The 101,967-nt window shown below is 36.0% G+C and overlaps 1 protein-coding gene and 1 pseudogene across 1 annotated transcript; both read right to left on the reverse strand.

Moving 5' to 3' along the window:
- Positions 1-6,932: 6,932 nt before the first annotated feature.
- Positions 6,933-11,977, reverse strand: LOC127813350 (protein KINESIN LIGHT CHAIN-RELATED 1). The gene is made up of 3 exons (XM_052354287.1): positions 10,938-11,977; positions 8,668-9,576; positions 6,933-7,400 (listed from the first exon to the last, which is right to left on the reverse strand). Exons 1-3 carry the CDS (start codon positions 11,612-11,614, stop codon positions 7,166-7,168), a joined length of 1,821 nt encoding a protein of 606 aa, XP_052210247.1. The 5' UTR covers positions 11,615-11,977; the 3' UTR covers positions 6,933-7,165.
- A 1,193-nt stretch (positions 11,978-13,170) lies between these two features.
- Positions 13,171-71,547, reverse strand: LOC127813496 (beta-amylase 1, chloroplastic-like; annotated as a pseudogene).
- Positions 71,548-101,967: the final 30,420 nt, after the last annotated feature.

Raw genomic sequence — 101,967 nt, forward strand, 5'->3', positions numbered from 1 at the left:
CTCCTCACTATCAGCTCTTGGAGGATCTGACTGAGAATTCTCGATCAATAGAAGGAATGAGAGAGAAATAGGGAGAAACTAGAGAGGTTTAGAGAGAGAAGAAGATAGAAGAGAGAGAGAGAGAGAGAGAGAGAGAGAGAGAGAGAGAGAGAGAGAGAGAGAGAAATAAAAAATTCTAGAGAATATTCACTCATAACCTTGAGGAGTGATCAGCTTGTATATATATAGCTGATCCTAACCTCCCCCATGTGTGGATAATTGCTTACATGTGATGGAAATGTACAAACTGCCAAATGCAAAAATAAACTAGGTACAACCCCCTACTGCATACTTTATAATATACTACTTTCTTCCTCTAATATACTTTAATTATAGTATTTCCCTCCTATCTTGTTAGTACATGACAATAACCCCAACTTCAAAATTTTCTTATCCTTAAGAAATGTTGAGGAGGCTTGCCACTTGTAGGAACTGCTTGAGAATATCTGGAAGATATTCCCAACTATTATTTTCTGGATGGAGGTTAGATCACTGGATGAGAACTTGAGTGATAGGAGCCCCTTGCCTGTAAATGACCTTCTGATTTGGGAAGTCCCTCAATGAAATTCATTGAGATACTTTCCCAGAGGCTTCCCTGAAACATCCAGAGGCTATAATAGCCCTGGGGTAGCCATTGTTTCTAACTTGCACCTTCTACAAGTATCACAACTCAACATAAATTCCAATGGAAAAGCTATTTGACCCCGTGATAGGTGTTCACAATGCCCAAATGTCCTATGGGAGAATCATGTAATGCTTCTAATATATTTCCTTTCAGACTCTCATCATTCCTTATCACCAACTTACCTTGGTCCTTAATTAGGCCATTAGTAAAGTATAACCTGGTTTTGCTATAGGATCCACCACTAGCTACTGAAAAAGTTCTCTAGTGTTCCCATCAGCTTCATAACTAGAGATCACTTCTTGATACCAATCTGGAACCACTATTGTAATTGCAACATAACTTCCCTCCTCATAGCACTTGGATAATGCATCAGCATCCAAGTTTTCCTTCCTTTTTCTATATTGGATTACATAATCCAATCCCATCAACTTTGTCATTCCTTTTTGCTGCAATTGTGTATGCAAATTTTTCTATCGAAAAAATTTCAGACTCTCATGATCTCTTTTGATCACAAATTTACCCTCTTTAAGTAATGTCTCCATTTGTCTAGAACCATTAGCACTGTAAAAAGTTCCTTCTCACAGATGCTCAATCCAAGATGCCGAAGGGCTAGTACTTAGTTAAGAAAAGCCAATGCCCTGTCTTCTTGTACCAATACAGCCTTAATCCCATTAGTACTAGCATTTGTTTCAAGAATGAAATGCTTACTGAGGTCGGTAGCCCTAGGATTGGCACTTTACTCATAACTTACTTGAGCTTAGAGAAGGCCTCATCTGCCTTAAGGTCCCAATTGAATCCATCATTCTTCAATAATTTGGTTAGGGGTTGGCTGATTATTCCATTATCTTTAACAAACCAGCAGTAGTACCACGTCAATTCCAAGAAGCCCCTAAGGCCCTTAACATTGTGAGGCCCAAGCTAAGCAACCATTATTGCCACCTTGCTAAGGTTAGTAGTTACCCCTGCATTGGATATAATATGGCCCAAATACTCCACTTGTCTTTGTGCAAAGGCACATTTTGACTCCTTAACACACAATTTATTAAGTTTAAGGACCTCAAAGGTGGTCTTCAAGTGGTCTAGGTGTTTGGCAAATGAAAGGCTGTAAATTAGTATATCATCAAAAAAGACTAGGATGAATTTGCGTAAATAGGGCTAAAAAATATGATTAATCAACGCTTGGAAAGTAGATGGGGGCATTGGTGAGACTAAAGGGCATTACTATGAATTCATAGTGCCTTTGGTGGGTTTTGAAGGCTGTTTTGGGAATGTCTTAAAGCCTCATCCGAATTTAATGATAGCCTGATCTAAGGTCTAGCTTGGTAAAAACAGAAGCATGTTTAAGCTCATCAAGCAAGTCTTCCACAATAGGTATGGAAAACTCGTCTTTCATGGTTATGGTATTTAGTTAATGATAGTCAATACAAAATCTCCATAAACCATCTTTCTCTTGACAAGTAACACGGGTGATGCAAACGGGCTATGGTTTGGTTGGATGATAGATTTTTGCAACATGTCTTTAATGAGCTTTTCAATTTTAGTTTTCTGTCTAGGTGGGTAACGGTAGGATCTTACATTAGCAGGCTCTATATTGGGGCTCTATATTGGGTTTAAGATTGATAGTGTGATCATAGGGTCTTTCTAGTGGCAAGGAATTAGGTTCAACAAAATGGTCCCTAAACTCAATTAAAAGCATGTTAAGTGAGTCATTTTCATGCAACTTCCACTGGTCTTGTGAGTTGCTACTCACAATCATTGCTAATTCCCCTTTTTGTTCTAGATTTTCCCTTGTTGGCTCCATGGCATGAATGGAGAATAGCTATGCCACTAGGGAGAACTTGCTCTAGAACATCCTCTGTAGTCTCTTTCCCAATATCATCTTACACACTCTTGATACACAAAAAAGTTAGGGTCTTTCTTCTTCCATCTTTCTAAAAGTCACATCCATCTTATTGAAATCGAAGCTAATAGGGCTTACCCCTTTCATCTAGCCCACCCTAAGCACAACATCACAACCCCCCAACTTCAGTAACCTCAAGTTAGCCATGAAATCTTCTCCATTCATCTCCCAACAGAACCTTATGCAAGTTGACTGACTTAGGAGCTTACTACCATTTGTTACTTGTTGAGAAATTTGAGTTTTGATTTATGAAGAAAAATAATTTTAAAAAATCTATTTTCAGAAAAGTTGATTTATGGATGATTTCCAAAACATTTTCCCTTTAAATTATTTTGAAGAACTTCATGCTCATATACCTATATATCCTTCAAAAGAGTCAAAAATGGCTTTGTATCAATTGAGCATGATGTTGGAAATATTTTTGAAAATCAACTAAGTATAAAAAGCCCTTTACAAAAATAATTGAGTATTGCTCAGCATTGTTTTTATGATTAATCGAGTATTGAAGTTATTTAATCGATTACCATAAGTACCTACTCGAGTATGTGTTGTACAGAAACTATATCTTTTAAAGCTACAATCGAGTATAGAACTTTCTATAATCGAGTATTAATCCTTTAGCACTCGAGTATGCTTTGAGATTAATTGAGTATCTCTATAGCATTGAAATCTGAGCATATATTGAATCAAGTAAAGCCTATATTTCAATCGACTAATGTACTTGAATTAATTGAGTATCTATTCCTATTAGTTGAGTGCTTTACACATCTCTTATTTTTTCTTTTGAAAAATCAATCGAGTAATATTTTGTGTATGTTGCAAGTTATTGATTATGTGCTCTTAGCAAAATTCTATTAGTCGAGTAACTTATGCATGTTTTCTGTTTCTTAAAATTTAATCAAGTAAAACTCATTGTCAATCGACTATACGTGTTTCCAAGAGTCGAATATCTTTTTGAATTAGTCAAGTAAGGTTTGGACTATCTCTGGCTAAGTTTCTGTGCTTTAAAATCAATTGAGTATTGATTATTTATACTCAAGTATATATTCTTATTAGTTGAGTAAATTTGACTTGGTAGTCGAGTGCTTAATGCATAGTCTCCGAGTCTTATGAGTCAGTCGAGTAATGCAAGCTCTATAATTAATCGATTACCTGAATTATCCAATCGATTGGAGTATTATATTAGTTGAGTATCTCTTTAACCCAATCGAGTAACTGTCATCTATTTTTAAAAATTATAGCCATTAGGTGCATTCAATGCTTGATAGTTTTAGCTTTTCAGATCATTTAATGCACTTTAGACAACATGAGCTTTCTTATATGTTTTAATAAATGTTGTTTAATGTTGTTAGAGACAAAAAGTGACATTTGTGAGACAAATGAAACATTCAATTTAAACTCTTCCATGTCGACTAACATTTAATGCAAGAAATCTATAAATAGGAGTGGAAGCAACTTGAAGAAGGTTACCAAACTACCTGAGCTACTTACCCGTTCATTCAACTTCTAAAAGAGCTTCAAGAATTCTTCCTATACTTTAATCCATTTCTCACGGGCTTTGTTCTTTAATATCTATTAGTGAGAAACCCTCTGAGAGTGTGCTTTATTCAAAATATTGTAACTCTCTCAATCAAAAGCAGAGCATTTGTGATTACTATTTTTTTTTTCTTTATCATTTTCTTGAGTTATCTTTTCACAATCTATTGTGAACTTGTAAAGGTTACGCTTGAGTCTTTAAAAGGTAGTGGTTGTGGGTTAGTCTATTTGGAAAACCAAATTGTAAAGATTATACCTTATCCCGTGAAAATATTGTGGTTGTGGCTAAGCCCATTATAAAAATCCAAGTGTAAATGTTAGTAGTTGAGCCTGGAAAAGCTATAAGATAATATAATACATTAGTGGGTGTGTTTGCAAAATCCTAGGTCGTGGATCAAGGTAGTGGATTAAGTAGTTGAAGCTGAACCACTATACATATTGTGTTCTACTTTCTTTATTTCATGTACAACATTCCTACTTTGATATCTTTTATCTAAGCTTATTTTTCAAAAAGGGTAAAAAGCTCAATTCTCCCCCCTCTTAAGCTAACTAGTGTATCACTATTGTTATTGAAAGGGGGTGAGAGTTGGTAACCTGACACCCTAGCTTCCTTGCCATGGCTTCATCCAAGAAGTTATGGGTACTCCCACTGTCAATGAGTACCATTAAGAGGAAATTATGTGTTCTTCCTTCTAGCTTGATGATCTTGCTATTGGCCAACCCTTTTAGTGCATGTAAGGAGATCTCACCTTTATCCTCTCTTTTAGCATCTAAGATTTCTCCCCCTTCCTCATCTTCATCTTTTTCCCCTTCCAACAATAGTAGTTGTTAGTTGCACCTATGTCCTAGAAAGTACTTATCTCCACATCTATAACATAACCCAACTTCACGTCTCTATTCTACCAACTTCCCTCATGTTGTAGGAACAAGGGCTACAAATGGTAATGCAAGGACACCCTTGTTACCATGCCCCATATCATTTCCCAATACTTTATTCCCCATCTGCCAAACACTTGAGCTCACTCATTTCATTTGAACCTTTTGCTTTTTCATCAAGGCCTCTATGGTTAGCTCTTGTAACCTAGCTGTTTTGACTACTTGTTTGACTGTTCGAGGCTGTATCATTTTCACCATTGGTTTCACCTCATCTCCTAGGCTACTAATAAAACTTGATACAAAATAATCTTCAGTTAAATGAGGATTGTGTACCATTATCAATGACCTTGCTCTTCGAACTTGAGCTGGTAGGTCTACACTGTCCCTTCTTGTTTGAGTTTATTAAACTCTTCAATCACATCCATCATACTCATATCTCCAAATATTTCACATAGATCATCTACGAATACACTCCGAGGACTATCTTCTTTCACCCTAATCCATCATTGGAACCAAGCATCTCCCATGTCATTAATGTAGCAGAAGCTAAAGTAATCTTTTGCTGTTCAGGCATTTGGTATAGGGTGAACATTCTTTCACATCTTACCCACCATCTAGGATTCTCCCCATCAAAGAATAGGATCTTTAGTTTTGGTGCAAGTAAACTTGGCTGATTTCGATTAGCTTGAATTCCTGGTCTCCTTTCTAATGTATTCTCCCCCATAATCTCCAGCTCTAATTCAAACTCTGATGACCCTACTGGTCGGTGTTCCACTCCCACTCCAGGAAGGATTGGCTCTTACCTCTCCCTAGGAGGAAATTTAACTAAAAGTCTTACGAGCTGTTGAGTTGAAAACATCCTCATGAAATGAAGTATCTGCTCCATCATTTGATATCGCATTTGTTCCTGCAATAGAGTGCCTTGTTCCCTGCTCTCCTTTCACCACCTTCCCATTGCTTTGTTAATTGGGGTCTCTACCCCTATTTTGATAAAGGATTCCAAAGTCCCTATTTGCGTCTGCATATCCGCCATCGCTGTTGTGACTTGATGCAACTTGGACTCCATTTGTTTCATCATTGTTTTATCGGCCATGGCGATGAATTTCAAGGATTTGGACGTTGCCTAAGAGCACCGCTTTGATACCAAATTGTTAGCTTCCAAAGAATCTAAATGAGAATTCTCGATCAATAGAAGGATTGAGAGAAAAATAGGGAGAAACCAGAGAGGTTTAGGGAGAGAGAGAGAAATAAGAAATTCTAGATAATATTCATTCATAATCGTGAGGAGTGATTAGTTCGTATACACATAGTTGATCCTAACCTCCCCCATGTGTAGATAACCGCTTACATGTGCTGGAAATGTACACACTACCAAATGAAACAACAAAGTACAACTCCCTACTGCAAACTTTTTAATATACTACCTTCTTCCTTTAGTATACTTTAATTACAGTATTTCCTTCCTATCTCACTATTACATGACATTCACTCTCTGAATAAATGCTTCACTTCCCCCGATCTTCATCAACTTTCTAATTTATGTTAACAAAGCTAATGCAGAAATCATCAAGGACATGATGGATATTCAATCCAAAATTTGAACCAAATTTGTAGCGAAGGGATGAAAACCCCATTTTGTCCATGCAAATGTTAATTCTACTCGAGTTTTTACCCCTTCAACCAACAATTTTGGACGGAATTTTTGGATATTGTTAACTCAATTAACAAGAATCAAAACTTGCTATTCTTTCTTGTGAATGAACAAACATCTAATACGTGTTTGAAAGAGTTGAGAGGAGACCAACTTGATATCTTGATATAATTTTAGAAACACAAAACAATATTGTCCATGTATCTAATAAATCAACCTGATATCAATATGTCAAGCATAGTCAATAGTCAATGCAACTAATAGATCACCTCATTCACTCAAAATAAATAGCTTCCATCTCAATGGAGACAAGGGAAAAGACAATTTCCTTTTGGAATACTGAACGAACAAATTCAAGGTCACAAACGAGAATCAGAACAAACAGATTACACAAACATGATGAAAAGCAATGAAGACATTTAAAGCCCAGAGTAACAAGCCTCACCAGAGATCACAAATTAACCCTATACACCATCTTTTATATGTTACAAGAATGTGCATCCCAAAGAATATAGAAAGACATGCATGACAGTTTATGTCAAGTTCTAAATCCGAAGGCAGACCACTTCTTTGATGCCTCTTTCTTTGTCCTCCTAGAGCCGGGATCAATGAGATTTTCCAATGATTTCGTCTTTTTGTTCCTGGACCTGCCCGCTTCCTTCAGAAGATCAGCCAGCCTTCTCTTCTCATCGTCAAAATCAGGATTTGCTGTTCCTAGCTTCTCTTCTCTCAATTTCAGAACATACTCCAAAATCTCAATTGCATCTTCTACCCTGTAACACATAAGAAAGGGGCTAGCCGTTAGAGGATTAGTTAGTATAGGTGCTTCCTGAATCCCGGTGGAATCAAGTTTTGTTCTTATCATATACAAAGCAATTTGTATAAGAGCTACAATGTAAGGTCCGCAAAAGCATGAACAAAAGGTCAATCTTTCCAAATTCCCTGCTATACAAAATATACAAAATTTGGCAAATTTCTGAAATAGTAAGTACTGCCCTACACATTACTAGAATTACATAAATGCTACTACAATCATGGTTTTCAAGCCACAGCAACATAAATCGCCTGGGCCAACCACAACTCCAAAGCCTGAAAAAGTGGAGTGACACAAGGACAAATTAAGTAATTAATATTCAGGAGGAAAGAACAATATAGTTTAACACCATTTTTTTTTTTTTGATAAACAAAATTTAGGTGCATGCTATGGTATCAGAAATTTACAAATCAATTTCTGTCATCCTACTTAGAGCAGGGTTATATGACTACAATTTGGGAATATACTTCTAGGTCACCATGCTTACAACAGCAAGGAACGCATGAGTTAACAATTAAAATGTCTTCCTTCATCCTTTTGGACAAAAATGTTACAAATGCATCACATAGGGTAGCCACTTTAAATCTATTTTCACTATTATTATGGATTGCATACAGCTTTTGTGTGTTCCTGACCACCAACTTTTTCTATAAAGTTTGTACAAGACATCTGAAGAAAGAACCTTCATATGGGTAAAATTTGGCTATTTGTATAGCAACAACAGTGGTTCTAACTGCATCTGTCAGCTTCTCACTTTCTTGGTCATCACTGCCAATGGATATTACAAAGATGAGCAAACCCCCAATAGCAATAAATGAAAAGAAAGTATTGCAGTCGAAATCAACTTAACCGAGCATTTTCCAAACTACTCAAATTGGTAGATGATTCCTCAATCGCCATTTAACTTTGTCAAGGACCATAACTGCAGTTAACCCACAACACTAACATGTTTTTCTTTACATACTTTTGGCTTCTCTCTTCCCTTACTATTATTACCTTCAATATGCAATATATTTATGAAAAAAAAAGAGGAGGGAAGAGCATAGCTGACAACTGGCTTAAAAGTTCTTCAGATCCCTTGCAAAAATGGATCATATAACTAAAAGCATACTAATAATAACAGTAAAAATTAAATAATATGTTAAGGTGGAAAACAGAACCAACATTGAATTAACAAAAGATCATTCAGAACTCCATTTTAGAAGTAGCATCAAATAAGATATTACCTTCCCATTGCATCATAAGTTGCTGCAAGATTGCTATACACTCCAAGTGTGTCTTGATGGCATGGTCCACACTCTTGTTCCAGTATTTCTCGTGCCTCTTCAAACAACTCTGCAGCCTCATCTATCTTGAACAACTGGACACAGGCCAATCCCATCTGGTTCAATAGAACCCCAAAAATTGCTGACTTCTTTTCACCACTAGCCCTGAGTTTTGATACAGCACTCTCAAATGAGCTCCATGCTTCTTCATATCTCCCGAGCACGTAAAACATAACGCCCATCCGTGCTTCTATTCCTGCAATTGTACTTTGCTGCCCTGGTTTATCCTCCAATAATTTCATTGCCTTCTGCAAGAGCTTCAAAGCTTCCTCAGGTTCATTAAAAGATTCATAAATAGCTGAAATTTCTGCCATCCCACTTGCAATCTCTTCTGCAGTGGTCCCAGGCACTGGTTTTGCATATATTCTCAGAGCATTTTCACAATAGGACCTGGACTCTCGTAGCTTCCCCGTTTTGTAATATAGGTCAGCAAGCCGTACAAAAACAGAGGCAACTGAAGGGTGGTTGTCTCCCTTTGAAGATTTGAATACAGTGAGGGCCTTCTGGTAGGAGAAGACAGCCTCGTCAAAGCGAGATAGGGACATGTAAATGTTACCAATGCTGACATCAATTGCAGCAACTTCATTTTCTTGTCCATGGGCAATCATTGCCATGCTGGCAAGTACAAGGTGTTCAAGAGCAGATTCATAATCTCCTTTAGCCTCACATACGAGGGCCATCAACCTGCGATCTGCTGCCTCTTCAAGAGAAGCCGGCGGACTGTGTACAGAATGGATTTCAAGAGTTTTTTTGCTCAAATTTTCTGCTTCATCAAATTGCATTGCTTGAACATGGGCCTCGGCTAAGTACCTATCATTTTTTATGCAGTTATGGAATCAAGTTTGTAACATGTTGCACAAGTATGAAAAGAAAGCTAAATGCTTCACTACCCTACAATCACAAAATTATGAAACATAACCATTAAGCTCATTGGATTGAAAGGATCATGGTTGCAACATAAGTCTGAAGTGTCCAACACCAAAAACTTAAAAGACAATTGAACATAAATAGTCGTATGGATCCACAAATTCCCGGTGCCCAATCTAGATAAATAAGGAGAACAATATGAAATTTGCGTACTACCAAAACACCATCATTACACAAACTTGAATCAAAGAACAACAGACTCATCGTAATTAAAAGGAGAATCAGACAAAGAATAGAAGCATGAAACTCTAGATCAACTCAAGAAAGGCTCAACAGAAGTACTCACAGTTGGCTAGCTACCAAAGTATGCAATGCAAAGGCAACTTAAATAAAAACTATATGTTAGAACACAATTTCATGCCCTTATCTAGTGTTAAAATACTCTTCAGTGACACAAAGATCCTTTGTTGCTTATTGTACTAAGAAAGCGCACCAACTTTTATGATAGGATAAGTCATGCAAAGTTTTCCAACCGCCTAAATTTGATCATTCAAACCCACAAACTTGAATTATAACAGTTAGAGACTTTTGGTTTGATACTTTCATGAAGTTAATACTTTGTAAGGGCAAGAGCCCCATAACATCACTTAGTTTCTTACAGCTTTTGATGAAGATGGAGCTATAGAAACACTGTTCAAAGCAGTGGAATTTCAACTTTGAAATACCATGGAGCACATATTTAAGCCATTCACTGTCCACAAGCAACTAGGAACAACTGAATACGGAAACCAATCATTATCTGTTGAATTTTACAAACGCAAAAAAGTAAACAAGAAATTGTTATTTACTAGATAAGATGAAACCATAAATTTATTCTTGCTTGCTTCAACTGAAAATATGATTGGTGCATAAAAAAGGGGAAGTAAAAGATAATTCATGTATTCTAAAGGCATAAATTTTTTGGATAGGTTAGAAATTGGATGAAAAAGAAAATATGCATTTCAAGAAAAATCAATTTTTGGTTTTATTATCTTCCAGTGAGGGTTTGATCATCTATACATAATATATACTTATGAACAATAAGATCATCCTTTCTCTTGTTATTGGCATATTGTCAAACATATAATTTTCGATTCAGTTCATTTCCAGCAGTATTTTCAACTGAATCCTGTCATTCTAGCACTACTTTGTATTAGTGATTTCTTCCAAATTTTCCGCTGAATATTGAACAGAGGGATCAACACAAAGTAGTACATTAAAAGAAACCAAATCCAGAAAATGGTCTAAAAAGACGAGATTATCACCTGCAAGTCTCCGCAACTCTTGGATCCGTGTCACCCAAAGCCTCCATTTGTATTTTCAAGCCTTGCTTGTAACACTCGATGGACCGATCCAGCTGGCCAAGCATGGAATGAGTGTCGCCAAGCTGCATATGCCCTGAAAAAGCCGCGAGAGCCTGATCTGAACCCCTAGAGACATCAGGAACCCTAATCGCCCTGTCGAGCACCGGAATCGCCTCCTCAAACCTCCCCAAACTACAATAGATCGCCGCGACGACGTGTAAGCTCATAGCCAGGTCCAAGCTCGGCTCCCCCTCGACGGCGCACAGCTCGAACGACTTCGACGCCCGGAGCGCGTAGTCCAGCGCCTTGGCCGGGCCATCGCCGGTCGCGATGGTGTCGCGCGCGAGCTTCAACAAGAAGGGGCCTAGATCGGGGTTGTCGAGAGACGCAGACTCGTCGACCACAAGCTTCTCCGGCGATTTCTTCTTGCCGGGGATCCGATCCGGGGAAGGCTTGGCCCGGGACGTCGACGGCGCTGGCGAGGGCGGCCGCCGCTGCGCCGGCGACGTGGTTTTGGGGTTTAGGAGTTCGGATCTAGCGGAATTGGGGCGGATCTGTTGGTGGTGGTTGTCGTCGGGAATGGTGATCCCGAGGGGTGGAGCTTCAGGAGGCGTTTTGATTGAAACGAGACCCGGCATTGGCGGCAAGAAGTTGAGAAATGGGAGAAGGATAAGAGATTTGATTAATCGATGGGGCAGGAGCAGTATCTATGATCTATCTACATAAGAAGAAGAAATTCGAGAGAGAGAGAGAGAGAGAGAGAGAGAGAGAGAGAGAGATGGAGAGATGAAAAGACGCCATCAGGAGGAGGAGAAGGATTAAAATGGGGGATTAGAACCTGCCACCATCTGCAATTGTCGATGATGATGATGATGATGGCAATCAGGTTGTTTGTAGCTGTTGCTGTTACTGTTGCGGTTAGCAACCAGCAAACGACAATTTCACAGAGAGAGAGAGAGAGAGAGAGAGAGAGAGAGAGATAGACTCCTTAGGCTGTGTTTGGATATTGTAAAAAGAGAAATGAAAGGTAGGCCAAATTCTAAGATACCAAGGTACACTTGTTTTTTTATGGAATTAATGTACTTTGTCCAACAAAACTATTGAAGAGTGTCAAAAAGATCAAAATAACCTCGACTAAATTATAAATTTATAAAATTTATCATTGCTTTGCCTGCTGCTTTCTCCTCTCTCCCCTTCTTATAGTCACATACAACCACCAACTAGCATTGCCTTCACCTTGCCACCTCATCATCGTTAGTTCGCTGTCCATCGCCTTACCTAGCCTTAACGGCGAGGTGAGACGATGACAATGAGGTAATGACGACGAGCTGGCAAGGCAAAGGAAGAGGCGATCAGTGGTTGTATTGGTAGCCATAGAAATAGGAGAGTGGAGAGAGTAACGGGCAAAGTAGTGGTAGATTTTGAAAATTTACAAATTGGATAAGAGTATTTTGGTCTTTTTGACACATTTTGGTAACTCCCTCAATTGATCTGTTGGGCAAAATAACACTACTCTTTTGTACCTCATCCTTTTAAAATTTATTATATTTGATTTTCGATAAATTTATCTCATATTCTTTAAATTTTAGTTATTTTATTTGATTATTTTCTAAATTTTTTAAATAAATTTCTAAACAGTTCAAAATTAAATAACACATCCATGTCTCTAAATTTGGACCCTTTGAGGGGTGTCGGGAGTAACATAAAATAATTTAGAAATTGATCTCACAAATCTTAAAATTTAAGGTAGGGGTGTTCAAAAAATCGATGCACCGCAAAAATCGGTCAAACTAAATCAAACCAAACCAGACAGAATCAGTTAGACTTTTTTTTTTTTTTTTTTTTTTTTTTCGGCCCAAAACGATTTGAAGATTGTACAAACCGCGCGGTTTGCGATTTGTATAGTTGGCAGTTCAATTTTAAACCAAACTGCCCAATAAAATATATAAAAAATATTATTATAAAAATCACCCCAATAACCCTTATTATTATAAAAATCACCCTATATTTCTATAATAATATATAACAAATTTATAATAATATATAGCTATTATAATTGCCAACAGATTATAATAGTTTATAATAATATATAATTATTTTATCCAATATTTTTATAATAGGTTATAAATTTTAACAAGTTATAATAATATATTATATGTTGACGATAATTATTTTCAAACCACAATAAACTGCATTAAATCAGACCGCAAATGCGGTGCACTTTGACAGCACCCAAATCAAACTGTAGTTTGGTTTGGTCAAAAAATCATACCAATAATTTGGTACATTGAAAATAGTTTAGACCGGTCAAACCACATCGTGCACATCCCTAATTTAAGGTGTGTTATATTAAAGAGTCAAAACGTTGATATACTATCAATTCACTTGTTTATGAGTACATATATATATTTTTAAATATATATATATTCTTTTAAGTAGCACTCCACATATTCTTTTAAATAATTATTTTAATTTGATCTTGTAATTGGATTAAAAACAAAAAGAACCATAATAGTGACTAAACCAAACACCTTGGAAACGAGAACATGTAATAACATCTCATCTTTTTTTATCTAATTGATCTCATAATTTATGGATAAATTTAATATACACTCACTAAACTTTAAAAATACAATTATTTATTTATTGAATTTTAAATTGTTACTATTTGCTTACTAACCTTTGCTCAAACTCAACCATCCATCATCCACTACATCTTATAAACGAAAAATGCTCACGTGACTACTGAAATTTAGAAAAGTTTAACAAATACTTATTGAATTTTAAAAATATAACTAGTTACTCAGTGAATTTTATATTGTTATTACTTGCTCATCAAACTTTGTTTAACATTAACCATCCATCATTCGTTACATCACTGTCTAATCTTGCAAACAAAAAATACCAACGTGGCTAACAAAATCTGAAATAGCCTAATTAAATTCTTATTTTCGATTAACTCAGCAACACCCTGTTTCTCTCTCTCTCTCCCTCTTCCTTTGCTCCAGTAGCAACGATTAGTGAGTGAGAAACGAGGCACCAGGCAGCGAAGCGTGACAGCAATGAGAGGGTCGGTGGCATTTTCTATTTACAAGATATAACGAATGATGGATGGTTGACCTTGAGTAAAATTAAGTGAGTAAATAATAATAATTTAAAATTTAGTGAATAAGTAATTATATTTTTAAAATTTAGCAAGTGTATATAAAATTTATCCCACATTAGCATTCTTAATTTTGAGAAGTAGACTACAATATCAAACATAAGAGAGTCCACAAGGCATTGAATGGGTAATGATGGTGTCTAGCGTCTATAACACATTTATACTTGCCATTTTGCTTGCTTATACTTATGGGCCGAAGTGCCAATACTATAATGACGCATCAAACCATTACAGGCTGTAGAGTCTATACTTTATAAAGAGGGTGTGAGCTTCTACTTTTCGGTCTCAACAATTAACATGATCTTCTTTACATATTTTAGTTTTAAATTTTAAATTTATTTTTAATTTTATATTTTAAATGTTTATTTTAAAAATTTTAAAAACATCTTCTTTTTTTTTGTCATTCTAAAAAACTATTTTTTAAAATAAAAAATTAAAAAATATGTTTATTTTAAAATTTAAAAAAAATTTATTTTATAATATTTTATTTAATAAATTTAATTATCAAATAATAAAATTAACTAAATTCTACTATTAAAATAAAATAATAAATTTGATTAATAAATTACTAACATACATGTTAACAATAATTTATATTAAATTATACACTTAATAATATATTATATGTTATTTTATATTTTTAATTATAATATAGATATACTATATTTTTTAAATTTTAATAAATATATAATTTTATTTTCAAAATTTAATAATAATTTTTTTTTTTTTCTCTAGCTGCATCTTCTCCATCTCCAGCGACCAAGAGATGAAGACTATCTGTGCTTGACATTTAAAATCTAAAATCGAGTAATAAGCAAGAACCAATGCTCCACCAACATCAGCATCAGCAGCAGATCTACCACAAACGCCCGTATGATCAAATCCTTCAAAACCTAACAGCTCCGCCCGAAAACTGTTTGCAACTGACATTTGACTCACAAACCGGGTGAGGTTCACCCAGTTCCTATCGTCGAACAAGTTTTTGCTCATTCGCACCACAAGTTGAACGAAAAGGGTGGCGCTTCTATACCATCACGAGAGCACAACTTCGACATCTTAACCACCTGCTGAAATGCTTCACCATCCAAGCTAGCTGCAGAATTTTCACCTTCTATGGGGATATCGCATATCCTAGCAGCCACTAGAATTTGTTGGAGGAAACCTTCTGGACTACTGGCAGGGTTTGTCTTCTGCTCGTGTCTATCTTGCATGTCAGCACAAGGTGAATCCGTACCTTCCAAATATGAGAGCGATTGGTCGGTATCCATCTTGGAATGAAGTATTGTAACAGCCAGCAGTTAACTCAGATGGATGAGAGATTCTGTGCCAGAGTGGCAGTGATTAGCAGCCACTTTAGCCGAGTTAATTATTAACTCCTGATGAGGAAATATTTTACTAAGGGAAAAAATACTATACTATCCTTAAAGATCCCCAATATGGTGCCGCCACGTGCTTGCTTCAAGAAAGTGCCACGTGTCACCTATATCTTCATCATTCATCTCATATTTGATTTTGAACGAGGTTGACTCAATCAACCGAGATTCTCTCCAACGTCCGGTTCAGAAGTTATCTTATCTCTTCAAAGTGTGCTTTACCTCATCTTTAAATAGAGGTCGACTTCTACAGGTACAGATCATCTGACTCCTAGTTCAATTTCTATTTTGGGCATATTTCCTCTACTGACTTGAGCGTCGAAGTTCTCCCGGGGGATTACAGCCCCGCCCCTGCAGGTACTTGGTTCGAGGCAGATCTCGGTGATCGGTCCAGTATCATCATTTGGCGCCCACCGTGGGGCCGGTTACTTTATCTACCCTTATTCGTCGAGTACCTCGGCCGAGCTCAAGTTTCCTCCCGTTATGGCGACAAGAAGAAATCCATCACGAGCTGCTGGGACCCAGCCCGTCCCAGATCAGAGTCAAAACCACCCACCTGAGAGCGGCCCCGTAGAGGGTCACCCCCCGAATCCCTCGCCACCTCAGGATCGTGTCGCCCAGCTAGAGGGACAGGTCCAACATCTGACGGAATTGCTCAACACCTTTTTGGCCCAACAGCAGCCCCCGGAGATGAGACCGGTGGAGCACTCCAATCATGATAGTCGACATCAGGGGGATCGCCACTCTAGTCATAGAGAATTCCGAGGAGGCGAATCCCCCCGCGCTGGGAAGGAGTCCCATCGGGACGAGAGACGGAGTGGACCCTCTAGGCGTAGCGAGCACGGGAAGCTAGGCTCGGAGGAGGAGGAGTCCTCTAGTCCCGATTATGCCCGGGCTGGAGGGGCTCAGCGAGAAAGACGTTTGCGGCATTTGGAGAGGGAGGTTGCAGAGTTGAGACGGAGGGAAGAAGAGCCACACGACATTGTTTCTAATCAGCCATTAAGTCGGGAGATCATGGCAATTACCCCATCCGAGCGCCTTCGAATCCCAGCTATTAAGCCATATGGAGGCACAACTGACCCCGCTGATCACTTAAATCTCTTCGCCTCTCATATGATGGTCCAGGCGGCACCTGATGCTATGTGGTGTAGAGTCTTCCCAGCCACTTTGAAAGGACATGCACGGTCCTGGTATTCAAGTCTGGCACATCGGTCGATCGCTAACTTCGGATAGCTTCGGAATAGGTTCTTAGCTCACTTTGCTCCCCTTCGGAGGCACCGGAGGTCTACCATGACCCTCATGAATCTCAAGCAGAACCAAGGGGAGTCGTTAACAGATTTTGTGGCCATGTTTAATATGGAGGCATTGAGCATTGAGAATCTTGATCAGAGTATCGCTATGGTGGCCTTTCAGAATGCCTTGAGGGTTGGCCCTTTTACCCAGTCACTGGCTAAGAGGCCTCCCCAAACATTCACAGAGATCCTGACCCGAGCCACCAAGTACATTAATGCCGAGGAGGTGATGCGGGTCAAGAAAAGTGAATACTCAGATAAGAAAGAGAAGAGAAGTCAGAACCGAGAGCAAAAGCCTGAAGATAAATCGGGCCGATGGGGGGAGAGGTCGGGCCCTCGATGGAGTCCAGTCAGGTTCACCCTGCTTAATACTCCTCGGGCTGTGATCCTAGCCACAATCGAGAATAAGGATTACTTGAAAAAATCGAGACCCATGAAAGCCCCGGCTAACAAGCGGAGTAAAGACAAGTATTGTCGATTCCATCGAGATCATAGACATGACACGAAGGAGTGCCATCAACTTAAAGAAGAGATCCAGGAGCTCATCAATCGAGGTTTCCTGAGGAGGTTTGTAGCTAAGGATACAAAACCACAAAGGGGTGAACGAAGGGGATCGAGGAGCCCCCCTCGTAGGCGCGGTAGATCTCAGGAACGACGCAGAACCAGAACCCTGCCCCGGAGAGAGAATCGCCATGGGGATGGGAGTCCTCCGCAACAGTTGATTTTTCATACTCTAGTGGCTGGGGTGGTGCCAGGCAAGGAGTCGGGGGAGAGTTCTGATCTGCATCGACGTCTGGGAGTCAAAAGGGCTCGACCAGGGGATGTTATCTCCTTTACCGATGACGACTTGCCTGGATATCCGGTTTCTAATGATCCATTAGTCATCACAGCAAAATTGGGAAAATGGGAGCTTCGGCGGATTCTCGTGGACCCGGGGAGCTCTTCTGAAGTTTTGTATCGATAAGCCTTTTTAGGCATGGGATACGAAATGGAATAGTTGAAGCCCGCTCGTGTCCCCTTGATTGGATTCGACGGGGAAGTGGTATATGCGGATGGTGTCTTCCAGCTCTTGTTGGCTCTTGGAAAGGGTTCTCGGTTTGCCCAGGTCATGTTAGACATTTTGGTAGCGGATGTCCCCTCGGCCTACAATATGATCCTCGGAAGATCGGGGCTAAATGCTCTGCGGGCTGTGCCGAGTACTTATCACATGGTGCTTAAGTTCCCCACTGCGGCGGGGGTTGGAGAAGTCAGAGGAGACCTAAGGTCTGCTCGGGAATGTTACATGGCATCCATTAGCACAGCTAAGGGTGTTGTGCAGGAGCAGTTAGAGCCGCAAGAGGATTCAAGACGGAGACGGAGCCCTACTGTGGGGGAGGTCGGGATTTCCCCTCCCGCCACTGTCAGTTTTTTACTAGAAGGTCCAGAAGACCCAAAGACTGCTGAGCCAGTGGATGAGCTTGTAGAGGTACCGTTGGACCCGGACAGAGTCGATAGATGCGTGAGGGTGAGTGCCCAATTGAAAGACCCTATTCGGACCCGGATTGTATCCCTTCTTCGCCAATATGCAGATATTTTCGCATGGTCAGTCCACGACATTCCAAGCATAGACCCGGTAGTAATGACGCACAGTTTGGGAGCAAAGCGGGGGTACCGACCTGTTATACAGAAGAAGAGAAATTTCGCCCCATATAGGGCAAGGGCTATAGAGGCCGAGGTGGAAAAACTAATGGCGGCACGATATATTCGGGAGGTCGATTATCCCGAATGGCTCGCCAATGTGGTTTTGGTTCCTAAGGGGGAAGGTAAGTGGAGGCTATGTATTGATTTCACTGACCTCAACAAGGCTTGTCCAAAAGATAGCTACCCACTTCCCCGGATCGATGCCCTAATTGATGGCACGGCCGGATGCCACCTCATGAGTTTCCTAGATGCCTTTCGGGGATACCATCAGATCCCGTTGCATAAAGAAGATCAGGAGAAGACAACATTCGTCACTGATCGGGGCACTTATTGCTATACTGTTATGCCTTTTGGCTTAAAAAATGCAGGGGCTACATACCAACGGCTCGTGAATAGGCTCTTTCAGGACCAATTGGGTCGCAACATGGAAGCCTACGTGGATGATATGCTAGTGAAGAGCCTGCTAGCAGAGGAGCATCCGACAGATTTAGAAGAGTGCTTCAAAACCTTGCGCAGGTTCCAATTAAAACTTAATCCTTCTAAATGCGCTTTTGGTGTCTTTGCAAGAAAGTTCCTTGGGTATATCGTGCATCATCGTGGGATAGAGGTGAATCCCGAGAAGATTAAAGCGATACTAGACATGCCGACCCTGAGAAGCATTAAGGAGGTCCAGCAACTCACCGGAATGATAGCGGCTCTAGGGAGATTTCTCTCCCGATCGGCAGAAAAGGGCCTCCCTTTTTTCAAAGCCCTATCCAGGACCAAAGATTTTGTCTGGGACGTTGGGTGCCAGGAGGCTTTCAACGAGCTCAAGGAATGTCTAGCCTCATCGCCAGTCCTTACTAAGCCAAAGATGGGTGAGCCGTTATACCTCTACTTGGCCGTGGCAGAAGAGGCAGTGAGCTCGGTACTGGTGCGTGAAGAGAATAAGAGGCAGAGGCCAGTATACTACACGAGCAAACGATTGTCTGTGGCAGAGGCTCGGTATTCCCCCATGGAGAAATTAGCGTTTGCCCTGGTCGTCTTAGCGAGAAAGTTACGACCCTATTTCCAGGCGTATTCTATCATCGTGCTTACTGACCAGCCTCTAAGGCAGATTTTGGGGAAGCCAGAGCTCTCAGGGAGAATGTTGAAGTGGTCAATGGAGTTAACAACATTCGATATAGAGTATCGACCTCGGTCAGCTATTAAGGCCCAGGCCTTAGTTGATTTCATCGTCGAAGGATTTGGGCTTGACGGACCTTTAGAAGACAGCCTAGGACCATGGATGTTGGCAGTGGATGGCAGCTCAAACTCTGGGGGCGGAGGAGCCGGGCTAATGATAAAGAGCCCTGAGGGTCAGTCCTGGTTATACGCTTTGCATTTTGAGTTTCGGGTGTCTAACAATGAGGCAGAGTACGAGGCCCTCATAGCTGGGTTGAGGCTCGCAGCACAGCTTGGGGCGAAGCATCTCAACATACAATCTGATTCTAACCTTGTTGTTCAGCAGGTGAAGGGAGAATACGAGGCTAGGGAGGACCACATGTCCAAATATTTGGTTTTCGTTCAGGAACTAATGAGTCGTTTTCAATCTATAAAGATTGAGCATGTGCCTCGATCCCAGAATATGGAAGCAGACACTTTGTCCCGGATCGCATCGGCCTCTTGTCTAACCAATTCTAGACAGATTCTTATCGAGACATTACCTCAAAGAAGCATTGATGAGATGGTGGAACAGCTATGTCTCGATCTAGAGCCAAGTTGGATGGACAATTTTGTTAGTTATTTGAAGGATGGAAAGCTACCAGAGAGTGACTTAGAGGCCCGGGAGCTAAAAAGGAGGGCCCAGAAATTTATACTAATCAACGAAGAGTTGTACAAGAGATCCTTCACTCAACCACTCTTGAAGTGCGTAAAGCCACGTGAGGCTGACTATGTTTTAAGAGAGATCCATGAGGGAATATGTGGGAGTCACATAGGAGCTCGAACTCTTTATCAGAAAGCCCTTCGACAAGGGTACTACTAGCCGACTATGGTGTCTGATGCAGAGTAGTTGGTCAAGAAATGTGAAAGATGCCAACGGGTCTCCAACCTAATTCATGTTCCTAGCGCCATGCTCACCCACCTGGTTTAGCCGTGCCCCTTCGCCTAATGGGGGATTGATATTCTGGGTCCGTTCCCGCCTGCCGCAAGTCAAGTAAAATTCTTGATCGCGACGATAGATTACTTCTCCAAATGGATAGAGGCCGAGCCCCTGACCTCCATTACTGCGCGAAAAGTGAAGCAATTTTTATGGAAGAACTTGATTTGTCGGTTCGGGATCCCGCGGGTGATTGTTTCAGATAATGGGACCCAATTCACAGATCGGACGATCAAGGAATGGTGTCAAGAATTGGGGATCAAGCAGCACTTCACCTCAGTAGCTCATCCACAGGCTAACGGACAGATTAAGCTTGATAATAGGACTATGCTCCATGGATTAAAAGCCAGGGTGGACAAGGCAGATGGAAGTTGGGTGGACGAGTTACCGAGCATCCTTTGGTCTTACCGGACCACGAGGAGGGGGTCCACCGGAGAGACCCCATTCAACTTATGTTACGGCTCAGAGGCCCTTATTCTGGTAGAGATCGGGATCCCAACTTTTAGGGTGGAGCATTTCGATCTAGAATCCAATGAACGAGCCTTAAGGAATAATCTAGATACAGTGGAGGAGTTTCGGGACGAAGCAAGGGTCCGCCAAGCGGTTTATAATCAGCGAATTGAGAGGTACTATAATCGAAGGGTGAAAGCTCGGAGTTTTCTACCTGGCGATCTAGTCCTTCGACGAGTTAGTGTGAGCAACTCCCGAGACTCCAACAAGTTGTCGCCGACTTGGGAAGGCCCCTATCGGGTTACCGAGACCCTCAGCCCTGGGGCATACCGGCTTGGAACTATGGACGGCACTCCAATAAAGAATGCGTGGAATATTCAGAACTTGAGGAAATTTTATCAATAATGGGTTACCCCCAAGGATCTTGAAGCTATGTATGTTTCTCAATAAAACCTCATTATTGTTCTTTTTATATGTGCAGACTGTCCTACGAAATATAAAAAATAATAAGAAGAGGGGGCAAGAGGCAAAAAGGAAGGAAAGGTTCTCCCTTCCCCGAACTCAGTGGCCTCCAAATGGAATTTTTTGAGTCCTTTCATCCCCACTGGAGTTAGCAAGAACAAAGGGTTAAATATGGCCTCAGGGGACCACCCCTAATAAAAAGGAAGAGTCACGGGTCAAATATGGCCTCAAGGGACCACCCCTAATAAAAAGGAAGAGTCACGGGTCAAATATGGCCTCAGGGGACCACCCTTAGTAAAAAGGAATAGTCACGGGTCAAATATGGCCTCGGAGGACCACCCCTAATAAAAAGGAAGAGTCAAGGGTAAGATATGGCCCCAAGGGGACCACCCCTAAAATAAAAGCAAAATGGAGGGGCGAGAAATCAGGTAACAGAGATCACTTGGCTCAAACTATTACAAAAAAGGCACAACTACGAAGCATTTTTATGCAATGAAAGATCAGAAGTCCAATATAACCCAAACTTGGGGAAAGAAGATACATGCAACTAACAACTAGGTTTCTTCTTCTTCGGACTCCTCAGATTCGTTTGCTGGGGCTTGGGAGGATGATGCTCGGCTGAGCTCGGCGATCACATCTTCCATGGACCTGACGGGAGCAAAACTGAGGTCAGGATAGGCTCTTTGCATCTCCTCCGTGCAGCGAGTGAAACCTCTCTTCCATACCCCTTGCAGCTCATGTCTAATAAATCCTCTCACCTCAGGGAGTTGGGTGGGGTTTGCATACTTCTCTTCAAGCTCCCGGTTGCGCTCCCGAGTCCGTCCTAACTCTTCCTCCAAGGCATGGTGGCTAATCTCGAGCCCCTGAAGGCGTCCCTCAAGCTCCTCGTTTCGCTGATGTTGAGCCCTCAGATCCTCGTTCCGCTGCTCGATGGTTCTATGGCAGTCGGCAAGGGCATTATCCATCTCCAACATCCTTTGTGAATTTCTCGCCATTCGCCTTTGGAGCTCGTTATGAGCGATAATACTCTGTTCAAATAGCACAAAGTTAAAATATAGGGGACGAGAGTTCTCTATATTAAAAGTCCGAAGGGCTAACCTGAACCAAGCCCTGGCCGTAGCAAGACTCCAAGGTCTCCAAAGTCAGGTCGGCGGCCCCCTCCATGTCTGCCCGAGTGGGAAGGCCTTGAATAAGCTGAGTCGCCACCCAAGCCTCGCTGCTGTGGTCTGTTTCTTGGACATTCCAGTTGGGTCGGTGAAGAGCCCTAGCGGGAATAGGCGCCTCTTCTTCAAGCATGTCAGAGAGGGGCTCGGTGCCCTGAGAGCCTCCTGTCTCGGTGTGGGGCAGAGAAGAGCGGGACCCGGACGCTTTTGATTTCTTGTGCCGAGGTGGGAGCCTGGAGTCTCGAGTATGCCTCTTGGCATTCTTCCGGGCCCATTTGGCCTCTTCAGCAGCTTGTTTTTCGGTCCCCCACAGCTCCGCATCATCGATCATCTTGGCTGCAAAGCAAAATAAGATTATATGTCAGAATAAGGAAGCAAGCAGAAATTAGAAACAAGAAGCGGAGCGAGAGAACGGAAAAAATCAACCTAAGGGAGTGTCGGCTGCTGGGCAGGGGTATCGACATAGACCCCCGAGAAACAGGGTTTGTTCGTTAATCAACCTGGCGGTACTGACGTGCTCCAAACCCATCAAAATCTCGGCGTCCCTCCTCTCTAAAGGGGTTATTTCACGAGGGAAATTCTTACGGGAAGGCCGACGCCAGGCGGTGGGCACACCTATAGTAGCGGAGCCAGATCCCATAAAAAAATATCGATTTTTCCAACCTTTTAAGGAGGACGGGGTGTCTACGAGAAACTTACAGTCAGGGTATGCCATGAAAGAATAGCGAAACTCGGACTTATCAAAACATACGAGGCGAAATAATTTTAAAAAGAGTTTAGCTTTGGGGACAATACCTCTCCCCAGACAACATATAACGAAAGATACTAAGTTCCTCCACCCGTTGGGCACTAGTTAAGAGGGAGATAACCCTACGAGTCGAAAGATCTCGGCAAGGGTGTTTTCGAAAGGGAACCGACACCCTGCTTCAAGAGAGGTTTCATAGATGGTTAAAGCCCCCGGAGGGGATTGATGGGCTCTAAGGTTGGAGGGTGTAGAATACCAATAGCCCGTAATAGGGAGATGATATTTTCGGGCGAGTCCGGAGACCTCATCCTCGGACAAGGAAGAATAGGCAGGGGTTAGGTCATCAGGGAGACCGTTATGGTGGAGCTCTAACTCTGTGTCGGTATCATTATCAAAAGATAGGGCATGAGGACGAGGCCGAGAGGTCCCAGCGTCTCCCATTTGCCTACCAGACTGGGAAGAGGAGCTAGAGGAGCTGGAAGAGTCTGAGCTATTCCCATCTGAGTTGCTAGAGGAGGCCATGGAGATCGACTTACCAAAGCAACGTGACATGGGAAGAGAGATAAGAAAAAGCCACAAAAAATAAGAGAAGGGAGGCAAAGGAATACCGGCTGATGAGAAGAATTCCAAGGATGGAAGAAAAACGCACGAGAGAACCCTTAAGAGGGAGCTGGTCCGTCCCTTGATGAACTTAAAGGCACCAATTAGAATCTCTTGAACCCTGTGAGAATCCTGCACAAAAAAAAAAAAGGGGAAAAGAGGTCTCAAAGTCGAGACCAAGGGCCTAAAAAAAAAAAAAAAAAAAAAAGGGGACAGGGAGTCCCTCGCACGGCCGAGGCGCGAGGACTCGGCCGGCGCGGCCTCGGCCAGCGCGCGCGGGCAAGCCCTCGCGCGGCCGAGGCGCGAGGGCTCGGCCAGTGCTGTCTCGGCCCGCGCGCGCGGGCAAGCCGCGCAACCGGGGCGCGCGCGGCCTCAGCCCGAGCGGCCGGCCTGTTCCAAACGTGGCTGAGACCTCTGGTCTCGGCCACGCAAAAAAGAAGTTTTTAAAAAAAAAAAAAAAAAAACTGAAATGAAAAAGCAGATAAAAAAATGAAAGATGAAAGATGAAAGATCTTTTACCTTCTCACTACACCTCCAAGTATGTTTCCACTCCAATAGTATTTGTGAGGAGGGGACCATCCCCACCCCCCTTTTTATAGAATTCTTGGAGGGCCATGGGGAGTGGTGATGGGATTTTTAGTTGGGAAGCGAGCCAACAATAGCCAATAATAGAGCTCTTTATTCATTTATTTTTTTTTGTAAAACCTCTTTTTTCAGGAAAGCTGAGAGGACTACTCCTTCAGCTGCCCGAGCTCCTCTCCCTCGCAGCTCAAGGAGTGGGGGGGCAAGTGGTGAGGGAATATTTTACTAAGGGCAAAAATACTATACTACCCTTGAAGATCCCCAATATGGTGCCGCCACGTGCCTGCCTCAAGAAAGTGCCACGTGTCACCTATATCTTCATCATTCATCTCATATTTGATTTTGAACGAGGTTGACTCAATCAACCGAGATTCTCTCCAACGTCCGGTTCAGAAGTTGTCTTATCTCTTCAAAGTGTGCTTTACCTCATCTTTAAATAGAGGTCGACTTCTACAGGTACAGATCATCTGACTCCTTGTTCAATTTCCATTTTGGGCATATTTTCTCTACTAACTTGAGTGTCGGAGTTCTCTCGGGGGATTACAGCCCCGCCCCTGCAGGTACTTGGTTCGAGGCAGACCTCGGTGATCGGTCCAGTATCATCAACTCCAATACCCCAAAAAATGGTGTCTGCCTCTGAAGTCTGAACATATCCTCTCCCCATGCAGAAGCAGCATTCTAGAGTACCATTCAAGGAAAAACTCACCATACGGTGTATTCCATGAACCATTGCTGCTGAAAAATTCAGTATTTTCTGGATCATGCAGTAACTTGTTAGCATCAATAGGACCCCGAATTTCCCATTCTTGCATCCCGACCTCTCGAGCACAAGAATTCAAAGAAGCGCGCATGTACTGAAAGGTAGAAGAAAGTAACACAACGAAGTTAGTATTATGAGAGAAAGAATAGTCAAACATGTACAAGAACAAAATTGGAGCCAGAAAGGCACAATGCAGAGCCATGTAACCTCTTGTTGCACTTGGAAGGAATTAACTAACTTCTACCAACCTTATCATATATAGCATTGAAATTCGCCAAGTTCACGAGATTGCCGAGTCACTGATAACTTCTGGGAAGGGCATGAAGGATATCTAAGTTAACCATCAGGACCCATTCCGACTTGAAGTCCCTGCTAGTAACAACAAAGACCATGAAATCTTGATCTCAACACAAAGCAATCACATGACATCTGTCTAAAAAGAATAACGCCATTCATCTTACTGTTATGATAGCGCCAAGAAAAGGTCTGAACGTGTCTCTAAAGTTCCTCAAAAAATCTGAATATGCTTGAATTGGTGATCGTCCATGCAGAACAGGAGGAGTATCTGTTGTGGGTGAAGCATCAAAACGTTGTCGTCTTGTTGGAGGGTAATTTAGGCAACCTTAGCAGTCCACGTGGATGGCTGATGGACGGCCACTTTGCAACCATCAAGGCCTCGTCTCTCTGATATCCGGCGCCTCTTGATTGTCCTTGCTCTGCCCGACGCCCTTTGCTTGTCCTCTCTGCCTTTCTGTTAATCGTGTTCTACAATTAACCGATGGCCATCGATGCTGTCTTTATCAATCTCAATCCCAGCCATTCAACTCTCATATAAATGGAATAGTGCCTCGGGATGATAATCACGACGAGAAATATCGCAGAAAGAAAAAGGAAAAAGAGAGATTGATCGAGCTGTGGGGTTCTTTGAGTAAGCTCTGTTTTGATTTGTATAGACTTATTTTCTTGTAATCTCTGGTTCTTAGATTTGCTTCTAATCTGTATTTGTTGATTGTGAGGCTATTTTGTTAGAAGAACTACTGATGTACAGTCTATTTGTTCGGATCCTTGTAACCTTACTCGATATAGTGTAGTGAGCTCTTTCTTACTGAGCTCAACGTGGACGTAGCCATTTGGGTGAACCACGGTAAAATTTCTGGTGTCCTCTTCCTTTATTTCTTGTCTGTTTTTGTATTACTTAGCATTCTGTTGCTTAAGTGTGTTATTGATTCTACCGAAAGCATTAGAGTTTTGAATCAGTCATTTATGTTTTGTTCTTGTTGAGTCTTCCGCTCGGTCCAACAGTATCACATCCTAAGGAAATGTATTCTGCACTTCTACTTTCGAACCTATCCGAAAATGATAAATCTGGATCTTTATCCATTTCTTTTAGCACATTGAGGAAGAGGAATCCTGCAACACAGAATAGAATGATTTCAGACCCAGTACCACATCAACATAAATGTTTCAAGAGGAAAGGTTAAATTCTTAAATAGAGCAAAACTGAAGACAAAAAATAAAATAAAAAATAAACCTTTAGACGCACTAATGCCAAATGTAACTTTAAAATAATCTTGAACCTCAATTCATTTTCAAAAGTATCATGGTACAACTCGATTCTAGCAAAGCTAGTGCTACAAAAAAACTAAATCAACTGACCGTTGATAATTAATGTATAACAAACCAAAATGTCTTGCTAATTAATGAGCATGCATGTTTTCTGTGAATGAGGCACATGGCCCCTTGTTTACCTCTGGGAAGTCACACTTTATTGGGTTCTACTACATCTGGTTTTTAATATTTTAAATCTATTGATTCCTCATACATGTGGAGAATGAAGAAAAACGAAGGACATATAACTCGTGAGATCTAGTGAAGGTAAATTCTAAATATCTCTAGCCCAAGGAAAAATATAAATCATAAGACCAAATGAACTAGGGAGCCCATAGAATTGGGCAATGTTTTAAAAATCGGACTAGATCGGCCGATCGGACCGGTTTAACTGAGAACTAGTGACTTACTCAGTCTGATTTAACTTAAAAGGTCAAATGTCTTTTAACTCGGTCAAAATCAGTCAAAATTCGATTGGATTGGTGAACCGGAAACTGGATTGATCCCGATTTTTTTCACCCCTCGCTCATTTTTAAATTTTTAATTATTAATTAATTCTATAATAACATATATAACAATTATATATGAAATATTAGTTGAATATTAGTTAATAATAATAATTTTCATAATAATATATAAAATATTAGTATTTTAAATATATATTATTTAATTATAATATATATATATATGATATCATTTGATCGGACTATTTCGATCTAATCGGCCAAACTAAATAACCTGTAATTCAATTAATAAGCCGATTCACACTCCGATTTAATTTTTAAAACATTAGAATTGGGTAACGCTCACACTCAGCATGAATATGATCTGCTTGTCCAATCTAGCTAGCCAGTCCACTGACAAGCCTAAACTCTTCAACCCACGCACAACCCTGATATTTATCAGCAAGCTCAAAAGTCAAAACCAACCAGACTAACCAACAATTGAACCCATACCTTATAATTTACCAGAAAAAAGAAGAAGTTAAAACTAGAGCAGCTAAGGCTATACACTGAAAAATCAAGTATTTGGACCTTTTAACGTATTCAAAATGATTTGAGCATATTATTGTTGCTTTGCTCTTTAATATTGTTTTGACGATAAAAAATAATATTATTTTGGTGATAAAAAATATTTTTTTAATATCATCTCTAAATGATTCTTTATTTGGTGCATCTAAATCACTTTATTAAGAACCATAATCAATTTTATTCAATGTCAAAAACTCGTTCTCAATATTCTTGATGGCATTTAAAAAATAAGTTTTTATTTTCAAAATAATTGTTTATTTTTTATGTATCAAATTTGGTATAGAAACACTTGAAAAACAAAATCATAGTTTAAAAATGAAGGCCAATCAGTTGACTGATCCTTTCTACCCGTCAATCAGCTTTACAAGGCCAGTCGTCCGGTCTAATGCATGATCTTAACCTACTTTGGTCGATCGCTATTGCTTCAAAATTGATTGATCGTTTTCATCTCGATTGACGATTTTTTTTCTTCATGTCAACCGCCCTCTTTTGAACTTGCTCTAATTGGTCGATCGTTTCTATGAGCCTATCGACCGTTTTCATTACAAATCACTTTAATGGCTATTTTTTGCAGGTTTCAACGACTATAATTGACTAGTTTTATTCAAAGTATTGGAGAAGCATATAAATACAACCCATAAATGCACTAGAGAAGGTTAATGAATAAAAATAAAGTGTTAAGAGCTTACCATTATATCATTTATTCTCATTAGTGCTTAAGCTTTCATTTTCTCTCTCAAAAGACTACATATATCAATTGTATTATCTTGGTTTAGCCTTTGTATTTTTTGTTTGAGAGATATTATAACTAAGAATGTCAACTATCAAATCTTCTTGATTGCATTACTTCTTGTAATTAACTAGTGTTCACTCGTGCGATGCATGGAGGTATAATCACAATAAATTTAAAAATTAAAATTTAATTAATATTAAAAAATTTATATATTAGTCTTGAAAATGCAATATTTTAAATCTTAATTAATATTGGAAAACTCATGCATTGGTCTTGTATTAAATTAAAGATAGTGATTGATTAATTATTAAAATAAAATTATTTATTATATTATATATTTATTTATAAATTATAAATATAAATATAAATTAAAAATTTTAAATGTGAGGAAACTTGGATTTTTCCGTGCTAATTAAAAATTCATTTGAAATTTTTAATTTTTGATTTTGAAATTTAATTTTTGCAATGATAATAGAATTTTGAAAATATGAATTTTGACTTATTTTTATTTCACTATGTATTAATTTTCTTGCATAGTCTTGCAAATATGATTTGTTAAATCTTAACTAATATTGAAAAATCCATATATTAATATTTATTATTTAATAATTGAGGAATTAATAAAAAAAATATTATAAATATTTTTGATTAATAATATTTATAAACAAAATATTTATTTTTAATTCATTGAGAAATTATATATCTATATATGAATTAATTAATAATTTAAATTGTCTATTCAAATTTCTTATTAATAATATTTATTTAATTGATAAAGAAAAGTTCCAAAATACTTTATAGGAGACCTCCAATTGCTTTGGAATAATAAGTACTAAATGTAAATTATTTTTATTTTATACAAATGAACAATTTTCTATGACTTAATTAATAGTTTAAATTGTTTATTCATATTTTTCAGAAATAATATTTATTTTTGATTGATTGAGGGATTAATTGAGGAATTAATAAAAAATAATATTATAAATATTTTTAATTAATAATATTGATAAAAAATAATACTTATTTTTAATTAATTGAGGAATTAATTGATGAGAAGATTAATTGAGTATAAAATTAAGTTATAAATAAATATTATAAATAGTATTCGAAACTCATGCTTAATTTTTTAATTTAATTACTATCTTTAATTTATTGAAAAACACAAGCATTTAATTACTGCTACTTTTAGTAATTAATGCAAGTTTTGGAGGGAAAAATTATTTTGCAAACTATCCTACTTATATATATATATATATAAAGATTATACTTTAATATAATATATTATATATTATTATATTATATAAAGATAAGATTTTATTTAATTGACAAATTTTTGTGACTTAATTAATACTTTAAGTGTCTATTCATATTCCTCATAAATAGTATTTATTTTTAATTGATTGATGGATTAATTAAATATTTAATATTCACATAATAATATATTGGAAAACTCATGATTAGCATTAAAAAACTCATGTATTTAAAATTCATTATTAATTTTACAGTAATTAGTACTTATTATTTCAAAGCAATTGAAAATTTTAAAGTATTAATGCAAGTTTTGGGAAAATTTATTTTTTTTAGACTATCATACTTTTATATATATAAATATTCCTAGCTTGTGTGCTAGAGGGCTTACAGAGTTTGGTAGGAGGTTTGTATTCCTAGCATTAGCGATTTATACTAGAAGGTCTACTTGGGTAAATAAGAGGTTTTAGTAGATTTTAAAATTTTTAATGGGAAGCTAAGATAGTGGAGTAAGTTGAAGTTGAATCGAATTGCTATAAATCTCTTGTGACTTTAGTATATGTTGTTGTTTATTTTACTTGTGTTTTATTGTTTTCATATTTATCTTTGAAAACTTTCACAAAATCCTTTAAATTCTTAAACACTCAATTCATCCCCCATTTTGAGTGTGTGGTGACATTGATTTCGTCGACCCAACAATTGGTATCAGAGCCTAGTCCCCTTGTTTTCGTTTTCAACTTTAATCACCTAGGGAAGAGAAGGGGAACACCAACATTTGGTGTGTCAATGCAAGGGTTTAACTAGTTTTCAAAATCATTTTTCGAAAACACAAATAAGGTAGAAACAAACACCAAAATCACATTGTAATTAAGACTCGTTTCCAATGACTATATGCAAAACAAATGAAACCATTTCATAGGGCGTTAGGAACGTATACCTTAGTGAAGAGTTTCGTTACTGATGAAGCGACTGGAATCCTCTTAGGTAGCAACTGTTGCGCCTCCAATCTCCTCTCGAACAGAACTTCAGTTAGACTAAACTGACATCTGAATGTACGAGGGGCCTAGTTAGTGCATGCTTCTATTGGGGCTGAGTTTTGCAAGCTAGCTTCTGTGCTAGTCAAGCTATTTGCAAAAGATAGAGATAACATTGGGTTCAAACGGTTAGTCTCTCAAAACTCAACAATCTCACTATTGAAAGAGTATTTTTACTCTAACAATGGAGTGACCAATGGGGCAAATGGAAGTAAACAATTGAAAAGGGGCAAGGGCTTTGGAAAGAGAAGAAGAAAATTAGCAAGGCCAAAAGAGGGTATTGCAACAATTGCAAAAAATGGCTTCTCTTCTCGTTCTCTTTTCCTTTTTACCTTTTATATGGAAGCCCATAAACCCTAGGTGTCTAAATCAGACTAATCAACTGAGAGAGAGAGAGAGAGAGAGAAAAGACCAAGGGTCAACAAGAAGGACACACGTCGTCGCCTCTCTTGTCCTTCCATGCCATATGCCCCCAAAATCATTACAAATATGACAAATCAATAGAGCGATTCGCTATCCTCTGCAACAGAAACGATTGACAGTTTCTAAGGGACTATCGACTAATTGGCACAATCAACACGAATAGTCGATAGCATCTAAGGAACTGTCAACCGTTTATATCTAACTTTCCAGAAATTGCATTTAGGCACGTCATTAACTCTTAATGACCCTTTCACTATCTCATGATGAAACCATGACTCCCATTAACTCTTAATGACATGCTTGTCAACTCCTGACAGTTGCTTCTTATTAATTGGATCATTGAATCCAATCTGTTAACTCTTAATAGTGACATCATTAATTCTTAATGATGATTTTAGCTTTAATCGCTTAGTCAACCACCATACCTAGATATGCACGTGACCTTTTAGGTTAACTACTAAGTAGAAATCAAGACGCATTAACTCTTTAACGTTGACCAAACATTTTAGTCCACAACGAGGATATCTCATTCTTCTCGATATACCTCAAAAAATCCTGAGTGATAACTAGCATTATGTTAGGGAAATCCTACCAGCAATGAAGTCTTACTTTAGAATATAACCTATTTGGGCTTTCGATTCCAGTGTACTATAATCCCCTAATCGACTAACATCCTGATCGAGTGAGAGTCATGAACTAATCAAACTCACTAACTCGATAGTTATGCTAAAATCAATGTGGTGACATTGAGATGACATATTGAAACTCTTTCCGACATTGGAACACTTTCCAATCGAGTGTACCCTGATCAGGGGTTTCTTCAATCAAAACCACCACTGATTGCATAGGATGTTCACCTTACGCTAGGGGTCAATGGATCATATTAGCAATCACCTACCTCCATACCCTATTACACAGGGACCATATAGTGCATCTCCCACCCAATAACTAGATGGTTCTTAGCAACGATAAATCACTGACACCGACATGCAAGACAATTGTGTTGCCTTCAGTCTAAGGATTAATAACATAATCGAAGGCTGTGATAGATTATAGATCCTTTCAGCCATGTGATTTATCATGTGCATCATTTTCAGTAGATGTTCCACTAACACCTACACACATGTATACTATATCCATCTCGTGGATTATGACATGCGATTCATCATCCTTTATCACTAGCATCTCATACTAATCAAAGATAGTATCCCATGTGCCAGTCCGTACTCGACTAATCATTGTCCCTTTCTAAGAGAAGTCTAACAACTAGGAATTAACCTTAAGATATCCTTAATACGAAGGTTCTTTGTCACATTTTCTTAACATTTAAGAATAAGACCTTCAACGAGAAATCTAGGGATTCATTCATATACTATGATTGGAGAGCTATGAATGAAGATGACCTTAAAATATGATAACATATTTTATTATATTTGCAAGAATTACATCATTAGTTCCATTATTACAATTGTTAGATGCCATCTAAATCTAGCATTATGGCACTAACACTAACAGAGGGATCCCAAAGATGACACAAACCATTGGAGGTCATAGCACCGTAAGGCCACCCTACTTTGATGGATCAAATTACGCATATAGGAAGAAGAGGATCTCTAGCTTTGTGATGTAAGATCTCAACGTTTATCAGACCATTATGTATGGAGTCACTCTACCCCAAATGGAGAAGATAAGAGATTGGACAAGAGAAGAAAAATGGATTATGGAGATAAATGCCAAAGCCATGAACATCTTTTTTTGTGCACTTGGGCTGAAGGAATTCAATAGAGTATCCACATGCAAAATGGCTAAGGAGATTTGGGATAAATTGGAGATTGCTCATGAAGGTACAAGTCAAGTTAGGGAAACAAAGGTAAATTTACTAATTCATGAATATGAACTTTTTTTCTATGAAATCTTGGGAGCTTATTAAGCAGTAAAGCACGAAAATGGCTCTGAGATGCCGTTTTGGCATTTTCAATCCGTTTCCAAAATAGGAAACGTTTCTCGTTTCAAAATTGTTTACACCTATTTTTTTTGAAAAATGTTCATTTCCCCATTTTAGTTTCGTATCGGAAGCGATTCTCATTTTCGTTTCCTTGCAACCTATCTATTAAGGATATGTTTACTAGGTTTAATGATATTTGTCAGGGTCTCAAACCTAACAAGGGAATTCTCCTTGATGAGAAGAATTAGGGTTTGATTCTAAGAGAGAAAGAGAGAACGAGAAGAGAGAATTGAGTGAGAGAAAGATTAGAGGGAATTGAGGGAGAGATGTTCTATAATTTCATTAACAAATTATATCAGCTTTGCTAACAACTTCCTGTTATGCTACCCCTTACTTGCTACTACTTACTCCATACATCTAGCTACCATAAGGGTCCTGACAATACCCCTTGGTTTATAACTTTCTTGTCCTCAAGAAAGCGAAAGGAACTTGACAATTGGCAAAAATTGCTGCAACAAGTCAATGAGGTATTCCCAAGTGTTATTGTTAGAATGGAGGTACGTCCATTGCACTAAGACCTGGGTAATAGGAGCGCCATTCTAATAGATCACTCGCTTATCTAGGATCAAGGTTGGTTCGGATTGTGGAAAAGATTCACCACCCTAATCCAATAATGTAGAAGAAACTTGCTAGTCCCCAATACACAAGTCTTAGTGTAGTGGACGCACCTCCATTCTGATAATAACACTTGGGAATACCTCATTGACAATAGACTTCTTAAGAAGTGAGACATGAAAAACCGGATGAATAAGGCAATTAGGTGGAGGCTGCAACTAATATGCAACGAATCCGAACTTGGCCACAATCTGGAAGGGCCCAAAAAATTTAGGGCTCAACTTAGAAATGGGAGACTTAGTGAAGGTCCCCTGTAGAGCATGCCTTAACTTCAACTAAACTGAGTCATCCACAGAAAACTCCAGCTCATTACACTGACAATCTGCAAATTACTTCATTCGATACTGTGTTGTAGCCAACTCTCGTCGTAAGATTTGCAACACCTTCTGCTGCTGCTGTAGGAACTCGTCCATTGCATCGACAGATAAGGTGTTAGGCAAGTAAAAGGGCGTGTAACCATATAAGGCTTAAAACGGGGACAACTCGAGGGAGGTGTAGTAATAGGAATTATACCACCATTGTGCCAATGAAAACCATCTATGCCATTTGTGGGGATGGGTTAAACAGAGGCAACACACGTAATTCTCAAGACACTAATTAACCTACTCTGTTTAGCCATTCGTTTTTGGATGGTAGGCGGTAGACATATGTAAGTGAACCCCCAAAGACTTAAACAACTCTTTCCACGTGAGACTAGAGAAAATCTTATCCCGATTTGAGATAATAGTCCTTGACACCCTATACAAACTGATGATATGATCCAAAAAGATCTAGGCCACTTCTTGAGCCTTAAAAGGATGTGAGAGGCCAATAAAATGGGCAAATTTGGTAAAACGGTCCATAGCCACCAACACATAATTCTTATCTATCGACTTGGTAGCCCTTCTACAAAATCCATAGACAAACAGCTCCAAGCTTATTCTAGACTCTCTAAAGGCTACAATAACCCGGGGTATAATTGTAACGACCATAAATTTTCACCTCACTCTTTATTTACAATAGCGGAAGTAGACTGACAAAAATTATACATTTCAGGGGCTCTTACATACATCCCATAGAATCAGCTAAACAAATCTAACAAAACACCCCATCTGAGCCTCTGTCCACACTCATCTCTAAGGATCTTTTAGGTTGGGAGAGCCCTTGTACACATGGCTATCTGTAAGAATCTGATACCACTAAACTTGACCTTGAACTTTCCCTTCCTTAACCTGGAATGATGTTAAAAATAACATGAGCCACAAGGCTCAGCAAGCTTATCTGAAATAAATGAGGCATCATAGGAACATACGTATTCATAATTATACACATGGCCATTTGAGCCGAATTCATATTGTATATCGTGCACCAACATGCATGTTTAAGTTCACACTACTTCTTTACATCATGCACATGCTCAATAAAATACAATTAGCCTTTCAGCTCAATATGCTCAACAATATCATATGCAATGCCATAACCCTTAATACTCATTAACCATACGTCACCCTCTTTGCATGGCAGCACGTGCACATCCTACCCAGACGTCACCGGCACAGCAATAACAGTGCCCTTGTTTAGAAGCCGAGGGGATGAATGAACTTCACTTGATAAACATATATAAAATATCATGCATGATCATATGCAACTCACTCCACCATGTATATGCAAGGGTCTTTACACAATTGTTATGGGAATATTTTCTTGAGTAGTTCAAGGGCAAAAGTCCACATGTTCCACATTATGCAATTCACGTCATTGAACCCATATTGGTATGTTCCCAACCCATTTATGGCATAAGGATTAGCCCCAATATTTGCAAATAGACATATTAATATCTCATATGATTCCGGGGTTAAGATATGAGCCCCTATACGGCGTAAGTATTTGAACCGCTTTAAGAATTGCTATCTGGAGCTCATGGGTCTACAGTAACAAGCATATCGCTGTAGGACCACAGTGGCGTTCTGAACTTCAAATCAAAGCTCGATTTCGGCCTATCTCCGTCAAAATCAATGAAAAATGAGAGTTTTCACTATGCACGACTTTGATAACCTAAAAACCCTATATAAAGACTTCTTCTTGAGGGTTTTAGGAGTTTTTTTGGATGGAAGAGAAGCAGACGAAAGATTGAAGACACTTGGTTTGTATTTTTCTTTTCTTTTTCAATTCTTTGCTATGGATTCCAAGTCTTTTCTTTTTCTTTTGATTGCAAGAATGCATTGCTAAGTGTTTCTAGCTAGGGTGAATGATAAAACCTCGACTTCTAATGGTTTGATTTAAAGTTATTTGGTTTTCTATTTTCTCATCCATTCGGGTTGATTGTTTGTTATGTTCATAATGTTGTTTTGATGCTTGATCATCATTGGAACATATTTGTGATTTGTATTGCTTTTGAGAGATTCAATACGGATTAGACATGGTAGCAAACAACGTAGGGTCCTATAATAGGTAGAGATACCATTATGCCCTATGAAATCATTTTGTGATGATCTCCGTGATTGAATGCATGTTTATATGTTCGAAGGTTAATTAGAGATAGTTAATCTCATATATATACATAGAACTGAATCACCATCGAGAGAGGCTTTTGGTTGTAATTGGATTATCGATTTTCAACCTAAGATAAGGAATAGCAAGACCCGAGTAATGAATAATTTAATCATAGAAGGCCGACGGTGGATTCACAAACCCTAGTGCCTTAACTTTGAGAGTTTTTGAATCAAAGAAATTGTTTTGTTTGCATCTTTTATTAGTAACTTAGTTTTCATTACAGTTGAAGTATTTGTTAATGTGTATGTTAGGTTAAGGTTAAATCAATTAGAGTAAACATCAAAAGTTAGTTCTCGTGGGTACGACACTCTATTCATCACTGTGTTACTTGTCACGATCCGTCCATTTGCGAGATAGAATAGGCAGGACAACGCACACATAATTACACACACACACACACACACACACACATATATACTTTTACTCATATATAATTTATTATATAATAAAAAATTACATATAAATTCATAAATTATATTCTTAATTTTAGTCTAACCTTTCTACTTTGCAATTACACCCTCAAATATAAATTTTATTTAGATTAAACTATCAAAAATCTAAAATTAATAATTTAAGATTATTCGATAAGGTCGATTTCATCCCCGAGCCCTCACGGGACCTTTATTTCATTCCAAAACCACCTCAGAGCTATTTCTTACATAAAACTAGAGTCCTATCAGGGTTCCGTTAACTTCTCGGAAGTCCCCTACGATAATTCGATCCTAAAACATAGCTGTATCGAAAACAGTCTCAATTTCGATTTATTTTAATACCATAAATCCTGACTCGGGACGCTCGTCAATACCATATTATTTTCCTTAAACATCTAGGCTCTAGGACACTTCCTACAGTCGATTCGGTACTGATAATTGTAGAAAATTGATAGCCCTAATTTAATAATTTCATAAATATTCCAAAATAAGATAATTAATTACCTATTTCTCCAAACCAAAATAACTTATTATTTTCTTCTAAATTCTCAAACATTCATTAGTTACCTCAAACACTAGAATTAATAATTGCTATTTATCTCCAAAATTCTGGGTGTTACAATTCTCCCCCCCTTAATTGAATTTCGTCTTTGAAATTCGTACTCGATGTATTTCCTCAAGATACATTCGCGACTCCTACGATATTACTCAACATCACCTTCAATACATCCCATATCATCATTTTTTTAGTATCTCACTAGGCATCTTATACCATTAAATTTGACCTCGAACTTTCCATTCCTTAACCTAGAATGATGTTAAAAATAACAAGAGCCACAAGGCTCAACAAGCTTATATGAAATAAATAAGGCATCATAAGAACATACGTATTCATAATTATACACATGGCCATTCGAGCCGAGTTCATATTGTATATCGTGCATCGACATGCACGTTCAAGTTCACACTACTTCTTTACATCATGCACATGCTCAATAAAATATAATTACCCTTTCAGCTCAATATGCTCAACAATATCATATACAATGTCATAACCCTTAATACTCATTAACCATACGTCACTCTCTTTGCATGGGAGCACATGCATATCCTGCCCAGACGTCACCGGCACAGCGATAGTAGTGCCCTAGCTCAGAGGCCGAGATGACGAATAAACTTCACTTGATAAACATATATAAAATATCATGCATGATCATATGCAACTCACTCCACCATGTATATGCAAGGGTTTTTACACAGTTGTTATGGGAATATTTTCTTGAGTAGTTCAAGGGTAAAAGCCCATATGTTCCACGTTATGCAATTCACATCATTGAACCCATATTGGTATATTCCCAACCCATTTATGGCATAAGGCATTAGCCCCAATATTTGCAGATCGACATATTGATATCTCATATGATTCCGAGGTTAAGATATGAGCCCCTAAACGACGTAAGTATTTGTACCACTTTGCTTTCGGGATTACGGATAATGCCCGTCTTTAGTCACAATTATTGACTAGTCCAACATCTTTGATAATATTAAATATTAGACAGAGGCTGATCAGTTGACTGCCACTATCACATCGAGTCTCCCCGACTCCCTAAGAATCTATCCCACAACGGTTTGGCATCATTCCCAAAAAAGTAGGGGTGATACAAAGGCCCGTGGCAGTTAAAAATAAATATCTCCAGGGGTCACATATTTAGTTTAGACCTATCGTCTACAGATTCAACAACAGCTCACATATTATACAATGATTACCACACGTATTTGCATAATTAATACATGGAACCGAATCATGGTAAGGAAGAGAATAAATTATGGAAAATAATAGAGACTTGCATAGGGATTATAGAACATAAAAAAAAGGTAAGGAGCTTGCCTTCAAATGACCAATTTTTGACTTCTTTGCCTTCCCGCTACCAAGTAAAACTTTTAATAGAAATTAATAACATTGGCTTCAAAATAACTAAATCTAACCATGTAAAATCTATACTTTAAACCTACAATACTTCTAATAATTTTATCTATTAATTTAGCTAACTAATTAATTAACTAATCACTAAATAAATTATTAATACTAATTTTTCAATAAAATTTACCTTAGTGCAAATATTCTTTTTCGTGAAGATCCACTTTTGCCAAAATCCTTTTTGCTTCCTTTTGATCCCAATTTCACAGCCGCATACCTCTATTTATAGGCAAATTTGCCTTGGCCATCAAACCTTAGCTCATAGTTTTCCCAATTTATCACGGATTTAAACCCCTGATTTCCTTCCTAATCATGATAATCATGTGCATCCCACTATTTTATGTCATTTGCTCTCTAAGAACACATTTAAATATTCTTCCACTTTTCTATTTATGTGCTTGCACTATGATTAAATGTGAACCCACTGATTTCACACCCACAACTTCACTTCACGCCCGCAACTTATATACACGCACATATATATATTTATACTTATAATTTATTATATAATTAGAATTATGAAAATTATATATATAAATTCATAAATTATATTCTTAATCTCACTTCAACTTTTCTACTTTGCAATTACACCCCCAAATATAAATTTTATTTGGATTAAGCTATCAAAAACCTAAAATTAATAATCTAGGGTTACTAGATAAGGTCGATTTCACTCCCGAGCTCTCACAAGACCTTTGTTTCATCCCGAAACCACCTCAGGATTGATCGTCATGAAAAATCGGAGCCCCCTCAAGGTTCCGCTGACTTCCCAGGAGTCCCCCATGATGATTCATTTTTTTGGCTTAAATTGAAGTTGTACCGAAAATTGTCTTGATTTTAATTTCTTTTAATACCATAAATTCTCAATCGAGATGCTCGTTACTATCATATCATTTTCCTTAAACATCTAGGCTCCATGGTACTCATTGCTGCCGATTTGGTACCGAAAACTGTAAGAAAATTATATAACCCCGACTTAATAATTTCATAATATTCCAAAGTAAGGTAATTAATTACCTATTTCTCCAAAGCAAAATAACTTATTATTTTCTTCCAAATTCTCAAACATTAATTAAATACCTCAAATACTAGAATTAATAATTACTATTTGTCTCCAAAATTCCGGGATGTTACAACAACACTAATTCATGCTTACATCTTTGACACACATCACAAGACAACACATAGTCCTGCACTGTCCACTTAAGACCAGACCAATAGAATAATTGTTTGACCTTATATATGGTAGGTGCTTCGAATTCCCAAGTGCCCCCTTATCAGTGAACCATGTAAAGTTTGCAAAATTCTGGACCTAAGCTATTGACACTTCCCAATCACAATTCGCCCATGAAATCTCATCAATCCACCCAAAATGGAGTACCTCGACTTACTAGATGGGTCAAGCAATAATTGCTCTTGCAAATCCTTGGTCCATTTAGCTAATGACTAACTCTCCATTTGTGCATTCCACTAAAAATTATCTTTTTTTAATAGCTCTATTAGTGGCTTACTTATGAGCCCATAATTACGCACAAAACTAAGATAATAACCCATCAACCCCAAAAACCCTCGCATCGCCTTAACCATAGTAGGTGTAGACCAGGTCTGCATGGCTGCCACTTTGGTAGGATTCGTACTTACTCATTTGGCAAAAATAATGTGACCCAAATATTCCACCTACTGTTGGGCAAAGGCATATTTTGACTTCTTTACATAAAGTTGGTTAAACCTAAGGATCTCAAATGCAATTCGAAGATGGTTGAGGTGTTAGATGAATGTTGAGCTATAAATTAATATATCATCGAAAAAAAAAAATAGAATAAACTTGTGAAGATAAGGCTAAAAAATTTGATTAATTAAAAATTGGAAAGTGGTAAGGGCATTTGTTAACCCCAAAGGCATAACATTGAACTCATAATGCCCAAGATGAGTCTGGAATGTAGTTTTGTGGATGTCTTCAAGTTTCATGCGGATTTGGTGATAACCAGCCCTCAAGTCCAGTTTGGAAAAAACTATTGCATGATTGAGTTCATCTAGGAGGTCTTCTATTATTGGTATAGGGAATTTATCTTTGACGATGATTGAATTCAATTAGCGGTAATCAATACAAAAATGCCACAAACCATCCTTTTTAAAAAGAAGGACGAGAGAAGCAAATAGGTTGTGGCTAGGTTGAATAATAGACTGTTGTAAAATGTTTTTAACAAAATTTTCGATTTCAGTCTTTTGTTTGGGTGGATATCTATAAGAACAAACATTAATGGGTTCAGAATTAGGTTTGAGAGGTATAGCATGGTCAAATGCACATGCAGGAGATAAGGATGAGGGTTTTACAAAGAGATTCTTAAATTCTTCCAACAAATTAAAGAGTCAAATTCGTGTACTTGCTATAGTGGTTGCCTCGAACTACTTACTATCACTGATAACTGACCCTTTTGCACTGATACTTCCTCCTCCTCTGTGGCCTGTAATGAAAACAAGTGTTCAACCTACTGGATCCTTGTTTTCAACAGCTTTCCCAACCTCTTCCCTATAATGAGTTTGAATGTCCCATTGTCCAAACTCCCACTCATAGTTACTACCCTTCCATCCTTCATATTAGTCACCTCCAGCTTGTTAAAATCAAAGTTGATAGGACTAATCGTTTGTATCCAATCGACTCCTAATACCACATCGCATCCTGCCAACTTTAAGAGTCTCAAGTCTGCCAAGAATGATTCACCCTGCATTTCCCAACGAAAATTTATGCAAGCCAATTTGCTCACCATTTTTTCCGTATTCACCATTGTGACTATTAATGGTTGTACATTAGTGGTTGTGCATCCTAATCTATTTGTTGTCTTCTTACCTAGGAAGTTATGGGTGCTTCTGCTATCAATCAAAATCACCAACCTATGGTTCCTCCCCCTACCTTCTACTTTCATTGTTTTACTATTCACCGAACCCTACAACGCATGTAGGGAAATCTCCCCATCTCATTCCTCAATCTCCAACACTTCTTCCTCTTCTGCACTTCCTTAGCTGTTAGTATTTATTCTTCTCCTTGTAGCATCAACAATTGTTTCCAGCATTAATGACCTAGCACATAACTTTCCCCACATTTAAAACATAAACCAGCTTGCCTTCGCTGGTTTATTATCCCTGATCTGCCTCCTGACGTCTAATTACCCCCAGCCACCAGTATCATGTTCTTCCCCACGAGACCTACCTACTATGTCTCCTTAAATGCCCCTCGATTAAAATTATTTGGGTTACTTCAAAGGGAAATTTTTTGCTTTCTCATGAAGGCCTCTACTAATAGTTCTTGCAGTTGAGCTCCTTCTACAGCCTCGTTGACCATTTTCGATCGCTACATCTTCACTGTCGGCCATAATTCATCACTTGACCCACTTATGAAACTAGAAACAAAGCAGGATTCGCTTGATCCTGGATTTAGCATGTGCATCATCGACTTGAGCTCTTTAAACCTTTCTTGGTATTGTTGTACTTATCCAACTTGCTTCAACTTGTTAAATTCCTCCACGACATCGGTAAGATTCCAATCCCCGAATCTTGTACAGAAATCCTCCACAAATCGTGACTAGTTGTTGTCCTCTTATGAATCATACCAATATTGGAACCATGATTCGGTAACGTCATTCAAGTACGTACCAATGTTATCTTCTGCTCCTCCGATGTGTGATAGAGGGTGAATAACTTTTTGCACCATCGAACCCACTAATGAAGGTTCTACCCTTCAAACCTAGGTGTGTCCAATTTGGGCATAGGAAAATGGGTCGAATAAGAGCTTGGTGGGCCCATTGGTCGTCGTCCCATTTGGCCATTGCTGATTTCTTCTGCACCCAATATCTCCACCTCCAAGCTCGTGGTCTTGACAACTCTGTTCAATGTGCCTATTCCATTCTGTCGCACCCAATCATTCCTGATTTCTTGCTCCGTAAATGTTTCCGCACCTAATTTCACCATTTCTGCGAATCTTGTACCCATTTCTGATTCGAACAGCACTGGTTTTAAGTGCTCCCTAGGAGGAAATTGAGCGTATAATTTCACCAAATTTTGGCCCATGAACATGAGCATAAAGCTCTGGAGTTTATCCTTCATATCTTGGAATTAGTCGAACATTTAGTCTTACACCACCTTAATCTGACTGGAAACCTGATCCTGCATGTACGTCATTGCTCACTCCAACTTTCGGTCCATGGCTTGTTTGATTCATCATTTTGTCGCCTCATCGGTGGTTGCTGCCTTTCCTTGGACTTCCACCATTGTCGAGCTAACTTATTGAATTTGAAGCTCCATCTAGTTCAACCACGTGTCTTCTGCCATTACCTAAACAGAAATGTCTTTGGTCCAAGTCTCGTGCTCTAATACTAACTGTCAGGGTCTTAAACCTGACAAGGGAATTCTCCTTGATGAGGAGAATTAGGGTTTGATTCTAAGGGAGAAAGAGAGAACGAGAGAAAGAGAGAGAGAATTGAGTGAGTGAGTGAGAGATTAGAAGGAATTGAGGAAGGGATATTCTGGAATTTCATCAACAAATTCATCAATAATTCTCATTAAGAGGGAAAACCCCTGATATAGGTCCATCCTCATTACAACTACCATTTATTGCCTAACACCCTTAGCTCCTACTGTTATTTCTATTACAACCTTATAATCATTCTAATTGTATCAACTTTGTTAACAACTTCTTGTTATGCTACCCTTTACTTGCTACAACTTACTCCATACATCTAGCTACCGTAAGGGTCCTGACAATATTATCACAAGTTTAAAGGCTCTAGAAAAAACTTACTCAAATGGAGAGAGAGTTAGAAAAATTCTCAGGAGTCTACCAAAGGAATGGGATCCTAAAGTGACAGCCATTCAAAAGGCTAAAGAGTTAGATATTTTATCTTTTCAAAGTTTCACATTCTTCTATTGAGTAATGATGATGATGATTTAGTAATGCTTACTAGAAAGTTCAAAAGATTCATTAGAGGGAAAAAGTTAAATAAAGATTTGGAAGAAAGAAGAAACCAAAGGAAGAGGATGTGTAAGTTTGAGGGGGAGAAATACATAAGTGAGGTAAAATGCTTTGGATGTCAAAAGTTTGGACATATCAAATCCGAATGTCCATCATTCAAGAAAAGTAAGAAGAAATTCAAGAAGAAGGCCCTTGCAACTTGGAGTGATGAAGATCAGTCCACATCAAGCAATGAATCAAGTGATGGCAACCTATGCTTGATGGCACAACATGAAGATCATGAGGTAACATCTCAATCTTCTAATATTTTAAATGACGATTTCTCTTTTAAAGAATTACAAAATGTTTTTGATGAATTAGCACAAGATTTTAAGAAATTAAGCTTTAAAAACAATTTGTTGAAAAAGAAAATTTTGTCTTTAGAAAATGAAACAAATTCTTTGAAAAATGAGAAGAATATTTTGAAAGCTTAAAATGATGAATTTCTAAAATTATCTCTTGAAAAAGTCAACAAAGAAAAAGAAGAATTGCAAAATGCCCCTGAGAGTAAAAAAAAAAAGATTTTCATAAAACAAGAAAAGGGAAAAATAGTTTTGCAAAAAGAAAGAAAATTTAGGCCTTACATTCTAAAATCATTTGTCACTATTGTGAAAAATGCGAGCACTCTATAAATAAATGCTCTATAAGAAATCATCCCACAAGATTCAAACAAATATAGGTTCTAAAGGGAACTCCCAATGCTAACAATGGTGAACCCAAAATGGCTTGGGCACCAAAATATTGTGGATAGATAATTCTTGTAGGTATGCTTTACATCCAAATGAAGCTACAACGCCAAAGCATTTATGGATGAATCAAGCATATAGAAAAGTGGGAAAGGTAGAAGATCACCCCTTATTTTGCTAACCAAGAGTAAGAAACTTTCAAATTTTCATCCTTGGTGGTATATGCCTCAACTCTCCATGTTTATGATGATTTTAATGATTTTGAATCATGAGTTTACCTTGATGCACTACAAGAAATTTGAACATTAGTGGCGACACAAAATCGTCACATATGATTAAAATTTCGTCACAAAACTGTATTGGTGACGATTTTATGGCGTCACAACCATCGTCACGTTAGGTTCGTAGGAAAAAGTAATTAGTGACGTTTTTTATATTTCGTCACAAATGCATAATGGAATGGTGACGAAATTTTTGTCATCATCGAAGGAATCTCCTTTAGTGACGCATAATTTTACCACGAAAACTAATAAAATTACGTCATCTTAGAGTTCAAATCGTCACAAAATTGTTGTGATGGGATTTCTTATAGTGACAAAATTTTGTTCGTCACTAAATACTATGACAACAGTGACGTTAATATCGTCACTATAATTTTTTTATATTTCGTCATTATTAGATCAAATCGTCACTGAATAGTTTGATCAAAGTTTGATTTGGTGACCCAAATTAAAACGTCACAAAATATCATATAATTGGTGACACAAAAGATCGTTACGAAAGGCAAGTATCTTTCGTCACAAATATTGATTTCATTACTAATAAATTGGTTCGATATTTTCATTAGTGATGCATAAATATCGTCACCTATCAAATATAATTTTTAAGAAACTTTTTCGCCACAAAAAATAATTTTTTTTGTCACATATAAACCTTTTCGTCACTATAGGCATGACTTTTGTAACGTTAATAAAATTATCAAAGAATAGAATAATCAATTAGTGACAATTTAAAAACGTCTTAAATTTATATAATTATATATTATCTTTAGTGACAACAAAACAAAATGTCACTCAAAATTGTATATATAGATAGGTGACTAAAATTTTATTGTCATAAATTCATAAATTAAACTTATTAATTTGGTGACAAAAACAAGTCGTCACCCAAAATTGAAAAATCTAATAAATGACAATTTTTTTATAGCAAATTGTATGAACTTGTAATTTTTTTCTTTGACAAATATTATACTCACTATCAATTAATCCAAAAATTTGAAATTAAAAATACTAAAATCATATTATACACAAAATGAATTGATATATGATGAACAAATCTCTGTCACAAAAAATAAATCCTAATATGACACATCCAAAAATATAAAAGTAATTAACATCTACTTAGTATCTTAGTAAAAGTTCTAAATTAAAAAAATAAATTTCACAAAACTTGTTCAAATGTGACGATGCAAGTACCACCACAATATATTTCAACATCTTCACTCCAACCCTTCAATTGATTGTTCGTGTGATTCATTTGAACCTGAAACCAATCACAATGATAATTGTATTGCAATCATAGTGGTAATTGTATTGGAATGATAAAACATGCAATGTAAGATATAAATTTTATCAAGTTGGACACATGTAAAATTTATTTAACAATGAAGTAAATAAAAAAATAGTTATTTTATTCTTATCTTGACTTGGGGTTGAAGGAGATAGAATCGAATGAGGCAGTTGGATCCCTGAACTCATGAAAAATTGTAATAATTGACTGTAATTGCTCATTATAGTATCTAATTTCCCTTCTAATTGAGTTGTTATTAATTCCATAATAGCATCGCCCGTATGATTGTACCCAATGGATTAGGCTGGATTAAAAAAAATAAATAAAAAGAAAGCACACAAACAGACATAAGCTCAATTCCTATGAACTTGCATATCAAGGGAAGAAAGAAAACATATGATTAATGATTAAATCTTTTTTTTCCTCAATATCACAGCAATGGAATATCATTACATCAGTGTTTAAGCTGTTGATTATTTACCAATACACCATTTAATAACAGTTCTCAAACACTGATAGCAAGCTAAAAGCTTTACATATGAACATATATGTGAAGAAATCCAAGTAAAATATCTCTCCATGACAAACAGGCATTATAAGGATAGCTAAAGTAGCCAGAAACCAAAAATATAGAAAAAGAAATACAAAATATAAGTAGCAGATAATTCAGATCTAGATTTATACCTATATAAGATCGACCAAGCTTTTATGATGAGCAGCTAAACCTGTATCATATCCAGGCATAAATGCATTACTACTTTTTGAATAATTATTTGAAGTTTGAATTTTCATTTTTAATTACTTCATGGCATTGAATTTCATTTTTAATTTCCCGCTGCTTATACATTACATCTCATATTTGGGAAACAAAAGATTTAACGTAATAATAATGTTGTATATAAAAGTAATTCATAGATTTAAAATCAGTACAGCTTGCGGATTCGTTTTCTAATAATAATAATATGGCACTGGACAATGAACGGTTAGAAGGGAAAGTGAAAAGTCTTACTCAAAATTGGATAATTTCATTAATAATAGTGGTGTGACAATCGAAATGGCTTCCCGTCATTCTTCTTTCACGTCATTCTTCCTTCAGTTCCAACTTCAGATCAATTGAAATCATCAGGAAATCAATGGACAGCAAAATTAATCAGCCATCAACTGAAACAAAGCAGGGGGTGATCAAACCTTGCTAGCAGAACCCCAATCGGAAGGCCCAATCAAAATCCCCAATCTGAAAACTCATCCCGCGACCAGGAAATCCAATTAGAACCCTCAGTCGGAGCAACCTCCAGCAGAACCCCAAATCGAAAACATCAAACCCGCAACAGAGCCCCCAATCGGGAAATCCAACAGTGAAAAACCTTACGCCGACCAGCGGACCCCCAATCGGAAACCCAGGCCGCGAGTAAAACCACCATCTGAATCAAAGCAGGAGACAAACGAGTTCAGATCCAGCTTTAGATCTTCTGATCAAACCAGGGGAACCTTCAGAACAAGTAGAAGCCCAGTCATATAAGAAAGAACAGACCCACTTCACCAGTTGGAGGCGGCAGCGACATTGAGGGGGCGTTGAGGAGGCTGCGGTGGCGAAGGCATTGAGGCAGCGAAGAGGCAACGGTGGCGAGGACGATGACTAGTAGGCGTGCTCTGGAGGCGGCGGGCGTAGAGGTAGCGTTGAGGCGGCGACAGCGTTGAGGTGACGGAGGTAATGGATTGGAGAAGGCAGGGAGTTACAATGAGAGAGGGGGAAGGCAGGGAGTTAACAGTGAGAGGGGTTTAGAGCAACATGTGATTTAGGGATTTGTTAAAGAAAGAGGCGGGGTTTCTCCCACCAATATTTTAGTTTTTTTTTTTAAATATTTGGTTATTAAATAAAAGATAAAATGATTTTTAAAAATAATATTAATAATTATTTAATGAATAAAAATAAAATAATTTAATATTATGATAATTGATAAAATAATTTAAATTACAATTTATGATAATCATCTAAAACATAATAATAAAATAATTTAAATTATTGCTTCAAATTAATATTTATTTAAAAATTTAATTATATAATAAATCTAATAATTATAATAAATTAGTTTGATATGTTGTGTTCTTTTTAAATATGTTCATAATTTTTAATATATTATATTATCAATAAATAATTAACGCTTAATTATAACAATTTAATAATTATATTCGTGCATTTACAGAATTATATTATGAATTGCTTATAATAGTATTAGTTAAATTTTAATAATTTTTTTCTGATTAGAATTAACGAAAATAGATTCAATAAAAAGAAATTGTAAATATAACCCTAAATACAAAAAAATCAAAGAAAAAAGAAAGAAGATAAGAGAAGAGAAGAGAAGAGAAGAGATGAGGTGGGATCATATAAACAAGATTAAAAGAGACTAAGATAGATCTAAAAATTAATCGGTATGTGAAATGTTGCAAAAAACTAGAAAAGGTCCAAACTTCGCAACTTTGTCTTTGTTCCTATCGAAACTTTTTATGAAATTAATGGTATTATATATTTATTAAAGTTTAGTTTTAGAGATTTTATAAATAAGTAGATGAGCAAAAGAGGGATTTTAGAAATTAGAAACTAGAAATTGGGTAAGGATTTAATTTTAGGCAATGGAGAATTTTAGTGTAGGAATTTAGTTTTAGATTTATTATTTGTATTTGTAAATAAAATAAAAATAAATAAATTATTTTAAATTACAAAAATTAAAACAACACAATTTGGTAATTTAAGTATATATAAAATCATAGATACGTGGATATCCATACATATATAACACTTGTAATTATGTGTGGGTAAGTTTATAAATAATTACCCACACATGCATAAAATTTATTAATATGTGTGGACAGTATAATTCAAAAATATGTCACACCAATTAATACGTGGATACCCATACATATATAATATTTGTAATTATATGTGGATAAGTTTATAAATAATTATCCACAGATGCGTAACATTTATTAATATGTGTGAGCAATATAATTCAAAAAAAATGTCACATCAGTTAAAGCTAAAATTTTATCAAAAAATATCCCACCAACCTCTGAAAATGGAGTGAATTTTTTCTACCAAAATAAATATGGGTATATCAATTTATCCACACATAATAAATGTAAATAATGTAACGAGTTTATCTAATTTAATCACCCACACATATTATCTTTATGTGTGAGTATTTACCCACACATAATATGTGTGGGTAAATCGCTCAAATTCTTATAGTGTGAAAATTATTTCAATTTTGAAAACAAAATACAATAAATGCATATAATCTAACAAAAATATACATTTATTGATACTTAAATATTGCCCTAGTCCTTAAACTTAAAGTTTATTTTCTAAAATAAAATTATATTTTTGTCAATACGTCATTGTTTATTTGTTTCACTTGTTTCTGTCTTAGACAAAAGACAAGAATTTCAACATAAATACTAATAAATTAAAAATATATTAAGATTGCATAAAATAATAAATGCTATTTAGAATAAATTTTAATATTTCGTTTAAATTTTAGTATTAATAGTAAAAAAATTATTAATAATTATTTATTAACAAGTAACTAATTACTTATTATTTGACGAATAATCATACGTGATGCATTTTTTCGTCACCCAATATGATATGTAATAGTAACAATTAATGTTTTGTTAACTTGTGCACAACACAAAAATTATCAATAACTATTGGTGATGAAACACAACATCACCCAATGATACTCACAAATATGACTATTTGTAACGTGTCACAAATAGGTATTTTTTCATATCTGACGCTAATAAATTGTCACCCAATGTCTTCACCTTATAAACAAACTTAAAAAATTACTAATAATGGGTGACGAAACTCATCGTCACCTAATGCAATTCACCAATATGACGATATGTAATGTGTCACAAATAGATATTTTTGAAAATGTGACGCAATAAATCATCACCAAATGTAATACTAATTACTGACATTTCTAAAATCGTCACCGTATGCATCAAATTAAAATATTACTAACAAAGGGTGACGAAACGTAATGTCACTTAATACTATTTACACATGTAACGATATGTAATGAGTCACAAATAGGTATTCTTGTATACACGACGGAAAGAAAATCGTCACCGACTGTAATACTCATTATTGACACTTCAAAAGTTGTCACCTTATGCATCAAACTACAATTTACTAATAATGGGTGTCGAAACTAAACGTCACCTAATATTATTCACAAATGTGATAATATGTAATGCATTACAAATAAGTTATTCTTGTATACGTGACGCATATCATATCGTCCCCAAATGTAGCACTCATTAGTGACATTCCTAAAGTCGTCATCTTATGCAACAAACTAAAATATTACTATCAATGGGTGACCAAAGTTAACGTCACCTAATACTATTTACACTTATGACGATATCCAATGCGTCGCAGATGGTCATTCATTCATTTGTGACATAAATATATCGTCACCCAATATGATATTAATATGTTGATGTTTTATTTTTCGTCACCTACATATACAATGCGTCACGAAATCATTTTTCACAATCCGGTGTTGGCGCTAAAAGTTGGTGTCAACTTATGCATGACGTTTTTTGTGACGAAATCTCAAAATCATCATTAAAAAATAACAGTTCACGATTTTTGGTGACGAAATGCTTATATCGTCACAAAAAGTACTTTTTTTGTGACGAAAATTCATAGCGCCACTAAAAAATTGTCACTAATAGCAAAATTTGTTGTAGTGATGATTTTGAAAACAAAATTCTTTAAAAAATGTCTCAATCATATTTCCCAAATTAAGGGAGAGTTTAAATTGTATTCAATTTTTTTATGAGTTATAGTGTCAAAATTGTATTCAAATTTTTAATGTATGTATTGATTAAGGGGGAGTTTTTAAAGTTTTATTGTTTTGCCCAACTCCCACCTTGTTTAGTGGTAAAAAATTTTCAAATTTATGGAAATATGTCCTTTTTGGATTATGACAAAAAGAGGAAGAATTTTGGGTGTTTTATAGTAGTTTTGTTATCATAAAAAATGGGGAGCTTGTTATTTTTCTTTTTCATATTGATTTGATGATGAAAAATGATATTGTTTTGGTGATAAAAAATATTTTCTTAATATCATCTTTAAATGGTTCTTTATTTGGTGCATCTAAATCATTTTATTAAGCACCATAATCAATTTCATCCAATGCCAAAAACTCAGTTCTCAACAGTTTTGATGGCATTCGAAAAATAAGTTTTTATCATCAAAATAATTGTTTATTTTTTATGTATCAAATTTGGTCTTGAAGCACTAGAAATGTAGCATCTCAAAAATTTGGAGACAAGTAAAAATAATTAATTTGGATGTTGTGGATATCTTAGAATATTTAGGAATTTTTGAGAAATATTTATTTATGATATTTTAAAGAAATAGAAAATTAAGGTGATTAATTAAATGAATTGAAAGTAGTTATGAAAATAATAAAATAAAATATAGTAATAACAATAATAATAATAGTAATAATAAGAAAGTAAATTAAATTAACTTAAATTAAATTAATTACTTAATATATATATATATTTATATGTGTGTATGCATGGCGTGGCCTTGTCTTGGCCATGTCTTTTTATGGCTTTAATGCCATTGAGTTGAGTGCAATGAGATAAGCTTGGGCAGCAAAGTGGGAAGAGCAGCGCGCGGGGAAGGAAAGAAAGAAGAAGAAGAAGAAGAGGAAGAGGAAGAAGAAGAAAGGAAAGAAGAAAGGGAGGAGAAGAAGGAAAGAAGGAGGAAGAAGCAGCGCGAGCAGGGAATAGCGGGCGCGGGGAGGAGGAGAAGAAAGGAAGAAGAAGAAGAAGAAGAAAAGGAAGGAAAGGAAGAAAAGAGAGGAAAGAAAAGGAAATAAGGAAAAATAAAAGGATTTTGGAATTTTTTTGGCATTGGAAGTGATCAGGTATGTGGGTAAAAATCTGTAGAAGCATGATATGTGTAAATTATAAATTTTGCGCGATTAGAATTAATTAATTTAAGTCCCAGTTGTGTTATTTGCTAGGAAATGTTTTAATTTGCATCGGGAGCACAAGAGAGGCTGAAATCAACCATTTTCAGGCAAGCTCCTAACCCCCTCTTCGCGTTATTTATTTCCCTTGAAAGTCTTTGAGGTGTCTTCTACTCTAAACTCTCCGTCACCGTGACTCGGTTCTACCCATAAATAATAATAATCCGCGTAGTAACCACTTTATGGCTTTTATTTTATTAATGAGTTTATTGTTAATGGAATGAGCTAAGCAATGGCGTCATGGTGTCTTTCATTTCAACCATCACGGAGCTTCGTATCGCTCCGCTTTCCTTGGGAATGATGCTGTACCCGTTGGGCTAGGTTCTTAGAAAAGTTGTTTATGGTTTAATGGGGTTTTATTAATAATTTATTATGTATGTTGAGATGGCTTTATGTGAATTAAAAGGAATGAGAATGGTAATGTGATGATATGTGAATATGTGCATGAAGGATTATTAGTTATGGAGAAATGTTATGTAAAGTTAAGCTGGAAAGATATAAAGTCAATAGTGTCAATAAGTGTGTCTAAGGGTATGGGTACAAAGCCACTGACTGTTGATCGTGGGTCGTGGCAGTTGTTGGCTGGATGTATGGGTGCCAGTCATCGGTTGTTACGATAAGCGCTAGACGGCCAGAAGAGCTGGTACTCCAGATTCCCCCCTTGGTTTGTGCATTTCATGATGTGTGTGCTACAAGGGGCTAGGTTGCATTCACGTGGGGACATGCTTTGTGTGTGACGGGATGTGTGAACATTTGCATGACCTAGCTGGTCCAAGAGCCAATTTGGGTATTCTAGATGAGCATATGCATTTAGAACATGTCGCATGTGTGAATTCTTATGTGTGGGCGTAGCAGGGCCTGATGCTTGGTTTATGGGGGCCTTGTCATCACGTTTACGCTACGGAAGCCCTTGCATTTCTTATGTGTTGCATTGCATGGTTCTAATGTTACTGTTATTCTGGACGGGAGTACCGTGCCAAGTGTCGGGAGTACCGACTCATGTGAGCTTCAGCTCGGCTTAGATATTAGCTCGGGGTTGGCCCGAGGGAAGACCAAGATCGCGGAAGTATATGATTATGTGATGTATGACATGATGAACACATGAGAATATGATGGGAATCAGAAAAAGTATGTAACAAGTATCAAGAAAAGACAAAAGTTGAATGTCAGGAAAAGCCGACCATGTCAGGAAAAGGCTGGTCTAAGAGAATGATGATATGGTAGCCTATGTTAGGCTACAACAGGTTTGTATGTGGGACCCGGGTGCCAATATTTGACTTATGTGGGCCCCTGGTTCCTTATGTGCAGTTTATTTTATGTTATGCATGTAGAAGTAAGGTACGTATAGCTCATGACATGGCGTGATTTCATTGACATGAATTGCATGGGGTGTCATAGGAAGAGTCATATCCTAAACCCGTAACCTTTCTTTCTAGAGCTTGCTGAGTCTCGTGACTCATGTTGTTTTACATCATTCCAGGTCAGCATATCCTGAGATCGCAGGTGTGTTCATCGAGGTTTGGGTCCAGACCGTCAAGTCATGGTAGCCAGTGCAGAGCTCTCCCAAAACTAGATCCTGGGTGTCATCGTGTCTTAATAAGGTTAATGTTTATGTTTTCAGAGTTTGTCGCATGTTATGTAAGCCCAGGTGGGCCCAGGTGATGAATGGTTTGTAAAGATTATGATGAGATGTTATAATAAAGAAAAATTATGATTTCAAAAAGGGTTATGTGTGTTGTAGGTGCGTCATTGTTCGATATCATTTTTATAATGACCCTCTCACGGATCCTCTATCCGCGGTAGGGGCTCTGGGAGGCGGGCCGTTACAAGAAAAACAAAACCATATTTTAAAAATGAAGGCCAAGCAGTAGATAGATCCTTTGTGCCTATCGACCATTTAGGCTTGAGTTGTCAAACGGCTTTCCAAAGCCAGTCGACCGGTTTGATGCATGCTCTCAACTAGCCTCGATTAATCGCTACTGCATCAAAACTGGTTGACCATTTCTCTTCTTCATGTCAACCGCCTTTTTTGAATTTGCTTTAACCGGTCAACCATTTTTATGAGACTGTCGACTATGTTCATCGTAGATTACTTTAACAACTAGTTTTGCCAGCTCCAATGACTATAAATGACTAGTTTTATTCAAAGGATTGGAGAAACCTATGAATACAATCAATGGATGCACTAGAGAAGATTAATAAATGAAAATATAGTGTTGAGAGCTTACCATTGTATTCATTACCAGGATTAGTAAGAGGTTTGTATTCTTAGCATTTTATGCTAGAGGGTCTATTTGGTTAAGAATGAGGTTTTAATGGATTTTAAAATCCTCAGTGAAAAGTTAAGGTAGTGGAGGAGGCTGAATTTGAGCCAAACTGTTATAAATCTCGTGTCTCTAGCATATATTGTTGTTTCTTTTGCTTGTGTTTCATTATTTTTATTTGAAAACTTCCACAAAATCTTCTAACTTCTTAAACACCCAATTCACCCCACTTGGGTGTGTTGTGCCATTGATTTCACCAACCCAACACATATTCTATAAACACATAAACAAGTTACGAGTACATTACACTACAAGAAATTTAGGATATTATGACAAAAATAATTATGATGGATTAAATTTTGTCACAAAAAATATCCTTTTTGTGATAAAATTGTGACAAAATCAAATTTTCTCTTGCAAAATTCAAAAAATAAGTAAAGTTGTGATAAACAATATTTTGACGTAATATTTTGTCATTATATAGTGATGTAGATAATTTATAATGACAAAATAATTTTTGTCACATCAAGTTGGCGCCAAATTCTTGGCGCCAATTCAACTTACATAATATGACAAAATAATTTTTTCACAATATTTAATTACATAAGATGTAATTATAAATTTTTTTAGTCGCAATAAATAATAATTTTTATAACAAAAATAGTTTGTCACAACATAGTATTATAAAAAAAAATATGACAAAAATATGTATGTCATAATAAATTCAAATTTTTGTGACAGAGAATAATTTTAATAACAAAAATAGTTTTATTAAATTTATTTTTTCATAAAAATACATCATATTAGGCATAAAAATAATAATCTGGTGACAAAAGAAATTTAAAATATTTTTTCATAATAAAAAAATAAAAGACATGTAGTGACAAAAATATTTTATTATAATATTTTGTCATAAATTTTTAGCCCCAATATAAATTATATATTGTGATAAACATATTAATAAATTATAAAAGAAACACTAGAAAAATAAAATAATAATTAGTTTTTGGCTAATTTAATTTTTCTTAAAATTTTCCTTCCATCATTTCCCCCTTTAAAAATTTTATTTCACATTTGTTGTTTTGATTTGACACAAAATATTAAGTTTCTTATTTAAAAATAAAACTTAAAAAAGTTAACTTTTGTTATAATAGTTTTTCATAAAATATTTGCACCAAATTTTTGGTGCTAATATTAATTAGATATCTTGAAAATTAATAAAGTAATATTTAACTTTTGACAAATTATAATTTTCGTTAAAAATTTACTTCTATCATTTTCCTCCATAAAAATTTTATTTCACCTTTCATATTTTGATCTCACCTAAAAAGTTAAATTTCTTATTTAATAACAAAACTTTGAAAATTTGACTTTAGTTTAATATTAAGATATTTTATCATAAAATATTGATGCCAAATTTTTGGTGTCAATATTGATTAGAAATATTGAAAGGTAATAAAATAATATATAATTTTGGGTAATTTTAAATTTTCATTAAAAATATTATTTTTTAAAATTTTAATAAAATAATATTTTTATTTTTTATTAAAAATTTTCAGAACTAAGAAGAAAATTCAAATATATCAAAAATATTGTAACAAAACTAATTGTGATGGATTAAATTTTGTCACAAAAAGTATCATTTTGTGATAAAATATAATTTTCTCATGTAAAATTTAAAAAGTGAAAAAAATTGTAACAAAAAATATATAATAGATATATGTATATATCTTTAATAATAATAATAATAATAATATATTTTTAATTTAAGTTTTTACCAATGTTTTAAAAACTAGACGGGTCTGTCATTATTAACTCTTCTTTTTTTATTTTTTAATCAATTAATTAATTTAATTTATTTCAATTAATTTATTCTATTATTTTAATTAATTTATTCTAATTTATTCTACTATTTTTATTTTATTATTAAACTTTAAATTTAATGTTTTAAACAATTACCCACACATATTAATAAATGTTAGGCATGTATGAGTTATAAACTTATTCATTCATAATTACAAATGTTATATATGTGTTGTTGGTCCCTTAAGGTATAACCACTTAAGAGGAAGAATGAATTGAGTGTTAATTTTTTTTTCTTTTTTAATGAATATTCTTGATTAATAATTATTTAAAAATATATATTTGATAAATATAATGTAGCATTCTAAAAATTTGGAGACAAGTAAAAATAATTAATTTGGGTGTTTGAGGATATTTGAAAATTTTTGAAAAAATATTTATTTATGATATTTTAAAGAAATAGGAAATTAAGGTGATTAATTAAATTAATTAGATATATTTATAAAAATAATAAAATATAATATGATAAAAATAATAACAATGATAATAGAAATAAAAAAGTTAATCAAATCAAATTAAATTAAACTAATTAGTTAATATATGTGTATATATATATATATACATGTTTGTGTGTGCTGTGCGTGGCCATTTCTTGGCCTTACCTTTGTATGGCTTAAAAGCCACTCAAAAGTGATAAGAATTGAGGGAAGCTTGGGCAGCAAGCTGGAGGAGCAGTGCGCGGGGAACAAGAAGAAGAAGAAGAAGAAGAAGAAGAAGAAAAAAGGGAGGAGAAGAAGGAAAGAAGGGAGAAGAAGCAGCGTGCAGGGAGCAGTGGGCGCGGGGAGGAGGAGAAGAAAGGAAGAAGAAGAAGAAAAGGAAGGAAAGAAAGAAAAGAAAAGAGACGAAAGAAAAGAAAATAAAGAAAAATAAAAGGATTTTGGAATTTTTCGACATAGGAAGCGATCAGGTACGTGGGTAAAAATTAGTAGAAGCGTGATATGTGTGAATTATAATTTTTGCGCGATTAGAAATAATTAATTTTAAGTCCCGATTGTGTTATTTGCTAAGAAATGATTTAATTCGCATCGGGAGCTCTAGAGAGGCTGAAAGCAGCTATTTTCAGGCAAGCTCCTAACCCTCTCCTTACGTTATTTATTTCTCGTGAAAGTCTTCGAGAATTCTTGTACTCTAAACCCTCCCTCACCATGACTCAGTTCTACGCACAAATAATAATAATCCGCGTAGTAACCATTTTATGACTGTTATTTTATTAATGAGTTTATTGTTAATGGGACAAGCTAAGTAAGGATGTCATGCCGTCTTTTATTTCGACCGTTACGGAGCTTTGTATCGCTCCATTTATCTTGGGAATGATGCCGAACCCAATGGATTAGGTTCTTAGAAGAGTCGGTATGATTTATGGGATTACGTTAAAGAGTTTAATTGGGAAAAATAAGTGGTTCACTTCCATGTTGTAAGAGATGAGAATGAGAATGATATTATGATGTTCATGGGATTATGTACATGAAAAGTTATGGAGAAATGTTGTGTAATGTAAGTTTAGAGAATATAAAATCAATAGTGTCAGTAGGTGTGTCTAAGGGTATGGGTACAAAGTCACTGACTGTCGACCGTGGGTCGTGGCAGTTGATGGCTGGATGTATGGGCGCCAGTCATCTGTTGTTACGATAAGCGCTAGAAGGATAGAAGAGCTGGTACTCCATATTCCTGCCTTGGTTTGTGCATTTTATGATGTGTGTGCCACAAGGGGTTGGGTCCAGATCGACGTGTCATGGTAGCAAGTGCAGAGCTCTCCCGAACCTAGATCCTGGGTGTCGTGTGTCTAGATGAAAGTAATGCTTTATGTTTGTGAGATGGAGGCATATTATGTAAGCCCAAGTGGGCCCAAGTGATGAAAGGTTTGTAAAAATGTTTATGAGATGTTATAATAAAAAGAGATTATGATTTTAATAAGGATTTTTCATGAGTTGTAGTTGTGTGTTGTTTGGTATCATTTTAGTAATGACCCTCTCACGGATCCTCTTGGTGCGCGAGGAGGCTCCGGGAGGCGGGCCGTTACATATAATAAACTATATTTGAGACCAATTTTTTAGATGAAAATCTTTTCGTCTCAAATTAGAGACTGTTGTTGTCAAAATACAACAATTAAAATTTGTGATGTGGGGTCCACTCGAGCTCGGTGTTGGGTGAAGTTAGGATGCCATAAAAGAAGTTGCCTTAAGGGGGTTTGCCCCTAGGATGCTCGCCACGAGCTCTTTCACCACAAGGTTCTTCCACAAGGCTTCGCCATTAGCTTTTTTGCCACAAGACTTCGCTACTAGCTCTTGCTACAAAGTTTTTGCCACTAGCTCTTACCACATGGTTTTGCCTTCGCCGTTAAGTCTCGCCATAAGCTTTTTCCTTTACCACGAAGCCCCACCATAAGGATATGACCCTGTTAATGCTCAGAAAATGGGTTAGAAGGCTCGCGGGAATCTTCCCTCGTGAAGACCCTCGGATGCCAAAGTCAGTCTTGAATCCCAATGTTTATTCACGAAAACAGTAAAGGTGTATTCAAAGTGTCTAGATTTTACCAAAGTTGGAAGTCCTATTTAATGTCCTGTAGCTGGGTATTTATAGGGTACGATTCTCAATGGTAGCTAGTGTTAACATGTGGCGATTGATGAGTGGGTCAAATTTATCAAAAGAAAGAGGAGGTTGCTTCAAAACCGCCGTGAGGCAACTCACGGTAGGCTGCTGCGAGGCTGGCCTTTGTGGCCAACCTGGTCTCGCAACTAGCCCCTACGAGCTAGCCTTCGTGGCTAACCTGGTCTCGCAACTAGCCCTTACGGCTAGCCTTGCCGCTAGACAGGGCCTCATGGCCAGCCTTGACTCGCGGCAGGCTATCGCTAGCTGGCCCTTGGGGTGGGCTGCTGCGAGGGTGGCCTTTGTGGCCAGCTCGCCGCCCATTTTTTCCATGAGGTTGGCATTTGCGGCTAACTCCTGCTGCGAGGCTGACCCTCGCGGCTAAACTTTTTTACTCTATTATTTTAGGGAGAAATTACTCATTTTTTTCCCCTACCAATTTTGCATGGCACCATATTTGCCCCCCACTCTTTTGTTTTGTCTTTAGACAAAATTAAAGAGTAAAATGTCAGCCAAAGAGTCAGGTCTAGCACCTGAATTCAATCAAAGGTTCTAGGATGCCTGAATGTCTTACTTCAGCTAGGGGCTTTAGGTACCAGATTATCTCTTGGGCAACCAGGCCCACGAGAAATAGGTTCCGCTGCAGGGTTCTTGTCGGGAATCCGAGCTTTCCAGGAGGCCTAGGCGTCGGATCAGCCAAGGACTTGGGTCTAGCTAGGGAACTCAACACCGGACTCAATCAAGGTATCCCGGTGAGCCTACGATCACAGGCTTTGGTGCATTCAGTAATTCCAGGATGGATCATTACGCACTGACTATCGTGTTCTCCATGTCCGTCTTTCGGGGTTAGCCTACTTCATGGAATCTGGGTTTGGCCAATGGTTTTGTGTGGGATTCCTACCAGCCATCCAAATTTGCTGGGAGACTTAGGCTCTAGATCAACCAAGGAGTTGGGTCTAGCCAAAAAGGCATGGTACCCTCGAGCGAGGGGTCTGGGTGAGTCTGTGGGCATAGGCATCGAATGTTCTGCTAAGCCCGGGCCAACTCGTGGTCATCGGCACTAGATTACGATCAGGTGACTCAACTCTGATGAGCGGGATCATAGCAGAACTGTCATAGGGTTGTTATCTCTTTGTGCCTTCCTTGGGCTAGTCTACCTTAGGGGATCTGGGTTTGGCCAATGGTCCAGCACGGGATTCCCACCAGGTATTCGAGTTTGCTGGGAGACCTAGGCGCCAGATTAACCAAGGAGTTGGGTCTAGCCAAAATTGCATAGCATCGAACTCAAACGAGGGATCCGGTTGAGTCTGCAGGCATAGGCATTAGATCCTTTGGTGATCCCGGGCCAACTCGTGGCCATCGGCACCAGATTGCCACTAGGCGACTTTACCTTCAGGAGCGAGCTTATGCTAGAGCTATCATGTGATCACTTCACTTTTTTTTCATCTTCTTAGGGCCAGTCTACCTTAGGGAATTTGGGTTTGGCCAGTGGTCTGATGCAGGATTCTGACCAGACATCCGAGTTTGCCGAGAGACCTAGGCGCTAGATCAACCAAGGAGTTGGGTCTAACCAAAAAAGGTATAACACTAAACTCAAACGAGGGATTTGGGTGAGTTTGTGGGCATAGCCATTGGATGTTCTGGTAATTCCAGGCCAACCTGTGGTCATCGGCAGCAGATTGCCACTAGGCGACTTGACCTTCGGAAGCGAGCTGTGCTTATGCTGTCGAACCTGCATGACACATAGAAATAATTTGGGCCCATGGAGATTTTACGTGGTTCGACTTATAGTTTTTTCTACTCCACGAGAATACAAGGGGTATATTCTTTTATTTATTGGGGGATTTTATTAGAATAGAAAATTAAACACAATCCCGGCCCCCAGCCGGGTCAAGTAACATTTCTGGTGACAGGCTCGACTTTGCGTCTCGCGTTTCATCCCCTTCCCTAATGTCAAAGATGGGAAGTGTCTCTCGAGGTGCACGGTGCTCCCGTCTTTTCCTATTGCCTCGCCCTCTAGCGTCGGTAGGGTGCACATGTTGGGGCTTAACATTTTTTGAATTTTGTAAAATCCTTCGCACTTCGGGCTGGGTTTCCTGTCATCTTTTATTACCTTCCCATTCGTTCAAAATTTTCATTTGGATGATAAACTGTTTTTCTTTGTCGAACAAGTCAGTCATAGAATTTGGCTCGGAGAAGGCTAAGGATCTTCTAAGCAGGGCGTATGTAGTTCCATTTAGCAGGGCTGACGCTGCCAATCCAACTAGGAGATCCCTTACTTCTTGTGTCGCGACTCTAAATCGCTCGATGTATTGCTTTAGGGATTTATTCGGCTTCTGCTGTAAGCTCATTAGATATATTGCACTCTTCTTCTTCAGGAGATAAACGGAGAATGCATTTAGGAATTCTTTCTTCAACTGTTCAAATGATCGTATATGTCTTGCTGGTAATTCAGTGAACCATTGTTGAGCTTGTCTTACCAGGGAGAGTGGGAAAGCCCTGCACCTAGTGACCTCATTCCATCCATGTAACACGGCCACTGCGACAAAACGTTATAAGTGCTTCTCGGGGACTTTCCTTCCGAAATATACCGAAAACTGCGACAGTTCGAACCCTAGCTGCACTGGTTGCCTTTGGAGTTCCTTAGATAGAGGAAACCCCTTCAGGGGAGTTACCTTTGACACCATCATTACCTACTTCTGCTCTAGCACTTCTTCTATGAGGCATTTGATGTTAGACACGCTGAGTGTTTCTTGTTCCGCTTCATTTTGGCAAAGAGATGGGTCATAAGGGATTCTTTAGTTGGTGTTTTCTACTATCTCTTTATACTTGGGAGCTTTTCTCACCCTCCTGCCATATTTCCTTCTCGAGTCTGTTACTTCTGGGACTTGGCTATTCAGCCCTGGAGTTATGATTCTTATCCTTTTTCAAGGGGCCCTTGGAGGGTTGTTTTGGGATTTCTGATGTTCTCCCCTCGTATCAATTTGTCCCATGTGGGGAATGTGAATGTCCAGTATTAGTTCATGTAGCAAAGTAGTGACTCCCTGTAGTCTCTTCATATTCTCCTTATTGTTCATCCTGAGTTCATCATTCTGTTATTTTAGCTCCTCAAAATTTTTCCGCAATAGTTCATAATCTGAGAGTAAGACTGTGGGTGGAGCTATTCTTGAAGTCCCCACGAGGTTTTCATTTGGAATTGAAGACTGCCCAAAGGAGTGTTGTTCCTGACTAGCGGGCGCTGCATGTGGGACTTGCTTCTCTCACCCTGTTGCATATCTCCTCAATCCAGCTACGTGTGCTTCTCCTTGCTCTGAACGCTCCATGTCCCCAATCTAGTGGTATGGTTGCATTTGAGCACAGGAAAGTTCCCAGAACGCACTTCGTTGTTAGGATGATCTACTGAAAATTCTAGTACTATAGAGTGCACCTGATAGGGGCCTTTCGTGGCTCCCGTCCTGGTATGAGCGCTCATTCGGGCGGGGTCAGGCGGGTTCGCCCAACCGACTGATCTTGTCCTTCTCAGTATCTTGTGTTAAGATTGGCTTTTTGTTGCGTTTCTCACAAACGACGCCAAATTGTTGCCAAAATACAACAATTAAAATTTGTGATGTGGGGTCCACTCGAGCTCGATGTTGGGTAAAGTTTGGATGTCGTAAGAGAAGTTTCCTCGAGGGAGTTTGCCACTAAGATGCTTGCCACAAAGATCTCGCCACTAGCTCTTTCGCCACAAGGTTTTGTCACAAGGGTTCGCCACTAGCTTTTTTGCCACAAGGTTTCTCCACTAGCTCTCACCACGAGGCTTCGTCACTAGCTCTCGCCACAAGATTTTTGCCACTAGCTTTTGCCATAAGGTTTTGCCTTCGCTGCTAGATCTCGTCGCAAGCTTTTGCCTTCATCACAAGGTCTCACCACAAGGATTTGACCTTGTTGATGCTCAAAAAATGGGTTAGAAGTATAGGTGTCAAAAGGGCCGGCCCGGCCCGGCCCGGTCCGGCCCGAGTCGGCCCACGGGCTTTTTAAACGGGCCGGGCCGGCCCTTTTACTAAAAGGGCCGGGCCGGGCCCGAGCCCTTTTATCATTGATAGGGCCCGGCCCGGCCCGGCCCACGGCCCCCCTACAAAGGGGCTGGGCCGGGCCGGGCCGGGCCAGCCCGTGGGCTAGAGGGCCGGGCCGGGCCCTTAGCCCACGGGCCTAACGGGCCGGGCCCGGTGGGCCCGGCCCTTTTTTTTCTTTTTTTTTAAATAATTTTTTTAAAAATAATACACATAATATATACATATATAAAAATTAATTTGTTTCTTTTTAAAATATTTTCTATCTTAATTCTTAAGTTTTAAATATTATTTCATTAATTTATATTCCTTATAATTTTTTTTGTGAATTGATATGAAAAATAATGTACATATCAAAAGGAGAATGTTTATTTATAATTTAAATATATAAAAAATTTAACTTAAAAATTTTAAATAAATTAATTGATGGTTATTATTTATATATATTGCGAAATTAAATTTTTTAATATCCAATATCAATAATTACTAAATAATAACAAAATTAAAAAAAAAATGAGTAAGGGCCTTACTGGCCCATAAGGGCCTCATGGGCCCGGCCCATAAGGGCCCAACGGGCCACGGGCCGGGCCCTTAAACGGGCCGGGCCGGGCCGTGGGCCCAATTTCTTTGGCCCAGCCCGGCCCCCCAATGGGGGCCGGGCCAGGCCTGGCCCGTATGAACAGTAACGGGCCGGGCCAAAGCCCGGCCCGTCACGGGCTGGGCCGGGCGGCCCGCGGGCCGCCCGGCCCTTTTGACACCTCTAGTTAGAAGACTCATAGGAATCTTCCCTCGTGAAGACCCTTTGATCTCAAAGTTAGTGTCGAATCCCAATGGTAGCTAGTGTTGACACGTGGCGATTGATGAGTGGGTCAAATTTATCAAAAGGAGAAGGAGGTTGCTTCAAAACTGCCGCAAGGTTGGCCCTCGCGGCTAACCTGGTCGCGCGGCTAGCCCTTGTTGCCAGCTTTGCCTCGCAGCAGGTTGCCGCAAGATGGCCCTTGCGGCCAGCATTGCCTTGCGCTAGGCTACAGCGAAGCTGGCCTTTATGGCCAGCTCGCAGCCCACTTTTGTCGCGAGGTTGGCCTTGTGGCCAACTCCTGCTGCGAGGCTAACCCTCGCTGCTAAACTTTTTTACTTTATTATTTTTGAAAAAAATTTCTCATTTTTTTCCCCTACCAATTTTTCATGGCACCACAAAGACGAATTTTTTTTGTCTCAAAATCCGTCTCAATTTGAGATGGATTTTGGAGACGGAAATTAATCCATCTCAATTTGAGACGGATATTTTTCCGTCTCAAACTCCCTATCAAATTGAGAGGGATTTTGAGATGTAATTTTTTTTCCCTCTCAAATTTATAAAATGTAAAATTTTTATCTATAGATATAAAAATTAAATTCCAAAAATATAAATTAATATATTTCATGTACATAAGATATAAAACAAAGTATATATACATGTAAACTAATATATATAAAAATTTATAAATTAAAATATATATTAAATGTATAATAATTAACTATTTGTAATAGTTATTAAATATATACCAAATAATCGCACCATTTTAATAGTTATTAACATTCTTAATCATCGTAAAATTTATTCATTTAATAATAAAAAAATAAATTTAGTTGTGGCAAAATTTTAGAAAATGTATAAAAAAAATTAAAAATATATATTAACTCTTCTTTTTATTTTTTTAATCAATTAATTTATTCTAATTTATTCCATTATTTTTTATTTTATTATTAAAATTTTAATTTATTTTTTTAAACAATTACCCACGCAATTGATAATAAGCAAACACTACAAATGTTATATAATCATTAACTATAAGATCGAGGGTATGATGAAACTATGAAAGATCAATTTAGTTAGAATGACAAAGAAATAATGATTGCAGCTCATCTATCGAATAATTACGTGCTAACTTTTCTAAGCACATATCCAAAGTTACGCAACATCTAAAAAAGTAATTATAAAATATTCAAATGGTACAACTTCATTACAAAATCTACGTTAATAGCTTTGAATTTTGTCAATGCTTAGTGCTGAAGATTGTTGCCGAACACAATGAATCCAAGTTCATCGATATCATCTGAAAATGGCCACTGGCTGCTGCTAGTTTCGACTGGGTAAGGTTGAGAACTACCCTTTTGAAAATAAGGAAACGACACATTTTCTTCTTGGATGACTAGGTTTTCAAAATTCCAAATATGATTTGGATCATCCATGAGGAAAGATCCATTGTCATAATATGGGTTTGAATTGGTTTCTAAGTGAAACCAATTTTGAACATTGAGATGGTTTGCATAAAAGTTTGTAAATAGTAATTCTTCCAATAAAGTTACATGAAATTGAAGATCGATGACCTGCTGTTGGAGGGCAAAAATGTAGGATACACAGCCGTAAATAGGATCTCAAAGTCTAGCTTAGTTATGGGGTGAAACCAAGTAAATCTAGAGAACTGGAACTAGAAACTCTTTTAGAAACTGAAAAGATTAACTCTGAAAAGAGAAATACTGAATTAAGAGAGCAAATACAAAGCTAACAAATCAAAATAAACAGCTTACAAGAATCTTATGATCAATTTAAATTTTTGATTGATGAGTTAACACGTGATCGAAGTGGTGAAATGAATACATCTGTTTCTTTTTATGAAGGTAAATATATAATTTATTTATTAATTAATTACTTTATTCAATTCAAATTCATTCAATTTTCATTTATTCTAATAATTTTCTTTTTGGTAGATTGAAATTATGGAGCAACAAGTAGATGAAGATCAAGGATGTTTGGTGCCAAGTAACTTTATTAAATTTTTATATTTGGTGAAGATCAAGGATATTTGATGAAGATCAAGGATGTTTGGTGAAAATAGTACTATTTTTATTTTACAAATGATGACTTTTCATATATGAAGTTTTGTTTATTTATATTGTTGATTTTATTTATTATATTTTGCATTATTGACTTTATTATATTTCAAGTCTTTTTTAAATTTTTTATTTGATATATGAATGAATAAGATATGTCTTAAAAATAATTACATCAACATGACTTTTATCACTAAAAATAATTTAAATGATGAAAACAATTTATCATTGCTCGTTATTATTATAGTACGACAAATGAATTTTTTTGTCACAATTTGATTATTGAAAAATAATTTTATATTTTCAAATTTTGACAAAAAATCACTTTTTCAAAAAATAGTGACAAATTTATTTTGTCACTATTTTTATTTTATTAGAAAAATATTTGTCACAAGATTAGATAATTGACAAAATTAATTTTATCACATTAAAAATTATGTCAAATAAGTTGTCACTATTTAAATTGTGACAAAATATTTTTCAAATTTATGACAAAATAATTTCATTTGTATTAATATTTTCTTACTAAAGAAATTCGTCACTTGTGTGAATTATTGACAAAAATATTTTTGTCACTATTGAGACATTGAGAATATGACAAAAAATATTTGTCACCCTTTCATAATTTTGACAAAAATATTTTTATCACATTTTTTAATTTTATGAAAAATAATTTCATCAATATTAATATTTTCTTACAAAAAAAAAATTCTCACCTATAGTAATTAATTACTGACACAAATATTTTTTTCACTATTGGGTCATTAACAAAAATATTTTGTCACTATAGAATAATTTTGAGAAATTTATTTTTTCACTTTTTCTATTTTATCAAAAAAATATTTGTCACAATATTAAATAATTGACAAAATTAATTTTATCATATTAAAAATTATGTCAAATAAATTGTCACTATTTAAATTGTGACAAAATACTTTTTGTCACTATAAAACATATGATTTTTATCTGAAATTTGAATTTATTGTGACTAAATTAGTACCTATTGTGACAAAAAAAATTTCTTTTATAACAAAATAATTTGTCATAATAAGTTGGTTTAAGTGACAAAATATTTCTTGTCACAATAAAACTGTTGAGTTTTGTCACAATATACTTATTCTAACAAGCTAGACATGGCCACGGTTCATGAACCGCCGGTTCCGGTTCATGAACCGCCGGTTCCGGTTCAAGAAATCTTTGAACCTGAACCGAACCGCCCAAGGGCGGTTTGGGACGGTTCGGTTCCGGTTCCGGTTCGTGCCGGTTCGGTCAACGGTTTGGACCGGTTCAGTCAACGGTTTGAGCCGGTTCGGTCAACGGTTCCGGTTCCGGTTCCGGTTCAAACCGAATTTTTTTAATTTTTTTTAAATATTGTTGTATTCAATTTTGGTCCTTGTTCCGTTGTTCGGTTCGGTTTGGTTTCGATTTTTAATTGTTAAATGTAATTGTAAATATAAATATTCTCAACCATATTTTTAATAAAAAAACACTACTAAAAATTGAAGAAATATAAGTAATAATTTCATTAAAAATAATTAAAACAACTAAACAAGTATGTAATATAAGTAATTAATTTTTACAAATGTGAAAAATAAAAAATAAAAAATAGAATTAGACTTAATTTCATTAAAAAATAATTACAACAAAAATGTAATACAAGTAATTAATTTTTACAAATGTGAAAAAAAATAAAATATGGACTTGGATCCTACGCATCTTCATTGGAGTCGGAAGTCGCCGTTGTTGAACCATCATTAACCCATTCGTCAGATGATGATGAATGGATAAGTTCTTCTTGACGTCGCATGTTAGCTCTTTCCCAATCATCGAGGCAAACTTGAGCTTCCAATGATTCTGGAGCCAATCTTGATCTTCTTTCGTCCAAAATGTTGCCTCCACTACTGAATGTTTGTTCAACGGCTACAGTTGAAGCTGGAACTGCAAGAAGTTGACTTGCAATAATTGCAAGAGTTGGAAATGTCTCCTTGTGCCTTTTCCACCACTCCAAAATTTCAAAATTTAAACCTGTATCATCACCAAACTCAAAAACTGTGGTTAGATAAGTTTCGAGCTCCGAATGTGAGCTCGATCTAGGTTTTTTCCTCCTTTGATCTAAAAATTTATGACCCCATTTCATTGGTTGGGAGGAAGAGGAATGCGGAGCCATGGATGGAAATGATTCTTCACTACTAGGAGCAATAACATATACTTCATATAATTGATTGCATAAAGTTCTAACCTTAGAAATTATAATATTCACATCAATTTCTTCATTATTTTCTAATCCTAACAACGAATAATAGTTAGACAAACACTCAATTAAACCATCAAATTTACACCTAGGATCAAATACCATAGTAACAAGAAAAATTTCAGGAATAAATTGATAATAACGTAACCATTTTTCTCTCATTTCTAAAACAGCATGACAAATTTCTTCAACATTAATTCCTTCCATTAATACACCGGCCACATTCATTGCTTCTATTAAAAATTGATGTGAAGTTGGTTTATAAACACTACTAAGTGTATGAGTAGCATCATTAAAAATTCGTAAAATATTCAAAATTGAACTACAAACATTCCACATAGTTGGAAAAATAGGATATTGTGGAATATAATTTGCTGCAAAAGAACACAATAAATCTTTATATTCAAAAGATTGATTAAGTAATTTAAAAGTTGAGTTCCAACGAGTAGGGACATCTTTTGAAAAACGTTTTGGGGTTTGACCATTGGAGGTGCAAAAATGTGCCCATGTTTTTGCAGTTCGAGGGTGTACCCAAATATAAGAAATAACATTTCTAATTGGATCTAAATAAGAATTAAGTGACTTAATACCATCTTGAACACATAAATTTAAAACATGACATGCACATCTAACATGAAAAAATCTTCCACCAAAATTTGGTTGGCAAATTCTTTTCAATTCATTAATAGAAGCAGTATTAGCCGATGCATTATCAAAAGAAATTGAAAAAATTCTATTAACTAATTTATATTCTTGTAAAATTTGTTGAATTAATCTACAAATATTTTCAGCATTATGACTTTCATCAAAACATCGATACGCAAGAATTCTTTTTTGTAAAACATAATTTTCATCAACCCAATGACAAGTAATACCCATATATGAATGAGTTTGCCAATGATCACTCCAAATATCACTACAAATAGAAACATTAATATTATTGTTTTGAAAATATGTTATCAATTCAATTTTTGAGTTTTTAAACAATTTTAACAAATTCCTTTTCAAAGTATTTCTAGGAATTGATTTAAAACTAGGATTAACAAAGTTTTGACAAAATCGAGTAAAACCTAATTTTTCACCAAAACTAAAAGATAAATGATCAATTGCTACCATTTCAGCTAAACCAGACCTACAATTAGCTTCATTATAATGAAATAATTGAGGAGAGTTTGAAGAGGTAGCAAACCCGGATATTTGTGTTTGATCGCGGCTCAATCCAACCTTGAGCGGGTGCTTTGTTTGCAAATGTCGGGCGAAAGTACCATATCCACCTCCTTGCTTGAATTTGTATACTTGATTACAATAATTACAAGATACATCAAATTTACCATCTCCTTTTGGTGTTTTCTTGAAATGAATATTAAAAATATCAGAAGTAGAAATTTTTCCACCTCCCTTTTGTTGAGTTTCACTCTCTTGTGTTTGAAAATTTTGAGCTTCAAACTCAACATTTTCAACATTTCTACCTTCACTTGCCATTTTTTTGAAAAAAGTATGATAATAAAAAAATATAATAATGATAAAATAATATAGTAACAAGTAATAAATAATTAATAATATAATTGAATAAATTGATAAATAACAAAATGAGAAGATTGAAGAAATTGAAATTAAAATATTAAATGAGAGACAAAATTGAGAGAATAATAATAGCTTGAGACTTGAGAGAGAGAGAGAGAGAGAGAGAAAGTGTGAAAAATGAGTGGGGGAGGGAGGGGTATATATAGATAAGAATTATAAAATTTAAAAAAAAAAAAAAAGTTTGGGGGGGGGGTCCAACGGTCCAATCCAAATTGGACCGTTGGGGGGGGGGGGGGGGGGGGCTGTCCAACGGTCCAATTTGGACCGTTGGGGGGGGGGGGGGGGTGCACCGTGCGCGGCCTTACGCGCACGGGGGGGAGGGGGGGGGGGGGGCCGCGCACGGGGGGGGGAGGGGGGGTGCACCGTGCGCGGCCGCACGCGCACGGGGGGGAGGGGGGCCGGTTCCGCGGAACCGGAACCGGCGGTTCCGGTTCAGCGGAACCGGCGGTTCCGGTTCCGGTTCCGCGGAACCGGCGGTTCCGGTTCTCCGGAACCTTGAACCGGAACCGGACCGAATTTCGCCGGTTCGGTCCGGTTCCGGTTCCGGTTCCGGTTCGGCCGGTTCCGGGTCCGGTTCCGGCCGGTCCGGTTCCGGTTCGAACCGCCGGTCCGGTTCAATTTTGGCCATGTCTATAACAAGCTTGTTGTGACTAATATGATGACAAACATTTTACAACATTAATGTTGTGACAATTTTCATAATGATTGTGATAAAATATTTTATAATTTCTTGTAGTAATATTTCCACAGGATGGAGCTTCCAGTACTAATCTGATCGAAGCCCTATGATAATAGGTGAAGCAGGACATGAACCAGATGACAACCTTAAAATAAGGCACATATGTAGTAGGCATGAAATGTGGAAATGGAAGCAATCGATCTGAAATATTTAACATGATTAAAATAAGATAAAAGTCGTACCAATTACTGACGACAAGATTGTGAATATGATGAAAGAAGAATCAAACAACCACCATTGGAGAATAACAAGACAAGTGATCTGTTTCTCCGTGGAAGAAAACAGGCACCTCTTTCTTGAGCCTGAAACCTGAGTGAAGATATATCCAAGGCCAAGTGTTATATGTGATCATTTTAGAGGTTTTCATAACTGAATTGTTAATTAAACTACCAAAACATTCTAAAAGGTTTCGTTAAAGTCATTCAATCACATGTTAACTAAACCAAGAATTAAAGTAAAACTGAACATGACGCTCAAGCTCATCAATAGAGTAAAATTCAAACAAGACCAACCAGGAAGGATCACCAGGCCCCGAGCCACACTGGTGAAACGCCACGACAGCTCGCACCTTCAAGCCGAAGCGTCGGGCGAGCGAGACGATCTCCTCATAGCCCCGCCAATTGTATTTTGTAAACCCCAGGGGAATCACTCTCGACAATCCCCCACCAGACCTCCATCACCACGCCCTCGATTCCAACTGCGCGAGCGCCTTGAACGACTGCGCCATGGCCTCCCTCCGCCGAATCTGGTCGGAGGACAGGCTCAATGCGTCGAGCGGCATGGTCACGAACACCGATGACGATTCCTTGCGCCGGCGGTGTGCTAGTGAGACCCCGTGCTGGAGCTCGTACTGGAGGTCGCCTTTGTCAGGGGAAAAGGAGCCATTGGACGGACTGGAAGAGTTGAGGCTGTCGGAGACGGCGAGGGGGCGCAGCGGAGGGCGGAGAGTGCAGTGACAGCAGCAGAAGGAAGCAGAGAAAGGAGGAGCAGAGGGCGATGCAATCGCCATTGTAGAGAGAAGAAAATGGTGGAATTGAAGAGAGCAGTGGAGATTCACCATTCAAGAATGGAACTGCCATCACAGAGAGAGGTACGTCGGTTATGGGAGGGAAGGATTATCGGATTTACAGTGCATAAAATGATATTATATAATATAATATATTATAATAAAAAATAATAATTAAGAAAATTATTGAAAACTAGACAGGTTGACAGACAGACTTATAGAATGGGGGCTAAAAGTCTAAAATGTCATCGCCCGCATTGCATTGCACTTTTTCCAATGTAATGTGAGTGAGAGAGTATTTTAGTCTTTTAGGTCCCATTCTGTAAATCTATCTGTCAATTTGTCTGGCTCTGTAGAAAAACTCTAATAATTATTGAAAAAATGGCCGGGGAAGTATGGGTCCCACTACTTGATCTCCTGACCCGAAGACTATGGGTTTATTTATTTTTCGATAAATTACTAAAATAATACTTCATTCTTATTTTATTTTGAATTTTAAATTCAACTTTTGATTTAATTAATTCAATGTGCAACTTTTAATTTCTTTTCTCACTAAGGTCTGTTATCTTATGACGATGTCACAGAAAGCAAATGTGGAATTTTGAAACGAGGTGATAGATTTGTCAATAGGGTTGCAATCGAAATGAGTCGAGCTAATTTCTAAACTTGAGTTTGAGTTCGAGTTGGTTGGTCAAAAGGTTAAAGAGCCGAGCATTGAGATCGACAAGCTTCTGGAAAGCCTAAGCCCCAACTCAGGCTTGGGCTCGAGCTTAAGCTCAAATTTGTTAGAATTATTTTTTAAAAATGTGATAATTTGATTAAATTAATATATATATTAATTTTAAATATATTTAATGAAATTATATTATTATAATAATTTATAATTCGATAACTTTATGTTAAATAATATATTTATAAAATTATAAATAAATAAATTTAATATATTTATGAACAAACTTATTTGTGAAATTACGAGTTATTCATGAACTTTTAATCAAGCAAGTTTATGAGTCTTTAATTAAATTTATTAGTATTCACAAGTGTCTAATTAAACGTCTAATTAAACATTTTTGTAAATTTTAACAAGTCGAGGTTTATTGAGCTCAAACTCGTCTTATTTACAAATCAAATTTCAAATTTAAGTTCAAACTGGACTCATTTATCTTAATGAATGAACTTAAACGAGTTTTTGTCGAGTCGAATACTAAGTCATTCACAAACAATCAGCTCATTTGCAACCTTATATATTAGTGCCATGTCACTCTCATTTCCTTTTCCCTCCCTTTTTGTTGCAAGCACCGAAAATGACACTATTAGAGCGATGGATTCCAACACCTCCATCAGGAACCCCAATAAGACGGAGGTTCTAGTTTTTACACCCACAAAGAGTTTCACCATTGGCAATGGCGATTTTGTTGCTCAAATATTAAATTAATAGAGGTGAATTGATTTGTTTAAAATTTATAAAAATTAATTATAAAGATAAATTAAAATTCTTGATTCATTTTTTTAAAAAAAATAATTTTTGAAAAAGATGAAATATGTAAAGTTAAGTGACACAAACACAATCAACACAATAATTTTTTATAAAGGTTCAATCTTTGAAAGAATACATCTTCTCTTTTCAAGACTAAAGTTGAAGGTTTCACGCTAATGAAAAATCTTTAGCTTTTAATCGGAACTACTAACCTTGATACAATTCCTAATATTTATAAGGAGTTAGCAACCTAACATAATCACTTACCAAATCAAGAAACATTCTTATATGCTAGAAGATATTCTTTAGGTTATGGTGAAAATCTCATCGCTTAAGTGAGTTAATACACCAATAGAAAATAGCTACAGCCTACGAAACTTTGATTACAAGAGAAACAAATATGGTGTAAATGAAGATCACTTTCTATCAATGCTCCAACTTTGACATTATATTTTCTTTGCCTTGAGAGAATTCAATGCTCTTACAAGTGTTTTTAGATTTCTATATGTTTTTGGGGCTCCACAAATCTCTTCATTTATAATCCTTAATTCAAAAACTAGCTTTTAGAGAGAGTAAAAGGAAAGGGACAACATTTGTGAGCTCTTCAACAAGGATCACTTCTTTTTTCATTAATAAAATATCAAAAACCTGCAGATATACGGCTAAAAGAGAAGAAAATATTTTGGAGGATATGCTTTCAACTTAAATAGAGACCAAAGATATGAGAAAGTGGTTAAATTCCAAATGTAATAGGTAACATAACAGAGTAAGGATACACCTATAATAAAAGTATACTTATCCAATTTGGGAAAAAATCTAACTTGTTTGACTTGATTTACAATGAAGCAACTTAAGAGAATTTTGATCTTCAACAGAGATATCAATCACAAACAAACAAAACTTCTTATCTTTTGTGTGCTTTTGAAAGATGTGTAGAAGATCCTCTTTATTCAAATATTTGAATTCCTTGATTCAGACTTTGAATAGGGTATTATCAAGGTTCTACTTTGTTTCAAACATTTGAGTAGATTTCACTAAATAAGCATTACCTTTTGGATAATACACAAGAAAATTTATGATGTGTTGTTATCCTTGATTTGTCCACTCATCGACCATGAGTGAGCATCCATAAACTCCCCAATCAATCTTGATCCCAAATAAATAGCATTGAACATCATGAACTATATTTTTCAAAAGAGATCCCCTCAAATTATGATCCTTTGAAACTAGGACCAACTGTTGCTATAGTATCCACCATTGGTTGGTAATAAATTGATCTAGCGCCATTGACATTATATCATGTTACAAAATTAGATCGAAAACAAACCAACAATCGAACCAATCAACCACACACGAACACATAATTTAATGTAAATAACTCAAATTGAAAAAAATTATGGACAAAAAGAACAAAATATCACTAACCAAATATTGGTAATACAAAAGTAATATTGGCCCACATTGTGTTTAATTTCATGTGATATGGACACTTATTTATAGACCTAAAATCAACTATGGATGTACATAGAAAATCATATCCTGATCAGAAGATAATGCATGAAGATATTCCTCCATACAAGATAAATCTTACATAAAATCAAATTTGACAACATCATAATCACAGTCAAATTAGAAATCATAACCATGGTCAAATTAGAAAACCCAATCATAGATAAATAAAGATTTTGAGTCATAATTATTACAAATCTCCACATTGACTCTAAATCCACAAACAGAATTATCCAGAATTCTTTCTTCCAACAAAATCACAAAGAATCAATCTCCCTAATGAATACCAACCAAATCCACGCAATGCTCGAACTTTGCAATATGTAAGGACTTGATCAACATATCTGCAGCATTATCATGAATGCTGATTTTTCTCACAGTAATTTCGCCATGACCAATAATATTTCGAATAAAATGATATCACACATCAATGTGCTTCGTTTTTTATGTGCTAATATTTCCTACATATTTTCTATATCATTCTTACTTAATTTTATGCTTAATTCTTATGATTTTATATGTTTTTTTTTTTTATTAATTTTAGGTAATTTATCATGTTAACAGGATTTGAAGGAAAAGTGAGAAAGAAAAGTAAGAATTATGGTTTTTCGCTGCTTAAGGATTCGATTAAATATGAAAACTAGACCAATTGGAATTTTAAAAAATTATGAAAGAAATATACGTGAAACCTTTATATGCCTACTTTTCTACATTTTAAACAGTGCATAAATCCGAATTTTCTAGAAAGTTATGGTTGTTGGAGTGATATAAGGTCAAAGTTGTTAAAAAACCAACATTACTAACCAAATTTTTTATTTCATTTTCTCCAAGTTGGGTTGAGTTGCAAATGGATTAAGGGGTCTTTTAAGGGTTAGTTAAGTTGCATATTTCAAGAAGAATTAGGACCAAATAGACCAAAGAAACCTAGTCTAAAAGTCTAATCAAATTAAGCCCATATATTACAAAAATTCCTAAATTGTAATTCTTGATATTTTGAGGGATTATTTTGTATTTTTCCTTAAGTGTGGGACTTAAAATTTTCAGTAGGCATGGGTGGCTTCCTCTCTATGTAAAACATGGAGGAGGAAATTAGAGAGGTAGGGTATGGTTTGATCTATGTTTTAAGGAGGAAATTAAGGAAAAGAAGAAATTGATGAGTATAAAAGATAAGGAAGGCTGGAAAATTGGAGGGTTGGAGATGAGAGAGCTTGACGGATTGGAGCATTCTTGGTGGAGGATTTCTTGTATTTTTTCCAAAGATTTGTGACAACATTTTTGGAGAAGAAAATTCTGCACATCAAAAGAGTTTTTATTCTCTTCTTTCATTTTATTTAAATTCTATATTTATATTTATTTATTTTTTATGGATTTCATCATTTGTAATATGAACTAAACTCCATAACTAGGGTGTTTTGATGTAACTTAAATATGATAATTTGATTTTCGTGAATTGATTTTCTTTATTCATGCAACTGTTTATTATTGTGCTTAATGCTGTCAAATACTTGACCAATATTTAATTGATATATTAATATAGATTTAGACTAGAAGAAAAAATCTATAAATTGATCTAGGTAATAAACACCACAAGAATATAATTAGAATGGAAGTACAAATTTGACTTGTGTGGATAATTATCTTTGCATAAGTAATTAAATTTGGATTGTCAACCATTTAAATTAAATTAGAATTTAGGTAAAATTGAAATACCTAATGCTCTCCAAAACTTGAACTTCTTCATATTTATTTTCTATATTATTATTTTATTTTATTTTCTTAAATTAATTAATTCATCATTTAATCAATTGTTTAAATAATGTTTGAGTTAATATAATTTTAGTAATTATCAACCGATTCGTGTGGGAACGATACTCTTACTCACTACTTTATTACTTGTGTGATCTGTACACTTGCGAAAAATCGCGATCAGTTCTCTCATGAAACATCTGATCTTTAGTGAGGAAAATAATACTTTAACTGTTACAATAGACCGTACTGTCATGAAGATCTTCACTGATTTCACCCATCAACCTTTTTAGCCAAATAGTTTCTTTAATGGCCTCAATAATTTCCATATATTTTTCTTCTGTAGTAAACAAGGCAACAATGGACTGTAAGATAGCCTTCCAACTAATAACACAACCACCAATGATAAAAACATACTCAATAAGCGATCTTCTCTTGTCAAGATTACCTACAAAATCAAAATCAACAAAACCCAATAACTCTATCTCTAGTATTTTTGGATTGTAAACAGATATCAGCGGTACCACACAAATATTGGAGAATCCATTGGACTATCTTCCAATGTTTTTTTATCAAGGTTAGTTATGTGTCTAGTAACCACGCTCACTGCATGAGGCAAATCAGGGCGTGTACAAACCATAGCATACATAAGACAACCCATTGCACTAGAGTATGAAATTTTTAACATCTTGTCAATTTCATCATTTGACTAGAGAGATAAGCTCGATGAAAACTTAAAATGTGCAGCTAACGGAGTACTCACAGGTTTAGCCTTCTGCATATTGAATTTAGTCAAAACTTTCTCAACATATCCCTTTTGACTTAGATGCAATTTAACTATCTCTCTGCCTTTTGAAATTTGCATTCAGAGTATCTTTTTCGCTGCTCCCAAATCTTTCATCTTAAGTTCATTGTTGAGCTGAGCTTTCAATCTCCTTATCTCGTCCTTATCTTTCGGTGCTACTAGTATATCATCAACATATAGAAGTAGATATATAAATGACTCATTCCTGTTCCTTTTAAATAGACACAACTATCATAACTGCATCTATCAAAATTGTGCTTAATCATAAAGGAATCAAACCTTTTATACCACTGCCAAGGAGACTATTTCAAGCCATATAAAGACTTCTTCAACGAGCACAAATGGTCTTTTTTACCTAGTTTTTTTCAAAATCCTCTGGTTGTTGCATATAGATATCCTTATCAAGCTCCCCATGTAAGAATGTTGTCTTAACATCCAACTATTTCATTTCAAGATTTTGAATAACCACAATACCAAGTAGTGCACAGATGGAACTGTGTTTCACAACTAGGAAAAATACGTCTGTGAAGTCTATACCTAGGACCTGATTGTATCCCTTTGCTGCGATTCTAGCTTTGTATCTTGCTTGTCTAAATATTTGGAGGACTATCAACATCATGGCCTTGTTCACTTGCAAACCATTATGAAGTTTTTATCTCCTTGACTTTTCAATCGAGTTCCCACAAATGACGTCAATTGTTGTCGCTCAAACACAATAATGAATTTAGTTTCAAGGAAATAACTATTTCCAAGATTCAAGTACTCTGTAAGGAAGAAAATTGTTAGAGGGCATAAGACAATTTTTATGCAAACACAGGGTTGGCCTTGAGATTTTGGGGGCCCTAAGCAAACCTATAAACCAAAATTTTATTGGGGCCTTAGACTTTCAAGACTTTAGATCGAATCTGATATTAACTGTTTACACGATTGACTTTCAAGTTTAAATATAATTGAAAACTTTCAAAGGTCCAATGACTAAAGTATTAATTTTTCTTACAAAATTTTGATACAAGAATGATATTTATTGCTTAAAAAATATTAAAATGTAGAAAAATTTGCTAAGGATTTAATTTTTCTTACAAAATTTATAAGATTGGTATTTATTGTTTAAAAAACATTAAAATGTAAAAATAATCAAACGTGCTGGTAGAGTGACTTGAACCAGTGACCTAAAAACTAATGATTTACAACCCACCACTCTACAAGCTAAGCATAAATAGAATTAGTGTAAATTATGTATTTTAGCATTTACTTATTATATATTTAAAGTATATATTCAAAACCCAAACTTAATTTTTTTGGGGGTCTTCTATGATTGGGGGGTCCCAGGAAATTGCCTTGGTCGTCTACCCTCAGGGTTGTTTCTATACAAATACTCCGATATTTAAATCAGATTTTAAAAGATCACATAAGAAATTATAGAACTCTCGAATGAGAAGAAGTAACTTACCTTGGAAAAATGAGGGCTCGCCTATTTATAGTTGAGCAGCGAGATTATTGATAGTCATATGTCATATTTCGAGATTGATTTGGATTTGGATAATCTTCATCCATTACATAATTTTTAAAGAAGACTTCAAAGGTAGGTTTGCATGTCTTTGTCATAAAATTACCATGTGGAGTAGTCCTCTAGGAGGCCTTATGGACTTTCTTGAAGCTTTTTAGCTTTTCCTTGTGGGGAGCATGTCGAGGGGGTCACCCAAAAACATTTTCATCCAAAACAGTCTTTTGGTCCTTTTTGTAGGCTTCCCCCTTTGCTTTGGCCCGTATGCTTTATTCTTAGCGTTTGTGCTTGACCTTCGTAGGCTTCATAAATGGACCTAAGTCCATGTGTACATCAAATAGTTTATAACTATAAACAAGTATATCATCAATCTTTGACTATTATACTTGATTCATGACTCTATGCATGACCTCAAGTTTATCCCATATTTCTTTAGCAATAACATAAGCAAACACTCTATTAAACTTTGTGGGTGCACAATAGAAAAGGTTCCACAAACTTAGCACTATATTGCACAATTTTCATATCAATATCATCTCATTCACTTACTTTTTAACATGTTGTCCATTCATAATTGTGGTAGGTTTTTCAATCGCATTCAAAACAGACTTCCATATCTCCAAATCGTTAGCTAAGATGTATTCTCACCATTGCCTTCCAATGTGTGTAATTAGTACCATTGAAAAGAGGTAAGTCTTTTTTCAATAGTTCTATTTCTTGCAAAGAAATGGCTACATGCATGGAGAAATAATCAATATAAATGAATATGAACAAGCAGTAAATGTAACTCTAGTGCCACTTATGGACTAAGAGGCAACCTAAGAAATGGGTGAATTGGATTTCTTTGTGCAAGGTGTTAACTTCTAAATCTTTCAACACGATGTGCAAGATATGCATTTGTGTGATTATTTACCTATATATCAATGAAAATGCAAACCTCTCCTAAGTTCAATAAGTACTAGTGGACCTCTCTTACAAAAACAAGTTCCTAGCTTGAAGGCTACCACAATCCTTCACACAAGATGCCATTACAAGTTACATCACACACCTCTATGGAGATATGATTACAAGAAGAGATGCAAAAGAATATGCCAATGAAGTACCACTTGGATCGTCTCATTCTTACTCTGTAGAATCAAAGATCAAAAGTTAGAAAGAGGTAGGTTGAGCTTAAGATGAATGCTTACAAAAATCAAGATATGTCAATGAAAAGGAATTTTCAAAAGTAAAACAATCTTGCAAAAGTTCTATTGAAAAGTGGATATGCTAATGTAGCTCAAAGAAAGTGAAAGATTTCTCAAAAAGAATGTAATAAAGGTTTGCCCTTAAAAGAGCACTTGTATACAAGGTGAAGATCTTGATTCCCTTAATGGAGAATGATCCAATTTGTAGAATTCCAAAATATTCTCGTTATAAAATTTGAAACTGAAAAGGAAAGACCTATCTAATAGGACTCAATGGCCTGAGATGAAACTCTATCTACTAGGTTTTTACTTTCTAAATTTGTAGTTGATTTTAATCAATACTCAATTGATTGTGATACAAAATCATTTGGTTGAATGACCTTCTGCCTTCTGTGTTTATATAGAGGATTGGGTAAATGCTTAAGAAAATTAAAAACATTTTGCCTTTCTTTTTTGAATACTCGAGGCATGACTCATAACTAAATCGACTATGCGTCTCAAATATGACAATTTGTCTCATTTTTATAAAAAGATTATTTTTAGGCTTGAAAAACAAGAATTCCTTTCTAAGAGAAAAGTTCACAATTTTGTAGGTTTCAATTTGAAACACATTTAAAGTTTTCCTTAAATAAAAAACCAAGTCCATTTCAAGAAAAATATGTATTAACTTAAGCTCATGAAATGATGGCCTTTCAAAAAAGATTTTGAGATGAGAAATCTAAAAAATATGTCAATTTTGAGCTCAATAATTCTCATATTTAAAGCATTATAGATCTTATTTCTTGACGTGTCATTAAAGCTTAGTTCATGCATGATTCTTCTTCCACTTAGTTTGTGTTAATAAATTTGAGATATCACATTGAGCTGCTCATAGCACTAAAATAGAATCATTAGGTAGTTGGAGTCACTCTACTATCATCAAAACCTTTGGTTGCACTTTCGGGCTAAGAAGCTTGAATTTAAATTTTTGGGATTTAATTAATTAGGGTCAAATTTAAAAGAAATAAAAAAAATAAAGACACAAAGTTAGTATAAAATAAAACTTTAATTTTAATTTTAAATCAAAACTAGGCTAGCCTTTGATTGACCTAGCCTAGAAGAAAAGGGCAAGGCCACATGAGCTTTCTTATTTAAAAGGGCCTTAGATCATAGTCTATTAAGGCTCATGACCAAGGTTATAAGAATGGAAGGGAACCCTAGGGCTCCTTATTCTCCCTATTTGGCCCCTATCACCACCACCTCCTACCCTTTTCTCTCTCCATCTCCAAATCTCTCCCTCTGCATCCCCAATTCAAGCAACCCTCTGTTTCTCCCCACTTCTAGTTATGGCTACTTTCAAGAACCTTAATCACCTTTATCACTTCCTATATCATGATTTCCTTTGGCACAAAGTTTTTTTCCACACAAAAGTTCAATTAGGCACATCTTAATTTCCATTTTAATGGAATTGAATTGTATTTCTAAACTTTACCGAGGCACTTGAGGCCCAATTTTACGTAAAATTGAGGAATGAAAATGTTTCTATTTGTTATTTTAGTTTTTTTTTTTTTTGTTAGCACGGTACAAAAACAACCCACAAAAGGGTTAACACATAAAGGCACAAGGGCTAATGCACAACAATCCAACCTCTGGCCACATAAAAATAATAGAAAAGGCATAATAACTATCTTAAGCTAACATTGGGCCAAAATAAGACCAAACAATAGCCCAATAATAACGATAAAAGAAGGCCCAACAAAAGATAATATGCAAACCCTAAAAGAAGCTAATATAAACATTAGGGTTACCAACAAAAGAAGGCCCAATAAAAGATAATACACAAACCCTAAAAGAAGCTAATATAAATTAGGGTTGCTTCCTAAGATTGCCCCCATTGAAAGCTAAATTCCGAATGCCTAAATCGCCTTCGACATCCAAACTCCATACCAGATCGGGGGACCTCGCTACCATTCTAGACGATTACACTACATTTGCCTCCATCTTTAGCAAAAATTACCTTCGATGGCAAGTGAGAGAGTAGATTGAGAATAGGAAAGCTAGTTGTCGAATGGGAAACCATCAAGGATGTCCGATCAAAGCCAAATCTTGTATAAGAGAAGGGAATATGCTAGAGAAAACAAGCCAACTGCATCCAGGAAAACAGATAAGCCTCCACGGTGAATGTCAATCAGAGGACCGCCAACAACACGATGATCGAAGAGAGGCAGTAACGAAGGTCAAACGATCGACAACGCACCCAACCCTCTTCTCTAGGAAGATTTGGAGGATAGAGGCTCTTTATAAGTTTTTTACTTCTATTTAACAAAGGTATGTATGTTACCTTATTACTAGATATGCCAAGGGTAGTGTTGACCGTCGGTGGATTCTTGAGAACAAGGACGTGATAGATTTGAATCTAGAAGACAATTGGTGATGATGATGGTTTTTGAAATGGAGGATGAGTTCATAGAGCTTCATGAGATGCTCATTAAAATGTCAAAATTGTTGTCACAATCATTTGAGTGCAATGGATGTGAAAATCTTCTTGTATTTGAGCTTTTTGTTAATAATAAGTTCTCAAATACAAGAAGATTTGCACATCCACTGGACTCAATTGATTGTGACTAACAATTTTAACATTTTAATGAGTATCTCATGGACCTCTCCGAACTCATCCTCCATTTCAAGAAACATCATCGTCACCAATGTCCACTAGATTCAAAATCTGTCACGTCTTTGTACTCAAAAATCCACCCATGGCATATCTAGTAATAAGAAAACAAACAAAAACCTTCTCATTCCTGAATTGTATTTAAATATGTCTCAACCTCTTGGTGAAATTTGGAAATGCAATTTAATTCTTCCATAGTGGAAATTATGATATGATTAATTGAATTTTTGTGCGAAAATTTTGTTTGTGCCCAAATGTAATCATGACATAAAGTGAAAGTGTTAAAGATAATTAGGGTTACTAGAAGTAGTAAATCAATGGCCTAATTATGTAGTCAAGAGATCTATGTTGGATGACTCACTAACGTATCTCATATTTTATCGTTTGACTTTTCATGCGGTCCCAATGTGGTCTTGCATTATGCTCTTTGCTGCAAGTTGTCTGCTGGATTTAATATCCATGGAAACATTAAGTTTGATTGTAAGTTTGGATACAGGAATACTGATTAAATCTTGGACAGATCCATCCATGTTGGTCATTTTCTTTTGTGCAATTAATCTATCCAGATCAATAGGCTATGCTTCTATGACAAAGTAGAATGATCAGTCTCCACTGTTAATGGATGGGGCTTGCTCTAGTGATAATAGGATGTTCAACACAAACCTTGAACATGGATACAGGCCCGCAGCGGAAAATCTTTCGCATTCTTCCATAAACTGAAAGTTCTTCATATGTCATTCCCATATCCACTTCATCCAGCTATTCACAAAGAATGTGGCATCAGAATTAGATGAACACAGCTCTAGCTAGAACTTTTTTGGTTTGAAGATGATAACTAACAATGCTATGAACTTGAGAGAAATTCTGGATGCTTCAACATGAAAAAATCAATCCAGATGAAGCTATCATAAATCAAATGCAGCACTATAATAAACTTGAAAGGACATGATTAATCAATTGTAAGAACATGGCTCATCTTCAACTTTTGGGAGGCAAAAAGTGGAAATTGAAGAAACATTCACCCCTCCCCCCCCCCCCCCCCCAAAAAAAAAAAAAAAAACACTAGTCTCCTAACTGCACTAAGTACAATATATACGTTCACTGCATATAACTGATGATCCCTGGAACCCTGACCTTAAAAAAAATGAGAGGAAAAAAAAATGAAGAGAAACCTTGGCTGTTCATACACAGAAAAATTAATACCACAGGGACCTTGAAAATCAAACGTGAGAGAGGAGGTCCAAAGAAGCTCATAAAATAATGAGATATCTTAAAACAAGGGAAGTTTATTTGCCAAAAGTTTGGGAACTGAAAGTAATCAAGCAAAACTAAATTTATTAACTCAACTCAGGGAAAGAATAAGCAAAGAGAAATAATATCTACAAGGCATTACTTCACTCGGGAGTGAAAAAACATAGTTGGAAAAATTAGGAATTAAAGGTTTGTGAATTTTGTTATCTTTCAACCAAGAAGTTTTGACAGAAAATATACAATACGGAAATGTGCTAGATGATATACTTGGTTGTAGTTGGACCGTATTGGCTCCAATTCAGCAGTGGGGGGAGCTGCTTCAATGTCTGCTAAAGATGTGTAACCAAGATGTAAATCTCAAATTTTCTAAAAGGCTGAGAGTAATTTTAACTTGGGTTATATGTGAAATTATTAAAAGATAACTTAAATATAATTTCTTACAATTATCAGTACCAAATCGACTGTAGGGAATGCCTGGGAGTATAAATGTCTATAGAAAATGATATAATCTCAATAAGCGTTTTGAGATAGGATTTATGGTATTAAAAGAAATCAGAATTGAGACCATTTTCGGTACAACAAAAATGCAGCTATGATTTAGGCTGAAAAATCGAATTATCGTAATGGATTTTTGGGAAGTCATCTAATTTTTGTAATGATCAATCCTGAGGTGATTTTAGGATGAATCAATAGCTCGGTGAGTACACTGGGGCGAAATCGATATTTATCGAGTAAATGCCTATTATTAATTTTGATAAATCAAGATATATTGTGACTTGAGAGTAATTGTTTTAAGGCTTGGAGGGTCCAAGAGATATTATCAAAGTTTATAATATAATTACCAAAATCCAGTGTAATTAAGGAGAATTAGTGAGGGTAAATGTGTAATTCATACACATATATATGTATATACCCGTCACTGTTTGCCCTAGCGTGGGAAATTCTATTTGCAACCATAAGTTTTGCTCTCCGCAACTCACTTTTAATATTTCTAAAATACCCTGAGATAAAATCTCATATTTACCCTTCATTTAAATCATTTACACTCAACCACCCACCATTACTCTTTCAAGCACGTGCACGTACTTTCTCACCCACCATCGCCATAGCTTACCACACCTGAACACCTTTACTCACCCACACCGCGCAACCATTATTATTCAATATCGAGCATCGCACAACAACTATTATTCGACATCGAAGATTGCTAAGCACATTTCTGCTCGTCATAGGCAAGTTAAGCATGGAAGATTATTATAGATAAATGTTTACAGAGTTTTACAAAGAAGATAATAACTATTCTTGTTCCGGCGAGAAACAAGATGATGAAATCCATGAGGTATTTGAAAATTTGTTGTATTTCTAATTTTGTTTATCATCAACAGGCGAGAACCAGGAGTTGAGACACTTGGAGTGTCGACCAGAGAAGGATCCCTTGAATCCTTGGATTCGGGGGAGTTGATACCTCCCGAATTGAAGGATTTAGGGACACCTTGAGTATCCGAACCGAAGGATTCGGGAACTCGAGGATGCCCCAAATCCTTTGGTTCGGGGGAGTCAAGTAGTCCCGAATCCAACGATTCAAGATATTTCATTGCTTTAAATTATTTATGTTTTTTATTTACATAATTTTTGTTCATTTCAATAGTCATTTGATGCTATTGAACTATTTACTAACAATCAGGTATCATACGTACATTATTCAACTTTCATTTAATTATTATTTGAACAATGTTTTTCAAATTGTTTATGTTTTATATTTACATAATTTTTTTTTTCATTTCAACAGTCATTTGATGCTATTCAACCATTTACTACAAATGAGGTAACGTAAATTATTAATATTTCTAAAACACACAAATTATTAATATTTCTAAAACACAAATTCTCATTATTTATTTGCACAATTACACTAAACACACAAAAATTATTAATATTTTTTAAAAAGAAATTCTCATAGGTTGCATTATTTAGGATTAATTAAAAAATTAAGATAATACATGATTTACGTTTAATATTAATTAAAAAAATAATAACATAGCGGTCTGAATCTCGCGATTCGGGGAACCCCTAATCCCCCGAACAACAAGATTCGGGGGGTTAGGGGTTCCTTGAACCTCGCTGTTCGGGAGTAAGTGGTTCCCTGAACCTCGCGGTTCGGGAAACCCCTAATTCCCCGAACAATGAGATTCGGGGGATTAGGGGTTCCCCAAACCTCATTGTTCGGGGGGTGAGGGGTTCCCCAAACCCAGCGGTTCGGGGAACCCCTCACCCCCAGAACAACAAGTTTCGGGGGGTTTGAGGTTCCTCGAACGCAAGTTAATCCATAAATTTGGGAAAAATTAATTCTCCCGAACCTATGAATTCGGAAAAAATCAATTCTCCCGAACCCATAAATTCGGGAGAATTGCATTCTCCCGAATCTATAGTATTATATGTATATAATATATTATGTACTATTATATTATATGTATATAATAGTTTCTCTCGAACCCATGGGTTTGGGAGAAACTATATAATATAGTATATTATATAATATATAATATAAGTATATATATTATTATAAGTATATTATTATTTACATATATTATAATTATATACATATTATAACTATAAACATATATATATAATGATTTTGTATATAAATTATTCCAAATGAAAGAGTTTGTCATGTGGAAATTACAAATGGTTAAACCCAATCAAATGTAGCAACATTTTATGAGAATAACTTCATATTACATGCATACATACATATGTGGATTCAAAAAAAATTATTTTTCCTGAATTCATGGGTTCGAGAGAATTATATTTTCTTGGAATTATGGATTTAGGTGTTTTCAAAGCTCCCAAATCTTCGGGTGCGATGATGGGCAGCCATATTATCTCGCGAAGAGAAAAACACACTTGGCTACAAATAGAATTTTCCTAAATCTTTCTTACTTCGCTTGTGTGACTCTGACGAGAAAGCGAGGGACTCCAGCGAAGAGGGCGGGCGAGACAAGCGACTCTGGCGAGATGACAATGGTCTGAAGATGGTTTGATGTGAGAAGTGATGTGAAGAGAGTTTGTTGCGCGTGGGGCTATCTTTTGAGGGATGGATGTTTAGAGGATATGTTTGGAATATAGATAGTTGTAAAAAGTAATCACTTTGGTTGTAAATAGCAAAAACTAAAATCTTACTTCTATTGGTTGTGGAGAGTAAAAATTATGGTTACAAATAGAATTTCCCCCCTAGCGTTTCTTCTAAAATTTGGATCTAGCCGACAACAATGGAGAGAGAGAATGGGCGATAGAGCTTAAGGGCAAGGCCGAGAGTAGATCGAGAGAGAGTGAGAGATCGAAAAAGGGATAGAGAGGGAGATGAGGCTCGGCCGAAAGAGATAGCAGCAGAGGCTGCCATGGCCGCAAGCTTCCAGCAAGCTACGGCCATGGCAGCTTGAGCGAAGCAGGAGCCAGCAAAGCAGTAGCACCGGAGCTACAGTCGTGGTGGTGAGCAAAGTTAGAGGCCGTCTTAGCTGGCAGAGGTGGCCAGAGGCGACCTGGAGCAAAGGTGAGCAGCGGCGCAGCCGCACGCAGGGGCGGCTGCTCACGGCGATGGTGCAAGTTGGCGGTGGCAAGGCCGTTGGGGCTGGCCAGCGGTGGCAAGCTGAAGCGCGGGGACGGTCGAGATGGCAGGCAATGGTCAGAGCAGCAGCGGAGGTGGCTGGGCATGGCAGAGGAGCTGTGCGCGCGCAGAGCCGCGTGGTGAAGAAGAAGATGAATAGTAAGAAAAAAAAAGAAAGAAAGAAAATAGAAAAAAAATAGAGAAAAATTTCAAAAAATTCTCGGAATTAATTTCGGGGTTGAGGAGCATGCTCGGAGCTAGTAAATTGATCGAGCACGCATTTCGAGGTCAGGACATGCACACCGAGGAAGCCTAGAAAGCTAAGTCAAGGTGAGTAAAAAATTTTTAAAAAATTTCAGAAATTCAGAAATATTATTTTATGAATTATTATAGATAAATATTTGAAAAAATATTCTTAGAATATTTAGTTTGGATTTATTGAGAAAAAATAGAAAAAATAAAGAGAAAAATAAATAAAATGCAAGAAATTATGGAAAAAATAAGTTTTTATGCTTATTTAGATAAATGTGATAATTAGGGTGTTTTGAGGATTAAATTGAAGTGACTTATGGGAATTTTAAGGTTGGCACACAAATCGAGACGATACATGTATCTTGAGGCAATGCGCGAATGTCAAGGTAGCTGATAAGCTTGAGAATGTTTGGATTCTTAGGATTTCGCTCGATCTTTTCTCTAGGCTCGGACTTGAGTCATCCTTTCACAGGTGAGTAGATAGGATATGTTATGTTTACCTTATTTTATGCACGTATATACTGTTCAATGCATAACTTGTACATGATTTTTATATACAAATTATAGAAAGCAAAAAAATAAAAATAAAAATACTTTTAAATGTTCTAAATTGCATGAAATATTTTCATCCTACTGAGAGCAACATAAGCAGAAAGATACCCTAACTGATTTATTGTCTTAAAAATGTGAAATATTGAATGATATGGTGTATTTTAAGCACCACATGAAATGATAAATGATTATGACTTATGCATAAAGTAGGGTATCATTTGCATTATTATTAGAGGATTAATTAGTAGATTCCCTAGTGACTTACAGTCGGAAAAAATTATGGTATTGTGAGGCTTGGCATGCCAAGGCCAGAGAGACACAGATAGTATGTTTCAGCACTGCTATCACGTGGGCTATTATGATGATATAGGGTGATGTGATGTACGTGCCAGTATATGTACTTGTGTGCATGTGTGTATAGGCGTTAGGCCAGTTTCTATTAGTGGATCCTCAGAATCAATGCATACATCGCATCTAAAAATATAGGAGACTTAGGTGGTTAGGTGAGCAACTTTTGAGGGTTGTCTCTAGGCACCTACTTTTCCTACACTATGTTTTTCTTTAAACCTCAAATAATGTAAACTTATGGTACATATACTCGTTGTTCATCTTAACAAATTATGTAAACTTATGGTACATATACTCGTTATTCATCTTACTATTATGTTATTGTACCCATGATGTTCATCATAGCATTTTTATTGCATACTCTCCTAGTGGGCATGACATACTTTATACTTGCGAGTCCACAAGACTCACCCCTTTTTCCTTAAAAAAATATTTTCAGGAGATTCTTCTTTTGAATACTGGACCAGCAGATCTTCTGATATGATGTCAGACTTCTTTTAATTCCTGATTTGATATAGGATGCTCTATGAAGACGCACTAGTATTGTTGAATCTATTCTTTTATACTTTATTTTTGTGGCACTCATTTGTGCCAAAAGCCCGCGATATGGGACTGTATATGTATTTATGACAGCAGGATAATTTTTTTGTAACTGTTGTACATGAGATATTGAGATTTTGTGGGAAATTGATATATTAATTTAATTCTTGTCTCTATATTTTGTTAGTATTATTAATGCTTATAACAAATCAAACTAGAGAAGAGACTTACTAAACCACTGTGGGGTCGCTAGGCCTAGGAATTAGTGCCGGTTAGAACCTATTAGAAATCAGGTCGTGACACAAGATGACTAGCAGCCCAACACATAAATCTGCAAAGATCTTGCTTACTAATACTTCCAATTGGATTTATATCTACTATGCTGCAATCATACTAAAATGGGATATTCATTGGGAAAAATTCAGAACCAATGAGGCGGCATTAATCTCATCAACAAACAAGGGCTAGGAAATAACTTAAAATTAAGTTTCTTGTCCACACTTTTCATATGTTTATCAAACTAAACCATGGAAGGATTTCATAAAGAATCCCTAAATTATGCATGCTTGTGAACCAACTAGCATGGTTGTTAAAATCAGGATCCTAAATAGAGTGGGTGAAAGGGTCTTGACGTGGGACTTCTGGATGAAATTGTAAGATTAGATCAAGAATTGTAAGATCCTACTGCAGCCTAGGCCATCAAATGGATTTGATTTTAATCTGAATATGATCAATTTCTAATCCATTTTATTGGGTATTGATTGTGATTCAGATCCATTCACCTTATTATGATCTAAACCCAATAATCCATAATTGCCAAAGCAAATATGACTACATTTTTATACTTTTTTTAGAGGACAATGTATTTGTATACTTGATATAATCATAAATTGAACAAATATACTCTTACATAGAGAACACTGCTCAATGTTTTTAGATTCAATCTTCTATTCGAACGATAAGGCAAGGTACTAATTTTGTTACTGAATATTACAATACTCTAATAGAGTTATGGCAGGAGATGGACCTATTCTATGAAATCACTTGGGAGTGTTCTGAAGATGGAGGAAAGTATGACAAGATGATAGAAAATGAGAGAGTGTTTGACTTCCTACACGGCCTCAATTATGATCTAGATGCAGTTAAAGGCAGATTACTTGGAATTAAGCCTTTCCCATCTATAAGGGAAGCTTTTGCAGAAGTTAGCCGAGAAGAGAGCATGAAGAAGGTGATGTTAACTTCATCAAGGTCTTTTAATAATGATGTATGCTCACAAACATCAGCCTCGGTTACTTCTAAGATGAAAACACCTAACAGTGGTGTGACCACTGTAATAAACCATACCATACAAGGGACACTTACTAGAAAATCCATGGAAAACTAGCAAATTGGAAGCCAAAAAACCAAAGAAAGGTGAATCAATCCACCTATGTGGTAAAGGCTGAAGCCGAAAAACCAACTAATCTGACCTTATCGCAAAATCAATTGGAAGTATTACAGTAGTTGTTAAGCTAGACCAAGGTGATCAAATCTAAGGCCAAAGATAATCCCAATCCGGTAGTTTCTCTAGCCAAACAAAGTATATCTAAATACTCTTTAATCTCTCATAAATTCTGTTTGGATAATAGATACAGGTATTTTGGATCACATGATCGGTTCACTTAAGGTGTTGTCAGCTTATGAACCCTATGATCAAGGTATAACCATCTCCATGGTTGATGGTACAACATCTATGGCTCAAGGAAAAGGGACAACTTTTAAGGTAGGATTAATTCTAAAATCAATATTATATGTGCCTAATTTGAAATGTAACATGTTATCAATAAGCAAGCTAACTAGAGACAGGAGGTATTTGGCAATATTTTTTCTGTCTTATTGTGAATTTTAGAATCTATTTTCGGGGAAGTTGGTTGGCAGTGCTAAGGAAAAAGGGGGTCTCTATCATATCTCAAGACTTGGTCATTCTCTTGGATCTAGCTCACATATTCAATCCTCATTGTCTACTATTTTAGATTTTGAAGTCATGTTATGGCGCCAACATTTAGGGCATCCTAGCTTTAATTATCTTAAATTTTTGTATCCTTCTCTTTTCATTAATAAAATCAGCAATTCTTTTCATTGTGAACAATGTATCCTTGCTAAACAAACCAAAAGTTCACATCCAACTCATATCTATAAGGCTTCAAAGCTATTCTATTTGGTCCATAGTGACATTTGGGGACTAGCAAGGACTCTCAACTTAACTAATACTCATTGATTCATCACATTCATAGATGACAATACAACAGTTCATTTGGTGTTCTTAATGAAAGACAAATCTAAAGCCTATATTATCTTCAAAATGTTTCATCAAATGGTAAGAAATATTTTTCAATCCTCTATCCATGCTTTACATTCAAATAATGGTTGGGAATATTTTCCAATGAATTCAATCATTATCTAACTAAGCATGGTATCATTCACCAAATCTCATGCCCTTACCATCCTCAACAAAATAGGGTGGTAGAAAGAAAAAACTGCCTTCGCTTTGAGACTGCTAAGGTTATCATGTTCACTAATTCAGTGCTTAATTCCTATTGGGGAGAAGCAATTCTCACAGTCTCATATCTCATTAATCAACTTCTCTCCAAGGTTTTTGCATCAAGAACTCCCTTAAGTGTTTTTCTTGACTTCTATCCTCATCATACCTGAGTCCTGAATTCCCTTTCCTCGATGGTTTTTGGATGCACTGTCTTTGTGCACAAATACCAACCTTCTAAATCCAAACTTGAACTTAAAGCTCTCAAATGCATATTTGTTGATTATTCTCCTACTCAAAAAGGATATAAGTACTATAACCCTTCTACCCGGCAATTTATTATGTCTTGTGATGTCTCATTTCTCAAGCATCAACCATTGTTTTCCCATATATTGGCACATACATCATCATCACACTATAATACCATCATAGCTCACGTGATAGCAGTGCTGAAACATACTATATGTGTCTCTCATGGCCTTGGCATGCCAAGCCTCACAGTATCGTAATCTTTTCTTGTTGTGAGTCACCAGAAAATCTACTAGATAGTCCTCTAATAATAATGCAAATGATACCCTACTTAATGCACAGATCATAACCATTTATCATTTCATGTGGTACCCAAAATGCACCATATCATTCAATATTTCACACACTCAAAAACAAGAATTAGTTAGGGTATCTTTCTGTTTATGTCTCTCCTAGTAAGATGAAAATATTTCAGGCATTTTAGAAACATTTAAACGTGTTTTTCTATGATTCGCATATAAAATCATATACAAGTTATGCATGGAACAGTATATACGTGCACAAAATAAGGTAAACATAACATATCTTGTCTACTTGCCTAGGAAATGATAACTCAAGTCCGAGTCTGGGGAGAAGATCGAGCAAAATCCAAGGAATCCAAGCCTACAATAAATAGAATTGGGTGGTCACATTTGGGTAATAAAAGTAACGACGTAATAAGAATTACCGAAAATCCTAACCATTGTCTAACACCCTGAATCGGTTATTTTATACCTTGGCCCACACAATATACGAATTTGACTCCATGGAATTTGTCGAGCTTAGCCATCGACTACGTCATCATGCATCGCTTTGCATGCTATGCGTAAGTGTATAGTGAAACTATACACCCACTTATAGGCTGCAATAAAATAATATATATATATTTCTATATTCACCTATAAACTAGTTTTCTTTTAATATAGATAATATATTTTTATTTAAATTTCTCTTTTTTCAAAAATACATATATATTTATATTTATATTTATAACTCAATTGGTAAATTTTTAAAAGTATAATAATTAATTAATTAGTGATTTAATAAATGGCTTAAAAGAAATTATTTGTAGTGTACTAGCCTCAGAATAAAATGAATCCATCAGAAATCAGGATTCAAGATAAACCCAAGTCATCATCATAGGCTAGCCTAGAACACACTCGGGGTCAGTTTTGCTCGGCCTCGAGTCATCTAATAAAGCTTCATCCTTAGAACTCCGATCAACAAAGTGATTCGCCAGTCACATCGCCAATTCCAAGAGACCTAAGGAGAACCCAAATTAGACTGACATCGATATCCTAAGTAGGACCAACCTAATCAAGTCATCCTAAGTCCACGGACAAGCGACGAAAAGGGAAAACAAGTGGAGTGGGTAGGCCCAAAGGCTGCCACAACTAGGTCAAACCATGCCCAACACATTGGGTCATTCTATAACCCAATCGGGCCCTACCCTCTTAGGCCAAAACCTTACTCGACCTGCCCAACCCCATAAGTCCTATTTTTTTCTTTTTTTTTCTTTTATTTCCTTTTCTTTTTTTAGAATTAAATTATTAATACTATTATTATTATTTTATTTTATTTATTATTTTTTTTTCCAGATCTTTACAATAAACTCCCCAATCAATCTTGATCCCTGGCAGATAGCATTGAACATCATGAACTATATTTTTCAAGAGAAATCCCCTCAAATTATGATAAGACGGTCATTTGAAACTAGGATCAACTATTGCTAAAGCATCCACCATTGGTTGGTAATAAACTAATCTAGCACCATTAAATGGTACATTGACATTATATTATGTTACAAAATTGGATAAAAATAAACCAACAATCAAACCAATTAACTACACATAAACACATAATTTAACGGAAAAAAACCCAAATTATGAAAAATCATGGGTAGAAAGAACAAAATATCATTAATCAAATATTAGTAATACAAAAGTGATATTGGCCCACATACTGTGTTTAATTTCATGTGACATGGGCACCTATTTATAGACCAAAAATCATCTATGGATGTACACAAAAAATCATATCCTGATCAGAAGATAATGCATGAGGATATTCTTTCAAATGAGATAAATCTTATATAAAATCGAATTTGACAACATCATAATCATAGTCAAATTCGAAATCATATTCATGGTCAAATTAAGAAATCCAATCACAGATAAATAAGGATTTTGAGTCATAATTATCACAAATCTCCACCATGACTCTAAATCCACAAATAGAATTATCCAGAATTTTTTCTTCCAACAAAATAAAAAAGAATCAATCTCCCTAACGAATACCAACTAAATTCACGCAATGCTCGAACTTTGCAATAGGTAAAGACTTAGTCAACATATTTGCAGGATTATCATGAGTGATGATTTTTCTGACAGTAACTTCACCATAAGTAATAATATCCCAAATAATATAATATCGCACATCAATGTGTTTCATTCTTGATATGCTAATATTTCCTACTTATTTTTTATATCATTCTTACTTAATTTTATGCTTAATTCTCATGATTTTATATGTTTTTATATTAATTTTAGGTAATTTATCATGTTGACATGATTTGAAGGATAAGTGAGAAAGAAGAGCAAAAATTATAGATTTTCGATGCTTAAGGGTTCAATTAAAAATAAAAATTGGACCAATTGGAATTTCAAAAAGTTCTAAAAAAAATATATACGTGAAACCTCTATATGCCTACATTCCTACACTTTAAACGGTGCATAAATCTAAATTTTCTAGAAAGTTATGGTTGTTGGAATGACAAAAGGTCAAAATTGTCAAAAAACCAGCATTACTTACGAATTTTTTATTCCATTTTCTTCAAGTTGGGTTGAGTTGTAGATGGATTAAGAGGCCTTTTAATAGTTAGTTGAGCTACCTATTTCAAGAAAAATTAGGACAAAATTGATCAAAGAAGCCTAGCCAAAAGTTTAATCAAATTAAGCCCATATATTACAAAAATCTCTAAATTGTAATTCTTAATATTTTGAGGGATTATCTTGTATTTTTCCTTGAGTGGGCATGGATGGCATGAAACATGGAGAGGAAAACATATAAAAGACGAAATTAGGAAGTAAAACATGGTGGAGGAAATTAAAGAGGTAGGGTATGGTTTGATTCATGTTTAAAGGAGGAAATTAAGAAAAAGAAAAAAAATGATGAGTATTAAAAGAGAAGGAAGGATGGAAAATGGGAGGGTTGGAGGTGAGAGAGCTTGAAAGATTGAAGAATTTGAGCATTCTTGGTGGAAGATTTCTTGTATTTTTTTTAAGGATTGGTGACAACATATTTGGAGAAAGAAATACTGCACATCAAAAGAGTTTGTATTCTCTTCTTTCATTTCATTTAAATTTTATATTTATATTTATTTATTTTTTTATGGATTTCATCATTTGTAATATGAACTAAACTCTATAACTATAGTGTTTTGATGTAACTTAAATATGATAATTTGATTTTCATGAATTGATTTTATTTATTCGTGCAAGTGTTTATTATTGTGCTTAATGCTATCAAATATTTGGCTAATATTTGATTGATATGTTAATATAGATTTAGACTGAGAGGAAAAATCTATAACTTAATCTAAGTAATAAACACCACAAGAATATAATTGAATAGGAAGTAAAAATTTGACTTGTGTGGTTAATTATGTTTGCATGAGTAATTAAATTTGGATTATCAACCATTAAAATTAAATTAGATTATTGCTCTCCAAAACTTGAACTTCTTCATTTTTTTTTTGTGTTATTATTTTATTTTATTTTTTAAATTAATTAATTCTTCATTTAATCAATTGTTTAAATAACATTTGAGTTAATATAATTTTGGTAATTATCAATCAATTTATGTTGAAACAATACTCTTACTCACTACTTTATTATTTGTGCGATCTGTAAACTTGCATAAAATTGCTATCAAGTTTTTGGCGTCATTGCCGGTGATTGACAAATGATAATTATCAATCGATCCTTGTGGGAATGATACTCTTATTCACTACTTTATTACCTGTGCGATCCATACACTTACGAAAAATCACTATCAGTTTTCTCGTGAAACATTTAATCTTTAGTGAGGAAAATAACACTTTAACTGTCACAATAGATTATACTATCATGAAGATCTTCACTGATTTCACTCATCAACCCTTTTAGCCAAATAGCTTCCTTAATGGCCTCAGTAATTGCCATATATTCTGCTTCTATAGTAGACAAGGCAACGGTAACACAACCACCAATGATGAAAACATACTCAGTAAGTAATATTCTCTTGTTAGAATCACCTATAAAATCAGAATCAACAAAACTAGTAACTCCATCTCTAGTATTTTTGAATTGTAAATAGACATTAACGATACCGCGTAAATATTGGAGAATCCATTGGACTGTCTTCCAATGTTCTTTATCAAGGTTAGCCCTGTATCTACTAACCACGCTCACTGCATGAGCCAAATCAGAGTGTGTACAAACTATAGCATACATAAGACAACCCACTACACTAGAGTATGGAATTTTCAATATTTTGTCAATTTCATCATTTGACTGAAGAAATAAGCTCAATGAAAACTTAAAATGTGTAACCAACAAAATACTCACAAGTTTAGCCTTCTGCATATTGAATTTAGTCAAGACTTTCTCAACATATCCCTTTTGACTTAGATACAATTTACTTGTCTACCTATCTCTTGAAATTTGCATTCCAAGTATCTTCTTTGCTAATCCCAAATCTTTCATCTCAAGTTTTTTGTTGAGATGATCTTTCAATCTCCTTATCTCGTCCTTATTTTTTGATAATATTAGCATATTGTCAACATATAGAAGCAGATATATAAATGACATGTTCTTGTTTCTTTTAAAATAGACACAACTGTCATAATTGCATCTATCAAAATTATGCTTAATCATAAATAAATCAAACCTTTTATACCACTACTGAGGAGACTATTTCAGGCTATATAAAGACTTCTTCAACAAGCACAAATGGTCTTTTTTACCTGGTTCTTCAAAATCCTCTAGTTGCTGCATATAGATATCTTCATCAAGCTCCCCATGTAAGAACGTTGTCTTAACATCCAACTGTTCCAGTTCAAGATTTTGAATAACCACAATTCCAAATAGTGCCCGGATGGAACTGTGTTTCACAACTAGGGAAAATATGTCTGTGAAGTCTATACCTGGAACCTGATTATATCCCTTTGCTACGATTCTAGCTTTGTATCTCACTTTTCTAAAGATTTGGAGGACTATCAACATCATGGCCTTGTTCGCTTGCAAACCATTATGAAGTTTTTATCTCCTTGACTTTTCAATCGAGTTCCCATAAATGACGCCAATTGTTGTCGCTCAAACACAATAATGAATTTATTTTTCAGGAAATAACTATCTCCAAGATTCAAGTACTTTGCAAGGAAGAAAATCATCAGAAAGCATAAGACAATTCTTATGCAAACACAGGGTTGGCCTTGAGATTTTGGTGGTTCTAAGTAAGCCCATAAACCAAAATTCTATTGGGGCCTTAGACTTTTAAGACTTTAAATCAAATATAATATTAATGGTTTACATGATTAACTTTTAAGTTTAAATATAATTGAAAATTTTCAAAGGTCCAACGACTAAAGTATTAATTGTTTTTTCAAAATTTTGATACAGGAATGATATTTATTGTTTAAAAAATATTAAAATGTAGAAAAATTAACTAAGGCTTTAATTTTTCTTACAAAATTTATGGGATTGGTATTTATTGTTTAAAAAACATTAAAATGTAAAGAAATTCAAACGTGCTGGTAGAGTGACTTGAGCCAGTGACCTAAAAACTAATGATTTACAACCCACTACTCTACCAACTAAGTTTAAATAGAATTTGTGTAAATTATGTATTTTAGCACGTACTTATTATATATTTAAAGTATATATTCAAAATCCGAACTTAATTTTTAGGGGCCTTCTATGATTGGGGGGGCTTAGGCGACTGTCTTGGTCGCCTACTCTCAGGGCTTTCTCTGTGCAAATACTCCGATGCTTAAATTAGAATTTAAAAGATCACATAAGAAATTATAGAGCTCTTGAATGAGTAGAAGTAACTAACTTTTGAAAAATGGGGGCTCGCCTATTTATAGTTGAGTAGTGAGATTATTGATAATCATCCTTTATATTTCAAGATTGATTTGGATTTGGATAATCTTTATCCATTACATAATTTTTAAAGAAGACTTCAAAGGTAGGTTTGCTTGGCTTTGTCATAAGATTACCTTGCGAAGGAGTCCTCCAAGAGACCTTATGGAATTTCTTGAAATTTCTTAGCTTTTCCTTGTGGAGAGCAGGTCGAGGGGTCACTCGAAAGCATTTTCATCCAAAATAGTCTCTTGGGCCCCTTTTGTGAGGCTTTCCCCTTTCCTTTGGCCCTTATGCTTTATTCTTAGCTTTTGGGCTTGACCTTCTTAGGCTTCATAAATGGGCCTAAGTCCATGTGTACATCAAATAGTTTATAACTATAAACAAGTATATTATCAATTTTTTTACTATTATACTTGATTCATGACTCTATGCGTGAAAAGGTTCCACAAACTTGGCACTGTATTGCACAATTTTTATATCAAGATCATCTCATTCACTTACTTTTTAACGTATTGTCCATTCATAACTTTGGTAGGTTTTTCAATCACATTCAAAATAGACTTCCATATCTCCAAATTGTTAGCTTCGATGTATTCTCACCATTGCCTTCCAATGTGTGTAATTAGTACCATTGAAAAGAGGTAGTGTTTTTTCAATAGTTCCATTTCTTGCAAATAAATAGCTACATCCATGGAGAAATAATCAATATAAATGAATATGAACAAGCAATAAATGCAACTCTAGCGCCACTTATGGCCCAAGTGGCAACCTAAGAAAGGGGTGAATTGGATTTCTTTGTGCAAGGTGTTAACTTCTAAATCTTTTAACATGATGTGCAAGCTATGCATTTGTGTGATTATTTAGCTATATATCAATAAAAATGCAAAAGTAAAGCAATTGTAATGTAAAGAAAAGAGAAAAAGGGATGCAAATTGATTTATAGATGTTTAACACAACCAAACCTACATTCCCTCTTCTCAAACCTCAATTTTACGCGCGCGCGCGGGGGGGGGGGGATCACTATGGAAACAATATCTTTAGTTTACCGGGTGCTAAAGAAATTCTTTCTCCTTGTTTCACTAGGTCCCCTAGCTTAAAAAAGTGTTGGTTGACCTCTATTGCCATTGTAAGTCCCTATAGCTTATGGGTGTTATAGAACCTTTCTCCCTATAGCTCCTAAGTGTTATAGAAACTTAGAATCTTCCAACTTTAATAGGTGTTAGTAAACCTCTCCTAAGTTTACTAAGTACTAGTGGACCTCTCTTACAAAAACAAGTTCCTAGCTTGAAGGCTAGCACAATCCTTCACCCAAGATGCCATTACAAGTTACTTCACACACCTCTATAGAGATATGATTAGAAGGAGAGATGCAAAAGAATATGCCAATGAAGTACCACTTGGATCATCTCATTCTTACTTTGTAGAATCAAATATCAAAAGTTAGAAAGAGGTAGGTTGAGCTTAAGATGAATGCTTACAAAATTCAAGATATGTCAATGAAAAGGAATTTTCAAAAGTAAAACAAACTTGCAAAAGTTCTCTTGAAAAATGGATATGCTAATATAGCTCAAAGAAAGTGAAAGATTTATCAAAAAGAATGTAATAAAGGTTTGCCCTTAAAAGAGAACTTGTATACAAGGTGAAGATCTTGATTCCCTTAATGGAGAATGATCCAATTTGTACAATTCCAAAATATCGTCATAATAAAATTTGAAACTGAAAAGACAAGACCTATCAAATAGGACTCAATGGCCTGAGATGAAACTCTGTCGATTAGGTTTTTACTTTCTAAATTTGTAGTTGCTTTTTATCAATACTCAATCGATTGTGTTACAAAATCATTTGGTTGAATGACCTTTTGTCTTCTATGTTTTTATAGAGGATTTGTAGATGTTTAAGAAAATTCAAAACATTTTGTCTTGACATAGGCACTTGAGTTACAAGATTCATTCAACTAAAAGCCTTTCTTTTTGAATACTCAAGGCATGACTCATAACTAAATCGACAGTGTGTCTCACATATGACAATTTGTCTCACTTTTATAAAAAGATTATTTTTAGGCTTGAAAAAAAGAATTCCTTTCTAAGAGAAAAGTTCACAATTTTGTAGGTTTCAATTCGAAACACATTTAAACTTTTCCTTAAATAAAAAACTAAGTCCATTTAAAGAAAAATATGTATTTAACTTAAGCTGAAAATGATGGCCTTTCGAAAAAGATTTTGAGATGAGAAATCTAAAAAATATGTCAATTTTGAGCTCAATAATTCTCATATTTAAAACATTATAGATCTTATTTCTCGACGTGTCATTAAAGCCTAGTCCATGTATGATTCTTCTTCCACTTAGTTTGTGTTAATAAATTTGAGATATCACATTAAGCTGCACATAGCACTAAAATAAAATCATTAGGTAGTTTGAGTCACTTTGCTATCATCAAAACCTTTGGTTGCACTTTCTGGGTAAGAAGCCTGAATTTAAATTTTTGAGATTTAATTAATTAGGGTCAATTTTTTTTTTTTTAAAAAAAGACACAAAGTTTGTATAAAATAAAACTTTAATTTTAATTTTAAGTCAAAACTAGGCTAGCTTTTGATTGACCTAGCCTAGAAGAAAAGGGCAAGGCCCACATGAGCTTTCCTATTTAAAAGGGCCTTAGATCATAGTCTGTTAAGGCTCATAACCTAGGCTATAAGAATGGAAGGGAACCCTAGGACTCCTTATTCTCCTTATTGGCCCCTATCACCACCACCTCTGCCCTTTTCTCTCTCCATCTCCAAATCTCTCCCTCTGCAACCCACCCCAATTCAAGCAACCCTCTGTTTCTCCCCACTTCTAGTTATGGCTACTTTCAATAACCTTAATTACCTTTATCACTTCCTATTTGTATCATGATTTCCTTTGGCACAAAGTTTTTTTCCACACAAAAGTTCAATTAGGCACATCTTAATTTTCATTTTAATGGAATTGAATTGTATTTCTAAACTTTACCGAGGCACTTGAGGCCCAATTTTGCGTAAAATTGAGAATGAAAATGTTTCTATTTGTTACTTTAGTTTTTTTTTTTTTTTTTTTGCTAGCACGGTACAAAAACAACTCACAAAAGGGTTAAAACATAAAGGCACAAGGCTAATGTACAACAATTCAACCTCTCGCCACATAAAAATAATAGAAAGGGCATAATAACTATCTTAAGCTAACATTGGGCCAAAATAAGACCAAACAACAGCCCAATAATAATAGCGATAAAAGAAGGCCCAACAAATGATAATATGCATACCCTAAAAAAAGCTAATATAAATTAGGGTTGCTTCCTAAGATTGCCCCAATTGAAAGCTAAATTTCGAATGCCTAAATCGCCTTCGACATTGCCTTGACATCCACACTCCATACCAGATCAGGGGACCTCGCTCCTATTCTAGATGACTACACTACATCTACCTTTATCTTTAGCAAAAATTGCCTTCGATGGTAGGTGAGAGAGTAGATTGAGATAGGAAAGCTAGTTGACGAATGGGAAACCATCAAGGATGTCCGATCAAAGCCAAATCTTGCATAAGAGAAGGGAATATGCTAGAGAAAACAAGCCAACTGCATCCAGGAAAACAGATAAGCCTCCACGGTGAATGTCAATCAGAGGACCGCCAACAACACGATGATCGAAGAGAGGCAGTAACGAAGGTCAAACGATCGACAATGCACCCAACCCTCTTCTCTAGGAAGATCTGGAGGAGAAAGGCTCTCGATAAGTTTTTTACTTCTATTTACCAAAGGTATGTATGTTACCTTATTACTAGATATGCCAAGGGTAGTGATGACTGTGGTGGATTCTTGAGAACAAGGACGTGATAGATTTGAATCTAGAACAATTGGTGATGATGATGGTTTTTAAATGGAGGATGAAGTTTCATAGAGCTTCATGAGATGCTCATTAAAATGTCAAAATTGTTGTTACAATCATTTGAGTGCAATGGATGTAAAATCTTCTTGTATTTGAGCTTTTTGTTAATAATAAGTTCTCAAATACAAGAAGATTTGCACATGCAATGGACTCAATTGATTGTGACTAACAA

The sequence above is a fragment of the Diospyros lotus genome, chromosome 11, assembly GCF_014633365.1.
Source record: "Diospyros lotus cultivar Yz01 chromosome 11, ASM1463336v1, whole genome shotgun sequence".
In the NCBI taxonomy this organism is placed as follows: domain Eukaryota; kingdom Viridiplantae; phylum Streptophyta; class Magnoliopsida; order Ericales; family Ebenaceae; genus Diospyros; species Diospyros lotus.

Coding starts and splice junctions, on each gene's coding strand:
- LOC127813350 (XM_052354287.1), bottom strand. CDS start 11,614: ATGCCGGGTCTCGTTTCAATCAAAACGCCTCCTGAAGCTCCACCCCTC. Junction 9,577..10,937: donor AGAGTTGCGGAGACTTGCAG/GTGATAATCTCG, acceptor AAAAAATGATAG/GTACTTAGCCGAGGCCCATG. Junction 7,401..8,667: donor ACTTATGATGCAATGGGAAG/GTAATATCTTAT, acceptor TATGTGTTACAG/GGTAGAAGATGCAATTGAGA.